Source organism: Microcebus murinus, chromosome 1, assembly GCF_040939455.1.
Source record: "Microcebus murinus isolate Inina chromosome 1, M.murinus_Inina_mat1.0, whole genome shotgun sequence".
In the NCBI taxonomy this organism is placed as follows: Eukaryota; Metazoa; Chordata; class Mammalia; order Primates; family Cheirogaleidae; genus Microcebus; species Microcebus murinus.
The window spans coordinates 82,019,902-82,164,080 of record NC_134104.1 but is presented as its reverse complement, the minus strand read 5'-3'; the positions used below and the strand labels follow the sequence as shown (position 1 = coordinate 82,164,080).

The 144,179-nt window shown below is 35.3% G+C and overlaps 2 protein-coding genes across 4 annotated transcripts; one reads left to right on the top strand and one right to left on the bottom strand.

Moving 5' to 3' along the window:
* Window positions 1-34,010: 34,010 nt before the first annotated feature.
* TTC14 (tetratricopeptide repeat domain 14) lies at window positions 34,011-48,334 on the top strand. Of its 3 annotated transcripts, XM_012736988.3 has the most exons (12): window positions 34,011-34,332; window positions 34,804-34,928; window positions 35,045-35,244; window positions 36,476-36,560; window positions 36,720-36,849; window positions 37,164-37,319; window positions 37,732-37,803; window positions 38,197-38,316; window positions 38,419-38,541; window positions 44,930-45,047; window positions 45,990-46,099; window positions 46,904-48,334. In XM_012736988.3, the coding sequence occupies exons 1-12, from the start codon at window positions 34,172-34,174 to the stop codon at window positions 47,823-47,825; spliced, it is 2,322 nt and encodes a 773-aa protein (XP_012592442.1). In that variant the 5' UTR covers window positions 34,011-34,171; the 3' UTR covers window positions 47,826-48,334. The 3 variants fall into 3 exon arrangements, 2 of the variants coding, with proteins under 2 accessions (XP_012592442.1, XP_012592443.1); XR_012919641.1 differs by lacking the exon at window positions 46,904-48,334 and having other exon boundaries at window positions 44,930-45,563; window positions 45,990-46,100; XM_012736989.3 differs by lacking the exon at window positions 35,045-35,244 and having other exon boundaries at window positions 34,195-34,332.
* Window positions 48,335-50,129: 1,795 nt separating this feature from the next.
* Window positions 50,130-121,651, bottom strand: CCDC39 (coiled-coil domain 39 molecular ruler complex subunit). Its single transcript, XM_012736986.3, has 20 exons — window positions 121,411-121,651; window positions 108,978-109,097; window positions 106,813-106,959; window positions 105,140-105,298; window positions 103,706-103,798; window positions 103,481-103,609; window positions 92,425-92,616; window positions 87,372-87,475; window positions 84,931-85,063; window positions 82,230-82,424; window positions 81,151-81,315; window positions 77,381-77,518; window positions 75,570-75,778; window positions 69,251-69,374; window positions 56,795-56,954; window positions 55,593-55,699; window positions 53,652-53,792; window positions 53,334-53,513; window positions 53,108-53,193; window positions 50,130-51,494 (listed from the first exon to the last, which is right to left on the bottom strand). Exons 1-20 carry the CDS (start codon window positions 121,498-121,500, stop codon window positions 51,347-51,349), a joined length of 2,820 nt encoding a protein of 939 aa, XP_012592440.1. The 5' UTR covers window positions 121,501-121,651; the 3' UTR covers window positions 50,130-51,346.
* Window positions 121,652-144,179: the final 22,528 nt, after the last annotated feature.

Below are 144,179 nucleotides of genomic sequence, written 5' to 3'. Positions count from 1 at the left end.
ACACTATGCAGTTCCTTCAAGTTCTCTGATATGCTTCACTCAGATTTTTCCCTTTAGTGCATCTCCCAATTAAAGCTTTTACTTTTTTGCTGCATTGTTTAAATCTGTGTCATCATTGTGATGTTTTCTCAGTTAAAGGATCAGTGAGTACAAGGATAGGCTTGGGCAAAGATGTGTTATAATTTTGATCATGGTATACCTAATTTCATATTTCTGCCCTCCAACCAGACTCCAATTATTCTGTTTTTTCATCTTTTCTAAGGAGATATATTCCTTATACTGGTGTCATTCACCTATGTTTTACTTTACTGCTTCTCAAACTTTAGTGTGCATAAATATAACATAAAGGACCTAATTTAAAATGCAGGTTACAAGTCCCTAGTCCCAAAGATGTTGATTTAGTAAGTCTGGGATAGGATTTTTAATAGGTTCCCTAGTTATTATGATATGGTACATTTCAAGATCATATGGTGAACAACACTAGCTTAGTGAATTTAAGAAAATTTCTTCTTCCTAAGTTATTGCCTAATTTTCATTGTGGAACACAAGTTTTACATTCCTGTGCATGGAATTTCAGATGTCAAAATGTGTAGAAAATATTCAGGGACAGAGGTAGTAAAACTTACCTGGTGTGTAAAGGTGATGGGGATTTAGTGAAAATTTTAATCTATTAAAATGGAGTTAAAATGTGTTTCCTCTAGATGACTTGTTTATTTAAATGCCTTAAGCAAAAAATAATCAGGATTCATTCTTATTTGTATAACCAATCAGTGGAACAGCTAGAGTAGAGTTAGCCAAGTGAAGAGATAGGCAGGATCCATGTTTACTTGTTCTTTCATCTTTTCATTATTTTTGAGAACAATTATTATTGAGATTGATAATGAAAGCCCCCTTTTTTATTAGGATGACATATGTATAATGTAAAATTTACCATTTTTAAGCGTACAGTTTTGAGGCATTAACTATATTCACATTGTTGTACAACCATCATCTTCAGAACTTTTTCATCTCCTAACTGAAACCCTATAGCCATTAAACCCTAATTCCCTATTCCTCCCTTCCCAAAGCCCTTAGCAATCACATTCCACTTTCTGTCTCTATGAATTTGACTTCTTTAAATATCTCATATAAATGGAGTTGTACAGTGTTTATACTTTTGTCAATGACTTATTTCATGTAGCAAAATGCCTTCAGAGCTTATCTATGTTGTAGCATGTGTTGGAATTTCCTTCCTTTTTGAGGCTGAATAACATTCCATTGTATGTATAGACCATGTTTTGTTTACCCATCTATCTGTTGATAGACACTTGAGTTGCATCCATCTTTGACATTTGTGAATAATGCTGCTATGAACATGGGTATACAAATATCTGTTTGAATGTAAAAACCCCTTTTCTGATTTGGAAAAAAAAACCTAGAAGTTTATTTCTATGCTTTTTAGATACATAAAGTTTCTTTCTCCATCCTCAGCTACCTACTAATAAAGGAAGTATAATGCTGCCACTTACTTGCAGAACACAAAAATCTCCAAGTGGTAGGTCTGCTGCATTATTATTTATTCATCTGTTCTGACACAAATAATGTACTTGCTCAACAGACGGTGAAGTCTGCAAGTAAAATACCATTCCAGAATTGGAGTACAGGTTTGCCGACCAGTGACCTGGAACCAATCCATATGCAGTAGTATCACAGCATACATAATACAGAGGTATAAGAGAAAAATAAAAATACATCAGAGATCCCACTAAACCTGTAACAGACTTGGTTTTAGCTCAGTTCTTTATTCCCACTCAAGAAAGAAAAGAAGGAGGTTTTATCAATAATGAAAAATCAAAAGGATTGAGTATCAGGTGAATCTGTTTTCAAAAAAGAGGTAAGTATAGGCAGAAGGAAAACAGAGCCAAAGCCCTTGCTGGATCATTGGGTTAAGCAGAGGCCTAGCGAGGTGTGAGAGAAGGTTACTTTGGGGTATCTCCTCTGAAAGGTTTTCCTGATTCCCTCTGTCTGTGTTAGTCACTCACAGAACCCTATGAATAGCTCAGATATCACCTCTCCGTTAGTTTGAAAGGAAACAAAGCACTGTCCTAGCCTTCCTGGAGTTTATAATCTGACTAAGGAGAAGTGGAACAGTTCAATAAAAGCAAACAATCAAGAAATAAGAGATACAATGAGCGACAGAGACAATGATGCTTTAGAGAAAAGGGGAATTGATATGGACTGATGCATTTGGAAGCTAACTCAGGCAGAAATGTGAGAGGGGAGGGCTTGATCTGGAACTGGAAGAACAGGTAGGATCTGGATAGGAGGAAAGGAAGAGTGGCTTTCTGAAAGATTTTACTTTGTAGAAATTAGGCCAAAGACAGAAGGCAAATCTTGGGCAGTTCTTTTTTTGCGGGGAGGGTGCAATATGAGAATGTTCTTTCCCAAAAAGAAAAACTGATAGTTTTAATTCAAGCAGTGCTTCCCTTTACAGACACTTCCACACTTAACACACAAAAAAAGCCTCCTTTCCTTAAGTTTTTTCTTCAGGTAACTAGACATCACAGCTTGACGAGATTATCCCTTTTCAAGGAGTTGTTACGGTGTCAGGAACAATTTAGCCACCTCTTTCAACTCTGCAAATTGGGCCAATCTGTATAAAACTTGCAGGTTAAATTTTGAGTACATATCAAAGTAGTAGGCTGAGGTTTCGCAGAACTGGGTCATTAGATTCATTGACAACTTTGTACAAAGGGTGCCAAAAGAGTTAAGAACATAAAGGGTTTCAGGATTCTCCACATTTAGTAAACTTATTGGTAGTTTTGCAGTTTTTCTCTTATCTCCGAATCAGCAATTCTAAAGAACAGCTCGTTTAATGTGCACAATAAATAGTCACTAAAGAGCAATTAGAACAAATAATCATTGAACATTCAATGAAGAGGGAGTTTAAATATTTCCCTAAAGTAATTAACATTCCCTTTTCTTGTTTTGTTTAAATTTTGTTTTTACCTAAATTACCTTAATGCTGCCCTTAGTGAAACCATTTCAAATAAGAGTTGCTAGAATCAGATCTTTCTTGATTAAGTGCTAGAAATACCTAGGTTAATTAGACCAAATCTGTATCTGAAGCTGTTGAGTACAGATCAGCGGTCCTGCTGTTTTCCAAGGAAGCCTTTCTCATGTCTCATGGTAGGCTTGGATTTTAAGACAAGGAAATCTGCACCATCACCCCTGGAGCTCTATTTTGTACACGAATGTTTGCAAAAACAAAACACACAGAGACCTAATGAGGTGGAATCATTATGTCAGGACTCCTTTCTTCTCACGTTTTGCCTTAGAAACGGCTCATACAAGTTGCATCATCTCAAGTGGAGCTGAAGTAGGCTTAGTGGAAATGTTCCGAAAGTCTAGCCTTGCTGTAAAGAAGAAGCAAGAATGTCCAAAAATGAAATGTCCGTGACCTCAAAATCAACGAAATGAGATATGCCCCTGTCAACAAAGGACATTTCTTGCAAATATAATGGCTGTCAAATCTTTTGGCCATTTTCCTGTGGAATATTGTTACCTCCAAGTTAACTATAGCACATCCCTGTTAACCACTCTCTACTCACTGCCCAGATCCCAGGAGTGAATTTTACATAGCTGTTTTAACAATGGAAGTGTGATTGGCTTGTCTTAAAGACCAGGACAGAATTACAGACACGAAATACTGCTGGTACAAATATACATCATTATAAACAATAGGATACTTAAACAACCATCAGCAAACTGGATTGATAATGTTGAACCTAAATGAAAACTTCTATATATTAATAATTAAAAAGTAAGAATTGTAGCAATTAATGCCAAAAGCAATTCATTCATTCATTCAACACACACACACACACACACACACACACACACACACTGAATACTTACAATGTACAGGGCATACTATAAGCTGGGTTCATAGTGGCGGAAAAACAGACATGGTCACTGATCTTATGGAGCTTAAAGGTTACTGGGAGGAACAGACTTTACATAAATTAATTAATTATGGTAAATGGTGTGGAATAAAAGTCCAGTGTATTATGGTTATAACGGTATATATATAATGTCCCTGAGGTAATTTGGGGGGGGGGTGTAACATGTAATCTTTGTACTGTGAAAGCTAAACAGGCTCAAAGATAGGGAAAAATTCTAGTATTGAATCAGTTTTAGTTTATTATAACCATTTTTAAGTAATGCTTAATAAATCATTTAGTAGATTACTAGTAAGTAGTTCATAGGTACATAAAAAATAAGTACATGGCATTTCATGTCATTTATGTAGTTCTTAACAACCAAAGAAGGATCTCACATTTTTGAATCAGATCCCACCAAGGGGAACCTTGCAGTTTCCAGGAGGCTAAAGATTATAGTTTTAAAATTATCAGCTGAGATCAGGAGTCAGCAAATTGTGGTCCCTTGGATGTTATTGTGTGGGTTGTGAGCTAAGAATGCTTTTTACATTTTTAAATGTTGAAAAATAAATAAAAAGAAAAATCATCTTTTGTGACATGTGAAACTTAAATTCTAATTCTAGTGTCATAAATAAAGGTTTATTGTAACACAGCCAAGCTCATTTGTTTTGTGTTGTCTGTGGATGTTTTTGTGCTGCAATGGCAGAGCTAAGGAGTTGCTACAGAAACTTTATGACCTGCAAAGCCTAAAATATGTACTCTCTGGCCCTTTACAGAAAAAAATTACTGACCCTTGGCCTAAACTTTAACAATTTAAAAGACCCCTTTCTTAACAGCACCAGCAGTCCCCAACTTCAAAATCTTTTTGTATTAGTCAGAGTTCTCCAGAGAAACAACCAATAGGGTATGTGTGTGTGTGTGTGTGTGTAGACAGAGAGAGAGAGAGAGAGAGAGAGAGAAAACTACATTTCACATGATTGTGGGGACTGGCAAACCTAAAATCTGCAGGGCACTTTGGCAAGATGGAGATCCAGGGAAGAGTTGATGTTGCAGCTCAGGTGTACAGGCAGTGTGGAGCCAGAATCCCCTCTTCCTTGGGAGATGTCAGTCTTTTTTCAGTCTTTTTTTCTCTTAATGCCTTCAACTGACTGGACAAGGCCTACTAGCATTATGGAAGATAATTTTTTTTACTCATTTAACTGTTAATCTCATCTAAATAATACCTTCACAGCAACATCTAGAGTGGTGTTTGACGAAATACCAGGGTACCATGGCCCAGCCAAGTTGACACACAAAATTCACTATTACATTTTCTTAACAGATCTGAGAAACAAGATCCCAGAGTGGTAACCAAAACTCATGGTTTTAACTGCCTGATAACTGGGACTGATGCAAACACTGAGGCTGACAGTAATCAATTGATGTTGGGTGACAGTAATTAAGCTAATTCATTAAGGGGAAAACCTGACTGCATGGATGTACAATAATTCAGTTCCAGTGAAAAAATATGGTTTTGAACCAAGCAGAGATTTTGGCAGAGGCATTATCTCAGTGATTTTTAGAGCTTTAGAGCTTTCCCTGTACAATTAGGAGACAAGATGAAAAAGACTTTACTCAAGACTTCAGGAGGCCATTTCAGGTCTTTGTCCATCTATAGACTTAGACTGTTGCCTTCAGGTAGATGCTCCCAGGCCCCAGATTACTGGCCACATGAGCCTGGGTGGGAGGGGGTGGAGGAAATCTATTTGAGCTCCTACACTTTCTCTGTGAGTTGACCTTTAAGGGGATCTCCAATCCTTTCTGTCTAGAGACCTCTTAGGTTATCCCTTTGGTTTTTCCACTCAATGGGTCTTTGTCTCAGTGCATCCACTTTCTCCTCTGAGCCTTACTTACAACATCACATCTTCAGACTTAAAGTCTTACATCATGAAAGAGGCAACCATCAGACTGGCCTCATAACCCCTCCCTGGAATTTCCTTTTCAGCTTTTCTCCCGGCAGTCCCACTTCTCTCTCTACTGTTCACACCCTCTGAGCCCTTTTCCAAGTGATCACCCCAGACTGAATTGCCTTTAGGTCCATAGACCTCTCAGCCCAAGAATAGATGCCAACTCTCTCTACTCCTCCTTCAGTTTCAAGCCTGATCCACTCATAGGTCCAGTCCTACCCTCCAAATCCCCAGATCTAAAATTTGCTTTGTTCTATTTCATCCATCACGGTGCATTTCAATGATGTCAAACTTTGGCATGGTTTAGATATTTAGCTAGCATTTATTAAGTGACTACTTTTTATCAGGCACTTTATTTGAATCTTATGGCAACCAGTAGGTTAGGTATTAATATATTATTTTACTGATAAAGAAACTTAAGCTCTGTGAGGTAAAAATGCTGTTCAAGATTACACAGCATATAAATGGCAGGCTCAAGATTATGAGCTCAGGCTTGTTTGATTACAAAGTCTATGTTTTTTCTACTGTGCCATGGTATCTGAGAGATCAACTTCAGTTTTTGAGTTCCTGGTTAGATGATGCCATATAGGACCAGCTAGAACAACTTCCTGATATGCAAAGCTACCATCTATGTAACTTTGTCAGCTGTATGTTTTTTGGTACTAAGAGTGGAATATGGCAGATGTCAGGAAGCAACAGGCATCTGCTGTAGCCAGAAATTGGCACCCACATAAACATCGGTTGCCTAAACGTTTTCTTTCATATATCCTGATATTTCTCAGAAGTACACCATCTGCTCATCGAATAGATAATCAGAAAATATCTGCAGCAGTTTTTCTTATCTCTTTTCTTATAATGCATTACTTTGATTCTTATGCATACTTAATCCAATTCTGTACTGAAGTACAAAATATCTGCCAGCTTATGCACCCCAAAGAAAAAGGATATTATCTAAAATAAATTAAACATGAGAAGCAGAATAGGTACAGATTAAGAGCTCTGGCTTTGGTGTTTGACAGATAATATTTGAACCAGTTAGCACAGTGACTATTCCATAGTAAGAACTCGATAAATTCTAGATATTTTTATTATCATTTTTTTTACTTGCAGACTTTCTCCCTTACTATGAATGTACTAATAATGAAGCCAGTTTAATTGATCCTTTATTTTGCCTTATATGGTATGTAAATTTTAAAAAATCAAACTAAACTCTCCGTTCATTTGTTTATTCAGAAATATTCATTATGCATCAAATGTTTTCTAGTTGTTAGGAAGAAAACGATGAGCAAAAAGGCCTGCACTCAAGGCCTTAGAGTCTAGTGTGAGGAAGAGATATAAGCAGATAACAACACACATAACATATAATTATGATGAGGTGGGAATGAGAACAAGTAGGCTAGGGGATTTGCGTTAGGAGTAGGGAATTTGACTTTCTATGTGACATCTCAGTTGAGATCTGAAAGATGGGTAGGATCTCACTAGGGGATCAGAAGTGGAAAGATGAAATATTCCATAGTAAATGATATGTTCATTGTTCCTCTTTTCCCTTCCTTTCCTCCTTCCTTAGTTACTCAAAGCTTATGACAGTGCCAAGGGTAATGTTCAATTAGCATGCATTGTAAGGCTCTTCCAGGTATTAAAAATACTGAAATACTTTCATACTGGTTGTTAAAGAGTTTCTACTCCAAGCTCTCTGGGTGGCTCCACCTCCTTCCCTAGCATGGCTTCTCTAGACCCTCCCTCAGAGCCCACCAGACCACCCCATGATCAGCAACTAAATAGTTAAAAAGGGTCCTCAAGGATCTACTTCCTCACTCATGCTGGATTCTATTCTACTAGGTCAGTGCTGGTACTATATTGGTTACAAAATATTTTGAATGTCACTCATTGATATGACAAACAGTTAAGTCTCTATTTTGCCTCCTGGGAGAGATACGAAGAAGTAATATAATGACCTAAATCAATCTCAGGAGTTATTTGCTTTTTCCCCCCAATTCTTTCAATGTTCTTACAGTTTTTAGTTTACTATCTATAACCCTTGAATCTAACAACAGAGAAACTATCTTCTACTTTGAATGAAATGCTAAGTATCTCACCTTAATTCCTTGGTTCATTGCAATTATATTTTACTTTGCTTATTTTAATGACAGAGTCAGAGAAATTTTAATCTATCCTCAAAAGAGTTCAAAATGTATAGGTCTAATCTAAGTAGATGAATAGCAAAGAGCACAACTTCTACTCTGTTTCTAGAAAATTAAATATACAGACCTAGTTAGCAAATTAAAAAGGCTATTGCTCTTAATGCTATTTTGGAAATTAAGAGCTAACTCATGGGTGAACTGAGAAATCAGTTCAAAACTAGAAATGTTTAGTTTTATTATTGCTTGTACATATCGATGTCAAATCATGGATGTTGCAGTAAGGGATTTAATGAAAAGAAAATGGGTTATATCCACCATATTGTTTTTTAAGTCACTGGTCATTATTTCTATAGATGTTTAAGTGAGAAATTGATGCTTTTAGGACATATAAATGGAATGATCTAGAGACTTTCCTGAACTATTGCTGGAAATAAAGGCTTTCTTTTCAACTTCTGTGTGTTGGCTATGTATGACCTATTTGATTTTCCATTATGAAGAAGTCAGTGTGAACAGCGGCCTTTCTTTTACATATATTATGAATGCATGCCACCTAATCAACCACAGGTTTTAAAAATAAATGATATCAGTAATTATTCCAATGTTTCCATCCGATCTCACAAACTTTAGCCTTGTCCAGCAACATCTCATTTGTAATGATGAATAGATAATATCTAGAGAATAAAAGACTGCTGCACAAGTAGCCTTTGTCACTTAAAAAAAAAAAAAAAAAAAGAATTTTCAGGGCAGCCTAGGAAGTTTTTAGAGATTATGATGAGCAAAGGAAGCAGGGGGCAGCTTTCATTTTTGCATCTCCACATGGCATGGGACTTTAATGCAGTAATTATCTTAGTGTTTAATGCTAATGAGTTAACTCTCATCTAGCAAATACATAGCAGTTATATTTTGGTAGGAAAAAATACAGAATACCGCAACAGAAGTTTAAAGACGTCAGGAAGTTTAATTCAGCTAGCAAAATATATTTCATTAACAGCAACAAAAAAAGAAGTGGATAACGAGGCATGAGGAAATGTGCCTGTCTTCAAGGAAAAAGAAAACAGTGAAATCCTTCTCACACTATCACTGGGAAAGAGGAAGTGAGGGAGGAGCAGCAGCACAGGTGAAGCATCTGCCTCATTTGGTGCTGTGAGGGGCAGCCAATTCCAGGCAGCCTGCCCAGAGATAGATGCATGAAGTTACCAGTCTGTTCAGAAGCTGATAGGGTCAGCATGTAAATCTACTCACTGATCCTGTGAGTATCATGACATCATAAAATGATAGTGCTTGGAGAAATTAATGCATTTGGTTAAAATTTACTGAGCATTTACTATTATAGCTGGAACTGTCTACACACTGAAGATAAAGCAGTGAACAAGAGACCTAGATCTCTGTCCTCAAGAAAGTTATTATCAAATAAATTACGAATTCTATTTTGGATAATAGCAAAAGCTATGAAGAAAACTGAAGACCGGGGTGTGGGGATTGTGAATGAAGGGTTGACTTGTCTTAGAGAGAGTAGTAAGGGACTGCTTTTTTGTGGAAGAGATATTGAGTTAGGGACCTGAATGACATGAAGGTGTCAAACATATAAATGTCTTTGGGAAGAGCATTCTAGGCAGAAAAATGCCAGTGCACAGGGCCTGAGGTGGGGGTGAGGTCACACATTTGAGGAATAGCTAGACAGTTAGTGGAGTAAGTTAGGGAGAGTGGGTAAAGATGAGTTGGGAGAGGTAGCTAGAGCCAGATCATATGGAATCAGGCCTTAGTAAGGAGTTTGGATTTTATTCCAAATGTGATTGGAAACCATTGGAGAGTTTTGAGTAAGAGGAAGGGTAACGTGATCTGCTCTATGTTTTAAAAATGATTACTCAGTATGCTATAAGGAATTACACTGTGGAAGGGTAAGTATAAAAGCAGGGAAGCCAATAAGTAAGCAGTATGAAAGTATTTCAGTATTTTCAATACCTGGAAGAGACTTACAATGCATGCTAATTGAACATTACCCTTAGCACTGTCATAAGCTCTGAGTAACTAAGGAAGGAGGAAAGGAAGGGAAAAGAGGAACAATGAACATATCATTCACTACAGAATATTTCATCCTTCCACTTCTCATCCCCTAGTGAGATCCCACTCATCTTTCAGATCTCAAGTGAGATGTCACATAGGAAGTGAAATTCCCTACTCTAACGCAAATCCCCTAGCCTACTTGTTCTCATTCCCACCTCATCATAATTTTATATGTTATGTGTGTTGTTATCTGCTTATATCTCTTTCTCACACTAGACGCTAAGGCCTTGAATGCAGGGACCTTGTCTTTTTGCTCATCATTTTCTTCCTAACAACTAGAAAACATTTGATGCATAAAAACATTTGATGCATAAAACATTTAATGCAATTGCAAGATCCCACGTGAAGATGACGATGAAGATGCAGTAAATGGTAGCAGTAGACTGGTGAGAATTGGTTGGATTCTGGATTTGTTTTGATAATAGACCTAACAGGACCTGCTATGGCGTGAGAGAAAGACAAATATCAAGAATGACTCTACCACTTACTATATATGTGATACAACAAGCTACCTTAACTTTTCTGTGCCCCAGTATCCTCATCTGGAAAATGGGAATGAAAACAATGGTTCCTACCTCACTGAGTTTGTGTGACAATTATTCCATGAATTCACACATAACTCTTAGAAATATGCAGCATATGGTTATTGTTCTCTAAGTTAGCTGTTATTATTATCACACAGACTTTTCTGCCCATAAGCCATGCTTATATCCTAGATCCTATCATTGCCAATAATTGGAGTATAGTCTGTGTGGAGCTCTGGAGGAATCTTTTAGGCTATTTAAATCTAGAAATCTTTTAGGATTATTTAGTTCCAACAGTTTTAACTTCTTTTAAAAAAATTTAGCAGATGCGGAATCTAGGCCACAGAGAGGTTAACTGAGTTAACTAAGATCACAGAAGTAATTATAGTGGCTGAGCTGGGATGCCTGTTTGGATCATTTTTACTGCATTTTTACATCTCTGTCTTTAGTTTAATATGAATTTAAGTTTTCCGTATCCTGTCAAATTTCATATTCCTATTAATAAGGACACTTAAAGACTTTTGAAATGTCATTGTTCATTAACAGTGATTACCATGTAGAAATTATATTTGACAATTTTTGAACCATACAGGGTCAGAGATGTATAAATCCACTGGGCATTACATTTGTATTTTGATTTGCTTTGTTTTTAGCAATGACAAGCAAGACTTAAAAGTTCAACAAATAAAATATTCCCTTCAGTAAGAAAGATTTAGTAGGTAAGCTATTGGGAGATATACTCTGGTAAGAATATTATTTCATGAAGTCTTGAGCAACACAGGAAAAAGTAAGGAAAGCAAAATGTGTTCATGTTACAATGGCACTGTGTGTGTGTGGGGGGGGGAGCACTGGACTAGGCATGAGTTCATGACATAGAGTCTAGTCCAAATGCTACCTCTAACTAGTTGCTCTGTGTCAAAGAAGTCACACAGCCTCCCTGAACCTCAGTGCTTTGCATGTAAAATGAGAGGAAGGGGCCAGATGAATTTGGGATCTGTGCTATCACTGGACCACTAAGGTACAGTTTAGTGATACTGTCACCATTTTTAATTTAGTTCATGGAGTCTTTAAAACCATTTGAAAAATATTGGCTATAGATAGCTTAGGAGTTGAGGGAAAGAGTTAAAAATAGAATCAAATAAATGGATTTTCTCTGAGCAAAAGGCAGTCATCAGTTTTATAGAATCTGAGGACTGATATAAGGAGTTGAGCAGCAGGGTGATTTTTAAGAGCTCTTCCTGGGAAATTTCATGACTAGCAGACACAACATTAGTCTAACCTTGCAGTGTCCTGCCCTGACCTTTTGTGCTATTCGTAGTTACTGCCTCCAGAGTTTGGCATTCTTCCCTCAGACCCAGCCTAAGACTTTACTTCCCTGCACTGCTGTTAGATGCCCTCCCTCTTATCATGCTTCACCTGCTCCTGTAAGGGGCCCTAACTGGTCACTTCTGGAAGCTTCTTGTCTTCAAGCCTACTTGTCTTCACTCTCATCTATCGGGGTCCCCAGGATTCTGGGTGCATTGTGACGACTGCACTTTCTTTCACTGCACAAAGTCAGTCTCATCTCCCAGTCTGCCCACTAGATGGACCCAACTAGTCCTTGGACTCTCCCATCCCTGTTGGAACTTCTGAAGCTATTCTGACAGCAAGGTCCCAGAGTTTGTCACCTTCTCTATAGTTCCTAGATCTGCAGGCATTGAACCACTCACCAGAATATTCCAGCACCACGTCCAAACAGCTGCTTATTCATCATGAGCTTTCTGGTGAAAGGCATGGACTATAGGGCTTATTCTATTTACAGGGTTGAGCCAAAAGCCACTGATGCTATACTAAGGAACATCTGGTACCTCCCTTAAGACCCTAGTCATTTGCTCAGTTCCATGGACTCCTAGGGAAAAAGTGAGTTACCATGGCTTGTTTAAAAAGTCAGATGGTGGGTTTGGCATAGTGTCAGGAGTAGAATTAGGGCCTCTGCTCCAAATGCTACTGTTATTTTTTTAAGGATGACTCTCAAAGATTTGAAAGGATATAGAGTTCATTTATTTAAGAAATGTATTATAGTATTATTTTAACACAAACTATATGTAAGGGATATGCATGGGACTACTGTTAAAAATAGTGAAAAAAGGCACATAAACCCCCAGTAAGGTCTGAGGTATCTAGAAGACTTGGAAATAGTTATAGATACTCTTCACTTGTCTTCCTTAGAGCATATATGCAAACTGAATCATAGAAATGGTCCAAAACACACCATAGTTACCCAAGGTAGATATGCAAACTAGTATTGATTTTATGTTCTTTGGTTATGTAAGACTATATTGAAAGAAATAAACAAAATTCCCCATCCTGTACATTATATTAATAGGTAGGTGCTCAATAAGAGTTTATTGTATAAGTAAATTACTAACCAAATGTTTTTATAAAATGATCATGGTCAAGTCCCTTACCATGCAAGTCAAAATAGAACTGAGTAGCTGTAATTCCTAGCTATTGTTTGGCAAACATGTAGAAAAGAATCCAGTGTTGAGTATTCTGCAGACTCCAGACCTCTTAGACTTGAGAGTTAACTCTATTGCCAAAGCCTGACACAGAAGAGCCAGCAGGAAAATTTCCACACTGACCAAAACAATGATAGTTTTTCTGTTACCCCTATAAAATTTATCATGATGTTAGCCATTGACAAGGGCTACAGATGAGACTGGGAAATATTACTATCAACAGAAAAAACACTTTAATATTTATGCTTTTGACCCCAAATGAAATTTAGGTGGCTAACTTAAAAATGATTCATATTTACTTTAACAGAGTATTGATTTGTGTAGCGTTCAATACCCTAAATATTTATATCCCTTCAATCTTCAAATGTTTTTAAGTGGTTCTTGTGTTGTAATAGAAAGAAAATAGTCAGATGTAAATTCAAATCTCAGTACTGCCACTTATGAACTTAAACAAGGTTTTTAACCTCTTTATCTTCCTATTTTTCTTCTGTAAAGTGGGGTAATAATACTTTATACATAATATTTTGAGATAATGTGTGTAAAATACCTATTGTAGTGCTCTATAAATAGTAATTATTTATATTAATACAGAACCTTACATATAATAGATTCTTTTTTAGAAGCCTCTATCCAAAAGAATACAGATTCTTATAAATTATAATTAAAAAAATGAAAAATGAATAACTTTAGTATCACAGGACCTCAGGAATATTTTACTATTTATGATAACTTTACTCAGCTCTTTTTCACAGATCCATCGTATCACACTTTTTCTTTTGTGAATATGTATCTACTTCTGTAACCTCAGGCTTCTGGTGTCACATCATGGAAGTATTGGAATATTTTGTTTCTCAGGCCAGGTTCATTGGCCTGAATCCTTCTTTCATCTGCAAACAAAGAGGACATGGAGCTACAGCACACAGGTTTGGGGTGTTTCCCTCCAAAGAGATAAATTGTAAACATTAAATGTGAACTAACAAGAACATGAGGTATTCTTCAGATTCTTCATATCTTGCCTGACATCATAAGGAATCTGTCATGCTTGCTACTGAAAAATGTTTCATGAAGGACAGTAGAATGCACATTTCAGTGCCCCTAAAGACACCAGAAAAATAGCATTTGGATATTGTCACTAACAATATTGTTTGGTATGAAAGAGGGTGGCAGATTTCCTCAGCTCCAAGGAAGCAGTAACTATGGACAAACCCTTCTGTGGCTGCCTCTCTTACAATTAGATATGCATGGCAGTTCATCCCTGTTGGGAAATTTGAAACAATAAAAAGAAAGGACTTTCACAAGAAAAGGCTGTGCAAATAATGTGGATAACATTTGATCACTTCTTAATTTTTTCTTGACTAGAAAACGAAAGGGACTTTATTGAAAAACCATTCTGACTGATATCTGTTTCTGGGAGTTCTGAATCTTTCCTGAACTGCCTTATACAAAAACTTGATTGATTAATTTCTGGCCTATCAAGAAGAAACTCTCCCTGATTAAAGGCCAAATAATTCCCCAAAACAGTGTCTCACTTTTGTTTAATTTTATATTCCTTCTGGACTTTAAAATTTATTTATATTGGACTAACATATGTTCAATAGTTGCTTTTTAAAAATCATATTCTTTTAATATTTTTGTTTAGGAAAAAAGCTTTTACTTGTTAATTCTAATATGACTGAATGGTATTAGTCAGGATAACATTAGCAAAGGTTAGTTGCCTGCCAAGAAGTCTCTATTTTGATGCCTTCCTATGGGTGTAGGTCAGGCTCTCCTTCTTGAAGAAAAAGAAGCCTGGGTATATTTCAAGTTACTTGAGAAGAAAAATGCTGATATTTGACCACTTTTGACCTACCAGACTGGCAGTTTCACCCTCATCCATCAAAGGTGGATCGTGCCTCAGAGCAGAACCATCTTAACCAGGTTCATGGAGACTGATGTATAAACCAGAGTGCCACTTTCACAACTTATGACAGCCACTGTAACCACCATGGGAAACAGCTACTGGTACTGTCTGGCCAGGGTGACAGATCTGCCAAATAAGCCAGTCCCTATCAAAGCTACAGAATGTATTTCTTTTGAAGAAAAAAAAGATTAATTAAAAATTCCATTAAAATACATGCGAACATAAAACCAGGTATAAACCAGGGATGGGGAAACTTTTCAAGATGGAAGACCACATTAATTTAGCTATAATCAAATAAGGCCACATTTAAGAAATTTCAATTAGATATCCTTAAAAATCTATATTTTGTAAAAACCTACTAACATGTACTTAATAATTTCAAAAAATGAAACTATTTGTTAATTTTAAAGGTAACTAACCTTTTAATGACTTTGTTGTGTCTGCTTTTTGTTGGAAAGCATTTCAATATTTGGTTGCAGCATAGAGATCCACAGTTTCAGTTGATCCTTTAGATGGGCATCAATCATTTGTAAACTTAAGGGCGTCTTGATTTGGAATAGGTAGGAAAATGTAGATTTGCAGCAATAAGTGGCTGAAAAGCAGGAAAGCATTTTTCGGGTATGTTGGCAAAGGTTTGAGTATTCTGCATTTTTCCATATTTCAACTGGATCTTTCTTAACATCAATGACTTTAAAATGTCACCTACTTAGTGCTCAATCAATTCCATCTGTAGTTCTTTAGGTGCCTTGGTGATACCAACTAACTAGGTGAGACTGAAATGCTAATTTGAGTGTTATATAATGATTCTTAAAGTCAGTGAAACTTTCATTATATTCTCCAATTAATAGGTCTATATAACAGCTGCATATTATTCAAATGATTCACATGTATCATCCTGCTCATCAATGACCTTTGCTAACTGGGGAAAATGTTTACCTGAAATTTTCTTTTGAAGAAGTGTTTTGAAAAAAGCTTTTTTTGAAATGCTTGGATTTTTTGCAATATGTCATGTATAGTCTTAGTTTCACCTTGCAAAGAAATATTCAAGTCCTTTTGATTTGACAATGTGTAACACGGAAATGCTACATGCCTATAGAAATCATCTTTCAATAATTCACATTGCTGATTCTGTTCTTCAAAATTTAACTATCTGTTCTCACAGAGATACAATTTTGGCTAACCCCTGCCCCTCCAATAGCCAACACAGTTTAGAATGATAAAGCAAATCCACACTAAATACCTCATCCTTCAACTTCACATGTTACAAAACTGTGGATGCCATGTTGCATTTGCATTTGCATGAATATAGTTAACAATCCTTACAGCTTGTTGCAAAGTGTCACTTAAAATAGTAGCTTTAGCACAGCAATTTTGCTGATGCAAGATACAATCAAAAGAAACGAGAGCATCTGGATCTGTTAATACTTTTTTTATCTGTGCAATAAACCCTTTATGTTTTCCTGTCATGGAAGGTGTACCATCTGTACATACACTCACTAAATTTACCAAATTCAGTACAACTCATGACATTTATCTTGAAAGTTGTTGAAGATATCTGTTCCCTGTGTTCTGTTTGCAAAAGTGCCAAAAGCAAGTAACTATTCATAGCAAAGAAAATCTTCTGTTATGACCCAAATGAAATATAAACCCTGTGTTGAGTCAGGGTATCAGTTGATTCAATCAAAGCAATTTAACAATTTATGTTTTCCTTTTGAAGTATTGCATGAAGTTGTTCTGTTAAGTTAAAGACTAATTTATGCTGCCAATCAGTTATGGTTCTCCTTGAAAGAGGCAGTCATTTGCACTTTGAAACATTATCAGGGTCTAAGTGTCCTACAACTTCAACAATGCATTCTTTCACAATTTCTACATCACTGAATAGCTTCACTTTTTTCCGAGTATATGAGCTACTTTATAAGTTGCTTCAGTGGCATTATTTCCAGATCTTCTGGCTGCTTGAAAGAATTATTTTTGCTTTTACTTTTCATCTTTTAATTTCTTCACTACAACCTTTTGGGCCTCTCCCTCTAATTTAAATTATTTGTGGTCCTTATGAGTGTTACAATGCTAATGAGCATTGACTTTCTTTAATCTTGATATTGCAGTATCACAAAGCAAGCAAATCATTCTATCTTTAACAGAAACAAGATAATATTACAATTCCAAATCCTCATTAAAAAAAATCTGTTTTCTTCTTTCAGCATTCTCTTGGTATTCTTTGATATGATGGGCTGTTAGCAGAGAGAATTAAAAAATACCATTGAGGTGTACAACTATTCACAAATTCCACTTCAAACAGAAACACAGTGTACCATTGTCAAAAACTGAAGACGGGCATACTCAACCCCATAACGTCTCACAAACCAGTCTTATGTGGTAGCGCCACCAGTCAGGTGGGGCCACTAGTCAACTAAGTTATGAGCCAAGCAGCAGTCAATTTAGCCCTTAGGGCTTACCAATGTTCTCATTGTGCCAGTCAATCTGGGAGGATCAGATTTTGTTGAGACTCATTTTATTCTTTGGTATTTTAAATATGTTCATTTTAAAAATAAAATAAAAATATAAAAGATAAAAATGTATTAATAAAAATAAAAAGATGTGTTCTGTAAAATCTAGATTCAGTCAAAAGGCCACACTTAAGGACCTAGATGTCCACATGTGGCCTTGAGGCCACAGGTTCCCCACCCCTGCCCTAGAGAATAAATGTGTTGACCTCACTCTCTAGAGAGATTTCCTTTGGCTGAACACAATCAGAAGCCAGAGGGCCAATGAGCTCTTTGATGCAGTGCACATAGGTCAGGCCTTGGGGCACAGAGAAAAGTGGAAAAGAGCAGCTTGAATCTGGAGAGCAGATGGGAAATATCCAATATAGTACTCTCTTGCTGCCGGTAACAGAAAACCTAACTCAAACTTATCTAAGCAAGCAAGGGGATTTATTGACTTAGGTATCTGAAAAGCACAGGGGTAGCTCCATCTTCATATCCAGTCCAGTGTGATGCAGCATCTCAACAGATGTCACTGGGACTCAGTATCTTTCCATCTCTCAGTTCCATTCTCTTCCATGCAGACTTCACTCAAAGTCTCCATGTGTCGGCAAGATATCTGATAGCAGTTTCAGATTGCAGTCAAGAAAGAAAACAGTAAAATAACAATTAAATTAAATTAATAAAATAAAGAACAAATGTGTTTTTAATAGTTTAATCAGAGTTCCTGGACTTGACTAATACTGTCCTAAATCAAGTCACCTGCCCATTTCTAAACCAATCAATGTAATCATAGGAATTAGGTATGATGATTGGCCTGTACTGAGTCACATGCCTATCTTTGGACTCAATGCTATAGGTCACCCAAAGCCTAAGGACAGAAAATGGAGGAACGGTGATCCCTTGAGAGAAATTTAGAGTACTGTTACCAAAACTAGGAAAAATGGATGCTAGGCAGCCAAAAGACAACAAATGACCACTAAGGCCTACAGTATTGAATTTGGTAATTCATTTCACTTTTTAGCTCTTAACTATCATGATATTCAGGAATATATGAAGCCACCAGTTTGGGCTAAGTAGCATGAAAAAAATATGGTAACAACTTCTACCTTCTAATTTCCACAGTGCATGCCAATGAAGCCATAAAATAAATATGTATGTCTATATCTGCACAGTTATACATATATATACATATACTTCTCTACATGTGTATGTATATAAAACTTCTCATCATTCAATATGATTTTCTGTGCTATTAAATATTTATATTAGCCTTCTAGACTCTATAAGCACTTTCCACAACATAAGCATTCTCTTTAAGCTGCTAATCCTTGAAAAAGCAGAGCCATTTCTGTTTCAGTTGTGAAATTTTATTCCCAAACTACTGGCATAGGAGAATGAATTAATGAGTCAATTTGATGTTAATTATAAAATGACACTTTGGGATATTTTACTATGAAAATGAAGTGTAATTTTTTTCCTAAGATAAATGGTTTTGAAACCTAAAGAATCACACAGTCACAGAAATTTAAAGCTGGGAAAGCTTAGATTATTTTAGGTACTAAGAATCAACAAAGTCCAAGTGACCCAAAACTAGACAGCATTTTATATTCAAATCTTGAAGAAATGTAAGTTTATGTCCCAGAGAAATTAAAGTAAGATAAGGTAACAATAGTAGAACTGCCATATTTTAACCAGGCATTGCATGAACTTGAAACCCATAGTGAATTTTATCAAATGAATGGCAAGGGACTATTAGAGCTGAGCCTAGATGTATATTTCTCTTAAATCATCCTGATGTTTAGAGAAGGAAAGCTTTAACCAAGTGGACACAAGATTCAGTTCTTTCAGATCCCATTGATAGGGTAGATGGAGTTTTTTTTATTGCAGCTGTGTATTTGCTGATAAGACAAAGTGAAGTATGCAAGTACTTAATCATCACATCTCTAAAATGATAGAGAAGATCATTTATTTTTAGCTGCCTATGGTGCTTTTTTACCTTTCCTTTCAATTATGTACCTACATAATACTTTCTAAATTGCTTACCTACACAAAGTGCATTAGCTTCTCATAGGTTTGCAGGCTGGCTTCATGTTTATTCTTTTACAAAAATAAGCACATCTCTAAAATTATCCAGTAATAAATCTAAAGCTACATGCTTGAAGAGCAATTGGGGAACAGGATATCATTTTATTTCAGTCTGTTAAACAAAACACAAACTGAAATGTACCAAAATGAAAATGCAGTACTATTCAAGATTGCTTTCTCTTTGTCCTCTTTCTCCTCCTTGGTTGTTGCTAAGCTGGGAGACTTAAATAAATGCCACCATGACATTGAAATAGAAGGGGTCCACTTTGAATCTTAACTGGTCTCATTCTTGGGAGCCAGTATCCTTGGAGATCTGTTTCCCTACTATGTTGATAATATACTGAGATGTAGCAGCATTCTCTTCTCATCTCCCCTCATCTTCCCTAGGGGATTCCTAAGCCTGGTTAAGAGAATGATAATCCTCCTACAAGTCTATTGAGCCTCCTTTTCTTGCCTACATTCTGTGCCCTTTCTTTCTCGTGGATGCAGAGAAAAATGTTCACTCCTTTTTCACATATTTTTTGGACTACACAGAGTCCTAGAGTTGTCAGCAGGCACTCACTGTGCCAAACCATCCCTCCAATGAATCCCTCTCTGATTCATTTCTTTCAAGCTGCTATGGTATGGTGAACCCCAGCAGGCCTACTAGAGCTCTAGAGAGAAAGTATAAGGCACAAAGAGTAAATGCATCAGAGAAAGAAGTGGAGAAGCAATTTACCTTGACTTTCTTCCTTGTACTTGCACCAGAATTCATTCCAAGAAAGAAACTACAGAGAAAAAGTGCCTAAACTCTCTTTCCCTATTTCCATCTCCATTCCTTCTCTAAACCAGGACAAAAGAGAACTTAGTAGAAGAGAGAAACAAGATGGATATGGGAACTAGAAATGACTTCCTGGAGAACAAATGAGAAATTAACTATTTCTCTTTTCTAATTAAACTGACAAGAGTTTCCTTGGGAGCTGGTATTTGATCACTGCATGATCTTTGGGAAAACAGAGCACAATACATGGAAGAAGGTAAGGGAAGCTCAAAGTGAGAAAGATCTAAAAGATTTTCTGGCTAGGCATTGTGGCTCACACGTAAAATCTCAGCACTTTGGGAGGCTGAGGCCAGGAGTTCAACACCAGCCTGGTTAAAAAAAATTTTAGAAAAATAGCTGAGTGTGGTGGTGGGTACCTGTAGCCCTAACTATTCAGGAGGCTGAGGCAAGAGGATCTCTTGAGCCCAGTAGTTTGAGGCTGCAGTGAGCCATGATTGTGCCAATGCACTCCAGAATGGGCAAAAGAACAAGACCCTGTCTCTAAAAAATAATTAAAAAAATTTTTTTTCATAGTTCCCTCTAAGACTTAACATGTGATATGGTGGGGCTAGCCTTACAGAAGAAGTGTTACTACCCCAGGTGAACATGGGTCTTGCATGTATCTTGGGAGAAACTGAAATGAACACCTATGATAGAGTTTTTGGAAAATTAAAAGGCTATAAAATCTAAATGGATAAGCATGCCAAAAAGTGTCACATGTGAATTCTGAGAACAGATAAGGCATCAATGTTTGAAAAAAACAGGTTTGTAAAGACAGATCACCCTGAAAATCTCTGTAGCAATATCACTTAGTACTAATTACTTAGCAATAATTTACTCAGTATTTCCTATATAAAATATATTTTTGTTTGATCATTTTTAATAGAATCTATAAGAACACTTGTCTCACAATTCAACTCTCTTTCTTCATGAGCACTGAGAAAAGAGATTTTGTAAATCCAGAATATTCGTTAAAATGAATTTCCTAGTAAATAGTATAAAAATTTCACTGATATAGTTATACTACTAACTGTAGGAACTCTAAAGAAGTTTTTTTTGTTATATAGTTCAGGGATGAGTTATCTTTAATTTGGCCAGAAATATAAGGCAATGACAAAGGCCTGGAAATATTTTAATTATTGAGAGATAATCAATGTGATGGTATTTATTATTGTGAAATTACACTATACTACTGTGAATTTTTTTCTTCCCTAAAACTTTAAGTTTTAAAAAGAGTTCTTTTATTCTGTGGATATGATGAAAGCTATTAAAAATAATCTACTTTTCTTTCATATCCAAGACGATAAACTTAGAATTAAGGAAGATTATTCAGGATGAAAGCAAAATATCAGCAATAACCACTCATGCTACCTTTTTTCAATAGGGATATTTTGATGATTTGTTTATCGCTGAATTCCCAGCACCTAGAGCTGCTTAGAACAAGTTAGATATTCAAATAAACATTAGGTGAATGCATTAATTGCAAACCTCATATTTATGTTAGTTGCCGCGATGCCAATGAAAATAAACACAATAAATGAAAATAAACACAATAAATTCTGGATCACCAGCCAATGGAAAAGTCACAAGAAAAAATAACAACAAAAACAAAGCCAAAAAAACTTTCCTAACCTGATGATGTTTGTTTTGTATGTTATTGTTGGGGAGAAGACTTGAAATGTGGCCACAGAAATGGGCATAAAATGGGTAACAGCAAAACTCTAGGCTGCTACAATTAGGAGTGATGTTTGATGCCTCAAGAAAGAAAGTTACCTGTAGTCAATGATCTATGATGAGGGATAATTTTTTACTTAGTGCTCAACATGGAAGTTATTTTTCAGAAATCACCATGGAGAATAAAGAAGATCTTTAAATTCTAGATCTTGGAAGCAGTAAAATAAAAAAGCATTGCAAGCTTAGAAATTCTGTTGACAAAGGCCTTTAAGTGAAATTAAAGCAATTTTAGACCAAAAGACTATGAAATCTCTACAATTCACCTTATAACTCTGATATAAGTACAAAATGATGATTCAACTCAGACTGATATTGAGTATGGGTACGTATAGAACCCAGTAGATTGTATGAAGCAGAATTTCTACACATTCTCCATTGCTGTTCCTCAATGTGATTTCCAGCTGCTTTGCCATCATGGGGCTGTACTACTCCAAATAGGCTTCATTGTCTTAAAAAGTGGCAATGAAGTAGCACACAATTGTGATGGTTAACTTTATGACAACTTGGCAGGGCCATGAGCCCAGATATATGTGCTCAAACACTATTATGGATGTTTCTGTGAGGGTGTTTTTGGGTGAGATTAACATTTAAATCTTGATGGATTTTGAGTAAAGCAGAGTACCCTCCTCATCTGGGTTAGGCCTCATCCAATCAGCTGAAGGCCTGAAAAGAACAAAAGACTGACTTCCCCCACGCAAGGGGAAATCTGCCAGCAGAGAGCCTTCAGGTTTGAACTGCAGCATTGGCTCTTCCTTGGTCCCCAGCCTGTCAGTCTACCTTGTATACTTTGATTTGCCAGCCTCCATGATTGCATGAGCCAATTCCTTAAAATAAATCTTTTAAATATACACATACATATCCCATTGGTTCTGTTTCTCTGGAGAACCCTGACTAATACAACAAATATGCAGATATTTGTCCTGCAAGCACAAAATACCACGGAGAGACTATCCCTAGTCATAGATACAACGAAATCAACAACTGTTAAAGACAAAAACCAAATGTGAATCTTGTAGAGAAGTGGGGTGCATAAAAGGAGTAAAATAGAAAGTTACATTTGCTTTTTTAGTTGACAGATCATTAACTCATATTTAAGTTTTGGATTTTTATCCAAACCTCCTCTAAAATCAAGCTAAAAAAAAAAATCAACCTACCTGTTTCTGCAGAATCCAGTCACCATGCTTCCTGCACCTGTCTAGAAAGCACTTTTATTACAGTTTGAACTTGCAATAGGGGCTACATTTTTGGTATACCACCCTTTGTCTGTTGCTATAATTTCCAAATGATATGTTTTGTTTGCCATAACTGCCTCCCATGCCAACAGGTGGTCTCATTGGCAATAACTGGAGTTTATTTCCAGTGCCCTTCCATCCAACCTAGTTAATGAAGCCTTGCTCAGCTATGTATATAACTGAGGAATATATATGAAGGGTGTCCCATCCTTTACTCTAAATGGGTATGATATCTATGTGTAAAATTTTATACACATTCATTCATTCAAATGTATTTATTTGGTATTTGATATGTGCCAGGCATTGAGCTAAAGAGCTAGTTAAAGTACAAAGTCATGAACAAAATTGATATGGTCCTGCCTTGATAGATCCTATATTTTTGTGCAGAATACAGATAATCAATAAGAAAATAAATTATGATAAATGTATGATGGAAATAAATGGAGTTCTGTGAAAGAGAAGAGACATCCTATAAGCTAAGACCCAAAGATAAAAAGAAATTAAAGAAAAGTGAGGGAAAAGTATTTTAGAAAACAAGTACAAAAGCTATGTGGTAAGGAAAACTTGGGAGTACCTAGAAAATATCAGAAAATGTATGCAGTTGAATTCTGATATTGATGAAGAGAGTTGAAAATGAGTAAGGAAACATATGCAGAGACCAGATCATGAAGGCCTTTATAATGAATTTACTTGGACAAACAACCCAGGAGTCCTCCTGAACTTGGAAATGTGATTGCCTTCTAAGAAAGTGAAACCAGAAAAGATCAAAGCATAATAAATAAGAAACATCATTTGTGGAGTGATTACAAGCAGAAGAGAAGGTAAATGTAGGTGGGTGGAGAATTTGAGAAATGCATAATTTCAGAATGACTAGAACATAGACATAGAGAAGAATGATTAGCATACAATTACAACTTAAGCTGAAAGAAACATAATCAGTGACATAGAACCCTGCCAAAAGAAGTAATCTGTTAACAAATCTCAGATATTCCTTAAAGGTTCTCCAGCCATCATTTGGTTGGAGGTGTGAGGGAGAAGGGGGTGGGGATGAAGAGGAAAAGAAATTAATGGGTTAAGTTCTCAATATCTTCTTCCTGTTACTGCTTCAACAAGAGTAGTTATGCTGTCATCTGTTTATATATTGGGCTTTCATTTTAAGAAAGTTTTTAAAAATTTTTGAAAACTGTATTTGAAGGCAGTTTTCAAATACACACACATACATCAGCAGTCATATTCTCATTATGTATACATGCATATATGTTATATTCATAATACACATTTGTCCGTATGTATATATACATATACATATATATATATATGTATATATATGGAGAGAGATAAAGAGAGAGATAAGGGAAGTCAGAGAGGGCGAACAAGGGAGGAGTGCCCAGGTAAGCAGGGTATTTGATTGCCTCGGCAGAAATACCCATATACAGGAAATGAATGCATAAGATTACATAGTTTGATGGAATTAGTCATTATTATCACCCAAAAGACTGTTTTGCTCTTATTTTAGGTTCACAAACAAGCTTCTGACTAAAGTTGGCTTTCCATGAAGAATATATTGATACTAAATATGAATTTCTGATTCACATAGCATTTATAGTTCACCATTAACACATCATCAATGTGATTTCTAAATCACTGTCTAGTTAGTTCGGTTAGTATGGATCATTCTGCCAAGCCAATCTGACTTGGATTTCTGCACTTGGAAAACTGAGGATCAGTGCTCAGGATGCAATCTACCTCATGGAACTGCCACACTGAGACTTCCTAACAGTGACCTCTCCCTGTGACTTCTACGGCTGGTCCCTTTTCTAACTGCAACTAAAGGAACTATAAAGAATCTCATTCACTTAAAGAGACCAGCCACAGTAGGAAGCCACACTTACCAGCACTGCAATACAATAGGAAAATAACTTCATACTGATTTCATAGAAAAAGAAACACAGTGGCTTAAAGAGAGAGATGCAGTTTTAGCACTTGGACTGTTTTCATCATAGAACAGAGGATGTTAAGGGTTGTGTCTCAAAGTTCATTGCATCTAACCCCTTAGTATTAAAGGTGACAAGAGAAGCATGGAAGATTAGATGATTTCCTCAAAATACACCTGGGACTTTTGGGCTAAAGCTCTTTCCACTATGATACCTATCTATCTCAAAATAATAGTTGCTCACACTTTTAGTCTTCTTGTAGCTATTGAAACTTCATATTCTCATTCTATGCAATGACAGATAAGTTTTAAAATGAAATTATATTACCTATGAAGTAAGAAGAGATATTTAACCTTCTATAAAGCTATCTCCCATCTTTTATGAGCAATAGGTATGTAGTCAATTCTAGCCCATACAGCAGCCAAAATGATCTTTTTATAATGAAAGTCATAATGTATCCTTCTGCTTAAAACCCTGAAGCTACTCCCAAACACTAATAATAAAAGCCAAGTTCTTGCAATGGCCTACAAAACTCTGTACCTCTATACTCACTTTGTTCCTGCCACACTGTCTTCCTTGCTATTTCTCAAATACACTAAATACCTTTCTGTCTTACGACTTTTGCACTGGTTGTTGCCCTGCTGGAACTCTTTTCTCTCAAACAAGTTGAATAACTAACTCTTCATCTCCTTCAAGTCTTCGCTTATATGTCAACTTCTCAATGAGATCTGCCCTAATGATTTGGTTTAAAATTACTACACCCATCTCTTTGCACTTCCAATGCCGCTTACCCTGATTTACTTCTTTATCTTTAGGACGTATCACCTTCTAATATATGTACTATATGATTTACTTATTTACTATGTTTATTGCTCATTATCTGTCTCCCTCCAGATAATAAGCTCCATGAAGGCAGGAATCTTGGTGCACTTTTTCACTATTATATCCCTAACCTCTAAAACAGTGCCCAATCCTCAACAAATATTTGTTGAATGAATTAATGCATCTAACAATCTGATCACTATGTCTACAGATAATCAAATGCCACATCTAAAATGTCTAGGATCAAAGTTAAATCCTTTCCCTGATATACCGTATCAATCCAATGAATTCCACTAAGGAGGGTAATATATTAAACCACTAATACATTTCTACTCCCTGAAATTCTCTTTCGGTGCTTCCATCGATGACATTTTTTAAAAATTACTGTTTAATAATTAAAAGGTAACCAATTACTCTCATTTTAAGGAAACGTTTAAAGTGCATTAAAATGGGCATCAATGGTGGTTCACACCTGTAATCCCAGCACTTTGGAAGGCTGAGACAGGAGGATAACTTGTACCCAGGAGTTTGAAACCAGCCTAAGCAATATAGTGAGACCCCCATCTCTACAAAAAATTGTTTTAAAAATTAGCTGAATATAGTGGTGCACATCTGTGGTCCCAGATACATGGGAGGCTGAGGTAGGAGAATTGCTTGAGCCCAGAAGTTCAAGATTACAGTGAGCTATGACTGCACCACTGCACTCTAGACTGGGCAACAAAGTGAGACCCTGTCTCTTAAAAAAAAAAAAAATGGGTTTCAAAGCAATCTAGAATGTATTGATATATTAACAAAAAATACAAAATCTTCAATTCATCTGATGATAATCCTGACATGTTCTCTGGAATAGTATTCTGAGAAATTGCCACAAGATAAGAATCTAAGATTCTAAGAAATGCATGTGTGCTTGTATGTGGGGTTGTATCTTTATGACCAAGCACCTGAAGGTAAACACACTAACCTCTTCCATATCAGTATTGCACACGTATTTCAACTGTTCTTTCCCAACAATCATAATAGATTTATTCTGAAATATCCTCTTTCTATTTCCTAGTCTTTTTTGTAAACAAACACAAACATTGAAGAAATGCTGGCTGAGATTAGCACTGCAGATGGTCACTACATATGGTCAAGCATTGCACATCTCCAGGAGTGCCACATACATCATATGTGGATTATGATGTAAATGCACCACCACTCTGCCCTCTGGCTGGGAGTTGTACAATATTCACCTCCATATCTATTCAGAACTAATTGTTCTACATTGGAACTAAAATCAGTGATCTTTCTTCTTGGAAAAAGAAACTCAAAATTACTAAGCTAATCAGTCTTGGACAATGAGATATGAACTGATTTACATTAAAATAATATCTTCAAAACATTTAACATCATTAAAAGATGGAGAAGGTGTTAAAGGCATAATTATTCTAAAATGACTGTATATGAGAGGTCACAGTTCTCCATCTCTGAATCCTTGTTTAGTTGGCAGGTTTTCTGGTAAAAGGGATAAAACTGAATACCACAATGATCTTATAGCACCCTCAAGTGGATTAAACTGACAATGTTTTTCTTGTTTTTCTTCTTGAGAGGTGTTGGTCTTTGAAATAAAAAAGAATGAGAGAAGGTAGTGGAATCCTTTCAAACAAAGACTATTGGAATGAAGGAAGATGTACCAACTCTTACTGGAAGACCTTGTAGTTTGAATTATTCATTCAGTAATAGGGATATCTTTTTGGCTGACCTAGCCATACTTTTAGTGTTCCTCATTCTTCCTTGAGTCACTTCAGGGTGCCTTTGAATAGAATGTTGACTAGGACACACATACTACCTTTATGTGGTAGCAAATCGGTAATCTAACCCTCTTGAACCACATGCAGGATTGAAACCAAGTGGCTCCATTATTGGAAAAGAGGTTCAAGGCTATCTTTGGATATTAACATAATAATGGATATTTTTGTATTAGTCAGGCTTCAGCAGAGAGACAATAGGAGATACATACATATAGTTCATGAAGAATTGGCTTACACATTTATAAAGGATTATGGAAGCTGAGAAAAATATGATCTGCCATCTGCAAGCCAGAGACCCAGGAAAACTGGTAGTGTAATTAAGTCTGAGTCCAAAGGCCTAATAATGAGGGGAGTCAATGATGAAAATCCCAGTCTGAGACCAGAGGAAGATGAAATGATATATCTCAGCTAAAGCAGTGAGGCAGGGAATTAAGGGGTAAATTCCTCCTCTGTCTTTTGTCTGTTGTTTTATTCAGGCCCTCAACAGATCAGATGATGCCTGCGCACATCAGTTAGGCAATCTATTTTATTGAATCCACCAATTCAAATGCTAATTGCATCTGGAAACACCCTCACAGGCACATCGAGAATAATGCAACTGCCTGGACATCCCCTGATTCAGTCAAGTTGACACATAAAGTTAACCAACACAGGTTGAGCATTCCTAATCCAAAAATGTGAAATCCAAAATTCTCCAAAATCCAAAACTTTCTGAATGTCAATATGACACCAAAAGTGGAAAATTCCATAACTGGCCTCATGTGATGGATTGCAGTCAAAACACAGGTGCCTAACATGATTTATTCAGTGTCCTCAAGGGAAACATAAAAGTACCTTCAGGCTATGTGTATAAGGTAAATATGAAACATATATAAATTTTGTGTTTAGACTTGGGTCCCATCCCCAAGATATCTCATTATACATATGCAAATATTCCAAAATCTTTAAAACATCCCAAATCCAAAACACTTCTGGTCCTAAGCATTTCAGATAAGCGATACTTGACCTGTATCGCAATATTTTAAAAATAAGTTTCATACATATGTATTTTAAAACTACATCCTTAAAAAGCATTGCTTCAGCTAACCCTATAAACTGCATGGCATAGTAGAAAGACTATTACATATACAGTTAGACAACATATATTCTAAAGTTAGTTTTTTAACAACAAAAACATTTATTAACCTTTTCATATTTGTTTCTTCATTTTTAAAACAGCAGAGTAGAAAGGGAAGAGACTCCTAGTTAGTAGCTTCTTATTGTATTAGTCAAGACTCTTCGTTCCAACCCATACATTTACTAAAGCTGGCTTAAGCAACAAAAAGCGATTTTTTTTTCAAGGAAAAAAAATAGAGTAGGAGAACTGACACTACCCAACTTTGAGGTTTGCCATAAAGCTACAGTAATCAAGACAATGTGTGGTATTGGCAGAAGAATAGACCGATTGGTAGAGCAGAACAGAGAGTCCAGAAATAGACCCACCTATAGTCAATTGATCTTTGATAAAGGTACAAAGGTACCACAATGGAAAAAAGATAGTCTTTTCAGCCCATGGTGCTGGAACAACTGGACATCTACATGCAAAAAAGTGAATCTACATACAGGTCTCACATCCTTCACAAAAGTACTTCAAAATGGATCATAGATCTAAACATAAAATGTAAAATTATACAACTCCTAGGAAACAACATATGAGAAAATCTAGATGACCTTGGGGTTGGTGATAACTTTTAGATACAATACCAAAGGCATGATCCATGAAAGAAAGAACTGATAAGCTGAACCTCATTAAAACTAAACATTTCTACTGTGAAAAAGATACCATCAAGACAATAAAAAGACAAGCTACAGGCTAAGAGAAAATATTTACCAAAAAAAAAAAAAATACAAAAAACTCTTAAAACTCAACAAGAAAACTAGTAACTCTTAAAAAATGGACCAAAAGGCCTTAACAGACACAATCAAAGAAGATAAACAGATGGAAGATGAGCTAATGAAAAGATGTTCCACATCAAATATAATCAGGCAAAGGCAAATTGCAGCAACAATGAGATACTACTACACACCTAATAGAATGACCCAAATCCAGAACACTGGTAATATTAAATGCCAGTGATGATGTGGAGCAACAGAAACACTCTCATTCATTGCTGGTGAAGATGCAAAATGGTACAGCCACTTTGGAAAAGAGTTGGTGCTTTCTTACAAAATAAACATACTCTTAACGTATAGTCCAGCAATTGCACTCCTTGGAATTTATCCAAAGGAGCTGAAAACTATGTTCACATAAAAACCTGGACATCAATGCTTATAGCAGCTTTGCTCATAACTGCTTAAACTTGAAAGAAATCAAGATATCCTTCAGCAGGAGAATGGATAACTGTTATATATCCAGAAAATGGAATATTACTCAGCACTAAAGAGAAATGAGCTATCAAGCCATATAGATATGGAAGAAATTTAAATGGATATTACTAAGTCAAAGAAGCCAGTCTTAAAAGACTACATACTGTATGATTCCCAACTATATAGGATTCTAGAAATGGCAAAAATATGAACACAGTAAAAAGATCAGTGGTTGCAGATTCTAAGGAGAGAAGGAAGAACAGACAGAGCACAGAGGATTTTTAGAGCAGCGAAACTACTATGCAATATATCATGATGGTGAATGTATGACATTATACATTTGTTCAAACCCATAGAATGCACAATACCAATAGTGAAACCTAAAGTAAACTATGGACTTTGTATGATAATGATGTGTCAGTGTAGGTTCATCAATTGGAACAAATGTATGACTCTGGTGGAAAATGTTGATAATGGGGTAGGCTATCCTTGTGTGGCGGTAGGAGACATAGGGAAATTTCTATATCTTCCACTTTTGCTGTGAACCCCAAACTGCTCTAAAGAATAAAGTCTGTTTTTTTTTTTAAAAAAGAGGAGAATAATTAAAAAGATGCTGAAAAATTAAAGTTAGAGGTAACACAACAGACCTCTGGGTCTTATGTCCTACCCACCCTCCCCGACATCTCATCCTTATCCCAAGATGAGGAAGAGACCTTGCTGAAATTGTCTGCATCAAGTCGAGAATCAAAAGGAAACTGCCTACAAATATTTCTTATAAAGTCATAGATTATTTGTATGTCCTTCATAATTGGTAATATAAAAGTTTCTAAGATTAAAAAAAGACTTTATCTTTTGTAGATGGTGTCCCTAGCAGATTTTACTTGGGGAAATGGAAGATCCAGGAAAAGCTACACTGAGATATGCTACTTCTGCCACTGCTTTATGCGACTACCTTGCTTCATCTAAGTTTCTGTGTTCTTTTCAAATAAATCAGGAATTTACTGTTTTTGTATATGTGTGTATATGTGTGTGTGTGCAAAGGATGCAGGGGGTTTCTTCCTACCAATCTGTAGCCTACCTGAAGTGACACACTTACATAACCAAAATGTCTATAATTAAAATATCCCTACTTACCTCAAGGTCAAAGTCGCTGTCTACAGAATGCATCTTGCTCTTCACATCCCTACTTCTTTAATTATACTGCCCTCTCTGCCTGAACTGCATATACTTGCCTCCCATCATTTCTTTCACCCCCAGCAATTCACACAACCTTACTTGGCAGAAAATAGGATTTAAGCAAACACCCTAGTAGGTGTCCACAAAAATAGTATTATACTTACCACTGTGCCATATTTGTTTCTTTTTATGTCTACTCCTCTGTTGTACTGTGAGCCACTCAAGAACCATCTTTATATCTCCATCATCTTCTTCGTCTTTATCTATCTATATCTTCTTCATCTTTATATCTCCAGGGTCCAGAGTGTTTGTTAAAGGATGTAAATATGTATTTATTTAGAAATGGAATTTAACATCACAATAAAAATAGGCCCAGAAGCCAGACATCAAAGTTCTGACTGTTTTGGATGTTCTGATTTATTTCTCTCCCACCATATGCTCTGCCCTGCCCCTTACCCCAGTATTTTCATTTAATTATTCATATTGCTTAATCTAGAAAAGTTTCTTGGGAAAGATTTTTAAAGTTGTTTTTTGAAAGGTGAAGCAAGAAGTGAAAAAGAAGAAAGTATTTTCTTTCTGTGCCCACCTTGAGAAGTCCCATATGTAGGACTGGTTTCTCTAAAATGAGAAACAAAACTAGTCCTGTTACTTTCTCTCCTCACCTCCTTCAGTGCTATGTAAAAGACCCAGTGTTCTGCCCCTATCCTTCAAAGTCAAACGGGTATCTGTTCCAGCAGAAAATGAATTTAAATGCATCTATAACTATACAAGGCTTTATCTCCTGCAGTGAGAGTAGTATTTAAGAAGTGAAGAACACAGTTGCCTTTAGCACCTAACTAATATGGCTACCTCCATATAAGACCAGCACTAACCAAAGGTAGAAAACCCCAACCTGAGTTTTGAGTACACTTGCTTAAAGCTCACTTCTTCTGTCTCTACTTTGTGTGCAGCAAGCATCCAATAAATGTCACTCTTGATGAATTCTGCTTACCCTCTAAAAGCAGTTGCTGTCTATTTTCATGGCCAGTTTAGATGTTCAAGATATGGGGTGGCTGTGGATTACTCTAGTGTTGGAATTAGAAAGAACAGACAGATCTGACAGTGATGAAAGCATGCGCTTCTCAAAAATGGCCTTACAAGGTGATACTCCCAGGCTAAGTGTCACTATTTGGCATCCTGTTCTCAGATACTGGTTTCTCAATCCCTCCAAATAATTAAGTCCTTGATGACAAATTGATTCAAACCAAAATCACATATTTATCAAGATGTCTACACAGATCATTTTTAGTGGTCAGTTTTCCTTTTCAGTAACAGCATCCTTTCCTAAAAACAACAATTCTTTAGAGCTACCACGGCTTAACACAAATCAGTCTGTACCAACTTATTAAAGTTTCTTGATATGCCTATGGTGACTTGAAATTTATTACCTTTTAAACTTATACTCTTCTTTGTTGCATTTTCTCAAGCCTTAGTAAACTCTTTTATCTATTTGCCTGAATTTTCCACAAAATAGTGTGGAGGCACCCTTTATGTTCTGGATTAGGTCTTCTCTACAGGTGGTAAGATGGTTATGGGCATAGTGATCTCCTCAAAGACAGACACATGGCCTGAAAGGGGGAAGACTCACTGCTACCATTTATTTCTGTTCAATAGGCCTATACTAAACTACACATATTTGAATGGTGCAAATTTTATATTAGAATAAAACAAAGGCATATTATCTCAAAATTAGGGTTAGTTAGACCTTTTATTATGATAAAATTCTGTCCATCAACTCTGCCTGTCAAGATCTATCAGACCTAGATTGGAATCCTAACTCTAGCCTCTTACTAGCTGGGTAAAGTTGAGCAATTTATTGAGACTCTCTGGGCCTGTTTTCTCATTCTCTAAAATGAGAATACAGTGAGACACAGTGGCTAGGTTCTCAAGTCATTAAGTAAGGGGGGAGCGGAAGCCACGTTGAAATTACCTTTGAAAATCACTTGAAGTATCCATAAGTAATCGATTTTTGCGCACAAATCATTATATGGTAAGTCTTATGGACACTAAATTTTGAACCACCACTAAGATAAAGAATTACATACATATATTATTTATTATAAAACTAGAATGGCATATGTCTATCTCTAGACATTAAAGCCATTCTGATTTTATAACTCTAAACTCACTGAATGTGGTATAGATGGAGAACACAACTCCAGTTGCTTAACAAATGCCAGTGTCCTTTCTTCCTTCTTCCCTTTAGCCTACCAGGAAACCTTCCCAGGGGAGCCGTTTCAATGTGGCTATGCCCCCCGTTGACACAGGTACTGATTTATGCGGGTGTACTTTGAGGAAAGAACCTGGTGCGACTCATCTGGATTCTCACTGGCACTTAGAAACGCCTCAGTGAACATGAGAAGGAATCATTAATTACCCTCGATTAGAGCTCAGACTACTTCGACGTAATAACGACGCCACGTAAATTTTAGAAAGCAAGCTTCTCGCACACATCCCAACCTCGAAGTCCTAGACCGCCCTCAGTTTGGGAGAGTCTTAGCTCGCTCCTTTGGGCTTCCGTAGTCTCACTCGGTTTCGCGAGACCGACGCCGAGCTCCGCCGCGCTGCCGCTGGGGGAGGCTCCATAACATTTCCGGGAGGCAAGCATGTAGGAGATGGTGCTGTGAGCTTCCCGCGGCCTCCAGGCTGCTTCCTCGGCCTCCTGGACCGCCCGGCTCGAGTACGGAACCGGGGGCTCGTAGCCCACCGGCCGTCGAGCCCAGCAGTCTCTAGCCATGGACCGGGACCTCCTGCGGCAGTCGCTGAATTGCCATGGGTCGTCATTACTCTCCCTGCTCCGGAGCGAACAGCAGGACAATCCACACTTCCGGAGCCTCCTAGGGTCGGCGGCCGAGCCCAGCCGGGGCCCGCCACCCCAGCACCAGTTACTGGGCAGGTAAGGAGAAAGCTGCGCCGCTGCGAGTCTGGGGGAGGGGACGCAGCTCGAGGCTCGGCGACCGCAGCGTGGCGGCTCCTTCCGCGAGTGGAGCTGCGGCCGCGAGAGAGCACGTGAGGACTGCGCGCTGCTGTGCAGGGCTCGGCGGAGGGCTCCGCACACCTCGGGTGTGCAGTGCGGGATGCGGGTTGAACGTTTTCTCTCGTAATGCTTAGCAGAGTCACAGATTCTTTAAGTAAAATTCCTTGGGTTTTCGTGTCTGGAGCTGGAGGAGTCACTTTTTTTAAGTTTCCCTGTCCCCCACCTCCAGGTTGGTGAATGAGGGAATGCCAAGTTAAAACTTTTTCTCTAAGGATGTAAGCCCTGAAGCTCAGGATGGAGTGGATTGTGCGATGAAAGCTGTTGTAGAAGCTTGTACTTAAAAAGGCTTTGTAAGTAAACCAACATTTATAAATTTTGTTTCTTTTTAAGGAAAGAGAAGAGAGTTGACAACATAGAAATACAAAAATTTATCTCTAAAAAAGCGGATTTGCTTTTTGCGCTTTCCTGGAAATCAGATGCATCTTCAACTTCTGAAATTAATGAAGACAACGAAGGTAAGTTTAGCTTTAATATCTTTTTAAAATTGCGGGTTTGCAGTTTGTTTTAACAGTACTTCAAATGGAACGGAACTCAGCACTATTGTTAGTGATTTTGTTAATTATTTTTTCAGATCATTATGCAGTCATGCCACCTTTAGAGCAATTCATGGAGATACCTAGTATGGATCGGAGAGAGCTGTTTTTCAGAGATATTGAGCGTGGTGATATAGTTATTGGAAGAATTAGTTCCATTCGGGAATTTGGTTTTTTCATGGTGTTGATCTGTTTAGGAAGTGGCATCATGAGAGATATATCCCACTTAGAAATCTCTGTAAGTTACTTTTTGTCTATTTGGATTGCTTCTATTTTTGAAAAGTTATCTCAGGGCAAGAAATTATTTGCATCCAGTTGAGCTTAAATATACTTGCCAAGATGCTTTTGGGAATTAAATATTAATTCAAGAAAAGTAAAGTTTTTTAAAAAATCACGTATGGAAGAATTATTTACACAGTTTCTTCTTCCATTTCTGGGTTTGGGAGTTTTTTGGACTCCTTGGTTGGCAGGGGCAGTGTCCTTTTTTAAATACTCAAAGAGATATCAATAGATATGGTGACTTTAATTGGTATCTGGACTAAGTTCTTCTAGTTGAACATACGTAGTCTTAATTATTTAACATTTGGCATTAAATAACTGGCATGTGAATAATTTAAAGAAAACTGTCATTTATGTATTTATAATAATTAAATGTAAGTAGCTTGTATATTTTGAGAAGATACTTTGCCCAAGATGAATAGTCCTGAATTAGAACTAATTTGTCACTATAAAAGATTGAATATTTGCTGTCTTTTAAGGCGGGTAAAAGGAAGCAAAGCAGAAGGTATCACAGACTGGATAATGGACAAAACTTTGGAGAATGCACATTTCATTTTCATTGGAATCACTATACTTTCTAGACAAATTTTAGTTTTATATTTGATGCATGCAAAATATCTTTTTTTGTCATCCATAATTATACTTGGTTCCTGACACTAATGGAAGTTTTCGTGAGTTTTTTGTTTTTTTGAGTCAGAGTCTTGCTCTGTTGTCCAGGCTAGAGTGCAGTGGCATTGTAATAGCTCACTGCAGTTTCAAACTCCTAGGCTCAAGCAATCCTCCTACCTCTGCCTCCTGCATAGCTGGAACTACAGGTGTAAGCCACCACCCTGGCTAACTTTTTAAATTCTTTGTAGGGACAGGGTTTCATTATGTTGCTCAGGCTGGTCTCTAACTCCTGGCCTTAAGTAATCCTCCCACCTTGGCCTCCCAGAGTGCTAGGATTACAGGTGTGAGCCGTTTCACCCATGGTGAGTTTTTGAACTGAACCAGAAAACAAATTTTACTGTGTTTAGACATAGAATTTACTTTTAGCTAAAATCCTTATTGAAATTTAGACTTTATGGTATTAATTGTTTTTCAGTGTCTTGTGCACTATTAGCTGTCCATACTGAACAACTAAGATAAAAGAAGACACAGTTCACACCAAATATTGAAATGTCTGGTATTTTAAATGTTTCTCATTGCAGGCTCTTTGTCCATTAAGAGATGTACCTTCTCATAGTAACCACGGAGATCCTTTATCTTATTACCAAACTGGCGACATCATTCGAGGTGATGAGTTTCATCATACTAATAAAAAGTAAAAGTTGTTGAATTTCTGCTTTTATTAATTTTGAAAATAAAGTCTAATGAGGGTAGTGTTTGGGAAGTATTTTTTTTTATGTTAGTTTACATTTTCTTACTAATCAGCTTAGTTCTCTCTCTTTTAAGCTGGAATCAAGGATATTGACAGATACCATGAAAAGCTGGCAGTATCTCTGTATAGCTCATCTCTTCCACCACATCTGTCTGGTATTAAATTAGGTGTAATTAGTGCTGAAGAGCTCCCTTTGTACTACAGGTAATTTATCCATATTATTTCAACAACAGTTCATTACAAAAGTTGCTTGGTTTTAAAAAGTTGCAAATTTTGTCAAACTTTTGACAACAAAGGGGAATTTTAATTTCTCTTATTACAAAATGTGTTCATTTGATATTTATAACTCTTAAATTATTTCTAACTTGGTAAAAGGAACCATATAATATTGCCACACCTTCATGTACAAAGAGATATTGATATTTAACCTTCATATGATGTTATTTTGTTAATAGAAATGGGATGTGCAATTTGTAGTTGTCATTTCTATATTTCTTGTGTTTGTTTTTTTTTTAAAGGAGGAGTATTGAACTAAATAGCAATTCTTTGGATTCATATGAAAATATCATGCAGAGTTCCTTGGGATTTGCTAATCCAGGCATAGTTGAATTCCTTCTAGAAAAACTAGGAATAGATGAATCTAATCCACCATCTTTAATGAGAGGCCTGCAAAGGTAAATCAGTATTATTCTCTTAGGTAGTGAGGAGAGTGGTGCTAAGTTCAGGAGCTTCATAGCTGAAGGACATACTTGACCATACTAAGCCTACTAGCAGGACTATGCCAAAGGTTGAATAAACCAAGTGATTCCATCTTCTCTTGGATTGGACTCTTTTTATCAGTGATTAAATGTGTGCCATGAGACCAAGTAGAGAAGGGTGAGAAACTTTTTATAAGAATTTTATATATATGCTAAAGAAAAATACTGTTTAACAATAATAGTAATGTCTGACACTGCAAGGATTTTGCTATGTAAATGAAGTACAGATTTCTTGCTTGGGATTATCTCTTTGAGTGTTGAGTGCCTGTCAGGCAGAGTGAAGTATAGTTATTTAAAAAGTATTTCTGGTTTAACTTTTCTTTAATAGCAAAAATTTCTCTGAAGATGATTTTGCTTCTGCATTGAGAAAGAAACAATCAGCATCTTGGGCTTTAAAATGGTATGAAGACTCTCTTTCAACAATTTCCATTATCTGTCTAGTCTAAGGTCAGAGTAAGGCAAGAATACTTAATCATTATTAAGACCAAAAGTTCTTTAAAATGATATCCTTTTAACATTAGTTTTTTAAAAGTAGTCTTACATTGTATACATAACAGACTTAAGCTTTATCCAGCATTTCCAATTTTTTTCAAAATTAATATATTGATATCATAGTTTCATAAATATGTTATGAAGTATCCAAAGGCATACTGCTTCTTAGGTATATTGAGAGTATTTTGAAAACTAAATATTTCCCAAATTTGAGGACATTTGCTTTTAAAATTATCCACACTAACATTTTATTTAGATATTCTGTGAAGTGTTTGTGATGCTTTACAAATGTCTTTTTTAGTGTGAAGATTGGAGTTGATTATTTTAAGGTTGGACGCCATGTGGATGCTATGAATGAATACAATAAAGCTCTGGAAATAGATAAACAAAATGTGGAAGCTTTGGTAGCTCGTGGAGCACTGTAAGTGAATTAAGGATTTGAGGAATGTTTGCAAGGTAAATGTGAACAATATTATGAATACCTCACAAGATAAATTCCTCTAATTTTGTTTCATGACTCTAGATATGCAACAAAAGGAAGTCTGAACAAAGCAATAGAAGATTTTGAGCTTGCATTAGAAAACTGTCCAACTCACAGGAATGCAAGAAAATACCTCTGCCAGACACTTGTAGAAAGAGGAGGGCAGTAAGTGTTGGATTTGGTTTAATAGCAGCGGTCTAATATTCAGCCAGTTACCATAAAATTTTAATATAAGGAAATAGAGTCTTTAACTCAATTTAGAACACTTTTTATTTCAGTTTTAGTATAAATATAGTCCTCCTTTTTAAATCTTGTCCCTTTTTCTCGCCTTATTACTGGGGTTCTTTATGATTGGAGATATTTTACTGTTTTGAGTTCATTGTTCTGAATATCTGTTCTCATTACATAGAAGTATAACTTTAAAAGTACAAGAGATTAGGTATTTTCTGAAGCTTTTATTTTAATAGTGAGGAATTTAATTTCTGATTTATTTTAGAAGTAGTATAATGTCAGAAATATAAATTGCATATTATATAGTTAATTTCGAATAAGATTTTGCTATTCACCTTATTATTCCACTCTGTCCAGCAAAATCCACAAATTAAAGAGCAAGAACAAACCTATATTCATGTTACTATCCTGAGATGCAGGCATAATGCCTGGCTTAGTAGTTGTATCATAAATATTTAGTGATTGACAGATCAGTTTAATTTTTAAAGTATTTTAAAGAAATGTAATACTTTAAATAGTTGGGTAACAACATGCTTTAGTATTAAAAGCCAGTTTAAAATTAATAGCATCTTTTTGCTATTAATTTTTAAACATAGAATCATCTCTTTTCTGTTTCATGAGTTTGCCTAATCACTCCTACTTCTGTGGTCACTCAAGTTCGATTGATCACAAATTCCAAGATAAGGAGATTTTGCAGTATTTGTTTATAACTCCTACGAACTTCTAATTAGTGATTAGAGTGGCTTGTTTACATTCTCAGTAGGTAGATAGCTAGTACCTGCTTAAGTGTGGTTGTAAGTATTATCCACATGTTGCTGTCTTTTAGCTGAGTGAATGGCAACCATCCAGTTAGCCAGAAGTTATGGTCATCTTTGATTCATCTCTAACTCCCCATATCCAGTCTACTGATACAAAAGTGATCCCATTGTGCTTTTTCAATTACGTTTTCCTTCTAAGAAGTAAAAGCATTTTGGCCAGGCGTGGTGGCTCACACCTGTAATCCTAGCACTCCGGGAGGCCGAGGCAGGCAGATCACTCAAGGTCAGGAGTTCGAAACTAGCCTGAGCAAGAGTGAGACCCCGTCTCTACTAAAAATAGAAACAAATTAATTGACCAAGTAAAAATATATAGAAAAAATTAGCCAGGCATGGTGGCACATGCCTGTAGTCCCAGCTACTTGGGAGGCTGAGGCAGGAGGACCATTTGAGGTTGCTGTGAGCTAGGCTGATACCACGGCACTCTAGCCTGGGCAACAGAGTGAGACTCTGTCTCAAAAAAAATAAAAATAAAAAAGAAATAAAAGCGTTTTGCAAAGTTCTTTCACTGCTCTATATCTAAACTTTCTAGTTCTGATTTTTCATAGCATAGACTTGTGAGTTTCATCTAATGATTATCCTTTGTACAGGCTGATTATGTGTTGGTGTTTCCAAAGAAATTTTAAGAATCAATTTTCTAGGAAAAATTTTCTGTAGAGGGAAAATATTTTATAAACTATTAGGAAAATCCAGCCTATATAATTCTGTGCTGAAGTTCAGGATTGTACTAAATTTGTGGATAGCAGTTTATCACTTGTTTTCATGTATTACAACAAAAATGTGCTATATTGAATATGGCTTTATTTATTTCTTTATATAGTTTTTGCTTTCTTGTTTTTCCTCCCCTAATATATTTTTCTTTTACAACACATTCCAAACCTAGGAACCCTGATAGATTTCTTAAACTCTTTATTAGAAGAGAATTTCCCTTGTACTTCATTTTATTTAATTTTTAAAAATTTTTTATTATAGGTACATAAGAGTTGAATATTTTTATAGGATACTTGTGTGATGTTTTGATACAGGTATGCAATGTAAATTAATCAAATCAGGGTAATTGGGGTATCTATCACCTGTGGCATTTATAATTTCTTTGTGTTAGGAACATTCCAATTCCACTCTTCTAGTTATTTAATATTTCAAAGTATACCCTAAAACTTACTGTTGATTATAGCCACTGTTGTGCTATCAAATATCGTTCATTCTACCTATCTTTGTACCAATTAACCATCCCCACTTTATCTGCCCTACTGACCCTTCCCTCCCTCTGATAACCATTGTTCTACTCTCTGTCTCCATGAGATCAATTGTTTTTAGTATTTAGCTCCCACAGATGAGTGAGAACATGCAAGATTTGTCTGCCTGTGCTTGACTTATTTCACTTAAAAATAATGTTCTCCAGTTCCATCTATGTTGTTGCCAGTGGCAGGATTCCATTCTTTTTTGTGGCTGTGTAATATTCCATTGTATATACCACAATTTCTTTATCCATTTATCCAATAATGGACACTTAGGTTCCAAATCTTGGCTATTGTGAATAGTGCTGCAATTAACATGGGAGTGCCGATATCTTTTTGGTATACTGATTTCCCCTCCTTTGGATATTTACCCAACAGTAAGATTGCTGGGTCATATGGCAGTTCTGTTTTTAGTTTTGTGAGGAACCTCCATATTCTTCATAGTGGTTATACAAATTTACATTTGCACCAACATTGTACAAGGGTTCCCCTTTCTCCACATCCTGTCTTTTTGACAAAAGCCATTTTAACTAGGGTAATAGGATATCTCATTGTAGTTTTGATTTGCATTTCTCTGAGGACTAATGATGTTGAGCATTTTTTCATATACCTGCTGTCCATTTGTTTGTCTTCTTTTGAGCAATGTTCAGATCCTTTGCCCATTTTTTAATTTGATTATTTGATTTTTTTTTCTTATTGAGGTTTTGGAGCTCCTTATATAGTCTAGTTATTAGTCCTTTGTCAGATGGGTAATTTGCAAATATTTTCTTCCATTCTGTTGGTTGACTCTTCACTGTGTTGACTGTTTCCTTTGCTGTGCAGAAGCTTTTTTGCTTGATGTGCCCATTTGCCCAGTTTTGCTTTGGTTGTCTGTGCTTTGGGGGTATTGGTCAAGAAATTGTCGCTCAGACCAGTGTCCTGAAGTATTTCTCCAGTGTTAACTTTTAATAGTTTCATAGTTTCAGGTCTTAGCTTTAAGTCTTCAATCCATTTTAATTTGATTTTAATATATGGCAAGAGAAAAAGGTCTAATTTCATTTTTCTGCATATGGATATCTAGTTTTCCCTGCACCATTTATTGAAGACATTGACCTTGGCACCTTTGTCAAAGATAAGTTCACCATAGGTGGATTTATTTCTGCGTTCTCTATTGTGTTCCATTGGTCTATGTGTCTGTTTTCATGCCAGTACCTTGCTGTTTTGGTTATTACAGCTCCATTTGAAGTCAGGTAATGTGATTCCTCCAGTTTTGTTCTTTTTGCTCAGCATGACTTGTCTATTCTGGGTCTTTTGTTGTTCCGTATAAATTTTAGAATTTTTTTTTCTATTTCAATGAAGAATGTCAATGGTCTGTTGATGGGGATTGCACTAAATCTGTAGATTGCTTTGGGTAGTGTGGACATTTGAATAATATTGATTCTTTCAATTTATGAGTATGGAATATTTTGTGTACTCTTCAATTTCAGCGTTTTATACTTTTCATTTTGGAGATCTTTTACAATCTTTAGTTAAGTTTATTCCTAGGTATTGTATTTTATTTTATTTATAGCTATTGCAAATGAGATTACTTTCTTATTTTCTTTATCAGATTATTTACTGTTGCCATATAGAAATTCTACTGAGTTTTGTGTGTTGATTTTGTATCTTGCAACTTTACTGAATGTGTTTATCAGTTCTAATGTTTCTTGTGGAGTCTTTAGGTTTCTTTAGGTATAAGATCATATCCTCTGCTAACAAGGATAATCTGACTTCTTCCTTTCAAATTTAGATGCAGTTTCTTTTTCTTGTGTGATTGTTTTGGCTAGAGCTTCTAAGACTATGTTGCATAACAATGGTGAAAGTGAGAATCCTTGTCTTGTTCCATATCTTAGAGGAAAGACTTTCAGTTTTTTCCCATTCAGTGTGATACTTGCTGTGGGTCTGTCATATATGGCTTTTATTGGGTTGAGGTAAATTCCTTCTATACCCAGTTTTTTGAGATTTTTATCTTGAAGAGATGTTGAATTTTATTGAATGCTTTTCCAGCATCAATTGAAATGATCATATGGTTCTTGTTCTTTCTGTTGATAGGATGTATCACATTTCTTGATTTGTGTATGTTGAACCATCCTTGCATCCCTGGGATGAATCCCACTTGATCATAATGAATAATCTTTTTAATGTGTTTTGTTGAATTTGGTTTGCTAGTATTTTGTTGAGTATTTTTGCATCTATGTTTGTCGGAGATATTGGCCTGTAGTTTTTTTGCATCTTTGTCTTGTTATAATATCAGGGTGATACAGACCTCATAGGATGAGTTTGGGAGTATTCTGTCCTCAGTTTTTGAAATGGTTTAAGTAGAATTGGTATTATTTCTCCTTTGAGTGATTGATAGAATTCAGCAATAATGTCATTAGTCCTGGGCTTTTCTTTGTTGGGAGACTTTATTACTGCTTCTGTTTCATTGCTTGTTATTGTTTTATTCAGGTTTTAGATTTCTTCCTGGATCGATCTTGGTAGATTGTATGTGTCAAGGAATTTTATCCATTTATTCCTAGGTTTTCCAATTGATTGGCATATACTTCCTTATGGTGGCCTTTTAGTTTGGCTAAAAGTGTGTCAATTTTGTTTATATTTACAAAAAAACAGCTTTTTGTTTCATTGATCTTTGTATTTTTTTGTTGTTTCAATTTCATTTATCTCTGGTGTGATCTTTATTATTTCTTTTCTAATTTTGGGTTTGGTTTGCTCTTGTTTTTATAGTTCTTTGAGATGGATTGGTAGGTTGTTTATTTGATGCTTTGCTACTTTTTTGATGTAGGTACTTACTGTTATAAACTTTCCTCTTATTACTGCTTTTCCTTTGTCTCATATGTTTTGATATGTTGTGTTTTCATTTTCATTTGTTTCAAGAAAGTTTATAATTTCTCTCTTACTGTCCTCATTGACCACTGGTCATTCAGGAGCATGTTATTTGATTTCCATGCATTTGTATAATTTCCAGTGTTCCTCTTGTTATTAGTTTCTAGTTTTATTCCATTGCAGTCAGAGAAAATACTTGGCATGATTTCAGTTTTTTTAATTTTTTAAGACTTCTTTTGTGGCCTAACATATGGTCTATCCTTGAGAACAATCCATGACCTAAGGAGAATATGTATTCTTTAACTGTTTTATGAAACTTTCTGTAAATATTTATTAGGTTTGTTTGATCCACAGTGCAAATTAAGTTCAATGATTCTTTGTTGATTTTTTGATATCTGTATGATCTGTCCAGAAAATGGAGAGTTGAGGTCTCCAATGATTATTTTATTAGGTTTGTCTCTCTCTTTAGCTCTTATATCTTGAGCAAGAAGACAAAAAGACAAACCTATCAAAAATAACCACTACAACTTTTTGAGAGATAGATAATATACAAAGATATTATGGAAACAGCAAAAATTTTTAAATTTAAAAAGGGTAGTAGAGTAAAAGGTAATGTTTCTACTATGGTCTCTTTAGATTTCCCTTTGCTTATTTGTAAGCAGAGTTATCATGTTTAAATTAATTGGTTATAAAACATTTTTTGCAAGCCTCCAATCAAAAACCTACAATAGACACACAAAAAATAAAAAGGAAGAAATTAAAACACACTGTCAGGGGAAAAACACAGGAAGGAAATAAAAAGGAAAGAGAGGAACACAAAAGAACCAGAAATCAAATAATAACACGGCAGTAGTAAATCCTTACCTATCAATAATAACATGGAATGTGAATGGACTAAAGTCTCCAATCAAAAGACATGGAGTGGCTGAATGAATTAATAAGAGCCAACCATATGTTGTCTACAAGAAACACACTTCACCTATAAAAACACTTAGACTGAAAATAAAGCGATGGAAAAAGATATTCTATGCAAATGGAAACCAAAAAATACAATCAAATAAAATAGATTTCAAATCAAAAACTGTAAAAAAAAAAAAAAAAGATAAAGAAGGTCATTATGTAATGTTAAAGGGGTCAATTCATCAAGAGTATGTAGCAGTTCTAAAGATATATGCACCCAGTGTTGGAGCAATCATGTATATAAAGCAAATATCAGAGTTACAGTGTGGCTTTAGTTACTAGTAATGAATTTGTTTTATGTGATCTCTTAACCAAATAAGTTGTAATAAAAAGCACATGATGTAGCTGTTGTTCATTTTGGAAAATAATTTGCTAAATGTTGTCTTATATAAGCTTCTGATCCATATATGTGTATTTGGGTACTTTTGTAGTTTTCTCAAAAAGGCTAAATTTTTCTTTCAAATTTAGGTTAGAAGAAGAAGAAAAATTTTTAAATGCTGAAAGTTACTATAAGAAAGCTTTGGCTTTGGATGAGACATTTAAAGATGCAGAGGATGCTTTGCAGAAACTTCATAAATATATGCAGGTGATTCTTTATTTCCTCTTAGAAATTTAGTGATATTTAAAATTAATGCCAAAATTTAATTTCTTTCTAGGGAAAACTATGCTAGATTACTTAAGTGAGGCAATATGAGAAGTTTCTTTGTAGTTAACAGCTTTTCCTAATTGAGTTTGACATTGCTTGGTAGTGCCTCTTCTTTTTTATGTTTGTACTCAAAAGTAAAAATACCCCTATGAGAAAATTCCTATTGCCTAAATTTGGTACTTGGTTTTGAGAACTATTCTGGTAGTGAGCTTACCTGGTGGCTATAAAATTATTAGTGTTGCTATAATTAAGCTAATTATAAAAACCTTTTTGAGACATATATTAAGCTGTCTTTTCCTGTAATACTGATGATGATGTTTTCTCATGCATTTTCTTCTGAATTGGACCATTGCTGCTGTGTCTGTGACATCTGGTGCTGCTCATCCCCATCCACAAACTGGAAAATGATTTCTTATGTAATCATGCATTCAACTGGGCTGTGCTATTTTTAAAATGGTTTGTATTTGAACATGGTGATTCCCCCCTCATTTCACTTCAATGAAATGTGTTTATTTGAATTTTATTTGTAAAATTTGTGTCCTGTTTAAATTTTCAATTTTTTCAAATAATTTTTCATATACTTTATTTTTGGCCTTTCTTGCACTCTGGGTTATGGGTACCACTGCAATGGCATCCCCTTTTTTCATGGGATATCAACTGCAATATGGTCCTCAATACTGTTCTGGCCATTTTCAATGATTAATGCCAAACATCTGTATGATTAATTTTTTTATGTTAAAAAAATACTTGTTCAACACTGCCTATATGGTGTTTTGGTTTTACTAAATTGGGTTTCTGGTTGGGGTGGTCTTTTGAATACTGGGTTTTATATATTCTGCTATTTTTAACGTGTGGTTTTTTTCGATATCTGGGTTCTAAAAGAAATCTTTGGAATTAAGAGAAAAACAAGCTGAAAAGGAAGAAAAGCAGAAAACAAAGAAAATAGAAACAAGTGCAGAAAAGTTGCGTAAGCTCTTAAAAGAGGAGAAAAGGTAAACTATGATATTCAGTACTTTTTAACCTAAGGCAACTACTGAGTTGAACCTAAAGTGCCATTGAAAGGTAAAGTAAGTAAAAAAAATAAAAGCATCTCAATGTGGTAATCAATGACTGATAAGAATTTTTAGCAAGTATGTGTTCCACACATTTTTGTATTAAAAAGATAATAAAGTAAAATGGAATGTAAGGCTAGAATTCTGCCAAAAGGAAAAATTATCTTAGAATTAAAATATAGAATAAGTTATTTTAATTGACTGTAGTTTTGGAAGGAAATGTGTTAGAACTAGAGCAGTGATTCCTAATTAGGAGTGGTTTTGTTCCCCAGGGGATGTTGGCAATGTCTGGAGATATTTCTGGTTGTCATAACTGGTGAGGTGCTACTAGCGTCTAGTAAGTAAAGGTCAGGGATGCTCCTGCAATGCTCAGGATAGTTCCCACACCTACCCCCAGCAAACAATTATTTGGCCCAAAATATCAATAGTGCTGAGGTGGCAAAACCGTGAACTAGAGGTAGCCAGATACAAAACTTTAGTTCTCTTTATGTGTTCAGGTAGTTTTGAGTTTTATGGTGGTGGAAAAGTTTGCTGTGTCTTTCAGAAATGATGGATTTGCTTACAGTGATACCTGTTTTTGTAAGCATTTTTCCCTAAAAATCATGCTTGATAGTAAAATTAGATCTTGTAGTAACTGGGATTAAATGAAATCTTAAAGGAAACAAATAGAAACAAAATCTTTATGAATAACTTGGTAACATTTTTGTACTTAACATATCTGATGAGTCAACTACACTTTTTTAGGCTAAAGAAGAAAAGAAGAAAATCAACTTCTTCCTCTTCAAGTGTTTCGTCTGCTGATGAATCACTTTCTTCTTCAACATCCTCTTCCTCTTCTGGCTACAGAAGGCATAAGAAACGTAAGAGGAACCGTTCGGAGTCTTCTCGCAGTTCCAAAAGGCATTCATCTAGGGCATCCTCAAGTCAGAGAGATCAGAGTAGGAAAGATGAGTGCTACCCAGTTCCAACTAATACTTCAGCGTCATTTCTTAACCATAAACAAGAAGTGGAAAAACTACTCGAAAAGCAGGATAGGTTACAGTATCAAAAGACACAGGTAAAAGAGAAAGATAGATGCCCTTTCTCTTCATCTTCAGTTGAAATACCGGATGATCTTGGAGGTAGGTCTGAAGAGCCAAGAGATTTTTATAATAGCTATAAAACCCAGCCATGTAGTAGCAAAACAGAAAAGCCATATAAATCAGAAAGACATTTTTCCAGTAGAAGAAATTCCTCAGAATCTTTCTGTAGGAATTCAGAGGACAAGGTAAAAACTTACGGTTATAGGAGATTTGAAAAGGATATAGAGGGAAGAAAAGAGCACTATAGAAGGTGGGAGCCAGGTTCTGTGAGATATACCACTTCACCAGGAAGCTCAGACAACTCTTGGAAGTCAGTTGAAAAATACAAAAAATGTACTTACCCTGGATCACGTGATTTCAGTAGACATGAACAAAGGTATCGATTAAATACAAATCAAGGAGAATATGAAAGAGAGGACAATTATGGGGAGGATATCAAAACAGAGATTCCAGAAAAAGATGGACTAAATAGGAAAGAACACTCAGAAAGCAGAGTTAAAAAAAATTTACCTCAAAATTTACTCAATATATTTAACCAGATAGCAGAATTTGAGAAAGAAAAAGGAAGTAAGCCAAAAACTTAATATGTCAAGGAAATCAGCACCATTATACTACATGCTATTAATTAAAATTTTGGAATGTTTTGTTCATAACAGTCCAATGTAAAAATCTCTGCTCTTAAAATTATTTGTAGAGATTACAGAAAGCAAATGTTTTTTAGCTTTTCTCAAATTTGATTCGTTTCAGTTGTAGGTTCCTTTGTCACAGCTTGATTTTTAGGCCTTTCGTGTATATATGTACAGTATATTTCTTATTCTGACAATTTGAGTTTCTTCACCTAAAGATAATTCTCTGAAAGTATTGTTTCTTCCTTGTATTATGGTATACAAGAATTCCTGGAATCACCACATCCTACTGTTTGAGAGAGAATTAAATTTGTGCGTTGAACACTTAGACATCTTTGTCAAAAATTATTTCATTCTCTTCTGTTAAATTAAAAGCCCTCAACTTTTGAAAGATTATGTTTGAATGTTTCTTGATTATTTGTATCATTTGTTTAAATATTAAATTTTTTGCACAGTTTTATTTGAAATCATAGATTATGTGTCTTAATTTGCTTCTAAAGTCTATTTTAATTAAATGGTTTGTGAATGGTCATTGCCAGGTTAATAAGTACCTTAGAAATAAGATTGTGAAAGTTGAATAGGAGCCCATTTTTCTTATTTCTTCATTATTATTTTTATCTTACTGCTAGCATTATAGCCGTAAGATATTTTTTATCTTTAAATAGATTGACAAACCCTTAGAGACGTCTATATTCCAGGCAAGAATAGATCAGAATAGAAAAGAATCTTTTAGCAAAAAGTGATGGCAGAGAAGTACACTGTAAATCTCATTTTTTCTAGGGAAAGAAAATTAGGAAACTGTCCTAGTATTGCATATGTTCAATCGGGAAAGCACTAGCCATGTTTTTAAATAGCCTAGGTCTGGCCTGCATTTCTACTTTTCTTACTACCTCCTCTCCCTTGATGCTTCCCTGATTTCTCCTTTCTCAGGGTATGAATAAATAACTAAACCAAGCAGAGCCTGGTTTTACTTGGTATAAGTTCCAGCTTCTATAGCTGAAGAAGGAAGGGACTTGGATTGTAAAGATCCTCCCCGAATTACTGAAAACAGTATAGCATACTCTTTGGGAGACAGAGATAGGAATTGTAGGTGTTGGGTTTACGTCTAGAATCTTTCCAGTTTAAGATTCTAGAATCAGTAAATGATATGAATATTGTCACTCATGATGACACTGGATATGAATAGGGAGGTAGGTAGATGGGTATCCTTCTACAAAGGTCTAGGTAAGAGAGAATGATAGAGGAAAAAAGACTTTTATTCCCTATTCTGATTTGTAGTTCTTGCCAACAGTAAAATACTCACCCTTTAAATACTGAGTGTGTACTGTTTGTGTCATGCAAACTCCAGTGATGGGAGCCTAGTGAAAAATCTGAAATTTGTTTTGCAATGGAACAGGAAAAAGAACCTCTGGTTAAGAGCAATAAATAATGGCAGTAGAAATGGGCCATCACTCAAGCATTAGTGTTTGCACCAAGAAATTCATCTTAAAAGAGTCCTTAGTTCTACGTATTAATAGTTTTAGTATCAGCGTTACATAGTCCTACATAGTGGTGTTTTTAGAAAGTGGAAACTACCTCTTGGTAGGTCATAGGATAACCCTTGACCTTTTGGAATCCCAAACACAGCTTATCATTTTACACACACCATTTAAAGTTAGGATAGTACCTTAATCCTGCAGGCTGCCTGAATTGAAAAATTCCGTCTTTCCCGGGGCCTCTCCACTGGGAAATATTGAATTTAATCAGAGTACACAAACCACTTTAGGGATGTGTTCAGGAAGCCCATCACAGGAAAAATTGGGGATTTATATTGTCAAGAATTCTTAGTGACTGGTAACTTCAGTTTTTCTCAACATCAGTATGTCTGTAGTCTGACTGTGTCTTGGTTTCCATTAGTAGGTGAAGCACAGCTTTTGGACGTTCTGGTAACTCCAGCCTTGGAGATAGAGAGGTTGATCCCCTTCCTCACTATTTGGCCTTACTACACTGAATATAGAACTGTTATTTAAGGGTTAAAGGTAGACTTGTATGCTAGCCTAAGAACCTAACCATTCCATTCCACAAATACTGCGTTAGCCTCTGGAGGTTGACTCAATAATAGGTAAAAGTTGTTGTAGTGCAGTTACTACATGTCAAGCCCTGTGGATTTTGCATATATTAATCTAATTTTAGTAAATTTATGATGTGGGTAACTTTACAAACAAGGGAAAAAAGCATAGAAAAGTAACTGCCCAAAGTCACAGAGCTAAGACAACCCCTGCCTTCATAGAATACAGTGTTTAATATTCTTTCAAGTTCCAAGTAATTTACAAACTAATATAGGACAGAATAAGAATGGTGGTATTCTGTGAAGGAGGATTGAATATAGTAAAATAGAAAGGAAAAAAACTGGTGAACAAAGTGACTGAGGTTAGTCAGTTTTTAGATCCTATAAATCTCATGCATTTAGAGCAGTGTTTTAGCCAAAAATTATATTATCCAGCTTTCTCTAGCCATCTTATCCATTGGACTTTGGTATACCTTTTCCTGTTTCTAAAACAAAATAATAATCAGGAGAAACAGATTCATTACCACTAATTTTTAGAAGGAAATGAAAATGACAGTTTTAAATGACAATTGTAATGAATATTTTTTCCAAGATTTGAAGAAAGCAAATACATGGATTCTAATATATTTATTTGAAAACCCAGTTTTATAATATTCCATACTCTATTTCAAAAGTTCAAAGCATTGGGCACATGTTATATTATACATGTAAAGTATTAACTGGAAAAACTAATTCTAAATCTGGTGGTCTACCTCCGCTGTAAATTTATGAAATTCCTATTGCAAATCATACTTAGCTTGCTTTAAATTGTTTATTAAATCAAGAAAATTTTTAAAATATTTTATATGCTTGGTTGGCTGTATCTGTGAGGAAATCTTTAATGTGTATGATTTCTTTCAATGTCAGAATGGATTTAAGAAATTCTTAGAAATTTAAGCTGTACTTTTTATCAATATACAGTGTTTCTCCTTTCAGTTTTCTTTGAGGGGAGGAGGTAATGCTACTTTTTGGTTAAAAATTATACCAAAAAAAGGAATTGCCTTCAACAGATTTTTTCTCCCAAAAGTCTGGGGGAAAAAATTTTTTTTTTGAATAAAGAAAACCTAATTTGGGGATCTTCTAGGTTGAGAATTTCCATATTGTTATAAGTTCTTAATAGTACAATGAATCTTTAAAAATTTCTAACACTACAAACTTCAAAATTACAGTGAAAAACACCATTTCCCTATGTGGATGTAACATAGCTTTGTCAAGAATCTGCTATTGTTTTCCATCTGTATGAAGAAAATAGTAGGAAAAATAAAAAAATTACTTGATGTTTTTTTAACTATCAGTTTTTTCACTTCTCACTGGATAAAACCTGTTTGGTCATTTTGTATTCTAAAGTATAAAAGTTTTGTGTGTTTACAACTTGTTCAAAAGGTTAAAATATTTACTTGCTGCTTTTTTTACTAGAGCTACTACTAGCAGAAGTAGCTGGCCTAGAAGCACCGTCTGCTAGTGAAGAGGAGCCCGGGAAGTTGATCTGTAATACTTTAATTGAAGTCTGAGAAGCAGAAGTATTTGTACTCCTAGATGACCTAAAAGAAAAACCAGAATTATTATAAATTTATATTTAAGTGTAGACCCGCCCCATTGGGTAAAAGATACCATAATTCCATAAGTAATTAAAGAGATCGAACAGTACATATTAGTAATGTTAAAAAGTTTAAACCAAGACACATAAATCTTGCATGCTCTCATTTACGTGTGGGAGCTAAATATTAAAAGTTTAAAAGCAATTGATCTCATGGAGACAGAGTCTGTAGAATGATGGTTACCAGCAGCGAGGAAGGGGAGGATAAAGTGGGGATAGTTACTAGGTGCAAAAATATAGTTACATAGAATTAATATTTGATAGCACAACAAACTGACTATAATCAACAATAAATTAGGGTATACTTTAAAAAAAAATAAAAGTAGAACTGTAATGTTCCAAACACAAAAATATTAAATGCCTGAGGTGATGGATACCCCAATGACCCTGGTTTTATTAATTCATTGTATGCTTGTATCAAAACGTGTTATAAAGATATACAACTATTATGTACCCATAAAATTAACATTTACAAATTTTTAAGAAGTTTTTAAACTAGGACCATTAGGTATAAAAAAATTTTTTAAGGAAAAGAAAGATGACCATAGTTTCAAACCAGTAGAAACATAGCTCAATAAGTATGTTTCTATATGAGAAAAATGTTTGCAACTATAATCAGTATTTTTCAGTTGGAATCATTAAGCAATAAAGGCTTCCAAGACGATAACAAAAGAGAACGAAGGGAATTTGGTGCTGGCAAGAGTAATTAAAATGATAGCTTCTGTAACTTAAGCTAACGAGGAAAGCGAGAAGTGTACTGATTGACAGATAAACAGGTGAGGTCACTTGAAAAACAACGAACCACACACTCCTGAGATAAGTTTTTATAATATATTTTGTGCAAGTACAGGGATTATCTACTTACTATATTTATGCAGAAACAGTTTGTTTTACTTAATGAAAAACACTATCTTTTAGGACTTCCCTTTTCATGAAATCTCTAAATGGACTAAGGAAAAGTAATTTAGTAAGAAGCTGCTGAATGCAGGAGTTTGGGAATTCTAAAATCAGGATCATTATTAATTTTATTTTGTCAGCAAAACACAAGAGGGTTTATTTAAGCATCCCTGATGATAGAATTCTGGATAACAACTACAGAAGTAAAAAAGTTTCCATTTCAGCAAAATAAAGCATCATGAATAAAATCAAATTCTGATTTTCAAAAATTTCAGAATGTTTTAATCACAAAAATCTTACTCCATATGTCTATACATCTAAGCTTCCCTTTTATGGTTTAAAAACATTTCTCCCAACTTAGGTTTCACCCCCAAATGCTAGATGTAACCCACACATTTTACTTTATCTCTGCTTTATCCTACTGAAGGCTGATAGTCACAAAGCACTTGTGCCATAATAACAATGGTGATGCCAGCAGAAGCAGAAGGAAAGTCTTGCTCTGCTGGCTGTTTCTGCATTTTGTCTATGTGATACTGACCTAGTGAGGTGGCTGAAGGTGGCAGTGCACTGGCTGGTCCAACAGTTGTGCTGTGGAAGTGGCTTGATTCTCTTAGGCTAGCAGCTGTGAGAGTTAAGGAGCTATTTGACTTTCCCACTTACCTTACTGATAACAGTGAAGTCTGTGAAGGAGATCTAGAACTCCGATGACTGCCTTTAGTACTAGCTGTAGGTAGTTCCAACCCACCCTGGAGAAATTCAATGGCAATCATTAGTAATACTTACTGCATTTTAGAAAAAAATATTTTTAATTAGATTCCACTTTATGACAAATGCCATAAAATTTTTATTTTCATGAAAAGTGTTTAAAAAATATACTTCATATTACCTGTTGAAAGTATGTTTGAAGGACAGTACGGATGTCAGCATTTTCTTCTGTGACATCAAGTAGCATTTCATCAATGATCTTGTGAAACTCTTTCACCTCACGAAATTTGATGTCTTGTTCTTCTAGTGTTTCATCTTTTGTGTTTTTCAAAAGACGTATTTCTTTTATGAGTTTTGCACACTGTTGGTAAATAATAGTCAATTATATAAACCTATTTTTGGAACTTAATATTTTTTAATGGATGTAGGAAGATTTGAAGTCTCATTTGGGACTTTATAAAATGTAAATATGACAGATGAGTTTTTAAAATCTCAATACCTGTTTAGTTACTCTTTCTAATTTTGGCTTCTGCTCCTCAGTTTCTTTATTTAGTTGAAACCAATAAGCCTGCTTCTCTGATAATTTTTCTTTGATGTTATTTGCTACATGTTCAATAACTTCTAAAGTATTTTCCATGCTCTGTAGAAAATAAAGTATTAACATACTTACTGGTTAGAATCAAATTGACTTTTATAACTTGCCATTTGTCAAGCATTCATTTAATTTTAATTCGTTTATTTATGTATATTATATACATTCTATTGGTAGATAATAAGTAGAGTCATATCCCACATGACATTTTTAATGACAGACTACATATAGGATGGTGATCTCATGCATAAGATTATAATGAAGCTGAAAAATTCCTATCACCTAGCAACATTGTAACACAGTACAACATGTTACATGTTTGTGTCTAGCACATGCAGTTATGTATAATACTTAATACTTGATAATAAAATACTGTGCAACTGATTTATGTATTTACTATGTACTTTTTATCGTTATTTTAGAGTGTACTCCTTCTTATTTAAAAAAAGCAATAACTGTAAAACAGCCTCAGGCAGTTCCTTCAAGAGGTATTCCGGAAGAAGGCATTATTACCATAGGTGACAACAGCTCCATGTGTGTTATTGCCCCTGAAAACCTTACAGTGGGACAAGATATGGAGGTATAAGACAGTGATATTGATGATTCTGATCCTGTGTAGGCCTAGACTAATGTGTCTTAGTTTTTAGTAAGAAAGTTTTCAAAGTAAAAAAAAATTTAAAATAGAAAAAAAGCTTATAGGATAAAAGGAAAAAATATTTTTATACAGTTGCACCTTGTGTTTGTGTTTTAAGCTAAGTATTACAAAATAGTCACAGTCTTAAAAAATTAAAATTTTTATAATGTAAAAGTGTTACAGTAAGCTAAGGTTGTGTTTTTACTGAAGAAAAAAAATTTTAAGAAATTTAGTGTAGCCTAAGTATATAGTGTTTATAAAGTTTATAGTAGTCAGTAGTGTATAGTAGTGTCCTAGAGCTTCACATTCTCTCACCACTGACTCACCAGAGCAACTTCTAGTCCCGCAAGCTCCATTTATGGTAAGTGCCCTAGACAGGTGTACCATTTTTTTATCCTTTATATTGTATTTTTACTATACATTTTCTATGCTTAGATATGTTTAGGTACACATCTACCATTGTGTTACAGTTGCCTACAGTATTCAGTAACATCCTGTATAGGTTTGTAGCCTAGAAGCAATAGGCTATATTAGGCTGCAGTACACCATCTAGGTTTGTATAAGTACACTCTATGATGTTCACACAATGATGAAATTGAGTAAGGACACATTTCTTAGACTGTAACCCTGTTGTTAAGAGATGCATGACTGCTCGTATGGATTAAATTTTGTATATAATTCCATTGGAAAATATTTTTAAACCACTTTGGAAAAATAAACAACATAAACTATTGAAATCATGCAGTTTTCAAAGATATACAGTGCATATCATCTCTTCAGCTTTATTAGTAAAAAACAAATAGGGCCTATACAAAAGCATGTTATTTTGTCTTTCAGTAATTTGCTTTAGTGACTGCTTTCCACAAGATTATTTTTATCTTTCAAGCTTATTGTTTTAAGCAATCTTAATGTGATCTTTGAGGAATTAAATAAAAGTTTATTAAATAAAGTTAGTGGATAGATCATAATTAACTATGATCTATCAACTAATAACGAGTACTTTTCAGCACTTAGTACTGGGATTTTTAACTTTGATCACTTCCTTTTCTCTCCTTTAAATGAAACTGTTAACTCCTACTATCTACATCCTAAAAAAAGGCTCTAAAGAACTATCTTCTTTCTTTGTATGAGATCAAGGAATAGAAGTAGTAATAATAAGAATACTAGTAGTAATAATTTTGAGGGCTTATTACTAAATAGCCTGTAGAATTTACCTGGATATCTTCTTGCAGTTCTCTGATTTGTCTTTGTTTGTACCTGTATTTTTCATCAGCAGCTCTTTTTTGTTCTTCTAGTTGAATTTTTAGCTCATACTCTGCACCTAGAATTTAGAAAAATTTTAATTTAAATTTTCAACATAGTTGGCATGGATGTAGAGAGATAGGAACACTCCTACACTGCTGGTGGGACTGCAAACTAGTTCAACCTCTGTGGAAAGCATTATGGAGATACCTTAAAGCGATACAAGTAGATCTGCCATCTGATTCAGCAATCCCACTACTGGGCATCTACCCAAAAGAACAAAAGACACTCTATAAAAAAAGACACCTGCACTCAAATGTTTATAGCAGCAAAATTCACAATTGCAAAGTGTGGAAACAACCCAAGTGCCCATCAATACATGAGTGGATTAATAAAATGTGGTATATGTATACCATGGAGTACTATTCAGCTTTAAGAAACAATGGGGATATAGCACCTCTTGTATTTTCCTGTATAGAGCTGGAACCCATTCTACTAAGTGAAGTATCCCAAGAAAGGAAAAACAAGCACCACATGTACTCAGCAGCAAATTGGTATTAACTGATCAACACCTAAGTGGACATATAGGAATAACATTTATCGGGTGTCGCGCAGGTGGGAGTGGGGAGGAGGGGATGGGTATACACATACATAATGAGTGCAAGGCGCACCGTCTGGGGGATGGTCACACTTAAAGCTCAGACTGGGGGGGGGGGAGGGAGGGCAAGGGCTATATACATAACCTTAACATTTGTATCCCCATAATATGCTGAAAGAAAAATTTCAACATACTATGTTGAATCAATCAATTTTAAAGTATTACATAAATTAAACATCTAATATTTTTGTTATGAAAAGTTAAGTTTCCTTTATCTCCTTGTAGAAAAACAGTATAAGCCATTTCTTGTTTTGTCAACATAGAGCAGCAGCATAGTACAGTTTTTTTCAGATTTGAAATTAATTATCTAGAGAAGTGATATGCCATGTACCACTAGAACTAATAACAGAAATAATGCCTTAGCAGGCCACTTACAAAAAAGGGAGAGGGGGAGGAAGGGTGATCAGTTTTTGTGACCCAATCAAACATGATATACTTTGTTCTCCATAGTGTTCCTTTTAACTATACAATTATCATTATATATACTTATAAATTTTTTTTAACAATCCTACATACTAGATGGAGTCACTTTTTTAAAAGATTGCTTGTAATTGTTGTTGCAGCTCTTGAGCACCTGCAGGGTGTTTTCTAGAGCATAGATTTCTTTTTCAGCTTTGTTGATCTTAGCATCCAAACTGTCACCTTCCTTTTGAAGTTCTTCTTTTTCTTGAGCAGCCTATTGAAGTATAGAACAGAACTGGTTGAATAAATGTATTGATCATTGGGGAAAATATCTAATGTCTGTATTTGGGGAAGAAAATAGTTAACCTGTAACAATAACAGTTAACCTTTGGGCCTACACATGACACCAAGCATTTAATTCTTGCACTTGATTTAGAGTAAAAGACCAAAGCCTCAGGCTTTCAAAATGTGGCACCTGTTTGGACCCATGTGACCCATGATAGATATGCAATAACTAACCAAAGTTTACAGAAAACTCCAGCAAAAGTTGTCAAAAAGTTATCAGGTATAAACTTGGAAGAGGAACGAGATTAACTAGAAAGAGATTTGTAACTAGACATTAAATCAGAAGAACATTTCTGGACTCAGAGAGATTCAGGAACAATTTCTTATTTCAAATCTTAGTGAACAAGGTACATATTTTACTATCAGGTATATATTTTTAAATTTAAAAAATAATTGTAGGCCAGGTGCAGTGGCTCATGCCTGTAATCCTAGCACTCTGGGAGGCCGAAGTGGGAGGATTGCTTGAACTCAGAAGTTCAAGACCAGCCTGAGTAAGAGTGAGACCCCCGTCTGTACTAAAATAGAAATATTAGCTGGGCATCGTGGTACACAACTGTAGTCCCAGCTACTTGGGAGGCTGAGGCAGTAGGATAACTTGAGCCCAGGAGTTTGAGATTGTAGTAATCTATGACACCATTGTACTCTACCTAGGGCAACAGAGTAAGACTCTGTCTAAAAAAAGAATAATAATTTTTTTAAAAGATCATTGTGATAAATGTGACTAGAAAAGATGAAGTCTATAAACTGCTAAAGACCAAAATTTCTTCCAAGAGTGGACATATTCAGTGACTTTTACCAGGGTAACTCTGTCACTGGGTTAGGCTCTTTAGAGTTATACCCAAAGAATTCCAAAGAACAACTCAGATTAAAGGTTGACAGACAGATAGTGTGTATATGTGTGTGTGTGTGTGTGTTTAAAAATGCCAGAAAACCCATTTTTAGTCAAAACCAACTAACACTTTTATTCAGTCCCTATGTATGTGTATTGAAACCAGAATGTAGTCAATGAGAAAGATAAGTTTTATTAGTAATATTTCAGTTAACATTTCCATTTTTGTTTCTTATGCTTAAAAATGTGAGTTTTTTGTAACATATAATCTTTGTAACATAAAATAAAGCTTAGTAAAGAAAAAAGTTACTAGATAAACTATATCTAATTCCTTTGAGTCTAGAATTGACAACCCTATTTTATCTCAAATATAGTAATGGGACAAAACAAATGAAAACAGATTTTAGCTGTGGGTTGCCTTATCAGTGAGTTGAGTCACATTAAATCACTTCTCTAAGCTCAGTTTCTTCGTATTTATTCATCTTATACAAATTCCTGATCTAATTCCATTGATAACTTGAAGGTCTAAAATTCTGATTCCATTCTCTTCTAAATCGGAGATTATATAATGCATACCTTTAATTTGGATTAGAAAAGCTGGTATTTGGAAGAAATTTTTCTTATTAATACTTCCTGACATTTTAAAGCATTTTCAAGTAACTGTTGGACAGTTTCTTTAAATTGTGGTTAGAACTAGATTGTTTCCTTATAAAGACTAAGAGGAACTTGGAAATGAGATTTGAAAGATATCAGGGCTTCATTGGTTACTAATTGTATTTTTCAGTCTGGCTTTTGTCAGATACTATAAGTTGCTAGGGCTTGTGAAAGGAAAAACAAACCATGTGTGCTCCTCTGGTCCTTCAGTAGACCAGACACTACTGAAAGACCAAAAACAAGGCGGCTATGGGTTGACCTGCATCCCTTAAAAAAAGATATGTTGATGTCCAAACCCACAGTATGCCAGAAGTTGACCTTATTTGGAAATAAGGTCTTTGCAGATATAGTTAAGATGGGGTCATTTAGGTAGGCCCTAACCCTATATAACTGATGTCCTTATAAAAATGGGAACTTTGAACATAGGGATGACTGTGTGAAGAGACACAGGAAGAAAACCATGTGAAGATGAAGACAGGTATCTGGTTGATGCATCTGTAAACTGAGGAACACCAAAGATTGCCAGCAAAGCACCACAAGCTAGAACAAAGTCATAGAACAGTCTCCCTTACCTTACAGGAACCAACCCTAACAACACCTTCATCTTAGACTTCTAGACTCTAGAACAATGAGACAATACACTTCTGTTATTTCAACCACCTACTTTGTGGTATTTTGTTACATCAATCCTAAGGAACTAATAGAAGGGGTCAGCAAGCTTTGTATGTAAAGAGCCAAATAGTAAATATTTTAGACTTTATGAGCCATTCAGTCTATGTCAAAACTACCTGAATCCACCACTGCAGCATGAAAGCAGCCAGAGACAATACATAAATGAATGAGTTTATATATTGTGTCTTACAGTGCTTATTTACAAAACAAGCAGTGGGCAGCATTTGGCCAGAGTCCATTGTTTGCTGACCCCTGATCTACAACATGTAGAAAACAGAACATGTAGAATTTGGCACTGTAACCAAATTCTTCTTTGAGCTAGAAAAGAACTCTTTGAGGAGAATGTAAGAAGGGCATAGGAACAATGTTGGACTGAATTTCAATCCTAAATCTACCACATTGAGAACCAGAATCTACCACACTGAAAACCAGAACCACATCCAAGAACAAGTATCAGCTTCTAATTGACAAGTTTGTTTTTCCCAGCAGTGGAAACTACTAAAGTTTCTTATCTGACTATATTTATATGACTATAATTAGTCAGATAGTTAAAAATTCTCAAAAAAATATAAAATAAACATTTGTCAAATAATTTATTCAATGTATTAATCAAGGAACCAGTAGGATGGTTAGACTAGTTCAAAGGAGAAGTTGAAGAACAAATTTTATAATATGGACACATGAAGTCAGAAATGTTGAAATGAATTTGCTGATGATGCAAAACAGATTAATATCTTTTAGGATAATAAACTTCAATGCTTGATTTATTTTTTCTACAGAGCAAAGTTGTATTTCTATTGGCCAAAATTCACTTGTATTGTTAGCAACAAGAATCACTGTATTATCTACATGTTATCATCTGTACTTACAGAGTTGTATTAATAAAATAAGTTAGTCAATAGAAAGTGAATGGCATGCATGCCTACAGAATCAGATAATCCTTAGAAGGTCCACTAGAAAATGCCAAGACTGATATCACCAAGCAATGGCATCACTGCAACCCAATAATTGCTTTTCTCCATTTTCAGGCCGCACATAATTGTCCTACTATAAACTAGACTGAGTATAGTTATAAAGAAATAAAGTTTCATTTTTACACAGGTGAAACTTGGGTTATGAGTAAAAAACATGCTATACATGTTTAAACATGCTATACAATAAAAAATGGGAATAACTGTGGCAAGCTGTGGATCCCAGAGAGGATGGAAGGTAAAGGAATGTGGCATCAGGAAATTGAGAAAGGTAACTGACATCCTCAATTCATTTAACAGTCATTATATTATTAATAACATTTATCCAGCACTTTCACTGTGAACAGAGAAAATACTCTTTCCTCATAAAACCTGTTTTCCTAAGAAGTAGGTTAATCAGCATCATCATAGCAATGACAATCATAGCTAACATTATTGATGACTTGTGCTAGGCACTATACTAAGGGCTTTACATATATTTTCTCATTTTTCCCAACAAAAGTAACAATATTATCGTCATTTTGCAAGTGAGGAAGCTGAACTTATTCAAGGTCACCTACCTAGTCAGTGTTTTAGTAAAACCAGTATATGGACAAAGGCACTCTAAATACCAATACTTTCAGGTAACCCATCAGCTCTTGTTGGTAGAAAAACTTAATTGGAATTGTAACATCTATTTACTTTCTAAATATTTACATCTAACACACTAGAGATGACCTTTTACCCTCCAGGAACTTTTAAATCCTAGAAGGAAGAAAGTCCCATTAGTACTGGGCAGAAGCCTGAGGTACTACAGACAGACAAGTTACAAGAACGATTTGAGAGCTGGGACTGATTTCTCATGGGTTAGGCAGATTTTCCAGAGGCAAAGTGGCAGGCATACAACACATAGTGTATGTGCTAGAGGCAGATTTGAAGAAGAGCTACAGAAGAAAACTTGGAAGACTAAACAGATAGAAGTCAGAGGGAGCAAGTATCCACAATGGCTATCCTTTGAAGGTAGGAATTGGAAGATCTTCTCATCCTTACCCATGTGTGGTACAGGGAAATGAGTTATAATTTCCATTCCTTGTGTGTGTGTGTGTATATATATATATATATATATATATCTTGAGTAATTTCCCAGACTTTTCTGTAAAAGAAATCACACCTGTTCAGAGGATTTTCTACATGGGAAAGATGAATGTAATAGTACTCAGGAATGAATTTCCTCTTATGGGCTCCTAGGTAAAGATAACCATGGTATGGCAGAAGACAACACTTAAACATCAGAAGAAATAACAGATTCGCCTGTCTCCCATATAGTATGAAGGCAGGGGAGCAGCCCACTTCCTCTCTGAACAGCTGCCTTACCAGGATTATAATGGTAAACCGGAGTTTAAGATTCAGAAGTGGCGTAGCTCCAGGGGATTATAAGGTCCAGGGTGTGGAATGGGAGTAAGTAGCTATAGTGAAGTAAAGCTTTGATCCCAAGATATTCAACAGGTTGTCATATGCATGCTGAAGGCACCCAGAGTGATCACAGTCTTTCGGTGAAAGAGATTATGAATCTTGACTACAGGAGGGGAAAGCTGAGCATGGTTCCTGAGGCCTGTAATCCCAGCACTTTGGGAGTCCAAGGCAGTAGGATCACTTGAGGCCAGGACCTGGAGACCAGCCTGGGTGACATAGTGTGAACTCCGTCTCTACAAAATATTTTTTAAAAATTAGCTGGGCATGATAGCATGCACTTGTAGTCCCAGCTCCGTGGGACATCAAAGCAGGAGGATCACCTGAGCCCAGGAATATGAGATTGCAGTGAACTATAGTCCAGCAGTCCTGCAGTGGCACTTCAGCATGGGTGACAGAGTAAGACTCTGTCTCTACACACACACACACACACACACACACACACACACACACACACACACAAGGGAAATAACATGATACAAGCGATAGCAAAAAAAAAACAGTGTCAAAGAATGGTCAGGCATTCCAGAAGATGGCAGCCCAGAGACACCAGCAGCCAGATCGTCTGAGAAAGAAGGAAAAGTTTTAGCTTAAAAAGAAAAAATAAAGCAAACAAACCATAGATCAGGTGAAATTCTGAGGGGAAAGTGCCAAAACCTACAAGAGACTGAAGTTGCAAAGCAGAACAAGAAGAAGCAAGATATATACAGAGGTCAACTCCCGAAAGGCTTAGAATCCAGCAAAACGGGTAGGTGGAGCGGTTTATTTCTCCTTCCCTTACATCTCTGACAGTGAGCAGGTTCCTCAGCTGCTGGAGAGCCTTTTTATCCTCATAAGCCCCAAAGCGGCTGCTGACAGTGAACTGGGAGCTTGATGAGGACAAAGCACCAGGCTGCCAGCACCCACAGGGCTGCTTCCTGTCGCCACAGACCCGAGTTGAGACAGTAAGTGCCCTGTGCTTCTCCACCCACCCTGTACCTTTGTCTTCCCCAGGGGGATTCAACCCCTCGGTTTTCATTTTGCTCATTCCTACACAAATATTGGGGGATGGAGCACACCTCCCCCCACAGGGGAGACACTTTCAGGCCGGGGTGGGACCCTGGAAAGGAAATCTGCCAGCCTGCAGCACCATTGCTGGGGAGCTGAGCTAATTTGAGTGCCTACCTGCTGACAGATGCCTGGGGGAGACTGCAGAACAGCAGAGGGGGGAAAAGAGTGAAACTGATAGTGACAGCCAGATTATGAATCTCAGCCAGTCCTGCCTGCACAAGCAAACATTTTGGCTGGGTGGGGCCACCTCAACCCTTTCTGGCAGCTTCTCCCAGAACCCTAGGAGTAGAACTTTGACCCCAGCTGAAACAACTACCTTATCAGCTTTTGTGGGGCCTAAGGGCAGGCTCACCAAACCCAGTCCTGCCTGGCCTCACTCCTTCACCCGCTTCTGTGGAGAATAAAGACTCACTTGCAAGTTCCAGGGTCCCAACAATCACCTGGGACATTTAAGTGCTTCTCCTGAGGGGCAGGAGCCAGTCACAGGTCCCCCAAACAACACTGCACCTTGTTCCTTCAGGCAAGCACCACCTACTGACAGGGAGGTCAATTTGCATAGCCCTTTATAGCATTTACTGCCTCAGTCATGCAGGGTGTGGTTGATTCTTACCCACAAGCATGACTTACTGTAACCCTTGCTAGAGAGAGGCAAAGATATAAAATGTAACCAAAATGTTCGTACTTTCATATTCTTGAAATAAATAAAGAGATTAAACTGGGCATGCCACTATAATTCACACTGTTAAGAAGACCACAGGGCTGGGGAAAGAGAAAGGATTTCAAAGACCTCCATCCTTCCTCATCAAAGAGAGACAGGGAATCTGCCCACACACATAGTTCAGCACTGCTACAGCCTACAAACAACTAGCAACTGAGAAAATCGCTACACTAAGGATATCTATAACCAAGGTATCCACCCAAACCTAGAGCATCATGAAAGCATCCACAAGCAAAGCCAGAGTTTCTTACCCAACATATTTACAGTCACACCCTTACAAGTATGTGTGTGTGTGTGTGTGTGTGTGTGTGTGTGTGTGTGAGAGAGAGAGAGAGAGAGAGAAGCCCCATCTAAACAAGAGAAAATGCAAAAATAAGACGTGACAGCTGCCGTAGAGGGAAAGAAATCAGCAAAAGAACTCTGGAAGGATGAAAAATCAGAGCAAAAGGACACCCCCAAAAGGGAACACTGCTCTCTAGCAATGGATACCAACCAAAATGAAAATATTGAAATGACAGATAAAAAATTCCAAATATGGATTTTAAGGAAGCTCAATGAAATCCAAGAGAAAATGGAAAACCAACTCAAAGAAACCAGAAAACCAATTCAGAAAATGAAGCAAAAATTCACAAAAGGGATTGATATATTAAAAAAAAAAAACAAATAAATCGTCTGGAAATGAAAAATTCATTTAAGAAAATACAAAACACAGTGGAAAAATTTAAGAATAGACTACATCGGGCAGAAGATAGAATCTCAGAGCTTGAAGACAACTCTTTTGAATTAACTCAGTCAAAAATAGAATTAAGAGAAATGAACAAAACCTACAAGAAATATGGGATTATGTAAAACAGCCAAATACAATAATCATAGGCATCTCTGAAGATGAAGAAGAAAATGCACAAGGGTTGGAAAACCTATTTGAGGGAATAATTGAGGAAAACTTCCCTGGTCTTTCTAGAAATTTAGATATCCAGGTACAAAAAGCTCAACGAACACCTGGGAGTTTCATCACAAAGAGGCAATCACCAAGACAAATAGTCATCAGACTGGCCAAAGTCAACAGGAAGGAGGAACTCCTGCAAGCTATGAGGTGAAAACATCAAGTAACTTATGAAGGAAAACCCATCAGCCTAACTGCAGACATCTCAACTGAAACCTTACAAGCCAGAAGGGACTGAGGCCCCATCTTCAGTCTTCTTAAATAAAACAGTTGCCAGCCTAGAATTTTATATCATGAAAAACTAAGTTTCATATATGAAGAAGAAATAAAGACTTCTGGACAAGCAAACACTGACGGAATTTGTCAAGACCAGACCAGTCCTGCAGGAAATACACAGAACTGCATTATACATAGATCAGCACAATAGACACCTACTAGTATAAAAACACCCTAAAGCTAAAGCTCACAGCTAAAACTAAAACTCATAGAAAACAATAGCTCAAGAGGTAAAACAAAGCAACAAGGTACTACCTAACAGGATGAACAGAACAGCTTCCCACATATCAATTTTATCAATCAATGTAAACAGTCTGAATGCCCCATTCAAGAGACATATAGGCTGGATGAATAAATGAAAATAATAAAGCCCAAGATCTGCTATCTGCAGGAAACACATCTAACCACCAAGGACTCATAGAGACTCAAAGTGAAGAGATGAAAAAAAGTAATCCATGCATATGGAAACCAAAAGAAAGCAGGTGTAGCCAATCTCATATCAGATAAAATTGACTTTAAATAAACAATAGTAAAAAGAGAAAAAGATGGGTATTATATAATGATAAAGGGATAAATTCAACAAGAAGACATAACAATCCTAAATATTTATGAACCTAACACAGTAGCACACAGATTCATAAATCAAACCCTACTAGATCTAAGTAAAGAGATAAATAGCAGCATCATAATTGTCGGGAATCTCAACATTGACAGAATTGGACTGATCATGCAAGCAGAAAATAAAGAAAGAAACACCAGACTTAAATGTGACTGTAGATCAAATAGGACTAACAGACATTTAAAGAACATTTTACCCCAAATGTGCTGAATATACATTCTTCTCATCAGCACATAGAATATTCTCCAAGATTGGTCATATCTTTGGCCATAAAACATGTCTCAAAAAATTCAAAAATCAGAAATTGTACCATATATCTTCTCAGACAACAACAGAATAAAACTAGAAATTATCTCCAAAAGAAACACTCAATTCTATACAGAGTCATGGAAATTAAACAACATGCTTCTGAACGATTATTGGTTCAATAATGAAATTAAGATGGAAATCAAAAGATTCCTCAAACTGAAAGACAAAGGGGATATAAGCTACCAAAATCTATGGGATTCAGCAAAAGCAGTCTTAGAGGCAAATTCATAGCCTTAAATGCTATGACAGAAAGAGCACAAATTAACAATCCAATAACATGTCTCAAGGAACTAGCAAAGGAAGAGCAAACAAAACTGAAAGCCAGCAGAAGAAAAGAAATAAGTATGTTCACAGCAGAACTAAACAAAAGGGAAAGCAAAAAAACAATACAAAGGATCAATGAATCAAAGTGTTGGTTCTTTAAAAAGATAAACAAAATTGAGAGACCTCTTGCTAGATTAACCAGGAGTAGAAGAGAAAGGACCCAAATAAACTCAATCAGAAATGAAAAAGGAAATATTACAACTGATACTATAGAAATACAAAAATCATATGTGTATACTGTGAAAATCTCTATACACACAGAAAACATAGAGGAAATGGACTAACTACTAGAAATACACAACTTCCAAAGACTCAATCAGGAAGAAATAGAACTCTTGAATAGACTAGTAACAAGAAATGGAACTGAAGTAGTAATAACAAAATCTTCCAACAAAAACAAAAAACTCCAGACCAAATGGATTCACAACCAAATTTTAGGAGACCTGCAGAGAAGACCTGGTATCTATACTGCAGAAATTATTACATAACACTGAGAAGGAGAGAATCCTCCCCAACTCATTCTACAATGCCAATATCACTTTGATACCAAAGCCAAGAAAAGACACCAAAAAAGAAAACTACAGACCAATATCCCTTATGAATATAGATGAAAAAATCCTCAATAAAATACTAGAAAACCAAATTCAATAGCACATCAAAAAAATAATCCACTGTGACCAACTGGGCTTCATTCCAGGGATGCAAGGATGGTTGAACATACATAAATGAATAAATGTGATTCACCATATAAACAGAGGCAAAAACAAAGACCATATGATCATCTCAATTGTTACAGAAAAAGCATTTGAAACAATTTGGCACCCTTTCATGATAAAAGCCCTCAACAAACTAGGCATAGAAGGAACATATCTCAAGATTATAAAAGCCATACATGACAAACCCACAGACAACATCATACTGAATGGGGAAAAGTGGAAAGCATTCCCACTGAGAACTGAAATAAGACAAGGGTGCCCAATGTCACCACTTCTATTCAACATAGTGCTTGAAGTCTGAGCCAGAGCAATCAGGCAAGAAAAAGAAATAAAGGGTATCCAAACCAGGAAAGAGGAGGTCAAACTATCACTTTTTGCTGATGATATGATCTTATACCTAGAAAACTCCAAAAACTTCACCAACAGACTCTCAGAATTGGTAAACAAATTGGTCATAGCCTCAGGTTACAAAATGATGTACACAAATCAGTAGCATTTCTATACACCAGTAACAGTCAAGCTGAAAGTCAAATCAAAGACTAAATACTATTCACAATAGTTACCAAGAAAATAAAATACCTAGGAATATACTTAACCAAGGAGGTCAAAGATCTCTACAAAGAGTACTACACAGATGACACAAACAAATGGAAAAATATACCATGCCCATAGATTGGTTGAATCAATATTGTTAAAATGTCCACTCTACCCAAAGTGATTTACAGATTCAATGCAATCCCCATCAAAATATCAATGACATATTTCACAGGTCTAGAAAAAAATAATTCTATGCTTCCTTTGGAACAGAAAGGAGTCCAAATAGCCATCACAATCTTAAGCAAAAAGAACAAATCTGGAGGCATCACATTCCCACACTTCAAACTATACTACGAGGCTGTAGTAACCAAAACAGCAGGGTACTGGCACAGAAATAGAGACATAGACTAATGTAACAAAACTTAGAACCCAGATATAAAATGATCCACATACAGCTAACTGATATTTGACAAAGCAGACAACAATATGCACTGGGGAAAAGAGACCCTATTCAACAAATGGTGCTGGGAAAATTGGATAGCCACACACAGAAGAATGAAGAAGGATCCATATCTTTCACCTCTCACAAAAATTAATTCCAGATGGATAAAAGACTAAATGTAAGGCATGAAACCATAAGAACTGTAGAGGAAAATGTTAAGAAAATTCTTCTAGATATAGCCTAGAACAAAGAATTTTTGACACATTCTATAGGACAAAGAATTTGTGAAGAAGACCCCAATGGCAATCGTGGCAACAACAAAAATAAATAAATGGGACTTGATTATAGTAATAGCAAAAAGCTTCTGCAGAGCTAAGGAAATAACAAAGCAAATAGACAACCTATAGAATGAGAGAAAATATTCACAAGCTATATATCCACTAAGAAGCTAATTACCAGAATCTATAAAGAACTCAAGCAAGTTAGCCAGAAAAAAATAAGTAAACAAACAACCCCATTAAAAAATGGGCAAAATATATAAATAGAAGCTTTTCAAAAGAAGATAGACAAGCAGCCAATAAACATATAAAAAATGCTCAACATCATTAATCATCAGGGAAATGAAAATTAAAACCACAAGGAGGTATCACCTTACCCCAGTCACAATGGCTTTTATTAAAAAGTCTAAAAAAACTAGATGGTGGTGTGGATACAGAGAGAAAGGATGCTTACACCCTGTTGGTGGGAGTGCAAATAGAAAAACCTCTATGAAAAACAGTATAGACATTCCTGAAAGAACTAATAGAACTAATAGTGGATCTGCTATTTGATCCAGCAATTCCACTGCTAGGTATTTATCTAAAGGAAAAGAAGTCATTTTAACAAAAAAGATATTTGTACTTGAACATTTGTTGCAGCACAATTCCCAATTGCAAAGATGTGGAATCAACCTCGTGCCCATCAATTCATGAGTAGATTAACAAAATGTGATATATGTACACTCTGGAATATTATGCAGCCATTAAAAAGGAAGCCTTTTTTGCAACAATTTGGATGGAACTGAAGACCATTATCCTAAGTGAAGTATCTAGAGAATGGAAAAAGAAATACCAGATATACTCACTATTAAATTAGAACTGACTAATGAGCACACATGTGCACACAGAGAAGTAAAACTTAGCAGAATTCATGCAGGGAGCAGAGTGGAAGAAATGGTGGGCAAACACCTACCTAACGGGTGCAATGAACATTATCTGGGTGATGGGACCACTTATAACAAGCATAAAAAAGTTGATACATGTAACCAAAACCATTTGTATCCCCATAATATTTTGAAATTAAAAGTTAAAAAGGGTGTTTCAGACCCCTCTCAGCAAAAAGAGAAAAGAAAAAATATGGTCGTGTGGAATAACCTGAACTTAGGAGAGGAAGGGTTTTGGAACAAATGAGCAATAGGTTTTGGGAACCCGAGAGCAGTACTTTAACCTCATAGACTAGATGTATGTAGAGCTAATAATGTTTCAGTATCTTTATCTAGCACTAATGTATTGGTCCTTATTAAGTACAATAGTTAATGGCCCTAGTTAAGTAAAATAGTTGCTAAATTTCATGGGGGAAAAAGTTGCCATTTTGGTTCTTTTAAATCCAGAGGATTCCTATGAATTAACAAAGAAAGGATACTTCATACTATCACAACTGTAAATCAATTAACATTACCTTTATTACATAATAGGCCTGTGTTTTCTCCTCTTCTCCTTCAGGAGGCAGCATAACAACAGTAAGAATTTCATATCTGTTCTTCAGCTTATCAATTTTACTTAGCCGCTCATGAAACTCAGTGCTAAAATGAAAAGAAAAAGAAACATTCATTAAACACTAAAAATAAGTAACTTTGTGTTGTTATTGAAGACATTTGGATTTGTATTATTGCTGAACTCAAACAGTTTAAATGTGTTCTCACTTTTAAATTTAATGATACAGTGTGAAACGTTTCAGATTTTACCCTACTTGAAGACTAATGAGTTAGCCTGCCACAGTTACATGGATGCTGGTAGAAGACAATTTCTGTATCAGAGACAAAGGGCTTTATTACTCATCATGCAGGAAGCGGTATAAGCTTCCTGTCTGTATTGGTTCCCTTTGCTCCCCATATCCCATGGGGTCAAGAAATGGCTCAAATGGATGTTGTGCACAGAGTGGATTTGCATCACAGCTTAGGAACCTCAAGCTTAGATAACCCAAATATTTTACAATGGGAAATAAGCAAATATGCTTAACTTTTGCTCCAGAGGGAGATACTAGGTCTAGTTTCTGAAGCTGTTTGCTATTCAAACATCTTTAAAAAGATAGCCTAGAACAAGAAAGTTAGTGCCTCTCTTTACAAGGTATGACAAAATATGAGAAACTCATGGAGAATTGTCTTCTAGCATTCAGATTCAGATTCTGTTTTTTTCTTAGCCCATTCTTCTGCAGAAGCAAATTCAGATTCTTAAATCTGTTGGTTAGTTTCTCATTTTATTTCAGTAAATTTATATTTTATAAACAATTTTTAGAACTTATTTTATAATAATACTAGTAATGCTAATCTATGCATAGCAATATGGAGGGTGACTCATTTGTCCGCTACAATTTCATGAAAGTAAGCTATCCAACCATGGCAAAATGAATTCTTCAACCTACCAGTTTTTCTACTCTTAGAGAGAAGTAACAGTAAAATATATTTAGTGTCAGAAGTTATAGTTTTCCTTATTTTTAATTATCACTATTATTTCATCAGAAAATATTTACTCATCCTTTATGTAATCATAAAAGACTTACTGACTTTCAAGCTTAAGATGCTGAACTGAGCACAAGTAAATTTTTCCTCCTTTTTAAAATGGAAAAGATTTTTTTAAAAAATATAATGCTCTGGCAACAAGAAAGACACAATTTTTTCATGAATTCATGGAAAAATGGAAAACAGATGGTATAAAATTAATGGGGAAAAGATAGATATACACACAGAAGAAGATTACTGCAGAAGCAAGAGCCATTTTCTATCAAAGAAATCTAGAAAATCCAGACTCAAGAATAAGAAAGAAAAAGAGCAATAGTGATCTGTGAGGCTATTATAATGGGTAATTAATAAAAGGACTGTCTACAGATCATCTGGGCCACTTCTTTCAATCCCTTAAAGTATACAGAGAGGTTGGCAGGAATGGTTTCTACTCCAACGATAACCAAAAAATCACCATAGTTCCTAACATGCATGTTGGAGCTGGAAAGAGAAATGAAAAAGAACATAAAGTAATTCCAGGCTTCCACAACAGTGGAAATAAATGAAAAAGAAAGGCAGTTCCACTTAGGAATGACATAAAGTCTTCATCACTCAAATAAATACCTCCTAACTTTCGTAACCTTGGAAGTCCTAACCCTGCCTAATACCTATCTATGTTCCTTACAGGACAAACTAGCACAGAGCCTACAATCAGTCTTACCATTCAGGGGAGAGATCTATTGGAGAAAGAGATCTACCTAATTGCAAAGGAAACCTCTATAAGCTAGCTATCAATATCTACTGATTATTAATTAAGCATTTATTAATAAATATTAACAGAAAGTCAAGGACCATTAGACATTTATAGAAAGTTAACAGCATAAACGGAAAGAACAAAATGAACAAAGAAAGAACAGACCTTGGGAGAAATAGAGATAATCCACAGAATAGAAGGTAAAAAGTATTTTTCTCTTTAAAAATATTTTATTTAGAATCCTCTAAAAGATAAGAGGATATTGATTCCCAAAACACCATATAACAAAATAGGCTGCTGTGAAAAGCAAGGACCAATGAATGAACAACAATTCTTGCAAATAAGTTTTCCTTTTCAATGTAATGGCAGTGAAGAATGCAGATTGAGTAAGTAATCTGGATGGATGGAGAAGGGGGGAGATTAGGCAGAGGGAAGAGGAATGCGGAGAGAGAGAGAGAATGAGCATATTGGAAAAAATAGAATAAAAAAGAGTAAAAAATGTAAAATGAGAGAAGAGAAACCTGGAGGACCGATCTAGGAGAGCCAATATCTACTAAAAATGAGCAACAAATGGGAAGAACAGAGAGAATGGTGTTGAGAAAAAAAATTAAAGTTGTAATAGAAAAATATTCCCTTGACCTGAAAAAAAAATTGAATGAAATAACTGAAAGAGCTCACTCATCAAGGGTCAAGCAAGAGAAACAAAAACCTACAAAAAACCCAGACACATACAAGGGAATTATGAAACACCAAGGATGAAGAGACTGTCCCAAAGCTTCCAGAAAGAAAAAAAAAAAAAAAAAAGCCAGTTTCCCAACAAAGTAAATTGAACTAACCTAGAATCAGACATCTCATAAACAATATAATATAGAAGAATATGAAACCATGCTTTACAATGTCCTACTGTCATTTCAAATATTTGAGGACTAAAAGGTTTCAGAAAAATCTAATTCTGAAAAACAAATTAAAAATCATACTCCAAAGAAATTCCAGGAAAATAGGATGACAAGGAACATATAAAAGAATGTTAAATTGAGAAATAAGTAAACACATAGATAAGTTGAAATTATTGCTGACAACTCGCTGTGCAGCTTAGAGCAAGTTAAAGAAAGGAGTTCTTTAAAAAGTAGAGACATAATATTTAAAACAATAAACAACAAGAAGAAACTATAATCAGTGATTTCAACAATAAAGAAAGATGAGAATAGGAAAAGTAGAAGTAAAAGATGCTGAAGTCTTATAATTTTAGGAAAATGAAAGTAATAGAAATTATTCTTCAATATTCATAAAGAAATTGAAAGATTAAAATTTTTTTTGAATTTAAGAATAAGCAATAAAACAATTAAAATTAGAACATATACCTTCCAAAGAATTAAAAAGGAAAAAATAGAAAACAAAATTCAGTAAAAACAATGAAAGACAAGAAAGAAAGAATGAATATGTGTCAACTTCTTAATGTTTCCTGAAAAGTTAAATATATATCTACCATATGATCCAGCAATTTTACTCGTAGGTATTTACCTAAGAGAAAAGAAAGTAGATGTCCATATCAAGAAAATATATGTTATACAAGTTTTGTTGTATTAATAATAGCTAAAAACTGAAAACAACTTAAATGTCCATCACCAGATAAATGTATAAACAAATTGAGGTAAACACATATAATGAAATACTACTATTCAACAATAGAAAGCCAGCATCAGCAAACCATCCTGCCTCCACCTGTTTTTTGTATAGCCCACATGCAAAGAATGACTTTTACATTTTTAAATGGATTTTTTAAATGAAAGAATTGTATTTTTTTTTATTTTTTTTTATGCCCTCTCTGAGGTTCGAAAGAATTGTATTTTATTAAAATGAAAATTATGCAAAATTCAAATTTTGATGCCCATAAAGTTTTATTGGAACACAGCCACACTCACTTATTTACACATAGGCTGTGGTTGATTTCACTTTATAATGGCAGAATTGAGTTATTGAAACAAAGACTATATGGAGTGCAAAGAACTATAATATTATCTAGCCCACATAGAAGAAGGAATGTATTATTGATATACACTACACTAAATGGATGAATTTCAAAATAATTATGCCAATAAAAATAGCCAGAAAAAAAGAGTACCTACTACTGGAGTCCATGTATATAAAGCTCTTGCAAATGCAATCAATTATGGATAAGAAACAGATCAACAGTTGTCTAGAGAGAGAAACATGGGGAGGGACTGGAAGGAAGAATGATAATGGGGAAGAGACTTGTGGGGGTGATGGATATGTTAACTATCTCGACTGTGAGGATGGTTTCTCAGGTACATATGTATATCAAAACATATCAAATTGATCCCTTTAAAGATGTGCAATTTATTGCATCTCAATTATATCTCAAATGAAGTTGTTTTTTAAAAATAAAACTCCATTTAAGACAATTAAAGGCAGGAAAGGCAAAAAATAGAAAGAAAACATGGCAATATCAATTTTTGTGAGGCACAGTTAAAATAATACTCAGAGGGATTTTTTAACCATCAAAGCTGAAAATTAATAAGATATGCATCTATCTCAAGAATTTAGAAAAAGAACACAAAGAGAATTTAGAAAAAGACACAAAAAGAAAGAAAAATAGTAAAGGTAAGATCAGATACTAACAAAATAATGAATAAATAGACAACAGGGGAAAGATCAACAAGGGTTGATTCTTTTCAAACACTGATAAAACTGATTAACTTCTGCTAAGAATATCCTATCCAAAAAAGAGAAGTCACAAATAACCAATATTAGGAATTAAAAAGTGGTTATCTCTAAAAACACTATAGTTATTAAATAGTAAAATGATACTATAAACAACTTTATGGCAATAACTTTGAAGTCTTGGATGAAATGAAAAAATTTCCTGGGAAAAAATATAATTTACCAAAACTAAGTTGAAAAGAAATACAAAATCTGCATTGTCTTATAGCTCTTAAACAAATTAAACCAACAGTTGAAAATCTTCCCCCATAGAAAAAAAACCCAGGCCCTCAATGGCTTTACTAGTTAGGTCTTTGAAAATTCAAGAAAGATACAATTCTATTATTTTATATACTTATCTAGAGTATAGAAAAATAATAAACACACACAAATCATTTCACGAAGGCAGACATAACCTTAGTAATGTGATAACCTGACAAGGGCAATGAAGCAAGAATTGTGGGTCATATGTACACATGACCATAGATGCAAAAACTATGTAAAAATATTCCAAAACAAAATCTAGATATACAAAAGATAATGTAACAGACAAGTTGGGTTTATTCCAGAATGTAAGGTTGATTTCACTTTGAAAAATTGATCAATATAATTAATTACATTAACAAGGTACACCATGTTAATGAATACAGAAAAAGTACATAATAAAAGTCAACATTTATTCTCGATTAAACAAATTAAAACAATCTTTTATTTGTTTGTTTTCTGTTTTTGAGACAGAGTCTCACTTTGTTGCCCAGGGTAGAGTGAGTGTCATGGTGTCAGCCTAGCTCACAGCAACCTTAAACTCTTGGGCTCAAGAAATCCTACTGCCTCAGCCTCCCGAGTAGGTGGGACTACTGGCATGCGCCACCATGCCTGGCTAATTTTTTCTACATATATTAGTTGGCCAATTAATTTCTTTCTATTTATAGTAGAGACAGGGTCTCGCTCTTGCTCAGGCTGATTTCGAACTCCTGACCTCGAGCAATCCGCCAGCCTCGGCCTCCAAGACAATCTTTTAGCAAAGAGTAAAAGCAGATGGAAGCTCACCTAATATGGTAAAGGATATCTAAAAAAAAAAAAAAAAAAAAAAAGCAAGTCTTATGATAAAACAATGAAAGCTTTCCCTTTGAGACCAGTCACAAGACAAGGGTAACTGTAATCACCACTGCTATTCAGTATTAAACTGGAAAAAATAAAAATTTTAAAGATGGGAAAGAAACTATTATTATTTGAAAATGACATGAATGAAATACAGTACCAAGAAAATTAGAATCTACAGATCAATTGTTAGTAATTATGAGTTTAAGCAAGGTTGCTGGACACTTAATATACAGAAATCAACTAGCAGTAACAAACCAAAAATAAGATGCTTTAAAAAGAGATAACATTGACAATCACGTAAAAAAAAAAAAAAAAATAACATGTAGTCAGGAATAATCTTTTAAAAGGTAGGCAAAACCTCTATGGAAAAAACTGCTTCAATAGATACAGCTATTGGGTATCCATAAGGAAAGGCATGTTATTACTGACTCTTACCACAAACCATACACAAAAATCAATTCTAAGTAGATTAATAATCTTAATGTAAAAGGAAGAATCTAAAGAATAAAGAATTAGTCAAAGGAAAGAGCTTAGATTTATGGCTATAATCTGCTTTATATCTTATATTAAAAGCCTTTTCCAAAGAATAAGAAAAAGATGGACATCCAGGATGGTTGAGGAACCAGCCAGTTCTCCTGACATTACCCTTACACATTTTATTTCAAAATTCTTTAGCAGAGCTTTAAAACTCTAACAATTACCTTATGTTTTGCCGTTCTTGATCAACATATCTTATTTGTGATGCAAGCATTGCTTTGTGAACTTTAATTTCTTCAGTTCGCTCTTCCATAGCTGTGTGTAATTGCTGTTTTCTTTTTTCCAGGGAAAGAACTTCTTCTGCCTTATTATGAAGCATTTCTCGAGTACGTTTAACTTCAAGTTTTAAAAGATTGTCCTCTATCATCAAATCCTATCCACATTAAAAATTTGTCAAATATTTAAACTACTATTTTTATAGCAAAACTAAAATATTTTTCTTTTATTGCTGTAAAAGTCAAACTTGAAAATATGTTTTTCTAACTTGACTATTAACTAAGATATCAACTAGGGGTAAATTTAGCTTACTCGGAGTCATGACTCTAAGTTTTTCTCTTCTCTTAAAACAAAGGGGCTTATGGCTATTCCAGATCATTTCTTATAATTCTATTTTAAATTCAAGCTTTACTAAAAAACATTTTAAAAAGTTATTTCTGAGATTAAAACTTACAATGTCTAGAAAACATATAAAGTCCTAAGAACAGGCATTTTTATACTCTGAATCTCACAAATAATGTGGAAATAAATTTTTATTTTAAAACAATTCAATCACAATTACTGATGTAAGAGTACACAAATAGACCAATTTTCAGAATAGAAACTCCAGAAATGAATACTCCAGAATACAAGATTTTTCTGTTTCATAAACATAGCTTTTCAGTTGAAGAAAAGATTAGATCCCTACATCTTACATGTACCAAAAATATATTACAGATGAATTAAACAATTAATAGAAGAGATGAAATCAATGCAACTACTAGAAGTATTAAACATTTGTCTAATTTTTAGTGTGACAAAAAAGTTTGTAAAGCATAAAAATTATAAAGGGAAAAAAACCTAAAGATTTGATGTTTAAAAATATTTTACAAAAACACTGAATAAAAATTTATAGGTAAATGGGTAAAATATTGACAATATTTATGACAGAGATAATATTTTTACAGATGAAAATCTTTTACAAAGCAATTTAAAAGCATAAACTTCCCAGTGGAAAAATGGGCCAAGAATGTAAACTAGAAATCCAAAAAGAAAAATTATGGCACATGACATAATGGAAAAAATGTTTTAAACATTTTTATTTAAACATAAATGTTTTAAATTTTATCCCAAATGTTTTAAATGGTCACCAATTTAAAAAATACAGACTAAAACAATGAGAAACTATGTTTACCTATGAAATTGGCAACAATTTTATAATTAGAATATACAGCCTCGGTGGTGGTGAATAAAATAGAATGCTTACATGCTGCTGGTTGGGAGTATTAATGGAACCCTCTATAAGGCAGTTGAGCTTTAAAATAGTTTCGAGACACTAAAAATATTCATTTCCTTTTGAACCATAACTATACAGCTAGGAATTTATCCCAAGGAACTAACTGAACAACTGTAGAATGATATATGTACATTGTACATGATAAACATTAGAAAGGAATATATATCCAAAAAATAGGAGATGGTTAAATAAATTATGATAACTTCATGCAATGAACTTTTTGGCAACCTTTAAAAATGTTTTTAAAGAATAATGTTTTAGGAAGCATATATAATATATTAAAAACTTTTAAAATACAACATGTAAGACCAATTTTCTTTTAAAAACTGGAAGGAAGTAATGGATTGTAACACTGTTTATCTTGGGTACAGTGATTAAAGTGACTTATTTTCTTCTTTATAACTTGATATATTTTAAAGCTTTTCTACAATTAACATAAAACATAGGGTTTTAATACTATATATGCATATAATTTTATCGTACCTGTTTACAAGCTTTGGTCTTTTGAAGTTCTTTCTCAGATCTGTCAATGAAAAGGGTTAGTCCATTTATTTCATCCATAAGGGACTGCTTTTCATCACAGTTTTTACTGTTTGACTTCTTGATAAAATAAAGATCATTCTGTAAAAAGAAAAAAGTATACAAATGTGTTTTTAAATAACACTTATATTAAGTACATACTATAGTAAACATATCTTACATTAAATTATATACTCAAATATTTATAATAAGCAGATGTTTTAATCCTTCTCTTCACACTGTGTCTCCAATATAATATACATGAATATTTACACAGAAACATTTTCATTTTTATCATCTATTGATATTTTGGGTTTAGTACAAGTTCAGTATTTCTAGGAAATATTATGTACAGTTCCAGTTCAACCTAATGAATTACAGCTGTCCCTCAGTATTCTTGGGAAATTGGTTCCAGGACAGCTCCCCCCCCCACACACACACACATATAAACACACCAAATTCCAAGGATGCTCAAGTCCCTTATATAAAATAGCATAGTATTTACATATAACCTATGCATATCCTCCTGTATGCTTTAAATCATCTCTATATTACTTATAACATCAATACAATGTAAATACTGTGTAGATAGTTGTTATACTGTATTGTTTATGGATTAATGGCAAGAAAAAATGCTGTTTATGTTCAGTACAAATTCAACCATCCATTTTTTTCCTTTTTCTTTTTTCATTTTTTTCTGTCTTTTTTTCCTCCATCCATTTCTTTTTCTGAATACTTTCAGTCCTCATTTGGTTGAATTCGCAAATGCATAACCAGTGGATACAGACAGCTGACTGTATTAGGTGCTCGCCATTTATGAGGAGAAGAAAGTATACACTGTAGGTCATTATGTGGTTCGCTACTCCCATTTGGGAGTTTATTGTTTGATTCTATTCAAGTTCCAGATGGTAAAAACTTCAATATTCTGAGAAAGCATAGGGTCCTGGTTAACAGTACAAGCTCTAGAAATAGATGGCCTTAATTACATATTAGCCATCTGAGCCAAGTGTGATCTACTCTTCCCATCTCTAAAACAATTCCTACCTCCCTGGGTTGTTGTGAAGATTAAAGATGTTACTATCAAAGAGTGTGTACAACAGTGCTTGACACATAAAAGTTCCACGTGAATGTCAGCTATTATTATTACATATATAATCACATATTGCTAGAGAAAAAAGAATTTGGTAAGATCTAATTCCATCAGATATATAAATAGTTCATACATACTCAGATACCAATTTTCTAGTTTTATACCAGTTAGTGTCCCTCTTCCCACCCAGAACCCAGAATAACGTTTGTGCTCTTAATTGCTTCTTGTTTCCTAAATCAAAACTTTCCAGTTCCAAGATGTTTCTTTCTCTCTCTGCCTTCCTCCTCTCTCTCTGTATCTCTCTCTCTCTCTCTCCCCCACTCTCCTTTTCTGTCTTTCTCATTGCCTATATTTTTCTAAAGTATCAGGACCTATGATTATACCAAAATAGTAAGAGGAAGAATTTTTGCATAAGAAAATGTGATTTCATAAAATTAAATTTAGAACAAAAGAATTAAAATTTAATGTGATTTTTCAACTGAAGAAATTAGTTTCCATTATATAAAATAAGGGATGGAATGGCATGGCAGAGGGCATACAGAATGACTTTATGATCTGATGCTACTATTGAGCAAAGCAAATCTTTGTTAGCTTAACTAGATTTACTATATTTTAAAAATTCACCTGCATCTCTATTAATTTATTTATCTCTCTGTTAAAACCAGAGTTGAATAGGCATAAGCACTAGTTAACTGTATGATGGCGAGAACAGTCAGGGTAATTAAAAGGGAGAAAAACTATAACCATTTCCACACAGCAAAACAGAGTAGGGGCAAGAAATATATTTGGATACAAAAGTCATCCTCCTATCGTTCTGTACCATTAATATTCTCATAGTCTAAATAATTAAAACAATACCACATTTTGAGTGCCTACTAAAAGCTCTGTGCTAAGATATACATTTATTCTAGTTCTCCCAAATGCCCTAAAATAATATCAATCTTTTCCCCATTTAATAAATGAGTAAACTAAGGCTCAAAAAAGTTAAAATAGCAGTAGTGAAATAACCTTGAAATTCAAAACCAGTTCTATCTGATCCCAAAGCATGTGTTTTTCTCTCTTAAACTATAATAACAGTTAAAAAATATTTCAACAGGCCGGGCGCTGTGGCTCACGCCTGTAATCCTAGCTCTTGGGAGGCCGAGGCGGGCGGATTGCTCAAGGTCAGGAGTTCAAAACCAGCCTGAGCAAGAGCGAGACCCCGTCTCTACTATAAATAGAAAGAAATTAATTGGCCAACTGATATATATATAAAAAATTAGCCGGGCATGGTGGCGCATGCCTGTAGTCCCAGCTACTCGGGAGGCTGAGGCAGAAGGATCACTCAAGCCCAGGAGTTTGAGGTTGCTGTGAGCTAGGCTGACGCCACGGCACTCACTCTAGCCTGGACAACAAAGTGAGACTCTGTCTCAAAAAAAAAAAAAAAAAAATATTTCAACAGAGAAAAACTATTCCAAACCAAAATTTTGTCACCTTACAAGAAAAAATGGAAAAAAAAAAGGAACAGCTGTCTTTCCTCTTTTGTAGCCTTCAAGGAATTCAGGGCATTTCTTCTTAAAACCACTAGAGGACACTCATTACTAGTCTTTCCTGTGGTAAATAACAACCTTTAAACCCTGGGGAGTTCTTATCCTATTCAAGTCCACACTCTCACTTTTGCTCTCTTATTCTCCAGTCAAACTTTAACATAGCTTTTATATTACAAGCATAAAAGTAATATAAAAGTAATAAATAATAAGTAGTAAATAAAAGTAATAAAATTCCTAAAGATAAAGAACATTCTCATCTTAACAGATTTAAGTCAATTTAAATATAGTAACTAAGTAAATATTTGAATAACACAATGGCTGACTCATAAAAAGCAGCTTCTTTTAGATGGCATTTCAGAGATAAAGGGCAATCAAGTTATTTGTAATGACAGACACATAATAGAAAACTAGAATTTATCTATGTTCCAAACAGGGTACTCTTAATATTTGGAAGTCAAATGAACCAGGGATCAAATCCTAGCTCTCCATGTACTAGGCATATAACATTGGACAAGTGACTTAATTTGTAAAACAGGCAATAATATCTTCCTTACAAGACATTTATGAAGATTAAATGAAATAAAATACTAGAAGCATGTAATACAATATTTAGCATATGGTAAATGCTTAATTAATGATAAGATCACATTCTAGTAGTCAGTATAGAAATATGAACATCTGGCCATACTTCTTTTTTAATAGAAACAGGGTCTTCCTTTGTTCCCCAGGCTGGAGTGTAGTGCCCCAATCATAGCTCATTGTTAGCTCCAACTCCTGGGCTCAAGCAACTCTCCCATATCAGCCTCCTAAGTAGTTGGGACTACAGGTGCATGCCACCACATCTGCCTAATTTGTTAAGTTTTCTTTTTTTAGAGATAGGGTTTCACTATGTTGCTCAGGTTGGTCTCAAACTCCTGGCCTCAAGCGATCCTCCAGCCTCGGCCTCCCAAAGTGCTGGGATTATAGGCGTGAGTCATCATATGCAGCCCATACATTTGTTATATATGTGGGTAGATTGGCACTCACCCTATCCAAAGTAGTCTTAGGAACATGTTGACTTAAAACAGAATAACTAATAGCTAGGATATTTGAAATATAAAAAGCATTTAAGTTACATGAAGCTTCTTGATCTGTGTTTCCAAAAGGCCAACTGTCAATTTTTTCTCCTCCAATGACTTCTTAAGTTCAACAATTTTTGCTTCAAGGGCCTGTTTTTCTTCTGAATTAATTTCTCCCTTTAACCGTGACATTCTCCTTTCCATTTGTTGAATTAAAAAATCCTGTTATGTTTTTAAAAAGTAGTAGGAAGAAACAATTAAAAGCATTTCTATAAATGTAAAACCACAATAAATACTTTTTAATGCATTTGATCTGGGCATAATCATTTAGTAAAGTCACTTTAGTCCTTCAGTAATTCAGGATAAAATTCTTCTTACTCTAGGGGGAACAAAAACAAACTATTCTTCAACAATTTGGGTACATGATAGACACAGAAGTAATATCCCTAAAATGTAATACCTCAAGGGGATATTCATCATGCTACTGTAATGGAACCATGAATTTACATGGACATGAATTTGTCAGAGAACATCTTCTAAGGGATGCAAAAAAGATAGTTACAAATTGTTAGCCATGAAAAGTTCAAATATGATAAACTTCTAATGAATTATTCTTAAAATTATGCTTTAGCATCTGTAATTTTGAGAAACTAAGAATATATTAGATGAGAAAATAAAGATTTAGAGAGGAAGGACATGAAGAAATTACTATGAAAATATAAAAGAACAAAATAAAGAAAACCTGAAAAAATACTTTTACTCTATTGGTCTGGGGATGGGGGTGGGGGTGGGTATGTTTGCATAACTAAGAAGCAATATAGTTTTTCTAAATTTCACATATCCCATGCCTTCTTTTGTTTTACTCTGGGTTCAGTTGTCCCATGTTCCTTTAACGTATGGTTCTCCCTCACTAAAGTTGTCTCTCCTCTTGCCTGTTTATTTCAGATTGAGAAAAAAAACAGCATTTAAGGCTCCCCCATCCTACTACTGACCTAACATGACATACATACAGATATAGCAAATAGATAAAACCTTCAGCATCTGTCTATCCTTTGTTTTCTCAAGACATTAGGATATCTTGACTATCACAACTGTAACAAATCAATATGGAAGATATTCACAAAATTAACATCTACCTGACTGTACATAATTTCTTGCTGCTTTAAGGTTTCAAAATCCAGTCTATGTAACCGATGGTTGAGATGTTTTAGAGAGGAACGGGTTCCTTCAATTTCTGAAACAACAGCTTTTTCTTTCATTGTCTCAGTCTGTAATGCCTGGACTTTCTTAAAAAGCACATCTTTTACGAGCTTCAACTGAACGTCCACTTCCTGATAATAAGAATTATAGTGATTTATAAAATTATAATGTAAAATCTTTTATTTATGTGAACATTACAATTTAAAGGCTGATAAATAAACTTGAACTCCGCCACCATTAGAGCCCTTTACATAATTTCAACAAATCTCCAACATTTCTTATAGTCTATTCTGGTAGACTAGTAGTTTTCTATTCCTGTATCATGCACCTTGACTCATTATCTTATGTCCATGCCATATTACCCTAGCCTCAGAACTTGTTCACTTGTTCACCTTACTGGTTTCTTCAGAAAATAAAATCTACTGAAGATATACAGCTTGTACAAGTTTACTGAAGTCTTGACGGTGCTACAGGGAAAAAACCACATCACCCAATCTTCCATCTTTTGTGGGGCACTATCTAAGTGGTGAGCAGGTAATGTTTAACCATCAACTCTCCAGTGAATAGAGATTTGGGGGAGAATCTGATCCTCATGGTGTAAATACTCCCACCATGGCCACTTTCAAACTACTAACATGATTCTGCTAAGTGCAAAGTTGAGAAGAGATACATAGAAGCAGACCATTATATAGTAATTCTAACTTACAAGTATAACAGGTGTAAGTTATCTTGAGTAAGCTTAGAACACAGATAATAGTAAAATAATTTGGAGGATAAATACTGAGTATTTATTACTTTTGTTGTAAATATATTTAATTGTAAGTCTATGTAATTTTATTTTTAACAGTAGCTATGTTTAGCAGCCAACTTACAAAATTCCTGAAAATGTAACTATTGACTTTTGTGAGCTGGTAGGCATTGGCCCCAGCACACTATTGGCACTATCCATCACTCACTATCCATCGCTTTGCCCTCAGTTGGCCTCTCTACCATGAGTACCCCTCTAGGAAATAGAAACAAGCCCCCCATTCCTACTGCTCCTCTCTCTGGAGGCAGAGCTGTCTTGACATCAAGGCTTCACAACCAATGTACTCCAGGCTTCAGAAAGATCTACTGTGTCAAGACCAATTGAAAGTTATCTTTTAAAATATTGAAATAATTTGCCTCTGTCTTCTTACACCCACAGAAGCATATTTCCCCTTGGCAACCAATGAACAATACGAAACAAAACAAATCTGTGATTGGCCCATTTAAATCTTCACAAAGCAAGAAACATAATCTGCTATCCAATAAATTATTTTTCATATAATAGACAACATTCACTGTCTTTAGACCCTCTCAGAGATTGTGAGGCAGAATTTTAAAGTCAGTGCTTGGTGGTGAATAACACAATACATCTCCAAAAAAGATAAAGTTGGGATTTTTTTCAAACAAACATATAAAAACCAACAGCATCAAAAAACGAAGATTATGAACACAGGCCTGCTACATGATCAGTATACCTAGTGCCAATATTAATTTTTCATAATTCAGCTAATTTCTTTAAAAATATCTGAAGTATTTAATTCTCTGGGATCAAAAGGTCTATTTCATATGAACTTCAAAATCTTTGCGGGTTTCTGATAAGTTCTAATACTATCCCAACTTATATGTTATAGAAAATCATGCTCTCAGGGGAAAAAAACCCCACATAACATTTTTAAAATACTGTTGTACAATTTGGGCTCAAATAGTACTCAAGTCAAGATTGCTTCAAGACTTCATTACTCAGAAATTTTTACAGCACATTTAGGAAGCTGGATTCCATCCAAATATAGGTGGAGCCACCTCAGAAAATGTCGGGGGATTTTGCCATCATCTTCAGATACACACACACACACACACACACACACACACACACACACACAGAAAACAGTAAAAGAAAGAAGTAGTGTCTACAGTGTTAGGTCACTTAAAGTCACTTTGAAGTTTTCAGTGAAGAAATGGTAAATCAGCCTTTTCTAGTTCCTAAAAAATTGGTTTTGGATTTAATGCTGACAACATGTCAAACAGAATGGAATACCAAGGGAATGCCAGTAGAGCTAGTAAAGTGATAGTATTTTAAAGTTTGTTCATCAAATAATGTTTCCAGGATACAAGGAGTTAAAGAGATAGTATTAATAGATAAGGAATAAATACAGATAATGAACGTAGACAATCAAGGCAATTCCATTACAAACAACAAAAAAAGACAAAATAAAATGATAATCAGGTAGAAATCAATTATAAAACAAAGGCATTTTTCAAGATATGTATGAAATATACCAAAAAATATATGGATGATGGCAGGGACATAGACACAGTAGTCTTGAGAAGGAATGGAATCTGGGTTGGTGAAGGAGCAAGCTTTTCAAAAAGGCATCAAAGTTAAATGCTGAAAGTGGAGCAAATGGAGATTTAGTAGCTTAAGAAGAGAGGAGGCTAAGATGATCTTTAGAAGCAACACATAAAAAAAGGTTCAAAACTAGATTATAAATGTGATCATAGCAAAAAGCAGAGCCTCCTACAAGACCTCCTAGTCCTCTGATCCCAACAGTCTCATTAATTTACTCTTGCTAAATTTTCTGTGAATTTAAAAAAATTAAAACTAAACATTACCTTTACACCTTTTTCCTCTTCCTTTAGTATATCTTCCAAATTGGTAGCCTTCTCCTCTACAGACATGGTTCTCTCAGTTATCTCCTTTAATTTCCTTTTTACCTTCTGATTATTATTTTTAATTCTCTGTAACCTAAAAAGGATTTATGAGGAATAGATGGAAAACATGCCTAAAAAATATTTAATGCGAACAAAAAGTACTTTATCGTAAGATTTCTTTATATAACGTGAATATTTCTTTTGCTATCAAGCTGTTTATTACCACTACATATTTATTATTTATTATTTTTTTAAATGTGAAAGTTACTTATTTTTTTAATTTCAAAATATCACGGGGGTACAAATGTTTTTGGTTACCTGTATCACTTTCGTTATGCTTAAGTCAGGGTTATAAGTGTGACCATCACCCAAAGAGTGTTCACTGTAACTGTTGGGTAGGTTTTTGCCCAATCCACTTTACCATGCCCCCTCCCCCCTGCTTGATTTGCACTGAGTTTTACTGCCCTCTGTGCACATGTGTGCTCGTTAGTCAGTTCCAATTTAATAGAGTATATTGGTTTGTTTTTCCATTCTCTAGATACTTCACTTAATATAATGATCTTCAGTTCCATCGAAATTGTCGAAAAAGGCCTTAATTCATCCTTCTTCATGGCTGAGTAGTATTCCAGATTACACATATACTGCATTTTACTAATGAACTCACGAATTGATGGGCACCTGGGTTGACTCCACATCTTTGCAATTGTGAATTGTGTTATAACAAATATTTGCATACAGGTGTGTTTTTGATGAAATGACATCGTTTCCTTTGGATAAATACCCACTAGTGGGATTGCTGGACCAAATGGTAGGTCTACTTTTAGTTCTTTCAGGAATGTCCATGCTGTTTTCCATAGAGGTGGTACTAATTTGAAGTCCCACCAATAGTGTATAAGCATTCCTTTCTCTCTGCATCCATGCCATTATGTATTGTTTTTGCATGTTTTAATAAAAGCCATTCTGACTGGGGTAAAGTGATATTTTATTGTGTTTTTAATTTTCATTTTACTAATAACTAGTGACATTGACCATTTTTCCTATGTTTCTTGGCCATTTGTCTATCTTCTTTTGTAAAGCTTCTTTTCATATCTTTTGCCCACTTTTTAATGGGGTTGTTTGTTTTTCCTTGCTGATTTGCTTCAGTTCTTTGTAGATTCTAGTTATTAGCCCTTTATCAGATGTATACCTTGCAAATATTTCCTCCCATTCTGTAGGTTGTCTATTTGCTCTGTTGATTATTTTCTTGCTGTGCAATAGCTTTTTAATTTAATAAAGCTCACTTTATTGATTGTTGTTGCTGGGATTACCATTCGGGTCTTCTTCATAAATCCTTTGCCTAGGCCTATATATAGAAGAGTTTTTCCAGCATTTTCTTCTAGAATTCTTATGGTTTCATACCTCACATTTAAGTCTTTTATCTATCTGGAATTAATTTTTGTGAGTGGTGAGAGATATGGATCCTGTTTCATTCTTCTGCATGTGGCTATCCAATTTTCCCAGCATCATTTATTGAACACGGCTTCTTTTTCCCAGTATATGTTGTTGTCTGATTTCTCAAAGATCAGTTGGTTGTATGTGGATGGTTTTATATTTGGGTTCTCTGTTTTGATTCATTGGTCTATATGTCTCCATATTTGTGCCAATACTGTGCTGTTTTGGTTACTAGCCTTGTAGTATAGTTTGAAGTGCGGTAATGTGATGCCTCCAGATTTGTTCTTTTTGCCTAAGATTTCTTTGGCTATTTGTGCTCTTTTCTTGTTTCAAATGAAGTGTAGAATTATTTTTTCTAGATCTGTGAAATATGACATTGCTATTTTTATGGGGATTGCATTGAATCTACAAATCACTTTGGGTAGTATGGACATTTTAACAATGTTGATTCCATCAATCCATGAACATGTATGTTTTTTCATTTGCTTGCATCATCTGCAATTTCTTTCCACAGTGTTTCATAGTTCTCATTTAAGAGATCTTTGACCTCCTTGATTAAGTATATTGCTAGGTATTTTATTTTCTTGATAGCTATTGTGAATGGTATTGAGTCTTTGATTTGAGTTTCAGCTTCAGCTTGATTCTTATTGGTGTATAGGAATGCTACTGATTTGTGTACATTGATTTTGTAACCAGAGACTTACTCAATTTGTTTATCAATTCTGAGAGTGTCTTGGTGGAATTATTGGGGTTTTCTAGCTATACAAGCATACCATCAGTGCCACTATATATTTAATAGGCCATAAAAATATTGCTTCTGAACCTTTGTGATGAAAAAGCCAGAAAATTTTTTAAGTTTAATAACATAGTAGCTATAATTTTACAGTTATTTAACAAAAAAACTTAACTACTTAATAATTTTCTAAATGTAGTAAAAAATCATAAAGAAATTTATATGGCTTTTTTCTTACCTTACAGTTTCTTCATGACTGTCCCTCTTTATTTCGGAAATATTTTTCCTCAGTGCTTCTAAATCACTGGAAGTTCTATTCACAGTGGCTTTTAAAGAATCCAGCTATTTAATAGTTAACACATAGAAAATACATAATTACTCCATATTCTATAAATTAATCTCATTTCTGAGAGGTTTTATTCTGCCCACTTTATGTTCTAACCTACAATATACCCAAGAAAAACCTTAACCATTTTGCTATAATTAATATATACTAACAGATTTTCTAATTGGTCTGATATCAAATTTTAATTGGCTTTGTTATATAATATTGGCAAATTATAGAGACCTACACATATATGTTGAAAGTAAATGCAGAATGTACAATATCACTAAATCTGCTCAGAAGAACATATCCCAAGATCCAAGATAAATTAATATATATGTATTAATATAAAGTGTTCAAGACAATCATAAGAAGTTTAAATGGATTTGAAAAATCTCAAGAGATTCTAATACATCAACCTTGTAACTAATGACACACATTTTACTGTTAATATAAATTGTTAATTCCAGACATGAATTTTCCCCTTTATTTATAACTTTTGCAAAAACTCTAAAGTTTATTTCTCTGAAAGAGAAATCAAGAAAACAATCCGATTTATAATAGCATCAAAAAGCATAAAATACTTAGGAATAAATTTAACCAAGGACGTGAAAGATCTGTACACTGAAAATTATAAAACACTGATGAAAGAAATTATGGAGGACACAAATAAATGAAGATATCCTATACTCATGGATTGGAAGAATTAATTCTGTTAAAATGCTCATACAAAGTGATCTACAGATTTGTGAATGTTGTGAAAATCAGAATGGAGTCACTTGTGTCAAACTGACAAAATAGAGCTCAGGAAGGCCATGAAGGGAGGGTTCCCACACACATTTGCCTGATAACAAGAACCATTCCAAGAGAATATTACAGAACCATAGCCTTGCACGAAGGTCACTGCAACCTTGCACAAAAATACTTCTACAAGGATGTCTGCCCAGCAACTATCTGATCAACCTTGGACTGATGCTAGCCTTGTTATTGATCCTTGTAGTCAAGGTTTACTATTTTAAAACAACTTATATAACTTTTCTCATTTTATCTTTAAAAACTCTTGCCTTCTTTTACCTCCCTAGATATGCCTAAAATCACGCACAGTCCATGTATTTGCAAAATGGCTTTGAAAATTCTCTGCTCCTTGCAGATGAAACTCAATATTTTTAGAGAACCTCTCTCTATTTGTTATTTAGGTGACAGATTCAATACAATCTCTAGGATAATTCTAATGTCATTTTTCACAGAAATAGAAAAAATAATCTTAAAATTCATATGGAACCACAAAAGACCCCATATATTACAGTTAAAGCAATCTTGAGCAAGAACAACAAAGCTAGAGGCATCATGAAGCTTTATCACAAAGCTATAGTAATGAAAACAATAGTCATCCATCAGTATCCACAGGGGATTGGTTCCAGGACCCACTGTGGATGCTAAAATCCACAGATGCATAAGTCCCTTATATAAAATGGTATATATTTGCATATAAGCTATGAACACCCTCCTTTATAATTTAAAGCATCTGTAGATTACTTATAATACCTAATAAAATATAAATGGTATGTAAATAATTGTTATACTGTATTGTTTTTATGTGTATTATTTTTATTGATTCTTTTCTTTAATGTTTTTTATCCACGACTGAATGAATCCACAGATGCAGAACACATGGATAAGGAGACTGAATATACTGCCAAAAAAACAGACACATAGACCAATGGGAAAGAAAAGAGAGCTCAGAAATAAACTCACACATATACAATCAACTAATTTTTAACAAAAGTGCCAAGAATACACAATGGAGAAAGAATAGTCTCTTCATAAATGGTTTTGGGAAAACTGGACAGCCACATGCAAAAAAAAAAAAAATGAAATCAGACCTTTCTCTTATACCATACAAAGAATCAATTCAAATGGATTAAAGACTTCAATGTAAGACCTAACACTATAAAACTCCTAGAAGAAAACATAGGAGAAAAGCTCCTTGATATTGGTCACTATAAAGATTTTTTGGACTTGACGCCAAAATTGCAGGCAATAAAAGCAAAAGTAAACAAGTGGGACTACATCAAACTAAGAAGTTTCTGTAGGAAAAGTTTTTGTAGTCAACAAAATGAAAAGGCAACTTAGAGAATGGGAAAAATATTTGCAAACCATATATCTGATAAGGGGTTAATCTTCAAAATATATGAGAAACTCATACAACTCAATAACAAAAAGAAACTGATTAAAAAATTGGCAAAAGGCCTGAATAGACATCTTTCCAAAGAAGACATACAAATGGGGCGGGTATATACATACATAACGAGTGATAGGCGCACCATCTGAGGGATGGTCATGCTGGAGACTCAGACTTTTGGGGGGAGGGGGGGAAGGGCATTTATTGAAACTTTAAAATCTGTACCCCCATAATATGCCGAAATAAAAAAAAAAAAAGAAGACATACAAATGGCCAAAAAGTGTATGAAAAGATGCTCAATATCATTAACCATCAGAGAAATGTAAATCAAAACAACCATGAGATATAACCTCACATCAGTTAAAATGGCTATTATCAAAAAATCAAAAGATGATAAATGTTGGTGAAGATGTGGAGAAAAGGGAACCTTTGTACATTGTTGATGGAAATGTAAATTGGTACAGCCACTATGGAAAACACTATGGAGTTTCCTTAAAAAATTAAAAATAAAACTACCATATGATCCAGCAATCCCACTTATTGGTATATATCCAAAGGAAATGAAATCAGTATGTTTAAGAGATGTCTGTACTTCAGTGTTTATTGCATTATTATTTACAATAGCCAAGATAGAAAAACCACCTAAGTATCTGTGAAAAGATGAATGTATAGAGAAAATGTGACACACACACACACACAGGAATATTACTCAGCCTTTAAAAAGATGAAGTACTACCATTTGCAACAATATGGATAAACATTGAGGGCATTATGCCAAATGAAATAAACCAAACACAAAAAGACAAATATTGTATGACCTCATTTATATGTGGAAATTTTTAAAAAGTCAAACTCACATTAACAGAGATTAGAATGGTGGTTACAAAGTGGGGTATATTGTTCAAAAGGTATAAACCTTCAGTTATAAAATGAATAAGTTCTGGAGACCTAATATACAGCATGGTTAATAATTATGTATTATATACTTAAAATTATTATAGTTAATTATAATGCATTATATACTTGAAATTTGCTGAGAGTAGACCTCAAGTATTCTCACCACACCAAAATAATGGTAACTATGTGAGGTGATATATATGTTAATTAGCTTGATTGTGGTCATAATTTCACACTTTGTATATATATGTGTGTATATGTTTATTTGTTTACATATATAAACATCACATTTTACACCTTAAATATATACAAATTTTTATTTGTCGATGATTCTTCAATAAAGCTAGAAAAACATGTATAAAAAGCTAGACACGTGTATTTAAAAAAAGAACTTCTCTGAACTATTAAAGAGAATGAGGGATAACTATCCCAATGTAAGACTAAGGCTCTAACATTCTAGTGTGTAAAAAATATTTAGAAAATTAATAACTTCCTTCCACACAAAAACTTATACATGAATGTTCACAGCAATATTAATCAATACAGCCAAAAAAAGTGGAAATAACTCAAATGTCTATCAGCTGATTAGTGGATAAACAATGTGGTATATCCACAAAATGGAATATTATTTTACATAAAAAGGAATAAAGTACCAACACATGCTATAATATCTATGAACCTTAAAAACATTATGCTAAAGAAGGCAGAAATAAAAATTACATATTATATAATTTCATTTATATGAAATGTTCAAAATAGAAAAATCTAGACAGAAAGAAAGTAGGTTAGGAGTTGTCAGGGGTTAGGAGAAGAGGGGAATGGAGAGTGACTACTAATGGATATGGGTTTCTTTTAGGGGCGACAAAAACATCCTGAAATTAGATAGTGGTGATGGTTGCACAACTCTGTGAATATACTAAAAACCTTTGAAGTATACACTTTAAAAATGTGAATTATGGTATGTGAATTATATTTCAATAAATAAATTATGAACAAATGAATGAACCAATCAATCAATCCCTTCATTCTTTTCTGCAATTGGTTTAAACTTTGAAATTTTTAAGAATGCGCTATCAGCAGGACATGTAATTTAGGCAAGAAATTCCCTTGTTTTAATTTTTTAATATTTTATGTAATTATTCTCTATGTAAAAAATTATTTAAAAATTCTTTCCTTCTCTATTAGAGATTAAAAAGTATAATAACTTATAGGAAAAAATGCTCTACAATATTCCAATTACTACCTAAACATTGGTAAATTCAGATAATATGGCCTCAAAGTAGAAATTTCATAAAGATCCTGCTATTGCTAACTAAGAGGTACATTTACTCTCTCTATAGAATAATGTAATTTGCATATATGCCTGCAGAAGAAGAAAGGAACAAAGCAGGAAGAGTTTTATTCTTTTATGCTGTTTCAAGGTATTTTATCACCACATTATCTTACTATTAGATTGAAATATTAATCCTTAACAAAGTGAGAAACTGAACTTAAGCAAGTAGCTACAACTAGAATGTGAGATTTAAAACCATACATACCCATGTAGCACTGGAAGACTCTTAAAGTTAGCACTAACTCATAATAATTTGTCAATATTCAACTTTGCATTTGCCTGTTATCTTGTCACTATGGTTTCCCACCTAGACCATTGGAGAGCATCTGGTCTCCTGTCCCTTACAGAACACTAGATATGGTGGTCACAACTCCAGAGGGAGTCCTTCACAACACCACTCGGGCTCAATTAGAGCATCCTAAAAGTTCCACAAAACAAAGGAAAGTAACAGAAAGAACTAGAAGGCAGTTCCTTAATCAAAGGAAAAGCTTTATGCTTACTTTTTACAGCAATTTGTCATGAACACACAAACCAGTATTTTTTAGTTCACATACCTCATCCTTCAGCTGACTTCTATTAGTTTCATGGTTCTGATACTCCATTCTACATTTTAAAAGTTTACGATCAGCAACAGATATTTTTTTCTCATACTCTGTGTTATTCCCAATCTCATTTTCCAAAAACTTAATCTTTTCCTTAATCAAATTTTCCTTTTCTCTTGTTTCTTGTTTTGTCTTTGCTAATGTCTAGAATTAAAACAAATATGTTTACCTAGATATATGTTTACTATTACAAAATTAAACTTAAAAGAAATTTAGTTTTTATTTTTCTATTTTATTTAGTATTTATTTTACCAAAACTTCTCAAAAGAACATTTTTTAAAAGAGAGACTTTTTAATATTAATAAAAAACATTAATATGTTACAACCAATATCTATAAACTCATAGTGCTAAAGGTCTCTATATTTTCTTTCATCTACATGGAATTTTGCTTAAGAAATAAGAAAAACAGTTAAGCTTTTTATACATGAAGGGTAACACCTAAGAAATTTAAATAATATTTTAATTTAAATATTAATTCTTTTAATATTTAAAAGAATATTTTTCACATAGAAAGATAGGTTTCAATAAACTTTCCAAATACTTTACAGACCGGTTTTCTTCATCTTTTAAAAATAACCATTTTAGTTACTGGTTTCAATAGGAATATCTTCACTCAGGCCTTTTGCTGGTCTTAGAGATACAATAATAAATAGAATACACAAAGTACTGCAACTGAAATGTAGACAAAGTACTATGGGAACAAAGAGATGAGGAATTCTTTCCAAGAGGAGTCATTAGAAGACATTAGCTATTCCTGGCCTCCCAGGAGAGGAAAAAAAAGAAGACATTACCCAAGAGCCTTTATTTGAGTCAGGGCTAGAAACATGAATGGAGATGCATAAAGTGTAGGGTAGAAGGGCAGGAATAAGAACAGAATATATTAAGAAGGGATAGGGTTCAGATGAAAGGGATGAGGTTGGAAAGGTAGGGTTTAGGGTCAAATTGAGAAGAAATTCAAGGGATATGTCAAAGAGGGTCAACTATTTTTTTTTAAAGATGAGGTCTCACTATGTTGCCCAGGCTGGTCTTGGACTCCTAGCCTCAAGCAAACCTCCGACCTCAGTCTCCCAAGTCACTGGGATTATAGGTGTGAACCACCATGCCCAGTGAGGGTCAATTTTTAAGCAATGTAAAACAAAGAAGATTTTAAAGCTGGGGAATAAAAAGATCAGATGTGGTTTTTACAAGTGATTCTGACAATAGTTTGGATTAATTAGAAGGAAAAATTACCCTAAAATGTATTACATTCAAGCATTCCAAAATGAGGTCCTACGAAGCAACTAATCATAGGAGATTAGGGAAGGGGGCTGTGTTCTGAAATCAGTAAGTTTTAGAAACACTGCATGTAATATTATACATATTAGCATGTTAAATGGATATATATCTAAGATGTATTTTAAAAAGGAAATTTTAAATTTGTTTAATCCAGTATTCTATTTTTTCTACAATAATAAACATTTTATAATTGTAGCACTCTATATATTAATATTTACTGTGCTCATTCAACAAAAAGATATGTCAAAACTTCCTAAGTTTAAATATTTCAAATGATCATTCTAGAGTTTCTTGCCTTCTACTGATTTTTCTACTACTTAGTCAGATGCTTTAATACCTACTTTAACATCATACTTCCTACCAATGTTATTCATGGTTTTCATATAGGTAATGCTTATAAGTAATATCCCAAAATTTCTATACTGGAATAAAAGAATAGTAGAAAAATATTTTCCTTTTCTAAATATTTTTTCTTTTAAGAAGACAATTTCAGGATTATATGGTCAGACTCCTGCTAAGAAGGCACAGAGAAGGCAGGAATTATTTTTCAGGAAAAAGAACAAAAAAGTACAATCTTAGTTGTAGGGGATCAAAAATATGCCACCCTAAAATATGCTACTTCAGCATATTGATCATTTTGAATTAAAGGCACTTGAAAAATAGCAGATGAAAGATGAGTACTCTGCCCTTCCTTTTTTTCCCTGAAATAAGGAGATAAAACTCCTCTCTGAAAAGTGCCCTCTCTGTGCCAGGAAGAAGAGAGACATTCTCATCACCAGAGACAGGAAGTTGAGGCTGGAAGAAATCCATACAAACCACCTTGTTAAACCAACTCTTATCTTCCTAGTTACTTTTCCACAATTACCACCCTTTGTTCAACCTAGTAGTATGTAAGCACCTAGGCCCAGCCACTTCTTTAGGTCTTCATTTTTCCTGCAAGGGCTTCCATGTACATGTAAATAAAATTTGTATGTTTTTCTTCTGTTAATCTGTCTTATGCCAGTCCCAGCCAGAAATAGAACAGAGAAAAAAATTTACCTCCCTTACAGTCTAAATGCTCTAGTGATGTGAACCAGCTCTCATTGACTCACAAGAACTAATTTAAAAATCTTTTCTCAACTCTAGGTTCAGTGGAGTCATGCTAGTATGGAAATAGTTACACCATAGAAATGAGAAACACTATATATCAGGGGTTTCTTTTTATTTGTTCTGTTTTGCTTTGTTCTCAGAGAAGAGCATTATGAAGCATCCCACTTCCTAATGGAACAACCTCTTGGCACCCTCCCTACTCTCTTACAGTATAGTCAGGAGATGTCAACTTGTAAATGAGGAACCACTATTAATATAACTAGGAAGCTGCTAGTTGTATATTCTGCCAAATCAACAGACTGAGTCAACTCTGCCATGGGGTTGTATGAGAATACTTATTATGGATCTCTAATCTTGGATCTGACACATTAGATTTACATAGATGATGCAATTATGACTTGATGTTTGAAAGCAATAAGAAGTTCGGAAATACATACTAATATCACCATTAAGAATAAAGTTTAAAGAAACAAGAGGACTGACCAGAGACACCAGCTACCAAATCATCTCAGAAAGAAGAAAAAGTTTCAGATGAAAAAGAAAAAACAAAGCAAACAAACAATTGCAGATAAGGTGTAATTCTAAGGGAAAAGCACCAGAACCTCTAAGAGATTCCATGAGAAAAAGTTGTGGAGCAGAACAAGAAGGAGCAAGACATCAGCAGAGTTCAACCCCCAAGGGGCTTGGAGTCCAGCAAAAAGGGTAGGTGGAGTGATTTGTTTCTACCATACATCTCTGGCAAGCAACAGACTCCTAAGCTGCTGGAGAGCCTTCCTACCCTCATGAGCTCAAAAGCTGCTACTGCCAGTGAACTGGAAACTTCTTGAAAATAAAGCACCAGGTTGCCAGCCCCCTTGGGGTCGCTTCCCATCACCACAGACCTAAGCCAAGACGGCAGGTGCCATATTGCTTCTCCACCCACCATGTACCTTTGTCCTCCCCAGGGGGCTTCAGCCCCTCAGTTTTCATCTTGGTCTATCCCAGACAAACATTTCTCAATTCTGGCCCAGACTGTGGGAGCCACAGGGGACCAGTGGGTTCTGAGGAATCTGCGTGACCCTAGAGCCTGGACGTTCTGAGAGAGCTGCCTTCCAGAGAGAGGGACAGAGACAATCAGAGTACTAATTTCCTCCATCCAGATGCTTTGCCTCCCATTCCTCTCCACCACTTATGCCTACCAAGAGAGATGCTTGAGCCACTGCTTTCCTTCTGTGGGGCTTTCATAGAGAGTATAGCTCAAAGATTTCCTCTCAGAGACTTGAAGAAGACTGAGGAGTGCTTGGACTGTGAGCTCCCTGCACACTAGCCCTCCACAGTGCTGCTTGCCTAACTACTCCATCAGAGCAGGGCACATCCTGAAGTGGAGGGAAATCACTGCTTGACCCACCTCATGGCAACTCACTACCAGCATGCCTCTCCCTGGCATTGTCAACAATTGAATTTCAGAGATTAGGATGGACCACAGGCAAGATCTTTTAGCCCCAGGCCTCAACTGTGTTGCTTAGGAGCATGGAGAAGAGATCTGTGAACTAATCTTTGGAAAGCAAGGGAGCACACATGGGCAGAACTGAAGCCTGAGAGCAGACCTTTGACTCCTGCTGAAATAGCTACTGCACCAGCTTTTATGGAGACTGAGTGCAGGCCCACTCAACCAAGCCCTGCCCAGCCTCACTCCCCAACCCACTTCTGCCATGGTGGAGAAGAAAGACCCACCTGGAAGCTACAGGGCTCCACGCTCCACATGGGGCATTCGAATGCTTCTCCTGAGGGGCTAGAGCCAGTCAAGGGTCCCCAAAACAATGGCGCACCTTGTTCCTTCTGGCAAACAACACCTACTCACATGGAGGTAAATTTGCACAACCCTTTACATCATCTACTGACTCAATCATACAGGGTGTGGTTGATTCTTACCTACAAGTACCACCTACTGGTATCACCTACAGATACCTACAGATTAAATTTGGCATGTCAGTATAATTCACACTATTAAGAAGACCATAGGGCTGGGGAAAGAGAAAGAATTTCAAAGACTTCCATCCTCCCTCACCAAACAGTGACAGGTAATCTATCCACACATGTAGCTCACCACCGCTACAACCTACCAGCAACTGAGAAAACCACACTAAGTGTATATATATAACCAAAGCATCCATACAGAACCTAGACTCCAATCAAAGAACTCACAAGCAAAGCCACAGGTTCTGCCAAACATATGATACAGAACCTTCCTTGAGAGTGGGGAGGGAGGAGGAAAAAAGCCCCCTCTCAACAAAAGAAAATCCAAAAAATAAGAAGTGACAGCTGTCACAGAGAAGGAATCAGTGAAAGAACTCTGGAAGTATGAAAAATCAGAGCAAAAGGACACCCCCAAAAGGGAACACCAGTTCTCTAGTAATAGATACCAACCAAAAAGGAAAATATTAAAATGACAGAGAATTCCAAATATGGATTGTAATGAAATCCAATGAAATCTAAAAGAAAATTGAAAACCAACTCAAAAAGCCAGAAAAACAATTCAGTAAATGAATGAAAAATTCACAGAAGAGATCAACATATATATATATATATATTAAAAAAAAGCAAAAAAACAAAACAGAACTTCTGGAAATGAAACATTCATTTCAGACAATACAAAACACAGTAGACAGTTTTAAGAATAGACCTGACCAGGCAGAATAAAGAATCTCAGAGCTTGAAGACAATACTTTCAAATTAACTCAGTCAGTAAAAAATAAAGAAAAGAGAATTAAAAGGAATGAACAAAGCCTACAAGAAATACAGAATTATGTAAAATGGCCAAATATGAAAATCATAGGAATTCTTGAGACTGAAGAAGAAAATGCACAAGCACTAGAAAATCTATTTGAGGAAATGATTAGGGAAAAATTCCTTGGTCTTGCTAGAGACTTAGACATCTAGGTACAGGATTCAACAAATACCTAAATACCTGGGAAATTCATTGAAAAGAGGCAATCACCAAGGCACACAGACATCACACTGGCCAAAGCCAACATGAAGGAGGAAATCCTACAAGCCATGAGGCTAAAACACCAAGTAACTTACAAAGGAAAACGTATCAGGCTAACTGCAGACATCGCAACTGAGACCCTACAAGCCAGAAGGGATTGGGGGCTCATGTTCAGAACAGATGCCAGCCTAGAATTCCTAGAATTTTGTATCTTGGAAAACTAAGTTTCATATGAAGGAGAAATAAAGACTTTTCCAGGTAAGCAAACACTGGAGGAATATATCAAAACCAGATTGGCATGACAGACACCCACCAATGTAAAACCAATCATAAGCTCAGAGATCACATAAAACAATAGTATAAGAGGTAAAACAAAGCAATAAGGTACTACCCAACATGATGAACAGAAGAGCATCTGACATATCAATTCTATCAATCAGTGTGAATGCTCTGAATGTCCCACTCAGGAGACATGGGCTGGCTGTATGGATGAAAAAATAAAACCCAAGTACCTGCTGTCTCCAGGAAACACACCTAACCCTCAAAGACTTATACAGATTCAATGTGAAGGGATAGAAAAAAATATTTCATACACATGGAAACAAAAAGAAGCCAGGTGTAGCCATTCTGATATCACATAAAATTTACTTAAAATCAATAATTGTACAAAAAAGACAGAGATGGCCATTATATAATGATGATGAGAGCAATTCCACAAGAAGACACAATAATCTTAAATATTTATACATCTAACACAGAAATGCCCAGATTCATAAAGCAATCCTATTAGATCTAAGCCAGGTGTCCTCAAACTACGGCCCACAGGCCACATGCGGGTGTTTTTGCCCATTTGTTTTTTACTTCAAAATAAGATATATGCAGTGTGCATAGGAATTTGTTCATAGTTTTTTTAAAACTATAGTCTGGCCCTCCAACAGTCTTAAGGACAGTGAACTGGCCCCCTGTTTAGAAAGTTTGAGGACCCTTGATCTAAGCAAAGAGATAGCAGCATCATAATTTCCAGAGACTTCAACACCTCACTGACAGAACTGGACAGATCATCCAACCAGATAATAAATAAACACTGGAATTAAATGTGAACTAGCACAAATGGGACTAGCAGACATTCACAGAACATTCTACTCCAAAACTACTAAATATGCATTCTTCTCATCAGCACATGGAACATTCTCCAAGACTGATCATATCTTAGGTCACAAAACATGTCTCAACCAACTCAAAAAATTTGAAATCATACCACATATCTTCTCACACCACAGTGGAATAAAACTAGAGATCAACTTTAAGAGAAACACTCAATGGTACATAAAGTCATAGAAATTAACGTGCTGCTGAATGATTATGGGGTCAATAAGGAAATTAAGATGGAAATCAAAAGATTCCTTGAACTGAAAGGCAAAGGGGACATAAGCAACCAAAATCTATGGGCTTTAGCAAAAAGCCCTAGGGAAAAAATCAAAAGCCTTAAATGCCTATATCAAGAAGACAGATCATAAATTAACGATCCAATGACATGTCTCAAGGAACTAGAAAAGGAAGAGAAAACCAAAACCAGCAGATGAAAAGAAACAACTAAGGTCACAGCAGAACTAAACAAAAGAGAAAACAAACAAATAAAAAAACTACAACAAAGGATCAATGACACAAAGTATTGGTTCTTTGAAAAGATAAACAGAATTGATAGACCTCTTGCTAGATTAACCAGGAATAGAGGAGAAAGGATCCAAATAGGTTCAATCAGAAATGAAAAAGGAGATATTCCAACTGATACCACAGAAATAGAAAATATCATTTGAGAATACTATGAAAATCTACACACACATAAACTCAAAAACATAGAGGAAATGGACAAATCCCTGGAAAAACCAAGCTCTCAAGACTTATTCAGGAAGAAATAGAACTGTTAAGCAGACCAATAATGAGCAAGAAGATTAAAGCGTCTTCCAACAAAAGAAAGCCCCAGACTGGATGGATTCACAGACGAATTTTACCAGACCCACAAAGAAGAGCTGGTATCCATACTGCCAAAATTATTCTATAACTTCAAGAAGGAGGGAATCTCCCACAACTCATTCTACAAAGCAGGTAACACCTTGATACCAAAGCCAGGAAAGGACACAACGACAACAACAACAACAACAACTTTGGACCAATATCCTTTATTAATATACATGTAAAAATCTCCAGTAAAATACTAGCAAACCTAATTGAACAGCACATCAAAAAAATAATACACCATGATCATGTGGGCTTCAACCCATGGGTGTAAGGATGGTTGAACATACAAAAATCAATAAATATAATTCACCACATAAACAGAAGCAAAAGCAAAGACCATATGATCATCTCAATAGATGCAGAAAAAGCATCTGAAAAAATTAAGCACCCTTTCATGATAAAAGCCCTCAACAAAGCACAGAAGGAATATATCCCAAGATTATAAAAGCCATATATGACAAACTCATAGCCAACATCATACTGAATTGGGAAAGTGGAAAGCATTCCCATGGAGAATTGGAACAAGACAAGGGTGCCCACCATCACCACTTCTATTCAACACAGTGCTGGAAGTCCTAGCCAGAGCAATCAGGCAAGAGAAAGAAACAAACAATAATCAACCAGGAAAGAGGTCAAACTATTGTATTTTGCTGATAATATGATCTTTTATCTAGAAAATCCCAACAACTCCACCAAGAGATTCTTAGAATTGATATAAAAATTGAGCAAAGTTTCAGGTAATATAATCAATGTGCACAAATCAGTAACATTTCTATACACCAATAACAGACAAGCTAAGAGTCAAATCAAAGACTCACTATCATTCATAATAGCTACCAACAAAATAAAATACCTAGGAATATACTTAACCAAGAAGGTCAAAGATCTCCACAAAGAGAACTATGAAACACTGTGGAAAGAAATCACAGATGATGCAAGCAAATGAAAAAACATACATGTTCATGGATTGGTGGAATCAACATTGTTAAAATGTTCATACTACCCAAAGTGATTTGTAGATTCAATGCAATCCCCATAAAAATAGCAATGTCATATTTCACAGATCTAGAAAAAATAATTCTACACTTCATTTGAAACAAGAAAAGAGCACAAATAGCCAAAGAAATCTTAGGCAAAAAGAACAAATCTGGAGGCATCACATTACCACACTTCAAACTATACTACAAGGCTAGTAACCAAAACAGCACGGTATTGGCACAAATATGGAGACATATAGACCAATGAATCAAAACAGAGAACCCAAATATAAAACCATCCACATACAACCAACTGATCTTTGAGAAATCAGACAACAACATATACTGGGAAAAAGAAGCCGTGTTCAATAAATAATGCTGGGAAAATTGGATAGCCACATGCAGAAGAATGAAACAGGATCCATATCTCTCACCACTCACAAAAATTAATTCCAGATAGATAAAAGACTTAAATGTGAGGTATGAAACCATAAGAATTCTAGAAGAAAATGTTGGAAAAATTCTTCTATATATAGGCCTAGGCAAAGGATTTATGAAGAAGACCCGAATGGTAATCCCAGCAACAACAATCAATAAAGTGAGCTTTATTAAATTAAAAAGCTATTGCACAGCAAGAAAATAATCAACAGAGCAAATAGACAACCTACAGAATGGGAGGAAATATTTGCAAGGTATACATCTGATAAAGGGCTAATAACTAGAATCTACAAAGAACTGAAGCAAATCAGCAAGGAAAAACAAACAACCCCATTAAAAAGTGGACAAAAGATACAAAAAGCAGCTTTTCAAAAGAAGATAGACAAATGGCCAAGAAACATAGGAAAAATGGTCAATGTCACTAGTTATTAGTAAAATGAAAATTAAAAACACAATAAAATATCACTTTACCCCAGTCAGAATGGCTTTTATTAAAACATGCAAAAACAATACATAATGGCATGGATGCAGAGAGAAAGGAATGCTTATACACTATTGGTGGGACTTCAAATTAGTACCACCTCTATGGAAAACAGCATGGACATTCCTGAAAGAACTAAAAGTAGACCTACCATTTGGTCCAGCAATCCCACTAGTGGGTATTTATCCAAAGGAAACGATGTCATTTCATCAAAAACACACCTGTATGCAAATATTTGTTATAACACAATTCACAATTGCAAAGATGTGGAGTCAACCCAGGTGCCCATCAATTCGTGAGTTCATTAGTAAAATGCAGTATATGTGTAATCTGGAATACTACTCAGCCATGAAGAAAGATGAATTAAAGGCCTTTTTCAACAATTTGGATGGAACTGGAGACCATTATCCTAAGTGAATTATCTAAAGAATGGAAAAAGAAACACCACATATACTCGCTATTATATTGGAATTAACTGATGAACACACATATACACAGAAGGTAGTAAAACTCAGCAGAAATCAAGCAGCGGGGAGGGGGCCAAGGGAGGAAAGGATGAGAAAAACCTACCTAACAGTTACAATAAACACTATCCGAGTAATAGGCACACTTATAACAAACAAAATCAATACATGTAACCAAAAACATTTGTACCCCTGTAATATCTGGAAATAAAAAATTAATTGTTTTTAAAAAAAGAGAGATAAGGACATAGACAGGCACGGAAAAGACCGGGTAAAGACAAATGGAGATGATGGTCATCTACAAGCCAAGGAGAGAGACCTCCAAAGAAATCAATCCTTCTGACACCTTGTTCTCAGACTTGGAGCCTCCAGAACTGTGAAGAAATAAAAGTCTGTTGTTTAAGTGTTTGCCTCCCCCTGCCAAAAAGAAAGAATTAAGAAGACCTCATAGCTAAAACTGCTTCCTCCTTTTGCATACTAGGGAGGCATAACCCTTTTTTTTTTATATAAAATGTTGGTTATTTACAGAAATTTAAAATATAAAAATTGCAAGTAAACCACATCCATTTATCAGAATTCCAAACTCCCAGTGGCCTTAGCAGCTTGCCAAATGCCTTTCCATGGAGTAGACTCAGAATGGAATTTAATACATCTTTTCACTTGCCTCCTTTCCCCCTCAATTTCTTCTCCTTCCCAACTCCTTCTAATCTTCCTACTTTTATTCACCATTATTTTATTCTTTAATGATTTTCCAAAAACATTCTCCTAAACTACCTCTGAAAGTAACAAGAGATAAAGTAAGTCTGTGTTATCAGTGCACTATTTTCCCCCTTCCAATCTTCTACATCAGTATTGGTGCCCGAGAAACTTTATTGCAGTGTAGGTTTCTTTTTTGACTCTTTCCTTGTTTTTTGGTTATCCAAGGAGGCTCATTTCCCTACATCTGTAACTTACCGCCAAATAGCATACATATTAAATCCAAGGCACTTTGGGCAACCATGTGTGAGTCAGGGCATCAGTTTTACTGCAATAATATTATCTGTTGACTTTCTCTTGTTCCACAACTCAGAGATGGCAAGATCCAGTCTTTGGGGATTATACTACTACAACCAAATAATCTTCATAAAATTACATTTCAAAATAGATATAGAGTCGGCTTTCAAAAACACCAAAACTATTGAATCTTACTACAAAAGTAACTTTCAAATAACAATGTGATTTACATTTGTAATAATGATTTAAATACAAAAGAGACAAATATAGCTGAATATTTCAAGGACCAAACAACTACTTTACCAAAGCACAGTTATCTATGTCTTGATCCCTCTTCTGCATCTGTTCTATTGTATTCTCCCACTGTTTAATGAGTTCTTGCCTTTCATCATGAATCTTACGAAAATCTTGTGCTGCTTTATCCAATTCTAACTGTCAAAGAGAAAGCAAGCAACATTTTTGTGAATTTAAGTGCTTTTGCAAACATCACCTTGAAAATTAAGAAATAAAAATTTTCATTAAACTAACCTGTGCACTTAGAGTCTCTGTAAGTTCATTGTCAAGTACCTTTCTTCTCTGATTGCATTCCACAGTTAGTCTTTCTAATTGCAGGGTCAGTGCCTATGATGTAGTTACATACAAAAATATTTATAGTTGTCATTTTATCGATTTTAAAATGTTAGTTTATCTAACACTAAATATTTTTATATTTTATATATACATTTATTTGATATCTAAAACAACTATACTTTCCTTATCCTTTAACCTCAAAGGGCTAATCTAATGTGTTTGTATATAGCTGTATGAAAATTCAGTTGTTTTAAAAATGACTTTTAACACTTTTTAAGGTAAATTAGAAAAAAGATTAAATTATACTTTGCCATTTGAAATTATTTACAATAATGCATTTGGTATTAAACCTACCAGAAAATAGCATGTTTTATAATACTAACTTTGTATTGCCAGATGTAATTTTAAGTGGATTTTAAGTGACAGTTGTCATAATTATCAATCAATAGCACTCTAGTCTCCAATCAGCAAAAGCATGTAATATCTATAACAGGGTAGTCGCCCCTCCTCCTCTAGGTATGGAAGCATAAAATTGAGAGTGGGGAATATGTAACAGAGGGAATGGCCTGGTGGAAAAAACAAAAACCAAAAACAGCAAAGATGTTTTCTGTTTCTTTAAAACTTTCCCCACTCATTTTGGGAACTGTGGCCTGGCCTTCATCCCTGCCTTGGGCAAGTGGTCAGGAGAGGCAGGGGAATGTCTTTTGTTTTTTGTGTTACAGGACATGGGTCAGCCATCCCAGGCTTGGGGCCAGCCTTCCAGGGGGCAGAGGTCACAGGCTTTATCTTTGGCAGAGATAGGCAGAGAGGGACAATAAGAATCTAATCCATTAATGGCAATAGCCTAGAACTGAGGGCCCTCTCTTTAAAAGCTCTGTATTTCTGCTTATGGACAGGAATTTGGATTTTGAGATGAGAAAACCTACTATTTTCTTCCTTTGCCAGCAAAGTAATAAACTTCTCTTTCCTTCTCCTTAACCACTTGTTCTTGTACTCTTCTGATGTGGCCTCGAGGATAAGAGCTCAGCTTTCAGTAATATATTCAAACTATACTTTAGACAAAATAGCTAAAATACATATAAATAGTTCTCATACAAAACTTCTTTTCTGAAATGCTTTTTGCCCTTATAAATCAGGACATTCTTAACCTGGGGTTCATGGATCCCAAAACGGTCAAAGGGCTTCAGAGGACCTGTGAAACAGTCAGCCAAATTTTATGAGTATTTGAGTATATTTTTCTATAGAGAGGATAACTGGCTTTATTAAATCCTCAACAAGTCCCAAACTCAAAAAAGTTTAAAAATTTCTTTTAAAAAATATCAATACAATTTTAGGTAAATAAGTTGGCAAGCTACAAAGAAAATCTAACAATTACAATTTATAATTTCTCACCCTAATTTTATTATCATCTTGTTTCGCATACTTCTGAAGAATCAAGGCATCACTATCTTTATGAGCTGATTCTTCTAACCAGGCCTCCAGTGCTTGCTGGTCCCAGTTCATTTGACATTTCAAACCATCCAATTTTTGAGTTGCTTTAAATATGCCATTCTAATTTCCAAAGAAAGAGAAAAAAGGGGAGTACAAAACATTATTAACTAAATAAACTAAAATAAAATATAACATCATATATGACAAAACATTAAAAAGAAAGAAGAAATCCTGTCCCTGCCTTCTAGATGTTTATAATATACCATATTTAATTATAGAACTATCATACTTGTATTTTAATTCTTTGGTTGTAAAATAGAAGAAAGATGATTATACAAAGGCAAGAACAGTAGTCGAGCCAAATGTCGCTTTAAAAGGCTTTAGGTTTCAGAGTAGCTCCCTTACAAGCAATTGCATTAGTCACTCCACCAAAGTCACCTTAAATTTATATCCAATCTTAGTTAAAATAATATATTTGATATGCTAATTCAAACCCAAGGCAAATTCCTGTCAGTACTATGTCCAATCATATTACTGCCACTAAGAGGGTTCTTATACAGAAATTTTAGAAGCACTCCTAATTGAAGTAAATATAGTAAAGGAGATAAAAATATTTCTGTAAATTTGGTCATTTAATAAATCTAGATTCATGAAAGAGGCCAGGCACAATTGCTCATGCCTGTAATCCTAGCACTCTGGGAGGCCAAGGCAAAAGGATTGCTTGAGGTCAGGAATTTGAGACAAGCCTGAGCAAGAGCAAGACCAATCTCTACTAAACATGGAAAAATTAGCTGGGAATGGTCGTGTGCACCCTTAGTCCCAGTTACTTGAGAGGCTTAGACAGGAGGATCACTTGAGTCCAGGAGTTTGAGGTTGCTGTAAGCTAGGCTGATGCCATGGCACACTAGCCTGGGTGACAGAGTGAAACTCTGTCTCAAAAAAAAAATCTAGACTCATGAAAGAAAACAGAATAGATAAATAAACATTTAATGTAAATTAATATATAATTATTATTATATAAATATTACATTATAAAATTATAATAAAATATGTGTGTATATGTATACATACATATACATGTATATATATATTTTAAGAAAAAGTAGTATGTATTTATATGTATACATACATATACATATGCATATATATGTGTGAAGAGAAGAACAAGAATTTGGAAAGAGCTCTCAAATCAAACTAAAACTAAAAACCAAAGAAAAGAGAGAAATAGGTTAAAGTAGTTTAATGTTAGAGTCACAAAGCAGGCAAATTAACATGAAAAGTAAAAATTTTTAATGAAATTCAAAACTAAAAGTGATTTTTTAAAAAATGTGACTGTTAAAAATGTAGCACTTAACATATAAATCATTCTTTGTATTTTACAACAGGCAGCCAGCACTTTGCACATACTAAGTCTCAATAAATAGCTGGTGAATGAATAACAGGGAAAAATATAATATTCTGTTACTGTTTCGTTCAAATCACAACTCCATAAGCCTTTCATTGTTCAAAAAACAACGTAAGTAAATAACAAGAAAGTAATGAATGCCTTTCCTACACATAAATAAAGCAATGCTCATTTGGTGAGGGAAGAAGGAGCAGTAGCACAGAATTTTAAGTAAAATTTCAACACATACTTCCTTATCACTTTTCTTTTCCCGTATAGAAGCCATTTCATTTTCCAGTCGTTGGATTTCATCTTTCACTCGTCCCAATTCTCTTTGAGCAATGGCCTTCAAATGTTCTTCACTTTCAATCTCATGCTCCCTTGCCTTGTAAAAAGACTACAGAACAATACACATGATAGAAAGACTTTTAAAATTTTAATATTTTAAAATATTTATAATAACCCATTAGACCAAAAAAAGTCCCACAAAACACTTAGATTAAGTACTATTAATTCTACTACTCTGAAACCTACATCACATTAGACTGTTATAGTTAGTTGGTGTTGCTCACTAGTTGTAAGAAAGTCAATCAAGTGTGCTAGGAGAAAATACTGTCAGCAGTTTTCAGATATTATATTGCTCTAGGAAAACTAAAAAAGCCCAAAATTACCAAAGTTTATATGGTAAGACTTAAAAGCTATAACTCACTGCTTATCTAGATATAAATATGAATTAAAAATAATTGAGAAATGAGATATTTGTAAGAATTGATCATATACTCTAATTGATGGACATAATTTTTTAAAAATGATTTAAACACTGATGGTTATAAATATCCCCTAGAATAAATTAGTATATAATTATACCTTTGTGTTAAGTTTTATTTAATAAAAAAGTATTTGTTGACTACTGATCTTATAGTGCTTCAAAGTTATCAGTCTCAGTATTAATTTTACAGTATGAAAGCTACTAGGTTTGTAGGAGGCTTATTGTCTTTTGTCTGTATTATCCTATTTAATTGAGGTTTGATGGTAATAAGATATAACTATAGAGAATCTCTGTCTCTCAAATCCTCAACTCAGTAGTTTAATAACTTGAGGAAAATTGGTGTTCTAATTAGTTTATCAATTACTCAACCATATCAGGATTCAAGAATACTAAGCATTGTCTTTAAAAGTTCATTTGTAAGCCATGAAATACACTTAACCTATTTGATTGTAAAGGCTCACTGGCCATGAAACCTTGCCCACAGCCGGCACGCACAGTCCGCACGATAGTGTGTGCTGTGCATTGACGACAAATCCGTTTTGCTCTTGTGCGATGAGGAAAGCTTTAAAGCACTGAAAGCTTGTTTTACTTTACAGGCAGCTTTACTTGTAATGTAAATCAGAATAGGTAACACATACATATATATTTTTATTACATTATTTTTAAATGTTCACAATTTTATTTTGATAAATGAAAAATTAGAAAAGTCATATCTCGGCTGTTGGCTAAAGTCGACACTCAGCTTTGCGCCTTTACATCACGGCTGTTGGCTAAAGTTGCTGTGTGCGTTCATCTATGGCTATCCACTATAGTTGACGCTGATACCAAAGTGGTTAAAAACATGGCTCTGTTCATTTTTTAAAATTACAAACTTTTTCTCAAAAAGGTAGATGCATTAAAAAAAAAAGTTTGATCAGCCAGGTGACAGAAAACTAAAAAAAAAAAAAAAAAAAAAAAAAAGTTTGAGATATCAGTTAGTAAACTCCCCGATGCTGATTTCCCAACCTGTCTAGTTTGCTGGGCATCATAAGGCAGTGAGTTTCTATATTGCAGTATTGTTCATAAAACAGAAGATTATTAATAATTCCAAGTTTTAATTATTATTATATTTGTGTTAATATTTCTAAAATGCATTATACTTTTCCCCAGTTATCTTAAATATAATTTAACTTTTTTTATCTCAGGATTATTATAAATTTCAATTACTAAACTATGCTAAAATATCACGTGTATGGACTATTAGCATACACTTAAAATGGCCCCAGTGGGTTGTGCTGAAAAATTAAAAAGGAGATGGAAATTCTATCATGTATTAAATTAGCTCTGTTTCTGCTTTTAGCCATAATTTCTCACTGCTGTCATTGTACCCTTCTCAAATAATCTGCTGCCTAACATTATATTAGATTGTTTGAATTACGATTTTCCCTTTCATAAAAATTAATTTTTTGTTTAAAATTGATGGCAGTAGTTAGTTTCTCAAAGCCTTTTTTTCTACCTACTTTCAGGTTCAAGATTATGTTCACAGTAGTTTAATTACATTAAGTTTCCTGTTATAGCTCTAAAATAAAATTATAGACATAAATGTACTGTGAAATGTTGTATGACTACCCATGATATAATCAACATAAATTTCAATATTACTATACCTGTGTAAATGAGAACTCCTGCTTGACATTTTTGAAGTGAGACGTCATAGCACTAATTCGATCTTCATAGTCACGTAACTGATCTCGTAAGCTTGCTCTTTCATTCTGCAGCTTTGACAACTGTAAATAATAAATGCTGTGATTAACCAAAGCCTTAAGTTTTACCATATTAAAGGACCTAAAATTATGTGTTGCTAGTATGCTCTTGTTTCCTTAAGACATCGTGTGGTTTAATTATGGAATAGAATCTCATTTTGGAAATATATAGTAACATTATATGAAAAATGCATTTGAGCAGTGGATCCTGCTATGCTGCAAACCTTCATTTATTTTGTGTCTTAGTCAATTTGGGCTGCTATAACAAAAAAACCATAGACTGTGTCATGTAAACAACAGAAATTTATTCCTCACAATTCTGAATGCTGGGAAGTCCAAGATCAAGATTGTGGCCAATGTGGTTCCTGGTGAGGGCCCTCTTCCTGGTTTGCAGACAAATGCCTTCTTGCTATATTCTCACGTGGCAGAGAAAGGTCATTTCTCCCTTGTCTTTTCTTACAAGAACACTAATATAATTGATGAGGGTTCTACCTCTATGACTTATTTACCTCCCAAAGACCCCATTTCCAAATACCATCATATTGGGGATTAGGACTTCACCATATGAATTTTGGGAGGACACAAACATTCAGTACATAGCACTTTGCTTCTTTACATACCCATATGAACTTCTAAAATCTACTGATCTTTTAAATATTACAACATAGTGTTATGATTTAGAGATTATTGTGGGAAAATTAGCACCATATTACACAGAATAGAAATCTCAGATTCAACAGTAGCAGAATCCACTGCTAAAATGCATTTTTCATACAGTGGGACTATATTTTAGAGGACAAAAATGAGATTCTATTCCACAATTAAACCATAAGATGTCTTATGCAAACAAGAGCATACTAACAACACATAACAAAAACACTGAGCTGGAACTATAAATTTGAATAGTGGCTAGGCATGAAGCATAATTTCTTCTCCCTGAACTCCTTTTCAAAACCCATAGATTTAAGTTAAGCATAACAGAACAAAACAAACTAATTTATGTTTTTAGAAACTGTTTCTTAATGTATTTCATTTACCTTTGAATTAGAACTCTGAGTAGAAACAAAACAGTGTAAATGTTAAACAAACAAAATAAACCTTTGAGAAATTACAAGACAGATTCTCAGGAGCATTGGAATATGTCACCCCTCAAAGCAGCGTAAAAGCTCAACAAAATAAAATTATCCTTCCTTATAGTCTTGAGCTACAGTCCCCAAAGTTAGGGATACCTCCAGAGGCTGCACAACACAATCCACTGAAGTGTGAAAGAAAATATTTAATACCCTCTTTTGTTTACTTTGCTGTTTTTTAAAATGTATTAAGATGAGTTCTTAGTTTATTTTTTGTCTTACTGATTTAATAATAAAGGCATTTGGCTTGGCACAGTGGCTCTTGTCTGTAATCCCAGTGCTTTGGGAAGCTGGGCGGGGAGGATCCCCTAAGGCCAGGAGTTTGAGGCCACCCTAGGAAACATAGCAAGACCCTCTCCTACAAAAAAAATTTTTTTTAATTAGTTGGGTATGGTGGTACACGCCAAAGTCCTAAGCTACTTGGGAGGCTGAGGCAGAAAAATTGCTTGAGCCCAGCAGTTGGAAGTTACAGTGAGCTATGATCATGCCACTGTACTCCAGCCTGGGTGACAGAGTGAAACTATTTCTAAAAAATAATTTAAAGGAAGGCATTTAAGGATATAAGTTTTCTCTAAGTAAGATTTTTGCTGTTTCCCATGGATCTGGGCATAAGATAGTCTCCTTTTATTATTATCTAAAAGGCAATTTTTTTTCCTTTTCAACTTCTCTTTGATAGACAAGCAACCCAGGAATATATTTCTGAGAAATATACCTAAGTATTTAAGATGGAGGATCATCTTTGAATTATTTAATAATTTTTAAAATTATTTATTGTAAATTCTATTGGCTTATGATCAAAGAATGTGATCTGTAAAATTTCTATTTGTATAGCATTTTAGGGACATAAAATTGTTTTATTGTGGTATAAATAAAACATATACAACATAAAATTTGCCATTTTAACCATCTCTAGAACTTTTTCAGCCTTCCCTAACTAAAACTCTATACCTATAAAACCCTAACTCCCCATTCCTCACTCCTCTCAGCCCCCAGCAACCACCATTCTACTTTCTGTCTCTACAAATCTGACTACTCTAGGTAGCTCAAATAAGTACAATCATACAATATTTGTCCTTTTCCATCTGGCTTATTCACTTAGCATAATGCTTTCAAAGTTTAATGCACTTTTAATGCACTGAGGTTTGTGTTTTGGTCTAGTACATGATCCACTTTTGTAAATGTTTTATGAACATATTTTTTAAGGTATATGAGGTCTGTCCAGAAAGTATTCGGCCATCGTTAATATAATGAGAATGGTTTGCATGACATCAATGTAACCTTGCAACCAATGCGAGTGGTCTGTAATGCGTGAACAATGACAACTTCACTGCACTAGTCAGTGGGGCACTAGACACCCCCGAGTGAGCATGCATACCGCGTGGCTCTCACATTCAAAATGACTGAGCAAGTAGAGCAATAACTCTGCATCAAATTTTGCGTTAAGCTTGAACATTCCTACGCAGAAATTACTTGGATGATTCTCAAGGCTTTAGGGGATGATAAAATGAGTTCAGCACAAATAAAAGTGTGGCACAAATGCTTCAAAGGCAGTAGAGAATCTGTTAGACATGATCCACATTCTGGAAGGCCTACAACATGTAGAACACCTGAGAATGCTGAATGTGTACAGGCTGCAATCAGCAAAGATCAGCAACTCACATGACATTACAAGAACTAGAAGCTGATCTTGGGATTCCAGAAACTACTGTATCTGAGATTTTGACAGAGGATCTTGACATAAAATGTGTCATGGCAAAATGTGTTCCACGGCTTCTGCTACCAGAGCAGAAGGAACATCATGCATGCAGCATTTGCTAAAGACTTGCTTCAAACTGCTACCAATGAACAAGATTTCCTCAAGAAGTCATAATCAGAAATGAACCATGGGTCTGACTATGATCTAGAATCGAAGGCCCAGTTGCCCCAGCGGAAGTCATCCTGGTTCTTCATGCCCAAAGAAGGCGTGGCAAAGTTGCAGCAGGATCAAGACCATGTTAACCGTGTTTTTTGATTGGAAAGGTGTTGTCCATCATGAGTAAGCTCTTCCAGGCCAAACAATTAATAAGGAATGGCACCTCAATGTTCTTCATTGGTTGAGAGATGCAATGAGATGCAATGCAACAAAAATGGCCTCAGCTATGGGGAACTGGTGATTGGCAACTTCATCACCATGACTTGGGGGCCCATACATCACGTTTCGTGCAGAGTTTGTTGGCAAAACATAAAATCACCCAGGTGACTGCCCCACTACAGCCCAGATTTGGCACCCAGCAACTTTTGGCTTTTCTCCAAACCAAAATCACCTTTGAAAAATAAGAGATTTCAGACTGGTCAATGAGATTCAGGAAAATATGACCAGGTAGCTGATGATGATTCCAACAAAGAGATTTTGCAGAGTGTTTTGAACAGCAGATGAGACAATAGGAGAACTGTATGAGGTCTCAAGGTGCCTGCTTTGAAGGAGACAGAGGGGTCATTGTCCCTTGTCTTGTATCATGTATCTTCTTCAACAAATGTCTCCATTTTTCATATTACATGGCTGGATACTTTCTGGACAGACCTTGTATATTCTCTATTCAAGGAACATATGCTCTCTATGTTTTTTATTGTATTATTCATATTTTTTATATCCTTATTTTTGTCTATTAGAATTGTCTAATTCTGAGAAGCTCTTTAGTGAAGTATCTCACTATAACTATATTTTTGTCAAGATCTATTTGCATTTATAATAGCTTTCAATTTTATGTAAGTAGTTATTATGTTGTTTGGTACATATAGTTTTAAGATTTATTAAATATTTGCTTCAACAATCATGCCTTTTATCATTGCATAATGTGCCCAGAGTGAACTTCTGATTTTTGAATGACAAAATAATGATTAACTCTCTACAAGTTGACAAGCCCCTCCCATAGAGTTCCCAAACATTTTATAGCTTCTTTCTCAAATATAAAGGGGCATAGAACAATCACCAGATATTTATTGAAAACTTATATCACATGCTAGATACCAAAATAAACAAGATCCCAGAGGAAACAGCTAATCAGGACACAAAAGATAAGAACTAAACACACATATAATAATACACACAAAATCAGAGAGATTGGAAAATACTGTATCCCTGAAACAAGACCATGATGCTATAAAAAAAGCAACAAGCAAAGAACTTGAAAATATAGTTGATCAATATGGTTGCCAAAATAAAACATGCAATGGAAAGATAAAACAAAACCCTGAACACTTCCAAAGATTTTGTTTTTTAAAAAAGGTAACCAACAAAAAAAAAAAAAAGAAAGAAAATCAGACCAGTATGATTACTCATCAATAATACTGCTGAAAGATAATAGGCCAATGTATTCCAAATTCTGAGGAAATATTATTTTCAACCTAGAATCTTCTACCTGTCAAACTACCACCAAATGTGAGAGTAAAGACAAATTCGGAGATTCAAAGATTCAGAATGTTTACCTCCCACACACCTTTCTAAGGGAGATGCAAGAAACCATTCTATCAAAATAAAGCCATAATACAGGCATAAATCATTTTATCATGCTTTGCTTTATTGCACTTCCCAGATACTGCATTTTTTACAAATTGAAGGTTTGTGGCAACCCTATGTTGAACAAGTCTATCAGCTCCATTGTTCCAACAGCATGGGCATTTTGTGCCTCCGTGTCATATTTTGGTATTTCTCACAATATTTCAAAACTTTTTCATTATTATTATATCTGTTATGGTGATCTGTGATCGGTGATCTTTGATGTTACCATTGTAATTGTTTTGGGGCATCACAAACTGTGCCCATAAAAGACAGTGGGTGAACTTAATAAATGTGTGTGTTCTGACTGCATCATTGACTGGCTGCTCCCTCATCTCTCTCTCCCTCTCCTCAGAAACATAATAATATTGAAATTAGGCCAATTAACAATTTTACAATGGCCTCTAAGTGTTCAAGTGCAAGGAAGAGTCACATGTCTCTTAATTTAAACCAAAAGCTAGAAATAATGAAACAGGGAGAAAGGCATGTCAAAAGCAGAGACAGGTCAAAAACTAGGCCTCTTGCACCAAACAGTAAAGTTATGAATGCAAAGGAAATATTCTTGAAGAAAATTAAAAATGCTACTCCGGTGAATACACAAAGGAAAAGAAAGCAAAACAATCTTATTACTGATATGGAGAAAGTTGTAGTACTCTAGACAGAAGATTAAACCAGCCACAACATTCACTTAAGCCAAAGCCTAATCCAGACCAAGGCCCTAACTCTCTTCAATTTTATGAAGGCTGAGAGAAGCGACGAAGCTGCAGAAGAAACATTTGAAGCTAGTAGAGGCTGGTTCATGAGGTTGAAGGAAAGAAGCCATCCTATAACATGAAAGTGCAAAGTGAAGCAGAGAGTTCTGATGTAGAAGCTAAAGCAAGTTATCTAGAAGATCTAGCTAAGATCACTGATGAAGGTGGCTACACCAAATAACTGATTTTCAATGTAGACAAAACAGCTTTATATTGGAAGAAGATGCCATCTAGGACTTTTACAGTTAAATAGTCAATGCCTGACTTCAAAGCTTCAGAGAATAGGCTGACTCTTATTAGGGACTAAAGCAACTGGTGACTTTAAGATGAAGCCATTGTTCATTTATAATTCTGGAAATCCTAAGGCCCATCAAAATTACTCTAAATTTACTCTGCTTGTTGCATGGAACAACGAAGCCTAGATGATAACACATTTGTTTACGGCATATTTACTGAATTTTTTAGGCCCACTATTGAGAACTCCTGCTCAAAAAAAAGAAAAAAAAAAAAGAAAAGAAAAGAAATTCTTTCAAAATATTACTGCTCATTGACAATGCACCAGGTCACGCAAGAGTTCTGAAGGAGATGTACAAAATTAATGTTGTTTTCATGCTCACTAACACAGCTTGCATTCTGCAGCCCATAGATCAAGGAGTAATTTTGACTCTCAAGTCTTACAAGAAATACGTTCTGTTAGGTAGACTGTAGCTGCCTTAGTGATTCCTCTGATGGATCTCAGTAAAATAAATCAAAAACTCTCCAGAAAGGATTTATCATTCTAGATGCCATAAGAACATTAATGATTCATGGAAGGAGGTCAAAATATCAACATTAGCAGGAGTTTAGAAGTTGATTCCAACCTTCACTTACTACTTTGAGGAGTTCAAGACTTCAGTAGAGGAAGTAACTGCAGATGTAGTTGAAAGAGCAAGAAAACTAGAATTAGAAGTGGACTTGAAGATGTGACTAAATTGCTACAATCTTATGATCAAACTTGAACATATGAAGAGTTGCTTCTTATGAATGAGCAATCAAAGTGGTTTCTTGAGATAGAATCTTCTAGTGAAGAGGCTGTGAACATTGTGGAAATGACAATGAGGGATCTAGAATATTACATAAAGTTATTTGATAAAGCAGTCATAGGGTATGAAAAGATTGACTCCAATTTTGAAAAAAGTTCTACTGTGGGTAAAATGCTATCAAACAGCATTGAATGCTACAGAAAAATCTTTCATGAAAGGAAGAGTCAATCAATATGGCAAACTTTCTTTAAGAAATTGCCACAGCCACCCTAATTTTCAGCAACTGTCAACCAGATCATTCAGCAGCCATCAACATCAAGATAAGACCCTCCACCAGCAAAAAGTTACAACTCACTGAAGGTTCAGATGATTGTTAGTATTTTTTAGCAATAAAGTGTTTTTTTAATTAAGGAATACACATTGGTTTTCTAGACATAATGCAATTGCATACTTAATAGACTATACTATAGTGTAAACATAATTTTTATGTGCACTGGGAAGCAAAAAATTCATGTGATTCACTTTTTATAATATTCACTTTATTGAAGTGACCTTGAGCCAAACCTGCAAGATCTCAAAGATATGCTTCGTACGAGAAAGAAGTTATGTGATCTATGAAATAGAGCTTCAAACCAGTAGAGGAATTTCAAAGTTAACAGTTGTGAAATAGGCCTGTGGGGAATCAGTTCATATCGGAAAGCACAGAACTCTGGAGGAAGGGAGTGGGCAAGAGGGAGTGGAGGAGTATCCTGAAGAACTAATAGTCTGATTTAAGGTACATAAGCTTAAAGCAGGAAAAGCAAGACTTGCAATCTAGGACGCAAGGAATTAAAAGCATAGTATTATAGGCCTTTTTTTAAACAACCATTTGAAGATAAAAATCCAACCAGCCAAAAGGGAAATTAAAATGAAAAATTCAAGACAAGATAAACTGAAGAAAAGTAGTTGCAATAAGGACTATTTAAATATAAAACTAACACTAAATACTTGGGATAACTTAAGGATATTGAATCAAATGCAAATAAAAAATATAAAAATTTAACATAAAATATATTTTTGATAATATAAAAATATTAAGACCACTATTTTAATAGGGGAAGAAAAGGTGGGAAAAAGTATAAAAGTGCCAATTTCTTCATCTTTAAAAGCAGAGAGTCAATCAGTACTGTCTATAATTGAAACAGTTTTTAAAAACAATTTAATTTTTCTTAAGTATTTTTCTTAGAGGACCTGAAATTCAAAAATTCCTTTCTTTTTCTTCTCTCAAATACTAAAATTAATATTTTGTGTTAAAAAAGCGTATATATTAGGATTCCATTTTTATAATACTTCTGCATGTGTCTTCCTTATGTAGATCTGTATACTGAGATGTCTGAAATGTTTGTTTAATGCCATGATTGTCACTCCTACAGTCAAGAGAAAGCACTTTTGGTGGAGAACATGTTGTATTTTTATTCTATATCCTTCTATTATGTTTGAATATCTTTTTTAAGGAAAATGAGCAAAGAATATTTAATATAAAAGACTTTGAGATATATAAATGTTTTTAATAACCATACATGTTCCAATTTCAAAATGATTATTAGTGGTAAAAACAATCAACATAAAATAAATCTGACAGAGCATTAAAATGTTAGATTATACTTAGGAAACATAAATAAAGCTACAGTGAAATACTATTTTATGCCTACCAAGACTACCAAATCAAGCTTGGGCAGGAAGACACCAGAACCTCCTATGTTTGTGGGGGTGGGCAATTTGGTACAACCCTTTACACATATATTTAAAGACCTTAGATCAAAGGTGGGGAATCTTCATGTTGGAAGTCCACATTAATTTGGCTGTAATGAAATAAGGCTTCTTTCAAAAATCTTCAATTAGATATATTTAAACATGTACATTATTTTGTAAAATCTAACCACTCTGTATTAATAATTTCAAAAAATGAAAGCTATTTATTAATTTTAAAATTAAGTAACCTTTTAATGACCTCACTGTGTCTGCCTTCTGTGGGAAAGCACTTGAATATTTGGTTGCAGCATGGAGGGTCACATTTTTAGTTGATCCTCTAGATGAGTATCAGTCATTTGTGACCTTAAGGATGTCTTGATTTGGGTTAGGTAGGAGATGTAGATTCACAGCAGTAAGTAGTTGAAAAGAAAGCAAGCATTTTGGGGGCATGTTGGCAAAGGCTTGGTTATTCTACTGCATTTTCCGTATTTCAATTGGATCTTTCCTAGCATCAAACAATGATTTTAAAATGTCATCTACTGAGAGCTCAATCAATTCCATCTGTAGTTCACTTTCATCTGTGCAATAAACCCTTCGTGTCTTCCTGTCATGGAAGGTGCACTGTCTGTACATACACTCACTAAATTTGCCAAATTCAGTACAATTTCATGACATTTATCTTGAAAGTTGTCAAAGATATCTATTCCCCATGTTCTGTTTGCAAGAGTACACAAAGCGAGTAACTCTTTGTAGCAAAGAAAATCTTCTGTTATGACCCAAATGAAGTATAAAACCTGTGCCCAATCAGTAGTATCAGCTGAGCCATCCAACATAACTGAACAATATATATTTTCCTTTTGAAGTATTGCATGAAGTTTTTCTGTTAAGTTGAAGGCTAATTCATGCTGCCCATCAGTTATGATTCTCCTTGAAATAGGCAGTTGTTTGTACTTTGAAACATTATCAGGGTCTAAGGATCCTACAACTCTAACAATGCATTCTTTCCCAATTTCTACATCACTGAACGGCTGAGTATATGAGCTACTTCATAAGTGCTACAGTGGCTTATTTCCAGGTCTTATTACTGCTTGAAAGAATTGTCTTTGCATTTGCTTTTAATCTTTTAATTTCGGCAATACAACTCTTTGTGCCTCTCCCTCTAATTTAAAACATTTATGGTCCTTATGGTTGCTATAATGCTGATAAGCACTGACTTTCTCTAATGTTGATATTGCAGTATCACAAAGCAATCAAATCATCTTATCTTTAACAGAAACAAGATAATATTACAATTCCCAATCCTCACTTAAAAAATCTGTTTTCTTCTTTCAGCATTCTCTTGGTCTTCTTTGACATGATGGGCTGTTAGCAGACAGAATTAAAAAATACTGTCAAGCTGTGCAACTATTCACAAATTCCACTTCAAACAGAAACGCGGTGCACCATTGTCAAAAGCTGATAACAGACTGGCATACTCAATCCCCATAAACTCTCAACAACTCTCAAGTGGTAGTGACACCAGTTAGGCAGGGGAAGTTAGATCTAAATCATGAACGTAGCAGCTGTCAATTTAGCCCTTAGAGCTTATTAATGGTCTAATAGTGCCGGTAAATCAGGGAAGATTATTTCGTTGAAACTTCTTTTATTCTTTGGTATTTTAAATATGTTTGTTTTAAAAATTAAATAAAAACATAAAAGACAAACAAAAATGTATTAATAAAAATAAAAAAATTTGTTCTGTAAAATTTGGATTCAGTCAAAAGGCCGCATACTTAAGGACCTAGAAGGCCACATGTGGCCTTAAGGCCACAGTTTTCCCACACCTGCCTTAGAACTAGCACTGCTGCACCAAGGAATTTATAGCCTACAGAAACAGTCCTGCTTGGGTGCAAAGATGCTTGTACTAGACTAGGACAGTCAACTTGCCATTGTTCGTTATGAAACATTGCAAAGAACCTAGATTTCTACCAACAGGAAATGAGATAAATAAGTTTTAGTACTATAAATTGCTGATTAAATATGAATCCAATCTATACATCTGATTGCATGGAATACTCTCCAAGCTATGGTAAGAAAAAGAGCCCCAAGTAAAGTGACCAAAGCCTTGTAGAAACACATGTAAATGTACACGCATATGCTTTCCTTCCTGACCAATAAAAAACTGGTTTGTCTCTGTCCCAGGGTTGGAGAACGGGGTCTCCAACTCTCTGAGGGATGTGAAGAACAAATTTCAAGTTTTCACCAAATACCTATTCAGGCTCCCTGAGTTTTGTATTCTGTGTATCTGAAAATATTTTTGTTCCATGGAAAGCAGTTGTTTTGAACTTGTTGCACGGAGGACCAAGTGGAGCCCCAAATCTCAGGGAGCTTACGTTCTGATAGTGTCAGAAGACAACATGCTCTGGGACAAGAGCAGGGGAGTCAATGGGAGCATGAAGCAGGGGGCACATGAGGAGGAGGAGCAGAGGGTCTTTGGGAGAAGAATACTGCAGTGAGTGTCAGAAAGTCAGACATGTTAGGAAATGTTTCCCATACTGGGGTTCGGCATGAGACCGGCCCAAGCAAGAGCATGTCTGCCACAAAAGCCAGTCTGTGCAAAGGCCCTGTGGTGAGAAGGGCCAAGAAGAGCGGGGAATGCAGATGTCCTCTGCTCCTTCTAAATGTCCAGCAGCACTGAAAATTCCTGGACGCCCAGCACAGATACCCAGCGGACACGAAGGAGCCAGGCACACTGCCTGCTCCAGCCAGGGCGCTCTCCAGCCTTGTAGGTCCGTGGGACGATGGGGCACAGCCTTAAAGCAGCGCCTACGAGGACGTCCTCGAGGAGTTAGGCGCTGGTGCAGGAGCCGCAGCTGGGAGCAGCAGGACAGGGGCCAGGCCCGGGCGGGGCCCGCAGGACCCGGGCTGGCTCTGAGCCACCGCCACTTACCGTGGAGGCTGCCCTCTTATGAATATCTTAAACTTATTAAGAGTTGCTTTTAATGTCAGAGTTTATTCCGGCAAAGAAATTATAGCCCTCATTTATCTTCTTTTTACTGCTCTAATTTTTTTTCAAAAAATCTAACATAAGTAATATGTATGTAAAATCCTGTGGGACACATATTATGGCAGTAATACTCAAAACTAATGTTTGAATAGAACTTTAGTCTATGTCCTTGGAGCCTTATAACAATCCTATGAGATAATTATTTCCCTTATTCTCCATTTGACAGAAGAAGAAACAGAACCAGAACTGGTAAGTAGGATCTCAACCCAGGGCTGGATATTTAACATTATTATGCCTCAATACTCAGTGCTAGATCTCTTATATTTCCTAATGTTGCCCTTCTTTGAAAAAGAAAAATGCAGCCTTCTAAATTAGACATGAGTAAATAGGTCAGAATATTCTAAACAGTGTTTCCATTTTTTTCAAAAGGTAGAGTCAAGGGATTTTCACAGATGAGATAACTTACTGTTCTACTTTATAAAGTAGTGTAAGCATCATCTGTTATTCTTGGACCCTCTTCTGCACAACATATCACCACGTGATGGAACTTTAGACTGATAAAAAGAACTTCTATGAATTATAGTTGGCATAGGTTCGCCCTTACAGCGTAAAATACTTTATGTCAAGTTTGTGACAAATTAATCTTCACTTTGAAAAACTGTAAACTGCACATTTCATATTCTTATTGGAATGTCCCTCCTGAAAACATCTCGTCACTTTCATCTTTAAACGTCATAGACAGAAACTTACAAAGAAAAATCAACCAGAACGTGTTTTGTTTCCAAATATACACAAACCTCAGAAGTCCCTTTCCAAGCTGTGCTTAATTTCGAGGAAGGAAAAAGCCAGCGCGGGAAACACCCTTTTCCTCTCCTGCCTAGGAGGCTAGAAATGAGTAAGGGGACGGGGCGGGGGGTGAGGAAGAGAGTAACGATTCGGCCTTTATAGCCCTAAATATCAATTCCTGTTTCAATAAAAATTTTAAATGCTTAACGATTACGGAAAAGGGCAGTCGGGGCGAGGGAGGAAGGCGATGGTGCAGGGGAGCGTCAGACAGAGAAAAGTCGGGATTAAGGAAGGAAAGGAGAGAAATAAAAAAGATTAGGGTAGTGCTGCCAACCAGAAAACACCCCTAAAAGACCCTCTCCCTCGCCCCACCGCCTTCTTCACCTGGTCCTCACCTCATCTTCCAGTGCCTTGTTCTCATCGTTCGCCACGGGGATGGCGAACCCATCCTCCCAGTGCAGCTCCGCCAGGAATTCGCCGCTCATGACTGCAAACGTACGGGAAACCCGAGAGCCGGTGCAGAGCAAAGGTGCGCCTTCTCGCACCGCGGGCGAGCCGCGCCACAGTCAACCCTGGGCACGGGCAAAGCTCCGCTGTAGTGCCACCGGAGCCCTAGCAACCGTCCCGCGCCCTTAGTTACCAAACAGGAAGCGCTCAGGCGGGAAGGCGGAACTTCCGGTTGAGAGCTCCTCGTCTGAAGCCGGAGGGAGCTTTCTTCTGGAGCGCTGAGGGAAGGGAAGCAAGGACTCCTCCGGAGGTTCGCGGCGGTTGCCAGGCGGCAGAATAACTTTACTGGAGGCCCCGGAGTGCACCCCAGCGCTCGCGGACAGTATAACATCCGCGGCCCCAGGAGCCGGCCGAGGACCGCGTGGTATCCGAATGGAGCTGTGCTGCACGGCGCTCCCATTGCCTGAGGAAGAAGAGAGATAATAAAAGATAATAATAATAATAAACGCGAGTTTTCTCTTCCAGTGGTGTTTACTGAGTTGTGTAGACTTCAACTACTACTGTAGGTGAAAGTAGGAAGAGGTAGGCTGGTATTTTGAAACAGAATTCACTCTCTAGGATCACAGCTGGCTGGATGTGTTCTTCGTCTGTTCTAATCTTCTGGCCTTCCCCTCGGTGCTCATCCACCCCATTGCAGGTGTGCTAGCTGACAGCAGATGGCAGACCGCGCGGAGGCGGTCAACATGCAGCGCAGACTTTGGTGGTTCCTCTTGTGCCACTCCTAGGCTTTTATTTTTCATTTGTTAGCATTTAAAGACGTGGAATTTCACATAAAAATCTGCATTTCCTCCACTCGAACCACAGAACCCACGTTATCAAAAGGCTATATTCGGCTGGATAGGCGCCCTCCTTAGGCAAGCACTTCACCAGTTCACTAATGTGAATTACCTACTTGGCACGGGCAGACGTTTGAGTTATGGTCTGTGTTATATAGCGTTTCAGAATTGGAAAGAAAAAAAAACAACTGATCTAATTTTTTCATTTTTTAGGTAAATAAACTTAGATTCCCAGAGGTGAAGTGATTTAAATAGGCATCGTGAGCATCAATTAATTTTGCATATCCAATAAACAATCATATATAACTTTTTGCCCTTTAGAATTTTATTTTACCTGTACTTTGTTAAACTTTTATTATAAAAAATGTTAAATGTACATAAGAATAGAAAGAGTATAGAGAACTGCCATATGTGCATGATCTGAATTTAACATTCATATTTCATAGTAGCATCATCTATATCTTTTGCTGAAGTACTTTAAAGTAAACCACAGACATTATGACATTACATCCCTAAATACTTGAGCATGCATTGCTAGAGGAGTGGTTAGTGTTTTTGAACATAAGAACAAATAATACCCTTATCACACCTAACCAAATTAACAATTCTTTAATATCATTTATTTATTTATTTTTTTTTTTTTGAGACAGAGTCTCGCTTTGTTGTCCAGGCTAGAGTGAGTGCCGTGGCGTCAGCCTAGCTCACAGCAACCTCAAACTCCTGGGCTCCAGTGATCCTTCTGCCTCAGCCTCCCGAGTAGCTGGGACTACAGGCATGTGCCACTATGCCCGGCTAATTTTTTATATATATATCAGTTGGCCAATTAATTTCTTTCTATTTATAGTAGAGACGGGGTCTCGCTCTTGCTCAGGCTGGTTTTGAACTCCTGACCTTGAGCAATCCGCCCGCCTCGGCCTCCCAAGAGCTAGGATTACAGGCGTGAGCCACAGCGCCCGGCCTTTAATATCATTTAGTAACCATTTCATATTCACATTTCAATGGTCCTGAAAAAATATTTTTACAGTTTGTTACTATACTTTTTAAATCCTCTTTTAGTAGCTTTATCTCTTTGTGTCTACATTGTTTTCCATAAATTTAATCTTGTGGATTTAGAAATACTGTCTTAAAGACTAGAATTATCAAGGCATTTTATTTCTCACTTCAACAATCCCCAGAGTGGTTTGTAAAGAAAACTCATCATGTAGAGGGAATTTTGACTTGTGTGGAATAATGGAATTTTAGAGCTCAAATATCTTATAGATGATCATCACTTATTTTATAATAGTTTAGTCACTCCTGATGAAAACAGTATAAAGCTTATGTTAAGATGGTACATAATTATTTATACTTGAGATTTGCTGTGGCAATGCTGCTTTTTAAAATTATTGAGTGTTAGGTCTAAGGGGTGCAACAAGATGGCACAATAGGACTCCCCAGCAATCATCCAGTGCAGAAACAGTAATTTAAAACAACTATCCACCTATCAAAATACCTACACTAGAGCTAAGGAAACCAGCTACATTTAATAAAATTTTAATAAGGCAAATAAAACAAAAATTATTGGTGTTATTACTGCCCATGTATCTTAAAGATTACCTTACTAATTTCCGATTCCAGTTCCTAATGCGAATACTGAGACAGCTGCCTTAACTTGTACCAATGAGTTGATCTACTCCTCTCAGTGTTAGAGTGTCCTCCTCTGACACTCAGAGGTCTGTTTTTGGTAGGCACTACTGTGTGCCCCATAGGCATAAGAAGTCTAGCAGCTGAAGACCCACAAAGGGTCGTATGTCCCATATCTCAAGGATTCTATTTCCCAAATTTAAGGATGACAATTATAAGATATTTAATGCTAGATGAAACATCCGTGCTTTCTCAAAATTCCATGATACAATTCTGCCTGAAAATGATATCTCTGCTTCTCAACCTCATCACCACAGTATCCCATAACACCTTATTCTCACTCTTATAATTCTACAAGTTCTAGATCATAACTCTATTAGAATTCATTCAGATCTAGATTTCATGAAAACTCCACAATTTTACAAGCCTTGTTGCTGAAATACTCCATTTAATCCCAAAATGCTAAAGAAGGTGTTATTCTTTTACTATTTTATTACCAAGTAGTTAACTTCACCCAAATCAGGTTGTTCAGGTTAAAATATAAACTTTGTTTTGCAAAAATGTTATCTTTGTTTTAAAAAATAGAAAAATACTTTTATGCACACAGTAAAACGAAAGATATACTTCAACTTTATGCCTATCTTATTTTCAAGAGATTACCACAGTTTGCTGTGGACCCTACCAGCATTTTTAATGAAACCATAAATATATACATACATTAATTTTTGTCCTACAGAAATAGAATCATATTATAAATATCCTATAAATTCATTTTTTTCATCAAATATAGTGGCCATGTTTTCATGTCAGTATATTTAGATCTACCTTGGTCTTATTATGGAAGCTTAAAATTCAGTATTATCAGTCAATTATAACTTTTAAAACAATGATACAATGAACTTCTTTGTAATACTATATTTCATCAATTCTACATATACTTATTTTCACATTTTAATATCTCTGAAATTGGGGTGCATCTTTTAATTATGAGTGAGATTGAGTATCATATTTCTTCTAAGAATTTCTTTATCGTATTCCTTGCCCACTTTTTTCCTATTTGGTTGTCTTACTGAATTATAGCAGTGTTTTACATGTTATAGATAGTATTCTTGTGTAAGTTTGTGTGTGTGTGTGTGTGTGTATGTAAATAATGTTTTTCCTCCAATCTGTTTTTGGCCTTTATTTCTAACTGTCCTCAAAAACTGTCCTTGTTGCCATCGGCATGCCTCCTACTCTGATGGACTCTTTCATCATCAACTCACCTAACCTAGCAGCAGTATTCAACTCAGCTGTTCCTTCCCTATTAAATCATTTTCTTCTCTTGGATTTTATGACTCTTTCTTTGTCAGTTTCCCATTAACTTTCTCAATCTCCTTTGCTGCTTTATCTTGGCCTGTTCGGACACTTAATATTTATAGCCCTCAAGATTTAAGACTGATTCCTTTACTTTTCTCTTCTTATACTTGCTTTCTAAGTGATCATAGCCATTTTCATGGTTTTAAATACCATGACTGGCATATTAATTTACTAGAGTTTCCATAACAGAATACCACAAATCAGGTGGCTTCAACAACAAAAACTTACTTTCTTAGTTCTGGAGGCTGGAAATCCTAGATCAAGGTGCTGGCATGAATGGGTTCTGGGGAAGCCTTTACCCTTGCCTTACAGATGGCCATCTCTCACTGTGCCCACACATGGCCCTTTCTCTGTGTGTATGCATTCATGGTGTCTCTTACCTTTCTTATAGGGACACCAGTCTTATTAGATTAGGTCCCTACCCTTATGGCCTCATTTAACCTTAATTCTTAAAGGTCCTATCTCCGATTATAGTCACATTGGGAGTTAGAGCTCCAATACATGAATTTAAGTGAGGGAGAGAGGTCAAACAGCTGATATTTTCTTAATGGCTCCCATTAATATTTCTCTAGCCTAGCTGTTTCTTCTGCCTTCCAAACATATACCCAACTGCTTATCTTAGAGTTCCATTGAGATGTCTCATGGATATCTCAAGCCTGATACATAGGTCTAAGACAGAATTCTTGGTTTCATCTCACACATATTTTAAATCTATTTCTCTCTCAGTCTTCTCTATCACAGCAAGAGTACCACCATCTATTCAACTACATAAATTCAAATCCTAGGCCGGGCGCTGTGGCTCACGCCTGTAATCCTAGCTCTTGGGAGGCCGAGGCGGGCGGATTGCTCAAGGTCAGGAGTTCAAAACCAGCCTGAGCAAGAGCGAGACCCCGTCTCTACTATAAATAGAAAGAAATTAATTGGCCAACTGATATATATATAAAAAATTAGCCAGGCATGGTGGCGCATGCCTGTAGTCCCAGCTACTCGGGAGGCTGAGGCAGAAGGATCACTGGAGCCCAGGAGTTTGAGGTTGCTGTGAGCTAGGCTGACGCCACGGCACTCACTCTAGCCTGGACAACAAAGCGAGACTCTGTCTCAAAAAAAAAAAAAAAAAATTAATTCAAATCCTGACTATCATTACTGATTCCTTCCTCTTCCTCACCTCCTATTTCTGATACATCATTATTGCATCTCACTTTCACCCACCAAAGCTATAGTGGTTCTACTTCTCTGCTTCTCTACTGTACTGCTCCAATATAGGCTTTCATCATCTCTCATTGCTTTATCAAAATTGCCTTGCCACCGGTCTGCCCATTTTCTCTCTTGTTCTCCCAAAATCCATCCTCCCCTAAGCAGTTTTCTTGCCAACATCTAATTTTGAATGTTTCAAACATAAAGAAAGGCTAAAATAATTTTACCATAAGCATCAACATCCTCCAGATCTAGCTGGTACCTAGATCCTACCATTAACATTTGACAATTCCCTTGGAAAAAACAATCCTAAAATTCAAAAGGAACCAAAAAGGAGCCCAAATAGCCAAAGCAACCTTAAGCAAAAAGAAAAAAGATGAAGGTATTACATTACCTCACTTCAAATTATACAAGGCTGTAGTAACTAAAATAGCATGGTACTGTTTAGTAACATGAAAATAGACTCACAGATCAATGGAACAGAATAGAGAACTCATAAATAAAGCCATATACTTAAAGCTAACTGATCTTTGACAAAGCAGACAAAAACATAGACTGGAGAAAGGACAGCCTATGCAATACTTGGAGCTAGGAAAATTGGATAGCCAAATGCAGAAGAATGAAACTGGATCCCTGTCTCTCACCATATACAAAAATTAACTCAAGATGGATTAAAGACTTAAATGTAAGACCTAAAACTAATAAAAATTCTATAAGAAAACCTAGGAAAAACTCTTCTGGACAAACCTATACAAAGAATTTATGAGTAAGACCCTAAAATCAAATGCAACAAAAACAGAAATAAACAAAGGAGATTTAAACAAACTAGAAAGTTTCTGCACAGCAAAAGAGATAATCAACAGAGTAAACAGACAACTTACAGAATGGGAGAAAATATTCACAAACTATTAGATTAGTACAAAAGTAATTGCAGTTTTAGCATTGTTGAAATTTGCCATTTGATATTGGATTACATTCTTAAATAAATGTTGTTATGTTATATATCATTTTAATAATGTACATTTCTCACTTTGGTTTTTTTTTGTTTTGGGTTTTTTTTTTTTGCTTTTGACTTATTACTTGCTGTTTATTTTATGTTTATTTTAGACTATGGAAATGATGTTAGACAAAAACCAAATTCAAGCAATTTTCTTATTTGAGTTTAAAATGAGTCATAAAGCAGGGGAGACAAATCACAACATCAACAATGCATTTGGTCCAGGAGCTACTAATGAATGTATACTGCAGTGGTGGTTCAAGAAGTTTTGCAAAGGAGATGAGAGCCTTGAAGATGAGGAGGGCTGAGGCCAGCCATTGGAAGTTAACAAAAACCAATTAAGAGAAATCATTGAAACTGATCCTCTAACAACTCCAAACAACCACTCTATGGTCTTTCAGTATTTAAAACAATTTGGAAAGGTGATAAAGCTAGATAAGTGGGTGCCTCATGAGCTGACTGAAAATCAAAAATATTGTCATTTTGAAGTGTCATCTTCTCTTCTTGTACACAACAACTATCCATTTCTCAATTCGATTGTGACATGCAACAAAAAGTGGATTGTATATGACATCTGACAACCGGCAAGGACCAGCTCAGTATTTGGATTGAGACAAAGCTCCAAAGCACTTCTCAAAGCCAAACTTGCACCAAAGAAAGGTCACAGTCAATGTTTGGTGGAAATATGCTCAGCAAATCAGTGAGATGCACTGAAAACCGCAATGCCTGCAGCCAGCGTTGGTCAACAGAAAGGGCTCAATTCTTCTCAATGACAATGCCTGACCTCACACTACACAACCAATGCTTCAAAAGTTGAACATATTGGGCTATGAAGTTTTGCCTCATCCGCCATATTCACCTGACCTCTTGCCAATCAACTGCCACTTCTTCAAGCATCTTGACAACTTTTGCAGGAAAAATGCTTCCACAACCAGCAGGATGTAGGAAATGCTTTCCAAGAGTTCGTCAAATCCCAAAGCACGGATTTTTATGCTACAGGAATGAACAAACTAATTTCTCATTGGCAAAAATGTGTTGATTGTAATGGTTCCTATTTTGACTAATAAAGATGTATTTGAGCCCATTATGATAATTGAAAATTCACTTTCTGAAACCACAGTTACTTTTGCACCAACCTAATATGTATCCAACCAAAAAAAAAAAAACCCTAATATCTAGAATCTACAGGGAACTCAAACAACTCAGCAAGAAAGAAAACAAATAACCCTATTAAAAAGTAGGCGGGGCCGGGTGTGGTGGTTCACACCTGTAATCCTAGCACTTTGGGAGGCCGAGCCAGGCGGATTGCTGAAGGTCAGGGGTTCGAAACCAGCCTGAGCGAGACCCCGTCTCTACCAAAAATAGAAATAAATTAATTGACCAACTAAAAATATATATACAAAAAATTAGCCGGGCATGGTGGTGCATGCCTGTAGTCCCAGCTACTCGGGAGGCTGAGGCAGTAGGATCGCTGAGCCCCGGAGATTGAGGTTGCTGTGAGCCAGGCTGACGCCACGGCACTCACTCTAGCCTGGGCAACAAAGTGAGACTCCGTCTCAAAAAAAAAAAAAAAAGTAGGCGGAAGACATGAACACTTTTCAAAAGAGATATAATAATGGCCAATAAACATATTTAAAAATGATCAACATAACTAATTATCAGAGAAATGCAAATTAAAACCACAAGGAGATACCATCTTACTGCAGATGGAATGGCCATTATTAAAAAGTCAAAAACAATAGATGTCATTGGATACAGTGAATGCTTATACACAGTTGGTAGAAATGTAAATGAGTACAACCTCTATGGAATATATTATGGATATTCTTCAAGGAATTAAAAACAAAAGTACCATTTAGTCCACAATCCCACTACTGGGTTTCTATCCAAAGGAAATGAAGTTATATCAAAAAGATACCTGCACTCATATGTTTATTGCAGTACAATTCACAATAGCAAAGATATAGAATCAACCTAAGTGTCCATCAAGCAATGAAAATGAGTGGATAAAGAAAATGTGGTATACATACACAATGGAATACTACTCAGCCATAGAAAAAGAATAAAATAATGTCTTTTGCAGCAACTTGGGTCAAATTGGAGACCATTTTCCTAAGTGAAGTAACTAGGAACTGAAGACCAAATACCACATGTTCTCACTTATAAGTGGGAAATAAACTACAGATACTCATACAATGAAATAACAGTTGTTGGAGACTCCAAAGTTGGGAGAGTGCAAGAGGGTGAGGGATGAAAAATTATCTGTTGGATACAGTGTACATTATTCAGGTGATGGGTACACTAAAAGCCCAGATTTCACCACTACAAAATATATCCATGCAGCAAAATTGCACTTGTGCCCCCTAAATCTATAGAAATAAAAATAAGAAGTAAAAAAGGAGAAAATTTTAAAAATAAATGTACTAGCAAAAAAAGATTTGACTATTTTTGTGTTACCATACATCTATTTATCTATCAATTCATATTATTTCTTGATGCATTTCAAAATAAATCACAAGAGTCAGTATACTTCCCCAATAAATTCTTCACCATGTGTATTTTTGCTTCTGTTTACATTTTTCTGTATAGTAAAATTTAACAAAGAAATACACAAAACATACACCTGATTAATGTAAAGGATTCACTAGATATAGAACATTACCATTACCACAAAGCATTCCCTCTTGTCTCTTTCAGTCAATTCCCACTCTTACCTCCCAGATCCCCATAGACAACTACTGTTCCAGTTTTTTTCTATCATAAATTAGTTTTATTTCTTTTAAAATTCCAAATAAATAAAAAGGTACCATATTGTACCAGTTAACAATTTATTGCATCTCAGTTCCAAATTTACTTACTTTGCCTCTTCTGTGAAAACAGTATGGGCTCTTTAAAGAGCTCTCCTTTGACAGTTGATGTAACATCAAGCTTTAGCAGTAGAGGACACAGGAGAGACATTGCAGGAGGAAAACAGTTATTTTTTTTTTTCTTTCTGGTTCCAGTGAGCTCAAGCCCACTGGCAGCCTGCTGCAGCATGCACAGCTTCTCCAGCTCCTGGCTCACACAATTTCTTCAATGTCCAGCACCTTCATCATGAGCAGTTTTCTCCAGCATGCAGCTGCTGCAGTGCTTGTGGCTTCTCCAGTTCCCAGCTCCTGAAGTGCACAGCAGCCAGCAGCACCCAGCAGCTTTCCTTAGCAGTGAGGTGGGGACCCCACTCTGCACTCCTCACTTGGGCAGTTCTATAGCAGATTGCCTCAAGTGAGACTTCTCCCCATTAACAGATTTCCCTGACACCATAGAGAACAGATTTTCAGAAAGTTCCACAGCACCAAAACAACTTCTCTGCCATTCAGTGAGCCCCAGGGAGGCCTCTTCCTTGGGTTCTCTATTTCAGCTTTAGAGATAGTGGCTGCTCCTTACACCTACTATTTCTATATTCTTATGAGTTTTCTTTACTTGTTAACAGCCAATCACTGTTACTCCAATTCTCTGTTATAGTTAGCAAGTTTTTATGTTAAACTTTCTCTATTAAATTACTGTGTGGTTTCTATTTCCCAACTGGACCCAAACTGATGCAAGTACAGTATGTACTTTTTGATATAAGATGCTTACTTTTTTTTTTCACTCTGCATAATGTTTTCAAAATTTTTTTTATTTGTAATGATGTCAGCACAAAAGAGACTCTGCATAATATTTTTGATATTTGTCTATATTGTGATATATATCAATAGTTTATTTTTATTGCTGGATTGTTTACAGTTTGAAGCAATATGAATAAAGCTATTGTAATATTCTTATACATGTTTTTTCAATACACTTTTTATATTATAATAATTTTAGATTACCATAAAATTTGCAAAGATAGTACAGAGATTTCTCGTACACCCCTCATCCAGGTTTAGTTTTCCCCCATTTTATCATTTCACATTATCATGGTACATTTGTCAAAATGAAGAAGCTGGTCAGGGTCAGTGGTTCACACCTGTAATCCCAGCACTTTGAGAGGCCAGAATGGGAGGATCACCTAAGGCCAGGAGTTCAAGACCAGCCTGTGCAACATAGAAAGACCCCATCACTACAAGAAATAAATGAGAAAATTAGCCACTTGCAATGGTATGCACCTGTAGTATCCACTACATGGGAGGCTGAGATGGGAGTATCACTTGAACTCAGGAGTTTGAGGCTGCAGTAAGCTATGTTTGGGCCACTGCACTCCAGCCTGGGTGACAGAGTGAGACCTTGTCTCTAATAATAAATAAATAAATAAAAAGAATAAGCCAACAGTGCTATTAATACATTATTATTCACTAAACTCTAGATTTTTCAGTTCTTCCATTAATGTTCTTTTTCTGTTTCAGGATCCAATCCAGCTAATCACATTATACTTTGTTGTTATGTTTCCTTAGTCTGCCCTGTGGCTGTGATAAGTTCTCAGTTTTTTCTTGTTTTTCATGACCTTGACAGTTTTGAGTATTGGCCAGGTATTGTATAAAATGTCCCTCAATTTGGTGTTCTCCGATGGTTGTCATATGATTAGGCTGGAATGATGGGTTTTTGGAAAGAAAACCACTGAGATGAAGTGCTTGTCTCATCATATGATATCAGGTACATATAATGTCCCCATGGCATCGCTGGTGATTTTACCCTCAGTCATTTTGTTACAGTAATGTTTGCCAAGTTTCTCTACTGTGAAGTTACTATCTTTCCTCTTCCATATTCTATTCTTCAGAAAAAAATCCACTAAGCTCAGCCTGGCCTCGAAGGAGGAAGACCAAGTTCTACCTCTTAAACAGAGAGTATCTACATATATATTTGAAATTTTTCTGCAAGTAAGACTATCTCTTCTCCACTTATTTATTTATTTATTTATTCAGTCATTTTTATGTCACTGTAGACCAAGGTATATTTTATACTTTGTGTTGTAATCCAAACAACACTATTTATTTTGTTGTTTAATTTGTTCCAGCCTTGGCCATTGGCCCCTGTGTGTCTTTGACATCCCTCCATCCTTATGTTTTTTTGAGCATCTTCTTACTTTCTAGAACTGCAAGACTTTCCAGGTTCATCTTGGGTTTTTTCTGATCCAGCCCCAAAATCAGCCATTTCTCCAAGGAGCCCTGATTCCTTTCATTGGAGGATGGTGTTTAGAAACCAAGATCTGTGCTGTAGGCATGTTTATTGTTATGGGGGTGTCATTGATTCTGGGTCCTCTCAGTAGACAGAGCTAAATAATATGTGTACGTATATTAACCCATGAATTCATACATATTTATAAGTGTTTTGCTTCTATCTATATAAACTAAACATTAGCACATACCGCTGTCTCTGACTCTGACCCAGTACCATAGAGCTCATACTAACTTTCCCTTCTTACTTATTTGTAAATTTCCTTCCAGTGATGAGAAATCTCACTCTCACTATCCATCATCCATTTGTTCAACTTATTTGTTAAGCCCCATTATACATGTAGTCATTTCAAAATTATTAACTTATGCTCCCAGTACAAGTGTTTTCATGAATATATATTTTTATTTCTCTTGGATAAATGCCAACAAGTGTGATTGCTGATCATCAGATAAGTGTTTAGTTTTATAAAAACATGCCAGAACTTTTTCCAAAATACTTGTACCATTTTAAGGGTTATCCTTTTAAAAACTTAAATCAGATTTCTCCCAGGTTAAAGCTCTTCAATGGATTTCCATTTTGGTTAGAATTAAATCCAAGATCCTTAGCTGATCTACAAAGTCCTATGTGATCTGACCCCAGCCTATTCTTCCAACCCCATCTTTCCCCTCACTCACTTTGTTTCAGCCACCTGGCTTTTTAAAATTGTTTTGCCAGAGCCTCAAAAAACCAAGGAATTTGGCAGCCTCAAGGTCTTCAGATGTGCTGGTACCTCTGCCTAGAACATTTTCCTTCCCTAATGACTAGTTCTATATTATTCTTTAGTGCTCCATATTCTTCAGTTTACATATAAACTTAGAGAGGCCTTCCCTGCTTATTTAATCCAATAGTTTTCCCCTGTTACTTTCTCTTATGGCAACCTTTTACATTTAGTAATTACATTCAAACAAATCAACACAATTAATAATCATGTTCTTATTTGCTTGCTTGTTTTCTTTCTTTGCCACTAGACTATAAGATGCATGACAGTAGAAACCATATGCATTTTGTTCACCCTATATTCAGAAACTAGAGAGCAATGCCTGGGATATGATAGTGCTCAATAAAAATGTGTTGTGAGAATAGATACAGAAGCGACAAGAGTTTTAAATTTTTATGTAGTGTTATCCGTCAGTCTTTTCTTTGATGAATTTTATGTTTTGTGCCTTTCCCAGAAGACTATAAAAAAGATCTCCAATAATTTCTTCTGATACTTTTATAATTATACATTCTACATTAAAATTTTTAATGCACACAAAATTTCAGATTATGTGTCAGAGGAAGTAGATTCATAACTCTTTTTTAATACAAATGTCAATAGACCATTTATTAAATAGTCTATCTCCTTTGGTTTGAAATGCATCCTTTTAATATTAAATTCTCATATATACAAAGATATGTTTCCAGATGTCTTGTGTTTCAATGATTTATTTATCTCTACAAAAGTGCCATATGGTTCTAAGTAGCATAGATTTTTAGTATAGTAGGGCCATCTAGCACCACCATCACAACTATTCTTCTGTCTGTTCTCAGACACTTACACTTCCAAATGAACTTTGGAACTTTGGAATCAAGTTGTAAGGTTTTCTTAAGGGCCCTAGGCATTTTCATTAAAATTCCTTGAATATACAGAATAATTTTAAAAGAACTGAAATTTTTATTATACTCTCTTCCTACCAAGGAATATGATAAATGTCTCTATTTATTCTGATCTTCTTTTATGTAACTAATTGTTAATATAATCTAGTCATATGACTAGACTGAGAGCATTTATATAACCTCACCTCAGAATTAGAGGAAACCTCCAAGATTGCCCCTCACTACAAGATGTACATCAACAACATGCCGTGCTTTTTATACTTCTACTGATTCGGTAATGCTTACCTTCTAAGGAAATGCATTTTATTACAATAGATAATGAAATCAATAATGACTTGCATAATGAAATAAGTCTCAGAGGAAGAATGTCAGAGGGGTCCTATAGTTGTCCTGTTTCACATTTTCCTTACTTATACAAAATGAGTTTTTAGTGGTATCTTGATGAGTTTCCATAACATTTTGAAAACTTCTATATTAAACAAGGCTATATCAGATAATTGGCTGTTCTGTTGGGCACTGCTAATGAAAGAATGGATGTAAGTCCTTACAAAAGAACATTGACCTCACAGCCAAACATTATGCAATATTTTGGAAATTGTTGTTGCTTTTTTCAATGTTTTTATTATTGTTTCTGGTACATAGTAATCTCTTGATTAATACTTGCTAAATTAATGGATTAAGGAATGGATTGTTCTTACAGACTTATTTCTCCTGATAATAGGGGAGTGTATTTTTAGAAATATTTTCTCTAATGCAGAGGAATGGTAAAGACCTGTCTAATTATAGACTTTCTAATATCACTTTCTAGGAAATACACAGTCACAAAATTTATATTGCCCATAACAACCTTTTAAAAAATATAATTTAATTGAGTTGGGTACAATAGTATATGTGTGTTATTATGTAATTAAGTTGGGTACAGTGGGGCGTGTGCATGTGTGTGCATGTGTATGTCTAATTGATTGCTGTAAATGGGTGACGTGAAATAACAGCTAACGATTTTCTGTGACTATTTTCTAGAAGTCAGGACAAAGGAGAAAAGAAGGCCCTTTATATCAAAATATTCTCACCTATAAGTAAAATAACCCTAAATATCAAAAGAATTCACTTAACCAATACTTTAAGAAGCTTTGATATTCAGAGGTCCACACTTTTGCTGGTGGAAAAATATATCTTTCTGATTTTATTCATTTACTCTAATCCAGTAGATGGTGCTACATGTCTGTAGATGTAAAGTACCACAAGTGCCTTTTTTCCCCTTTTTCTTTTCTTTGTCTTTCCTTTCTTTCTTTTTCTTTTTCCTTCCTTTCTTTCTTTTTCTCTGTCTCTCTTTCCTTTCTGTCTTTCTTTCTCTCCTTCCTTTCTTTCTTTTGTTCTTTCTTTCTCTCTTTCTTTCATTCTTTCTCTTTTTGAGCCAGAACTCTCATCAAGGTCTACTGTTATCATGAAGATCATTATTCCCGACATCTGAGGGAAATCTCTGGGTATAGTGTTAAAGATCTACTTAAGAAGAAACACCCAAAAAATAATCGTGGACCAAGTATCAGCCTAACAATCTATTAAGATTTTTTACTCAGCTCATTCTCCCTCTAAAATGACAAAATCTTTGGCTTCACACACAACTCTGTGTTGGTCCATTAAAAATGTACGGATGCAAAATCGTAGTTCTTATTCTTCTCAACACTGCTAGTAACTATTATTTTAAGGCAACCAGAATAATGATAATAACTAACAATGAAAGTTTAAATTTAGGCTTGAAATTTATAGATAAACATGTAAATCAATCCTTTGAGAAGATAAAATATATTTTTAAAAACTTAGGTATGTGAAAATTTATAGACATGAAGTTTGTTGTTGAATCAGTGATTAAGCTAACCATAAAAATTAATGTTTCTTTATGAATCATTAGAAAGCTTTAGAAAAGTAGGGACTATATTTAGGTATCAGCACAAATAACCTATAGCATCCAGCAACTTCGAATTAATTTATGTTACTTATTTATTCTAAATACAGCAACTAAATTTGACATATAATCTAAGTCAGAAGTTACCCATTTTTTTCCTTCTTTTATCTTGCAGATTTATAACATGCTATCTGCTCACATATTCAAAATGCTTTGAAAGTGGCATTGTATTATATAAATCAAGGATAAGGGTGACATCAACTACTAATACAAAAATTAGAACATTTTTATTACTGTATTATTTTATTGTATTACATTTTGATTTAGTTAACTATGACATAATTTCATGGCACCCTTTCACATCCTTTGAAAATTATTTTGCTTTTTTCATTGTTTCAAAAGAAAAGGGAGAACTATGGTCACTAATGAATGCTATACATAAAACAGGTATTCACAACCTGTTCACTAAAGCCTCAATAAAATGATTTTATTTGATGAACTGTATCCCTTTAAGGCCTACTTTCTAGTACAAATACAAGGAAGTTATAAGTAAACCTTCAGATGACATGTCTGTCATTCATGCTTTCTTTCATTCATATCTTCGTTAACTCTTTTACCAGTCTTTGAACAAACTCAAGGAGGCAGGATTGAATCGGTTATTTCTAGCTATGTTATACAGCATAGAAAAACCACATGGTCTTAATCCAGGGAATATCATCTTAATGAAAAAGACAAAAAAATATATAGCTTGAATGGTCAGTTATAATATAGGCAAGGTGAGCAACATAAATCAACTCAAGTACCTCTTGGGAGGTGAAATCAGAGTGGACTCCTGCTAACAACATCTCCTTTGTGTAACTGGCCTACCTAGAGGCAATGGCACTGACCCAATGACTAGATGAGCCAAGAAGGGATACAAGTTTTTAAAGGAAGTGGCTTTTTAAAAATTCTTTCTTCTTTGAGGTATGATAATTGGCAAAAGTGGAGTTCCTCATGTATAAAAGAAACATTAAAACATTGCATTTGTTAAGACAGTGACCTAAGCCCTTATGTTACAACATTGAAAAAAAAGATTATTCTTTCCTTCAAGCAGTTTATCAGCAAGTGGAGAACTGACCACAGAAGCTGCCTCCTAGCTGGTCTCGTGATCTCCGTAATTGCTCTCACTGATACCATCCCCACACCTCTGCCAAAGTGGTTTTCCTAAACCTCATGTCTGGGAACATCACCCCTCTGCCCATGAAAACTCCTCCAGGGCCCAACTAACATGGCATCGGCCGTCCTGAACTGGCCCCTGTGTCCTCCACAGCCCCGCCTTTCACTCTCCTTCACCTTACACTGGAAACTCTAGTCCAGTTAAATTTGTTTCCTTTTCTTCATTTTCTCTCTCACTTCCGGCTTTCACACATCTGTTCCCATATTTGCCTGGTTAATGTCAACCTTCTCTAACTATAAGTGCTCCTCTAGCATCGTATTTTCACTATCACAGCACTTGTTAAACTTTTTATTTCTCCAGATCCCCTATCACACCATAAGCAACAAAAGTCAGAGAGCATGTGGCTTGTTTAGCACTGGCTCTCCAGCACTAGGGACACAGTGGACATCCATCCATTCATTCATTGTGTTAATAGGCATTGAGTGCCCAGTGTGTGACAAGCTTTCTGCAGTGAGTGATGGGGACATGTATCCATGAGCAAAAACGACTAAAATGCTGCTTTCCAGAACTTTTGTTAAATGAACTAAAGCAGAACAAGTGCCCACGTAATGGCAATGCTATCAGGACTCATCAAGGAAAGCATGTCTATGTCTCCAGGTGGGAGGGGGACAAGGGCAGAGGAGCCACCTAGGAAGAAAAGGCTCTTATCTGAAACTTTGAAGGTAGGGATACAAGGGTCCCTGGTGAAAATTTGAGGTGAATGTGCACTCCATGCGGAGGGAATAACAAACAATAAAAAGGCAGTGTGAAAAAGCCTGAGCTTGGCTGGAAATGAGGGGGCAGAGAGGTTAGTACAGAATTACAAGTTCAACACTGCTGGTCATGGGTAACTTTTGCAGGTGGCATTTGCCTGGGAGAGTGACATGAGATGAGGCAGGAAAAGTTGAAAGGTACCAGATCACAAAAATATTTTCTTGTATACTATAGGGATAAACTGAATAATTTAAAATGGGACAGACGAAAGAAAAAAGAGATCAGTAGTAATGAGGTTATGACATAGGGTAAGAGAAAAGAGGCAGCAGGTATTACTAAGACTTTATGACTATTTAGAAATGAGGCCAACCAAGAGGATGGTCTTCTCATTCTGTGGGAAACAACGGAGACCAGTGGGTTTGGGGTGGAAGAAACCAAGCCCCAAATCTGCCAGCAATATTGTGCCACAAAAAGCAAAGTTTTCAAAACCTCCTTAAGATTACCTTGTCAAGTGTAATTCTGATTCTCCAGGGTCCAGAGGAGGCATGGGCCTCAGCACAGAAAATAGGGAAAGGAAAGGGGCAGGAAGTCTTTACCCTGTGTCTTATGCTGTACTAGTAATTAGAAAAAGAAATACTGGCAATGGCTTTCTTTGCCTTCAGTATTGCTCTTCAAAATAATACAGGCTTTCGTTTCCTTCTTTACTCTTTTTTGAACTTTTTTTCATATTCTTTGCAAGGAGCATGAATTACTCTTGTAATCAGAAGAAAAATACTTTTTTTAACAACAATAATATGTCAGAAAAAAAGGAATCCTTAGAGGTAATGAGGAATAGTAAAAAGAGCAAACAAAAAAACACACCCACCATGTAACTACTATATAGAAAAATGTAGGGTAAAGAAACAAGGAAATGTGTGTTTGTCATGATACTGTACACACCATTCATGTGAGCACAGCACAAAAACAAGACTGATGTGAGTCTGCAGCTTGAAACTTCCATGCTGCTATATGGAAAAAAGCACCCCTCCACTGGGCTAAGACAGTTGGCTTTTTTACAGTTAAGGCTTTAAGGGACACTGCAGAGAGGTGGCTTGCTTTTATTCTGTGAGCTATAGCTCTCCACATAATATATGGGTAAGTTTACTCAAAGCACTTTTTATCAGCTGTCAATCTGTTTCTTAGCCTGCATTTGGCTACATTTCAGGTAGCAAAGGAGAAAGCAGGGATTATTCCATGGCTTTTGCCCTGGGGGAACTAATTGTTGCTTATTACTTTAGTGAATTGTGTGTAGAAGTAATTGCTGCTCTGTTATATTCTGTGGTATTATTCATGTAAATTCTGTGTAAAGCTAGATCTGTATACAATCTAGTCAGTTTATTCAAAAGCAGATGATGTCTATATACTATGTACCTAGATAGTTAGAAGTAGTTGTTTGAAAAACTACCTTATAGATGCCATTCCATATTGAGATATCTGTGAAAATATATTGAGCCTTCCTGTTGGAATCTGTTCAGTGTGTCTGCCCATTTCCTACTGTGGCTAAGAATTTTATGCTATCCATTGTTTTTCTTCTTTCCACATTGAATGCTGATTTCTTGTTATTCCCGTATCATTATCTTACTCCAAACTCCTTTGTGAATGAGTTTCTTAAGTTTCAATGAGGATTTCTGAAGATACAAATTATTCTAGCCCTTTTTATTTTCTTTTAACTCTGCCTCTCACTAAGGTTCATTGAAGGGTAGCTAGTAACAGTAGAGGAGAGAGAGAGAAAAAGAAAGAGAGAGAGAGCTGGAGAGAGAAAGATGCACACATTAACCAACAGTTTTCTTTTATGAACAAGAAAATTGGCCGTTTTCCTATTAGCATATGAGGAACCTAAGAATGTCCCTTGTTGTCAAGGCAACAGCTGTTCCTTGGGTAGCTGCAATAGAAAAGAAACCAGAGCAATCTTTATAGGATCAAGTTTTTTTTTAATCATCAAATCATAAAAAGGAACCTTGAGAGTCTACCTAGCCTATTCTCCTGCCTTTAGTTAGGACCCACTAAAATAATTTGAAACCACTACAAAAAAGATGTCCTATTTTACATGCTTCTGAAGAACTTGCATAGCTCTTCTTGGTAATCATTTGCAGTGTTTTTCAATACATACTGCAAATAATTTTTTTTAATCATTCTAACTTAAATCTTTCATGCTGCAGCTTGAAATTCACTTCCTACAGTTCTATTCTCAGGGGAAATAAGCAATAGTACACTTTCTTAAGAGTCTTGCCTGTACTTGAAAAAAAATAACAAAATTAGCTGTCTTAAATTCCTCAAAGTGAATAATGCCAGATCCTTTCATCTTTCCAGCCATTGGTAGAGTAGGACTCAACTGATGAGTCCTGCACCCTGCAAGACCATCTCTAAATAGGGAATCTAGTTCTGCTTGTCAGCTTAGAAAGCTGACCAGTGGTGCCCCAAAAGAGCAGGACACCACCTAGTTTCAGTCTATCTACTTAAGTATCCTGGGTCAGTTTTATTTGCAGAATTATATTTGTTAGGTGGTTTTGGTTGTTTTTGTTGTTGTTTTGTGCAGAATGGCTAATACAACTATTGCTGGCCAGTTTAAGCATAGTCACTGATACCATAGTACTTGGGCAACAGATTTTTCTCTTCAGAGGATTCTGATACATAAACAACTATTAATTTGCGTCATAGAATCATATTTTCTTGGTTCTTTCTTTCAGGATGAAGTTTCTTCCCTTTCACACTCCTACTGGCAAGTTCCAGTTCCACTGTCCCTGTTACTAATTAACATACACTGAGCACTAGGCAAAGGAAGGCTACCTGGCTTGTTTTAAAAAATCCATATTGATCAACTAGGCTCAAAAAATGTATCACCTAGAACCAGATATTTCCTTTTTCTCACTTGATTTCTTGTATCATTTGGATCTATTACCTTAGTGCTTCAGCTGTCGAAGCCATACTTTCTGGTCCTAATTTTCCTCATCTTTCAAATGAAGGGACTGCAAATATATACTAACAGCATTTATATAATCCTTACTCTATGCTAGGTACTGTGTTAAGCACTTTATTTACATCATCTTATTTCTGCTTCTCTACAATCCAGTGAGGTAGATATTTATTATCATCCCCATTTTACAGGAAAGAAAACTGAAGCTTAGCATGGTCAAGTAACTTTCCCAAGATAACACAGCTACTAGATAGTAGAGTCAGATTTTGAGATCTGGTGATCTGATCTCCCATACTCTTAACCACTATGCCATGGGGGCAAGAAATGGGTACTCCACTTACATGCTACTGTAAGGAGTGTAAATTGGTAGCATCTTTCTGGAAGGCAATTTGATAATACATATCAGAATCCTTAAAATGGTTCAGATCCTTTGCTCCAATATTTAATTTTTTCACTTAACAAACATCTCTATGGTATTTAGAATGTGCTAGCAATTGCTCTAAGTATTTTTCAAATATTAAAAAATAAATCTTTATGACAACACTATGAGGTAGGTATTAATATCTCTATTTTATAGAAAAGCAAATTGAGGTACATAGAAACTAAGTAATTTTCCCAAAATCTCACAATTCATAAGGTGTGAACCTGTGTGGTGGCTGCAGAATCTATGCCCTCTGTCACTGTACTAACCAGTAGTTTTAATTTTAGGAACTAATTCTTGAGAAATAATTGTGTATATGCACAAGAAGTTATCATTATAGCTCTGTTCATATAATCAAAAACATGAAAAAATGGTCAAAACTCCATATGGTACTCAGTAACCAATAAATACTTTTGTAGAGGAAGTATGTATTAGTAACATAATGTATTGATATTATATATTGATAATAAAAACAGTAAGTGAAATAATATTATGGCATATCTATTTTTTATTTTTAAAATAGACATTTATATATGGACACAGAAAATAAACTAGACAAATATAAGAACAATAAAAAAGTAAACAGTGGTCTCTGGGTGATGAGATGATGGGTGATTTTTTTTCTTGAATATATCTAAATATACATATTTTTAAAATAATGAAAGTACATTTCTAAATGCAATTCTTAATTAAAAAGTAATCTAAGGAGATTATAATAGAGTATCTCTGAGGTCTTGACAGTGAGGTGATGTTCACATTATATAAGTTTATATGAACACCCATGCTTGGAACAAACTTTAACTGGAAATCTAATCTCCCTTGTCCATCCTTTATTTATATCAGGCTAGCAAATAAGAAGATTACTTAATTTGTTTTGATGAAAATTCTATATGACCTAGGAAACAACTGCTAACTTATGAATTTGGAGAATCTTACCCTAGATCCATCAATACAACAAGCCATTTATCTCCTCTTGCTACATCTCTGGGTTATGTTGACAGTGTTAGTGATTTTAGGATAGAGTACTGGTTAAGTGCCAGGTTCCAGGCATCGGACCTCTTTGGTTCCATTCCTAAATCCACCACTTACTTTAGCTGTGTGACCTTGAACTCTGTAGGCTTTATTTTCTTCATCATTTTATAGGGCTTTTGAGACAATTAACTGAGATTACACATGTAAAACACTGCTATATCTGGCACTTGGTAGTTAGTCAATGGTAGCTGTTTTCATTAATACCTATTGCTATTGTTCAATGTTCATTTTAAAAAGTGAATGTGAGGTTCTCTAGTAAAAGTTACCATGTACCTTCTACCTCGTATTCTCAACTGAAGAATTTAAATTTTTCTTTGGCAGGGAGATGAGGAAAAGCAGGTCATCTATGAATGGATCTATTTAAATTTGTTAAACTTTTGATATTTTACATGATCCTGTGATTTCCTAAGGCCAATTTTCATGATCAATGTGATTAGTACACCTATTTTGATTAAGAAAGAAATAATGATTTTTATGAAACTATTTAAACGTATGGTTTATATAGAGAGATTGTTTTAACTATGCCATAGACTGCTTTTACATATAGATAAAGTCTCAAGTCAAGATGTGGGCCCTCACATATCCTAATCCTCATCAGACACTCATGCTACATTGTTTGACTACTTCCAGTTTCCATGGGAAAGGATTATCAAGTTAAATTATGTGTCTTATGGGTAAGAAAAAATATCAGTGAAATAGCTCTATTCCGCAGCACTCTATGGCTGCTTCCCAAAGAGACTTCTTCCATGTTTTCATACTAGTGTATGGAATAATGAATGAACACACATGTGTGTATACATACACACAAATCTTTTTTCAATAATAAAATTAAGGGAGTGGTATTCACCTTTTTCTAACACTGCTTGGTCCAAACTCAAAAGAAACAGCTTTGAAAAAACTCTAGCTGTCTTTTGCCAATAGAGTTGTTACACCAAAATCTGAACCAGCTTTTCAGCCGGGTCTGGTCGTGTGAGGTAAAGCAGAGCTTGTGTTGTTAGACATCTCTCTACCTCTCCCCACGCCCCACATTAGCTGAGCCTCACTGCCCTTCACCATAATCCTCCCAGACCCACTCTCCATGTTGGTTGAGCCTCACTGCTCCAACAAGTAATGCACTTCTGACACAATGGGGGCATGGCAGGAGCAGTGTGGGGAAAATCAGATAATGCAGGCACAAGCTTGACAGACTTGCTTCCTTTCGAGTGGTACATTATGAACTGGCCAAGTGAAACATGAAGGTATTATCCTGTCTTATCTGGTGGTTGAATGGGGTGCAGCCTCCTTCATGGTGAGGTTTTGGCTTGTTGCCAAAGGATTCTCACTTTAGCTGCTTCACATATTCACCCAGAGTGCTGCCCCCTCACCTCTGTTAACTGTTTTTGCTCTAACCTGCTCCAGAATGAAAGACGAGGACATGTCAGGACCAAGTGATGACCCTGCCAAATGGGTTTTATGAAGATCAAGTCAACTTTGAAGTCCATTTAGAAATACCTGCCACTGGAATCCAGGTTATCTTAAAGAGAACTTAGGTTTCATACACTCACACACCTACACGGGACTGGCTTTAGTTTTCTCCCAGGGGAGACAAAAGAAATCTTTCATACTTGGATTATAATTTCCTGTCTCAGAGAAGAGACTATATAAACATACACACACACATACTCTTCAAAGTCAGAATCTACATGAAATAGATTCAAGGTTGGATTTTTCAATAAGCTTCAAAAGTGA

Coding starts and splice junctions, on each gene's coding strand:
- CCDC39 (XM_012736986.3), bottom strand. CDS start 121,500: ATGAGCGGCGAATTCCTGGCGGAGCTGCACTGGGAGGATGGGTTCGCC. Junction 106,960..108,977: donor AGGAGTTCTCATTTACACAG/GTATAGTAATAT, acceptor ATTGTTCTGTAG/TCTTTTTACAAGGCAAGGGA. Junction 75,779..77,380: donor AGACCAAAGCTTGTAAACAG/GTACGATAAAAT, acceptor TAATGTGGATAG/GATTTGATGATAGAGGACAA.
- TTC14 (XM_012736988.3), top strand. CDS start 34,172: ATGGACCGGGACCTCCTGCGGCAGTCGCTGAATTGCCATGGGTCGTCA. Junction 34,333..34,803: donor CAGCACCAGTTACTGGGCAG/GTAAGGAGAAAG, acceptor TTTCTTTTTAAG/GAAAGAGAAGAGAGTTGACA. Junction 36,850..37,163: donor GAGCTCCCTTTGTACTACAG/GTAATTTATCCA, acceptor TTTTTTTTAAAG/GAGGAGTATTGAACTAAATA.